This window comes from Indicator indicator, chromosome 23 (assembly GCF_027791375.1).
Source record: "Indicator indicator isolate 239-I01 chromosome 23, UM_Iind_1.1, whole genome shotgun sequence".
In the NCBI taxonomy this organism is placed as follows: domain Eukaryota; kingdom Metazoa; phylum Chordata; class Aves; order Piciformes; family Indicatoridae; genus Indicator; species Indicator indicator.
This window is the reverse complement of record NC_072032.1, coordinates 12,314,914-12,436,809: the sequence shown is the minus strand read 5'-3', so window position 1 is coordinate 12,436,809 and position 121,896 is coordinate 12,314,914. Positions and strand designations below refer to the sequence as shown.

At 46.5% G+C, this 121,896-nt stretch overlaps 1 protein-coding gene across 1 annotated transcript; it reads left to right on the top strand.

The window, feature by feature from the left end:
• Nucleotides 1-206: 206 nt before the first annotated feature.
• On the top strand, nucleotides 207-65,748 carry DNAAF9 (dynein axonemal assembly factor 9). The gene is made up of 37 exons (XM_054391433.1): nucleotides 207-220; nucleotides 6,403-6,482; nucleotides 11,644-11,763; nucleotides 13,241-13,365; nucleotides 17,771-17,867; nucleotides 19,100-19,206; nucleotides 21,134-21,211; nucleotides 23,447-23,545; nucleotides 24,641-24,696; nucleotides 25,768-25,903; nucleotides 28,641-28,722; nucleotides 29,765-29,801; nucleotides 32,009-32,096; nucleotides 32,524-32,600; nucleotides 32,977-33,021; nucleotides 33,465-33,510; nucleotides 34,376-34,487; nucleotides 35,455-35,525; nucleotides 36,234-36,284; nucleotides 37,062-37,149; nucleotides 39,789-39,892; nucleotides 42,891-43,037; nucleotides 46,829-46,917; nucleotides 47,154-47,252; nucleotides 47,502-47,619; nucleotides 49,662-49,750; nucleotides 51,410-51,568; nucleotides 52,383-52,508; nucleotides 54,047-54,084; nucleotides 57,821-57,956; nucleotides 58,296-58,382; nucleotides 59,481-59,587; nucleotides 60,280-60,354; nucleotides 60,809-61,011; nucleotides 63,268-63,333; nucleotides 64,169-64,262; nucleotides 65,636-65,748. The coding sequence occupies exons 1-37, from the start codon at nucleotides 207-209 to the stop codon at nucleotides 65,746-65,748; spliced, it is 3,459 nt and encodes a 1,152-aa protein (XP_054247408.1).
• Nucleotides 65,749-121,896: the final 56,148 nt, after the last annotated feature.

Genomic DNA, 121,896 nt, shown 5'->3' with positions numbered 1-121,896 from the left:
TGCTAATGTGAGGATTTGCACAAGCTTGCCAGGGGCGTCTCAGGTTTTCCCCTTGTCACTGCGATCTCTCAAAGCTTTACCACATGTGGGTGTTGGAGACTGCCTGGCCTTTGTGGGGGAGGAGCCTCACATCTGCCAATATGAGGAAAACATCCCCAGCACAGTGAAATCATATCCTGGGTCTGCTGTTAACCACAGCCGCCAGCATGCCTGCCATATGGTGAGCCAGCCTGGGGCAATCCACTGGGAATCGGTCGGGGATCGATGCTAATATCTGTCAGGGGTTAGGTAGGGCTGGGACAGCCAACAGAAAGTGCCAGAGGCTCCCCATGAACCCCTCTGCCTTCCCAGTGGGAGGAAAATGGGAATAAAGGAGAGAGACTGATGGGGTGGGAAAGAAACTAAACAAGCTGGGATGGAAATGAGAACAATCCAATGAAACAGATAAAGAGATACAAACCAATATCCAACCCAACCCCTGATGGCAGTGATGGCACCATTGTCACCAGTGATGCTGGGGGCAGGCACTGGGGAAGTCCCAGACTGGACTCAGCAGCAGACGAGAACCAGGTTCAGGAACTGGATTCAGGAACACACAGATTGGGACTGAAGGCAGAAGGGACAGAGTCCTCCTGGGACACTGGATACTGAAGAAGAGGCATGACCCTGGTGATGCCTCAGCTTTCTGCTAAAGATGACATCCATGGGCTGCAATCCCTTGTTGGTCAGTTGAGGGTCACCTGTCCTGTCCAACCCTCCCTGCAGGTGTCACGTCTGACTTCCTGCACCCCAAGGTGCCACACAAGCTGTGGCAGTGCCCTTGCTGTGCCCAGGAGCAAGTCTCAGCCAGAGCCTTTCTGCAGCCCAGCCCTTGGCAGGAGCTCTCCCCAGCAGCTTCTCAGGGCTAGGAGCAGCCCCTGGCTGTGCAACCCTACCCTGAACTGCAGAAAGTGCCTCAGTGAGCAGAGCCTGAGCTGAGAAGTCAAATCCCTGAGCAGAATTGGTTCTGGTCTAGCTCAGAGTAGCACAATATTGTTGCTGCATTGCTACCACTGGGTTACAGCATCAAGAAAAGGAAGTTTGAGGGCAGAATAAATGCAGCTAGCACCAAGAGATGCAGAAAAAGCAAGACATTGTGGAAAGATAAATAAAATGAAAATTAAAATAGCATGTGGCATCATTTTAAAAACCTGCTGTGCTTTTTCTGACTGAGCAAGGCACAGTTGGTGATGTTTTCTTTGTCTGCTGACAGCCGTGGCTGGCGACTCCGTGTCTGTTACCGAGTTGTGACAGCCCAGACTGTTGGACAGCCAGGAACTCTGCCTAATTAGTAGGAAGACCTGAACAGATGAGCACTAATTCTTAGGACTGAATGATTGTCAATTATCTTCCTCTTTTGTTGGATGGAGTCCAAGATTAGCAATCAAGTACCTCAGTGTATAGTTTCTTAATTGGCCCAAGCATAGTTTATTGCCAGATGCCACTGCAAAATGTGGCTTTGCCTTCTGACCCTCCATCAGCAGTCAGATCAGCTTGCTGATGTTTGAGAGTGCTGTTTCTTTAATTCCTAGGCTAGAATTTGTTTGGATCCATAAGCTGATCTGACTTGACACATGGCTTCAAGATGGTTAGTGCAGATACAGTGGCAATGAGAAGGGTGAGACCTTGCCAGGGCCTTGGGCTCTTACACTGGCATAAGACAATGTAGAAATCACCCAATCATCACATCTTCTGTTCAAAAGGGCATGCTGGAAAAATTCTGACTTCACCTGCTTCTACTGATGGGATGGAGAGCAGCCCTGTGGAAAAGGATTTGGGGGTGAGTGTGGGTGAAGAGCAGGACATGAGCTGGCCCTGAGTGCTCACAGCCCAGAGCCAGCCTGTCCTGGGCTGATCCCCAGCAGCGTGGGCAGCAGAGATAGGGAGGGGATTTTGTTCCTCAGGTCTGCTGAGACCCCACCTGCAGTGCTGGGGCCAGCTCTGGAGTCCTCAGCACAGACAGGGACCTGTTGGAGTGGGACCAGGAGAGGCCACAGCCATGCTGGGAGGGCTGGAAGCCCTCTGCTGTGAGAACAGGCTGGGGGTTGTTCCGCCTGGAGAAGAGAAGGCTCAGGGAGACCTTCTGGTGACCTTTCAGTACTCAAAGGGGCCAGACAGGTGGTAGATGCCCCATCCCTGGTACCATTCCAAGTGAGTTTGTTCAGGACTGGGAGCAACCTGCTCTAGTTGCAGATGTCCCTGCTGACTGCAGGGGGGTTGGACTGGATGACCTTTACAGGTCACTTGTAGCTCAACCTATTTGATTTTATGAACTTCTTATCCCCTTCTGGAACCGCTTTGTTATCTGCATTGGTTTTATTTTTGTTGGCTGTGGTTGGATAAGTGGCTTGCAGCTCATGTCTTGTCCAAACCTTACTGAAATCCAGGAATCTGGAGCTTTCTTAGAAGGGTTTAATGTAATTGTGTTTCCAAATGCACCTAATGGTGATTTTTTTTTTCTTTTTTAGCAGCACCCTGCTGTGCCATGTTGTTGTGGTCATGTGTGTGGGTGCATCTAGATCCACATGTTTCTGGCAAGCATCCTGAGGTCCAGAGGACTGCACTGGTGTGTGGCTGCCATCCTTCATGGCTTCTGTTTGTCACTGGGTTCCTGTGGTACGAGGAAAAGCGGCAAAGGCAGTGCCTTTGCTAGGATGCTGGCTTTGGAAGTGGGAATAGTCATGGATCTCTGTTTCCAGGATGATTCCAGTGCCTACTGTGAGCTGTAAGGGAATGCCAGCTTTTTCTGCTGACTTTACACAGTGCAGCCTGCATTGTTTGAAAGCACCTCCTGAGAATTCTAATGATTCTCTTCACTATTTTTGAATAAAGCCTTCCTTTAGACACACAGCTCTGCTGTTTGTAATGTCAGCCTTTGAATGCAATGATTTATACACTCTTGGAATGACGTTTAAAATGTCTCTCCAGAAGCTTTTTCAGAGATTTCTTTCACAGAAACCACTTTAAATGAACCAAGGGAAAATACTCTGCTGAAAGCTGTTTAATATTGAGATTGAAATAAACAATTTTATGGTTGTACATCTCATTATGAAGGAAGGAATATAAAAATCTAGCTGCTTCTGTCTGTATCAGGACTGTCTCCTGAGGGAAGTGTAGCCCCAATGTTCAGCTTTGCTTTGCAGAAATTTCTTAGCAGCTTAAACTGAGAATTTACATATTTTTAAGGATTGTAGCAGAATTATGATTTCTTTGTAAGATACTGGAAGTAATTCTGGGAGAGTAAAATTCCAAACCTTAAGTGGAAAGTTAATGAGGGAAAGAAATACCTAACCTAGGACAGAGAAGCAAGTACTTTCCTCCCTCAGTTCCTCTTTCCCTTCTCCCCACTCCAGTGCAGTTTGGTTGGAGACCAGAAAATACTTTCTCAGAGCTCAAGAAGACAAAATCCTGGTGTATTTTGCTCTGCTCTTGCTGCACAGCTTGTAATACTGCTTTTTCTGTTAGATGATAAATATATTTGAGCAGATCTCCCTTGTTGAAGCTGTTAGTGTGACACTGGTATTTAACAGCTTAGCAGTAACTTAACCTTGTACCATATAATTTTTTTCTTAGAAGGAGTCTCTGTACTTGTTCTTTGTCAGATTGAGTTCTAATCATTCCTTTCTTTTGAACGTGATCAGTATAGGGGGGAAGCATGAAAGGAAAGCCAAGGTATGTGGTTGTGCTGTGTTTGTAATGCAGAAGGGCTTTTTAGAATACTTTACAATCCAGAAAAACCTGTCTCTGGCAGGAGAAGTACTTAAATTGGCCTTGAGAGAAAAACTTGAACATGAGCAGCAGAGGGTTTTTTGCATCTTGTTTGAGAGAAGATGAATTGAAACCCACCTCTGATGCCTTCAGTTTGAAAATACTCAGAATATTGGTTTCTGATGACAGTTCCTTTTCTCACCCCAGCAGAAGCAGGACGATGCATCCTCTGATGTGGGGAATGTTTTAATAGAAGTCAGTCTGGGAGCTATGTTGTGGCACAGCAGAACTCCTTGGGTGTGCTTTCATGTGGTCCTTTCTGTCTGTCCTTCAGACAGGTTGGGGAAATAGGGGTCTCTCCTAAACAGTCCTTTGCAGATAGGTTGAGAAGCAGTTTTGTTGTCTGTATAGAAAATTGCTTCCATTTTCTTATGTCTTGCCTGCAGCTGGTCCATAAACAACTAGAGGCTTGTTTTTCTACTTACAAATAATACATCAAATGTGTTTGTTCCCACTGTGAGGAGTCTAGAAGTTGGTGAGATGAGAAGTATAAAAATGCAAGTGCTGTATAGCTTGCCATAGAGATCATCTCTCACCTAGGTATTCCAGGGTTCTCTTCAATGGTGGGATGAGAATCTTCTGGAATAAGATACAAAACCTTAAGCTTGGGTAGATTCAGATCTAGGTTGGGTTTTAAAGAGCTAGTCATGGAATCATTTTGGTTGGAAGAGATGTTTAAGATCATCAAGTCCAACTATTAACAGTAAACCATGTCCCTCAGCACCACATCTCCAGGGCTTTTAAACCCCTCCAGGGATGGGAACTCCACCACTGCCCTTAGCAGCCTTTTCCCCTAAAGGCTTGTCAAGCTCTGAAGAAATAATTTTTAACATTGAACCTAAACCTCCATTGGTGCATCTTGAGGCCATTTCCTCTTGTCCAGCTTGCTGTTATTTGGGAGGAGAGCCTGACTCTCACCTGCCTGACTCTCCCCTGGCTCCAGCCTCTACTCAGGGACTTGTAGAGAGTGGGAAGGTGTCTCCTGAGACTCCTAATAATGAGAAGTTGCTAAAATGTGGAGCATAAAGTTAAGTTTTTTTGTCATGGGCTTCATAACATCACCTACATGGGCAACAACATCTGATAGTACCTGATGAAGTGTCTCTTTGCTGTCATCAGTGGCTTTAATTTCTGTTTCTGTACCTAAGACTGCTTCACAATCTCTTTTCATCCATACAGTGGATGGTGATGCAGTACAGTGTATGGCATGAACTGGGAAATATCAGCCAAAAGAGTCATTGAGAGATTCAGAACTCTAAAGAGGCAACCTAAAATTGGGGGAAGGGGGGAAACAGAACTGGAGTGGTTTGCACTGATTTTGTCCTTCCCATGAAGGAATCTTTGTTGTGTTTTGTGTCCTTTGCTGTGGCTGTTCCAATGGCACTGAGATCAGCTGTAATGTAAACCTGCCTTCATTCGGGGAAAGTGGAGCATGATAATTGCAGTGGTACTGAGAAGATCTACTTGCTTTTTACTTAAGAACTCTGAAAGAAAGAATAGACATTTTTTTGTTTGAGCTGATCATAAAATTAGCTCTGTTTAAGCGTTTCTGTAAGAGGCATTTGTTTAGGGACAGCTGATAGTTACATCAACAAGGTTATAAACAAGAGAACACATTCAGTGATGTCAGCAGTGGCATTTCTTGCCTTCTATCTGTATCAAAACCAGCCTAGAAGCACAAATTATGTTGCTTTCTGGTTGGCTGTTGCAGCTGATTTTTTTTTCCTTGTTTAAAGATGCATGTTGGACCACTGTACATAATCAACAGTTCATTTTGATGATGAAAATGTCACCAAAACTTCATATTTTTCATTTCTTTTTAATGGAGATTATCAAGATTATGCTTTAGGCTTAGAATTTTCCCTAACTCTTAATTTTAGAGGAGAGGAAAAAAAAAAACCAGGAGGTTTTAATACAGAAGTCCTGAGAGTGGTAACATGCTTTATGAAAATGATCTTGGTGTTTCCTTGGGTCTGGAGGGGGAAAAGTCCTGCTTTTATGCTTCCAGCAAGGATTATTTATTTAGAGTTGTTCTGAGCTGTGCTTTGCTTTCTGCCTGGAGGCCCACTGCTGTGAGTTCAGCTGTGCTTTTTGATTTGATGTGAGAACTAAGGGATGTGTCCCTTTTTGTGTAGCTACATAGGGTGGAAGGGGCCTGATGGCATTGGAGGTGCCAAAACTCACTTTTTGCAACAGGTGCTGGAGCTCTGCAGTCCTTTCATTTGCTGGCTTTCTACTTGGGCATCACCTGCCCCATGTTGCTTTGCTCCTCACTGTTCTGGTAGAGAAAGGTTTTATTGGCTTGGTGAGAGGAAACTTGGACAAAACCTTTTTGCTGGAGGTAAGAGATGAACAGGGCACTTGCTCAGAAGCTTTAGTTAGAGGTTCCAGTCTTCTCTCAGGCTATGTGGTTCATCTCTTAGTGTACACAAATAACGTGGGGGTGGTTTGATAGGGGATCTAAATGCATTTCAATCAAAAATACCCAAGGTGAAGTGTGCCCTCCTAGTTTGTATAACAACCATCCCCTCAGACTAAGTCAGCTCTTTAGCCTACTGAATTTGAGCACTGACCTGAGTTCTCTTTCTTTTGCAGCTGCAGCCGCCTTCGAAACATTCAGAGAATCCTGACACAGAGCAGCAAATCTCAGCCTGATGGAATCCTTTGCATTCTAGGTTAGTTTTACTTTCCCCCTCCCTCCCCCCACTTTTGTTCTTACTGTACTGGTAAAGATACCATGAGTTTCAGAAAGATGAAGATCATCTCAGTGAGGGCCTATGTCCTCTCAGGTGACAGCCCCTCACTCCAAGGACACTGAGGTGCTAGAGTGTGTCTAAAGGAAGACAGTGAGGCTGGTAGAGGGTCTAGAGCACAGGTCTTGTGAGGAGCAGCTGATGGAACTGGAGAAAAGGAGACCTGGCTTTCTACAGCTCTCTGAAGGGGGGGTTGGAGCCAGGTGGGGTTGGTCTCTTCTCCCAGGTGACAAGTGACAGGAGGAGAAGAAATGGCCTCATACTGCACCAGGGAAAGATTAGGCTGAACATCTGAGAAAATGTCTTTTCTGATGAGTGGTTAAGCCCTGGAACAGGCTGCCCAGGGAAGTGATCCCTGGAAGGGCTCATAAAACGTAGATACAGAGGGCCATGGGATAGTGGTGGACTTGGCAGTGTTAGGTTAATGTTTAGACTTGGTGATCTTGGAGGTCTTTTCCAGTCTTCATGATTCTCTGACTCTGTTGGTCAGTGTTCACTGGATAACCTGACACCCCTGCCCCACATTCTTTAGGGTAAGAGCTGAAGGAGTTTTTAAGTAGGAACTTTTACAGCTAGAAGATCTGGAAGGTCACTGGGTCAACCTCCCAATGAAAGTTAAGTGAAAACACTATGGGGCTTCTGGGAAAGTATTACAGGCACAAGGAATTGCTGGGTGTAATCCTCAGTGTAATGTGGATTTAAGTCCATAGCTCTCAATAAAGAAGGATTTTTGGAAATATGGGAAGTGTGAGGTGTTATCAGAGCTGTGCTTTGCACTGAGCTCTCAGTGCCTACAGTGGGGCTGTTGTTGTTTAATCTGGCCTGCAGAATTGCTTACATAACTTCTGATTAAGCAGCCATGTCTCCCTGTTATAAATGCATTAAATCTGCCTTCAGATACCACCTTCAGAGGACAAAAAAAATAGGTAGCCTCACATTTTAAGTCCTGTTGGCTTGTATGGAAAGCAGATACTTGTAACAGTGTTTTTATACAGTCATTGCAAGTTATATATATACTTGGCTGTCTTTAATGACCTACAATCAGTGCATTTCCATCACCCCAACTTCAATTGTGCACACTGAGCTGTGAGACAAAACCAACATAAACTTGTGCTGCTGTTAAAGCTGCTAAGAGAACAGTCTATACAATTACTTAAATGGTACTCTAGCTTTTTGCCAGTGGTATATCTTGCATCTTGGCTTTGAGCTCACAGTTAGGTTGCTGTGATTTCTGATGATATCTGTAGGGTCTGTCTATAAATCTGGCTGTGGTTGTGGCTGCTCTGATTGTAGATCAAACTGTTTCACAGTTCAGCATTGCCAAGCTAAAGTTTTGTAGACCTTGATGTTTAGTTTTTGTCCTCCCTGAAGAGGACAGGAGTCCTTCATGGGCTGGGCCTGTAAATCTTTGTGTTTATTTTACTTTGATTCTGTTCCTGTATTACTTTTTTGGATCTATTTTTTCCCCCTCCATTAAATCCATCCTACACAGAGCTCTTGCTCTTGGGATGTGGGAGAAACCTCACCAGCACATAGTACATGGCACTGATTGTTCATCCCCTTCTCTTTCCAAATAGTTGAATGATTATTGTGTCACTTCTCGTAGCATTTCCACAGCTGCATGTTGATTTGGGGTAAATGTCTAAAGATGATCAGTCCACTCTCTCCAGCCTCACCTTCCTGGCCCTGGAGCTCACATGGCTGTTCAGTGAGTTGTGGAACAACTGCTCTTTCTTTTGATACTCAAGGGCATGTCAGCAGTGCAGGGCTGGGACAAACAGCAGGACTGTTTTCACCTGTATGCTATATGTCTGTCAGTTCAGCAACTGTGAGATAGCAGATGGGAGACATGGCTGACCTGGATGCTTCTTGCTGTGCAAAAGGGGAGTCTCAGCCTATCCCTGGACTGCTTCTCTTCCCTTTCCTCTCTTTCCTCCCCACATGCCGTTCCTGTCAGTGCTGGTGGCTGTTTGATATCTTGCACCCGCTTCATCTTACTGAGCAGGCAGATTTTTTTTTCCCCCCATATTTGGCCAGGCTTGTTTTCTGCCCGTTTAGCAAACTGAATCAGCTCCCTGAGAGGTTAGCAGAGACTGACTGCAGGAGGAGAGGGAATGGCTCTTAGGGCAGCAGGGAGCTGTTCGACTGAGTCACTGTCCTTGTGGTGAGCTGGGAACGGGCTGGGAGTTAGTTACTAAACTCCCTGCTCAGCTGGGGACAGGCGTGGGGGTTTCCTTATGAATGGCTTTCTCCATTGTTCTGTGGAGGGCTCCTGATAGCTTTCTGGAGGTATCTTATCTTCCTCATTGTTTCATTTCCTGTTTATTTGCCACTAACTGTATCTGTTCATTTAACTCCATATGTTTCTGTAGAATAACAGCAAAGCTTCCTGTCTGTGCTGGATACTGAAAACAAAAAGAAAGCCTCCAAACCAATCATTATACAGAGTTAAATCTTTTATGGCAAGCTAATGGTATGGTAAGAATTTGGGGAATGATATGCAGAGTCTGGCTTGTATCAGCATTGTGTGGCCAGCAGGGCTAGGGCAGTGATTGTCTTCCAGCACTTTGCACAGGTGAGGCCTTACCTCGAATACTGGGGTCAGTTTTGGGGCCCTCACTCCAAGAAGGACATGGAGGTGCTGGTGTGTGTCCAAAGAAGGACAGTGAGGCTGGTGAAGGGTCTAGGGCACCAGTCTTGTGAGGAGTGGCTGAGGGAACTGGAGAAAAGGAGGCTGAGGGGAGACCTTCTGTCTCTCTACAGCTCCCTCAAAGTAGCTAGGAGCCAGGTGGGATCAGTCTCTTCTCCAAAGGAACAAGTGATAGGACAAGAGGAAATGGCCTTCAGTTGCAGCAGAGGAGGTTTAGGTTGGACATGAGGAACAATTTCTTCCCCAAAAGGCTTGTGAAGCCCTGGAGCAGGTGATGTTTGCTTGTGAAATCCAAGCAAAGCTTCTTGCAGCCTGCTGCCCCTGAAAGGGACTTTCAACCCCTGCTTTGTGCCACATTGTTGCTCAGCTGATTGCCTTCAAAAGTTGCCTGTTGGATAAGTAATCAGCAAACCAGATTGTCTTCAGGACGTTGTGTGTGCCAGTTTGCTAAGGCTGTAACTGATCTCAAGGAGACTGATTACTTTTAAATGCAATCCCCAGAACAATGGGACAGTTGCTTCCTGGAAGAAGGGAGTCTCCATGCTTGATTGTAGCTAAAATCCCACCTAGCGACAGGGGCTTTGGCACCAGTGGAGTCCCACTGAATTCTGGCTTACATTGGTACTCCTGCTTTCATGGGGCTGGAAACATTAAAATAGAAAGCCAGAATACCCTTATGCCTCTTTTGTGCAGAAAATGACTGGCACAGCAAAGATGGAAGATTGCAGCAGAGGGGAAAAGGAACTCGCCTCTCATAACAAGGGTTGCCTCTAACGCTCAGAACTGCGACTTGCTTTCAAAAGAGCTCCAAGGCTGTGGATATGAATTGGAGATCAGTGCTAGAAGCTAGACATCAGAGGAATTGAGGATTCAAAGGTTGTGATAGGGCTGAGAAAGTTTGGGGCAAGGTGTGATGCAGTTTCCTCCTTTTCCCACACATGTTGGGGGTTGGAAGTGACCTCTGGAGATTATCCAGTCCAACACTCTTCCTAAAGCAGTGGCACCCACAGCAGGTTGCCCAGGATCAAATCCAGGTGGGTTTGGAATCTCTGCAGAGAAGGACACTCCACATCCCCTCTGGGCAGCCTGCTCCAGGGCTCCAGCACCCTGACAGCAAAGATTTTCCTCATGTTTACGTGGAACTTCCTGTGTTCCAGTTTGTGTCCGTTGCCTCTTGTCCTGTTGCTGGGCACCACTGAAGAGTCTGGCCTCATCCTGTTGACCCCTGCCCTTTAGATACTGAGAAGATCTCTTCTCAGGCTGTTCTATTCCAGGCTAAACAGCCCCAGGTCTCTCAGCCTTTCCTGTAAAAAGGATACTGCAATCTCTTTGGCATTTTGGTAGCCTCTGCTGGACTCTTTCTCGTGAACTGGTTAGCTCTTAAAAGCTGAAGCATAACTTAGAAGAAGGGATGCAGTGAGGACAGCCAAAGGTTTGTTCCAACTTCTGGTACGTTCAGGTGACTCTCGAGTGGTTTGCTTTGCAGTGCAAGTCCTGAAGCCCAGACATCCAGGCTGTGTGACTGCGTTCTGAGTGCACTAATCCCTCCTCTGGACAGTGGTAACAAATCTGCATTTATTTGCAACCAGCCAGCTGAAAAGTTGATGTTGGTGTGTATGGGGAATTTTGTAGCAGTCAAGACTGGTCACCTCTGTCAAGTGTGGCTGTCGGGGATGCTGCTTCACATGTAGGTTTACTTGTGGAGAAAACTTGATTTATCACAGTAGAATGAGGAGTTCTGACTGTGACTGTCTTGAAGAGAAGCTAAAATGTTTCCTAAACCTCTGACCTGTTTCCTTTCTTCTTTTGTTTCTCTTCTGTCTGTTCGTGCTCCACATCTCGCCTTGTTTGAATTTCCTTTTCCCGAGGACCAGATGAAGCTTTCCTTGGGAGCTGTTTTGTACACCATGTGTTCTGTCAGAACATCTTTCTGCTGTTGTTAGGAGTCTTCACTGGTTTTCTGGTGACTCAGGGATTGCACTATAATACTGATAAGATAATGTTTAATCATCTATTCCAAAGCAGGAGAGATTTAGGTCATGGGATTAGTTTGTTAGGAAGCTTCAATCAAGAACATATTAATTAGAATGCATAGGTCATACAGACAGATGTTTAAGTTTGCATTATGAGGTAAAAGGCAACTTCTGTTGATGCAGAGCACTGCAGTTTGCTGCAGACTTCCTTAAATACTTTTTTTTAAAGCAATATCTGTGGATTTAGGTCAAGAGTGGAATGTGAGCATGTGGCAATAAACTTGAAAACCTCCTTTTTCCCTCCTCTATTTTCCCAACAGATTCAACAAGCATGAGTACACACTGATTGTGTGAGGAGATTGAGTTAATACTTCTAAAGTGTTACTAGGGAAGAAAGCCAACTACTGGGGGTTATGGTGGCAGGACACACAGCACTTCTCCTGTGGTTTTGTTTTTGCAGGAATAGACAGTCGGTACAATGAAGGGTGCAGGGAACTGGCAAACTACCTGCTCTTTGGCTTGTATAACCAGAGCAACCACGACTTGGAAAGAACTGGCTTCCCTGAAGAAGTTCTTGATGGTGAGCAGCATTTCTCTCTGTTCAGTCTTTCTGGAGAGAGGGTGGGCAGAAAAAGGGGCACACCTCAAAGAAAACAAGTCAGGAAATCTCTGATGGTGTGTATACATTTAAAAACACTGCTGAAGAGCTCTCTTAGTTTATTTTTAAAACATGCCTCCCTCCATGAGTTCCCCCAAATATTCTAAAGCTGAATGAATACAGCCCATTGGGAGAGATCCTTGAGCAGTCGTGGGTTATGCACATGTATTAGCACAAAGGTCCAAAGTACTTGATGTCTTTTTTACTTTAACTTGCTTTTGTAATATTTGAAAGGTGGCCAGTCACTGTGGTCATGGATTATCATTTCCCTATCTGCATGTGTCAAGGCTGAGGGCTGGGATGGCTACTAGATGAGTGCCAGAGGCTTCCCAAAGGGAAAAGAAGAGGGACTGATGGGTTGGGAAAGAAACTAAACAGCTGGGATGGAAATGAGAACAATCCAATGAAATAAAAGACAAAGAGATACAAACCAATATCCAACCCAACCCCTGATGGCAATGATGTCACCATTGTCACCAGTGATGCTGGGAGCAGGCACTGGGGAAGTCCCAGTCTGGACTCAGCAGCAGATGGGACTCAGATTCAGGAACTGGATTCAGGAACTGGATTCAGGCACACACAGATTGGGACTGAAAGCAGAAGGGACAGAGTCCCCCTGGGTCACTGGCTATTGAAGAAGATGGCATCCATGGGCTGCAATCCCTTGTTGGTCAGTTGAGGGTCACCTGTCCTGTTCACTTCTCCCTTTGGCTTCCTGCACCCCAAGGTGGCACACAAGCTGTGGCAGTGCCCTTGGTGTGCCCAGGAGCAAGTCTCAGGCAGAGCCTTTCTTCAGCCCAGCTCTTGGCAGGAGCTCTCCCCATCAGCTTCTCACTGCTAGGAGCAGCCCCTGGCTGTGCAACCCTACCCTGAACTGCAGAAAGTGCCTCAGTGAGCAGAGCCTGAGCTGAGCAGTCAAATCCCTGAGCAGAGAATGTTCTGATGTAGTTCAGACCTGGACAGCATGGAGCTTTGGACATCTGCCCCAGAGGCTGCAGTGCTGGTTTTAAGTTGGAGCAACTTTCTGATGTAATATCAGGCAAGAGCAATCATAGTTTGCAGACAGAATTCTAAGTGCTCTAAGGACTCATCACTGACCCTTTGGGCTTTTAGAAGGCTGATGCAAGTTCTGTGCAAGACTTCAGAAAAAAACCCACAATTGTTGGGAACAGTAAGAAGAACTCTTGTCCTTGGAACTGTGAATGGGTTCCAACTGCTGGGATTTTTCTTTTTGTGTGTGTGGGGAATGATTGTGTGTGCAAATAGTTAAACATTTTGCTTTTAATGAGGTGCATCATAGGAAAAGTATTTTCCATTCAGTGAAGGGGATTTGTGCCCAGTTAATTCTTCTCTGCACGGAGTTTTGGTGCTGGAATAATATTTGTTCTGCTTGCTGCAGATATAATCATTTTAATAAAACCTGACAGTGTCCACCTGTACTGCAACCCTGTGAATTACAATCACCTTCTGCCATACGTGGCGTTCTGGAGGAACTTGCATTTTCACTGTCTGACTGAAAATGAGGTGAGTGGAAAGGGAATGCAGATGGGAATTGCTAATGAACTTGCTAATGAACTCACAGTTCATACTCAAAGTGGAAACCTTTTTTTCTTTTTTTTTTTTTTTTACATTCCTTCTGAGAGTATTTTATTTTTTATGCTGATCAGAGGAGCTGCATGTGTGCAGCAACCACTGTGCTAATGTGTGCAAGAGGAATATGATTTTAATGTATTTGTAGGAGCACAAAGACAAATTGCTCCTCTCTCCCACTAATTACTATTGTTTTGACATGAGTCAGTGATCTTTTGATGAGGAAAATCATGTGGGCTGTGAGAAATGCAGAATCTGAACCAAGCACCACATGGAGATCACAGGATCACAGAATGTTAGGGATTGGAAGGGACCTTGGAAGATCATTTACCAACCCCCTGCCAGAGCATGGCTGTGGTGGGTGTAACAAGACACCACACGAAGGATTTAGGCAGTGACTCCTACCAGGCTTGTTTCAGTTATGGAGCACAATAGCACCCTTTGCTATGGGGGTGCAGGAGGAGCACCCAAGGGCAGTAATTAATTGTGCTAATTGTGCCTCTCACCCCAAGAACAGGGGCAGCAACTTCATGTGCCCCCAACTTTGCACCAGCAGTAGAGGATACCTCGTCTCTGATGGTCTGAGTAACCCAAACCCTGCCTGACATTTCCAGTGTTCTGAGAATCCCCAGGGGCACTCCCCAACAGCTGCCTGTCTGTCTGTCTGTCCATCCAGCCTGCCCTTGCCCTGCTGGCCCAGGCCTCCTTCCTTCCACCACACTAGGCCTTTCTTAGGCTTCTAAGTGTCTTCATGGGATTCCAGCCCTCTTCAGTTCCTTTTCTATATTGGAATGATCCTGAAATCCGAATGGAGTGGCTTAGGAGCCTGCAATGTCCATGGGTGAAGCTGTTGGAGGATTGTGTGAGGAGGTGAGGGAAAGAAACCTTTTGTTCTCTTGAGTTTCCAGCTTGAAAGTGCTGGGGTGTATGGTAGTTCCACAGTGGGCTTTGTGTGGCTGATAGTTTAGATCACCAACTTATGAAATAATTTAGGCTTGAAGGGACCTCTGGAGGTCATCTTGTCCAACCCAGGGTTAGTGATGATATCAGATCAGGTTACTCAAGTTTTTTGTGGTTGGATGCTGAAAGCATCCAAGGATGATGATTGATGAACTTCTCTCAGCTATCTGCTCTGTAACCCAACTGTCCTAGTAGTGAAAAAGTGTCCTTCTGTTCAATTTGAACCTCTCTTGGCTCAGAACATGCCCTTGATTGTGCATCCTGCCACTGCAGAGCACTATGAAGAGCCTGGCTTCACCATCTCAGCTATGTTTCTGTGGGTGTTGTGGGTGAGGTCCAGCCATTGCCTCCTCTAGGCTGAACGAGGCAGAGTCTCTCCTTGTGGGACAAGTCCTCCAACCCACTGGTCTCTGTGGTGACCCTCTGCTGATGTTGCTCCAGGTTGTCAATGTCTGTCATGTATGTGGGTCCTAAAACTGGATGCAGTGTTTTGGTCCCCTGAGGGGTGCAGAGAGGGGGGATAATTACTTCTTATTAAGATGTGAGGAGCTAAGCTGCAGATTAAAGCATGGCATCACCAAATCTAAAGCCTGGCTTCATCAGATTTTTCTTGCCCACTGAAAGGGTCAGTCTTGAAGCATACTTGATGGTGATAAAACACATTCATTTTGGAATCAAGAATGGAGTAGTTCATAGAATCAAACAGTGCTTTGAATTGGAAGGGACCTTTAGAGGTCGTCTAGTCCAAGCCCTGCAGTCTGCACCTAGAGCAGGTTGCTCAGAGCCTTGTCCAATCTGACACTGAATGTTAATAGGCTGTGGCACATACCACCTCTGGGCTCCCTGGGCCAGTCTCACACCACCTCAGTCTGAACAATGGCTTTCTTCTCTCTAGTCTAAATCTCCTTCTTGTAGTTTAAACCATCACCCCTCATCCTGTCACAGCTGTCCCTGCTCAAAAGTCTGTCCCCAGCCTTCAGAGCTGTCTCCTTAATTCCCAAAAGGCCACAGTTCTAAACAGATTGTTGCTAGCACAACTGCAGCCTCAGCTACTGAATTTTAAGCTGCATCTTACAGGGTTTTGTATGATTGACTGTGGTAAGCAGTAGCCTTAATCACACAGCGTGGGCTTGAAGTAGTGCATAACTGGAAGGGTAAACCATAGGCCTTGCTGTTTGTGGAAGTGAATGGCAAAGTTTGGGTTCTGCTGCTGAAAATGCCAAGTTCACTTCAGTGCTGCTTCATGGGAGCCAGCTGAGCAATGCACTTCCACTCACATTTGTCATTGTATAAGAACTGCCAGTTCCCTAGATTGCTTCTGAAAGGGAAACAAGAAAACATTTCTGTGTCAGGCATTCAGTGCATCCTGGTTACAGGAGGAGTGTCTGCAGTGGCTTTTAAGCATTTCTTTTTCAGCCCCAGCAATAGCTTTTGCTTGCTTTCATAAAATGAAACCAAAAAAGATCAAGAGTTCTAGAAACACAGCAAGCAATGTTATCCCTGGCTTTGTGCAGCTCTGGATCAGTCTGGCAGCACCTAGAGTCTTTCTTTCATCCTTCCTACTTACCTAGCCCACAGGAATTGAAGCAAGAATCCTAGCTATCAGGAGAAAGAACATGGTGGGTGCTGGTCTCTTCTAGTAACAAGTGCTAGGACAAGAGGAAATGGCCTCCAGTTACCCCAAGGGAGGTTTAGGCTGCATGTTGAAAGAAACTTCTTGACTGAAAAGGTTTTCAAACACTGAAATGGGTTCCCCAGGGAGGTGGTTGAATGCCCATCCCTGCAGGTGTTGAAAAGGGGCAGAGATTTGGTGCTGAGGGATGTGGTTTAGCAGCAGCCTTGGTAGAGTTAGAGCATGGTTGGACTCTATGATCTTAAAGGGCTTTCCCAACCAAATGGCTAGATTAGATAAAATGCTGATGTTTGGTGTACACTGTATAAGCTTGATGGGTTTCAGGCCTGGAGAGTTTATGGAGCGGGCTGTAGTTTTACCTCCAGCAGCAGATAATGAGCAAACTTTTAGCACCCTGCTAAAACCCAAGCTCTTCTGCTTAATGGCATTTTAAGTCTTGAGAAACTGGCAGTTGTTTGAGGCTTGGCTTTGAACCACACCTTTGATCTGGCTTCCTGGAACTGAAGAAAGAGCACATCATGGAGGAACCTGGGCTGCATCTGAAATTCAGGCTTGTCTTGAAAGAACTTGTTCTTAAAATAAATTTGTTGGGTGTACCCCTGAAGCTCCCAAGAGCTGTATACAAAAGGTTCATCTTCATGTCATTTACCTTGATATTAAGTTCAGAGCATTGTGCATAAAAATAGAAAGCAGACAAAACCCCACTGCCTTCTTACCTTGCTCCAAAAAGCAGGTGAGTCCTGGAGCACCCAGGAGGGCTAGGTCTGCTGGTTTCAGACTTGCTGCTGAACTCTGCATCTTCAGACAAAAAACAGAGGGAATTTTCTGAAAATGACTTCTGTGTGATTTGTCTCTAGTTTTTGTGCTTTTCTGAGCCAGAAGTATGATATTTATAGAATCATAGAATCGTTTGGTTTGGAAGAGGCCTTTAAGATCATGAAGTCCAACCATTAACCCAACCCTGCTAGGCCACCACTAAACCATGTCCCTCAGCACCACATCTGCCAATCTGCACAACTACACATCTGTCTCCCAGGATGGTGACTCCCTTTCTACTCTGCCCTGGTGAGACCTCACCTAGAATACTGTGTCCAGTGTTGGGCTCCCCAGTTCAAGAGAGACTAGGATCTGCTGGAGAGAATCCAACAGAGAGCTACAAGGATGATTGCAGAACTTGAAAACCTCTGCTGTGGAGAAAGACTGAGAGCCCTAGTCTGGAAAGGAGAAGGCTGAGAGGGAATCTGATCGATGTCTATAAATATCAAGATGAAGCTGCCAGGCTCTTTTTGGTGGTACCCAGTGATAGGACAAGGAACAAGAGGTACAAGCTGTAATGCAGGAGGTGCCACCTCAACATGAGGAGACACTTCTGTACTGTGAGGGTGACAGCCCTGGAGCAGGGTGCCCAAAGAGGTTGTGGAGTCTCCTTCTCTAGAGTCTTTCAAAACCCACCTGGATGTGTTCCTATGTGACTTGCTCTGGGTGACCTTTTGGCACAGGGGTTGGACTTGAAGATCTCTGGAGGTCCCTTCCAAGCCTTAAGTGATTCTGTGCTGGCTGAGTTTCTGAAATACAGAGACTAAAGAGGTTCCTTAGCTTCTGGAAGCTGCAGGTAATATTTTAGTGGATAAGATGGCATTTGCTATGGAATTGAAGCAATGAAATGCATACTCTCCTTACTGCAAAGCTAACTACAGTCAAATTACATATGCCTCATCACCTTTTATTGCCAATGGCTTCTTGCAGTATGAAGATGAGGAAGTTGCAGAGGAGTTCAAGATTTCCAGCTTCGTAGACATGGTGCGAGACTGCAGCCGCATCGGCATTCCCTACAGCTGCCAAGGTAGGCTGGCTTGTTTCATGCCTATCATCTAAGTGCTTGGAGTGTGCAAGTCATGCAGTTCAAGGAAGCACATTTCCTTGCCTTTGGTAAGAAAGAAAGATTAATGTGTCAATGCTTTCCTTTAGCCCTTTTTTTTTTTTTCCTTAAGAGTGGAGTTTCTTTCTGACAAATGTATGCCCTTAGAGCTCACCAGAGGAGTGAGCGCTCACAGTGTGAGGCACAGAAAGAATTTGCATTCAGAGAAGTGTCTGCTGCTGCTGCTACAGAAGTTCTCTGTTCAGATGGGAGCTCCAGATAAATCCTTCTTTATGTAAGGAAAGAATAAACATTTCGTTATGCAAGGTTCCTTTTTTAGCCCTGAAGAAACTGGGTTGCCTGATTTCCTGTTGTGATCTGTAGCCAGCCCTGCAGCCTGCACAGTGTAAGCTTGCATTGTTTGCTGAGCTGCACTTCCCAGGATCCCCAGCAGTCAGTAGTGCAGGAGCAGTGCAGTGCACTCTGCAGCTTCAGTGCATGGAGCTTTTGATCCACAGAACAGTAGGTGAGAGGCAAAGAACAAAAAAATTGCTTTCTGTTTTTTTGAACCATGTTAAGTTCAACCCCAGCTAATCTAGGCTTGCTTTATTTGGTTCCTAATTCTTCATTGCTGCTCTTAAAGGAAATGATGATGTGCTGGGGCTGCCTGCAAAATCATTAGTGAGTCAGGGCATGGGGGCAGGATGGTGGTGCTTTGTTAGGAAATATCTAAAGGAGGTGTATAGCTTGAGGATAATAATCACACTTCAGATGGCTTACAGCTTCAACGATGAGTGCCAAGCTGAATAATTTTCCTCTCCCCTGGCTTAAACTTCTGATTAACATGGGGATGATGTCAACAGTGTTTCACTGATGGCCAAATATTTGAAGAAATTGGAGTAGGCAAAGCTCCCTGTTTGTTATCTTGAATTTTAATGAGCACAGTTTTGCTAATGGTCTTGGAATGCAATTTGCGAGGAGCCATAATATGCTTTACCAGACTGATAGCTGGAGAAATGGACAGCATTTGGGGGGCAGAGAAAGGAGTTTCTAGAAGCTACTGTCTTCACAAAAAAGCATTCTTCAATTTCAGATTTCAAGTGGTACAGAGGCAGGGCAACTAGGAACCTTTATTAGAACCTCAGAACTGCTCCAAGATCTCACAAAGGTAACCCACTGGCATTTGGGAGAGAACCTGTGAACCATTTCTTTTGCAGGTCACCTCCAGATATTTGATATGTTCATTGTTGAGAAGTGGCCAATAGTGCAGGCTTTTGCCCTGGAGGGAATTGGGGGTGATGGCTTCTTCACTATGAAATATGAAGTAAGTAATGCTTCTAATTTTCTTCCATTTTCATTCTGAAGCAGAAACTGAGTCATAGTTGGAAAGTACCTTTTAAGATCCTCTAGTCATGACTTGCTGCTCGAGGGATCTAAGTTGGATGAACTTTTCCAGGATCTTACGAAGTGGACTTTTGGATGTGTCTTGCTGAGAGACTGTAAACTAAGCTGCACAGCACTCTGTCCTGGCTAAACCCTGATTGTTTGGTTATCCCCCCCTCAGCCTCCCTCTTCTGATTTACAACTGTTTTCTTTATCTTCTAGAGACTCCTCTAGCAATAACAGTAGACACTTTAGCTCTGCTAGATGGATCTAGATCTTCAAGAGCATTGCAAGAGAAGCTGGGTAGTGACAAATGCCCTGAGAAGAATTGAGGAAATTAGAAGTGACTGTACCTCTTGGGTCCCTGGGTTTCACACAAGAGATGCCATCTACTTTTCTCACCAGCATTATTCTTGGGTCATCATAGCCTGCTGAATAGGGCAACAGTCAAGTTTTTGGATGATGCTGCTAGTTTTAATAATGATTTGCTGTCCCACTCTGAGCAACTTGTGTCATTTGATTTGCCTGTTTATTAATCACACTAACAGGGTCTTCAGAGTACAGCTTTGTATTTATGTGCTTGTCTGAAACTTCTTTGATTTCATTTTATGTGGCCTCTGCCACAGAAGTGCAGCTGTCCTATTTTTCGTGTCACTCCTCCATTTTTACAGCCAGAATGGCCTTTGTCTGACTTCTGACAAGTGGAAAAACCCCAAGGAATTCATAGTACCATTGTTACAGTCTCATCACATCTAGTACTGTACATGCTGGCTCAACAATCCATGGTGTGAGCTCAAGTGTGCCTTTCTCTCTCCCAGCACTGTACTCTTTGCACTGATATATCTTCCTTTGTGCTTTCTTTTCCCCCTTCCATCACTAGTACTGCGATCGTTTGGTTGTGTGAACCTCTCAAAACCATTAAATACCAAGAGCAAACAGATAAGCATCCTTGTGGAGGTCTAATAATTATCAAGAGCTCTGCTTGAACAACTGTGAGATGAGTTAACCAAAATTTGACTGTGAATTCAGGAGTTGTTTGGGTTTTTAATTCACAGAAATCACAGAATGGTAGGGTTGGAAGGGATGTCTGGAGATCATCCAGTCCAACCCCCTGCCAAAGCAGGGTCACCTGGCCTTGATAATAACTTTTTTCAGTGCTTTAAGGTCAGTTGCTCTGTTACTGCAGAAATCAGAGTTGCTGAAGATGCTGCAGTACAGAAAATTTACTGTACCTGTAGGTGAATAATGGGAATGCTGTCTGGGAAATCATTATTGCCATGTCTTATGCTGTGAGTCACTGGAATACCTCTCTGCAGAGGTTTAGTAAGATTCCAGTCAGTGTTGCATTTTTAATTAAATGGGTGGTGAGGAACTCTGTAAACGCAGAATTTATTCTGGTAGAAGTGTCCCTTAAGAAGATATTTTTTGAATTGTTTTCTCATGCATCTTGCTCCTTTGAAGAAGCTATTGTGAACTGCTAAATTAAACTTGCTTAGCTTAAATTCACATCATGCCTACAGCAAGAATTGGCTGCTGTGTGGGATGATTAACCCTGGAACATGCTTCTTGTCTATCTTTCCCTTTTCCTGGCACCAACTGATAGTGTTTGCTCTTAACTGAATTTGGAAAACTTTGTGAAATGATTTGTTTGTGAGATGCAAGCAAAACTCTGCACCTGCCTTAAACTCTCACTTGAGATGAGTCCTTACCTAGGAAAGTTCCATCTGGTCAATTCTTTTGTAAAGATATTGCTGCCCTGGGAGCTGAGGAGGACAGTGTGCTGCAGGTCTGTGTCAGTGTGCCTAAAACCTGCACCTGTGCTGATCTTCAGGGGGGGTTCACAGAAGTGTGTTTAAAATCTTTTTCAGTTAATGGATGTCAGTGTGGATTTGTGGAAGACATACAGCAAAATGGATCCTGTTTCCCTGGAGGACTTGCTCTTTGAGGTAATACAGGTGACATATTCCAAAGCAACTACTGGGCAGTGTAGTCACAGAGCAAATCTGTTGTGATTTTCTTTGCTTTCAATAGTGCTTATGGACATAATCTCCTAGCTTTGCATCCTGTTGCTTGCAGGGTCACTTCCCTTTCCTCACACCTACCACAACATCCACAAAAAAACTCCATCAAAACAGCTTGCCTTGGATTCCTTGGATTTCTTAATGTGCCTGAAATTCTCCTAAAAGCTTTTCTAAGTGGTGTGGCTATCCTTCAGGTCACAGAGCTATGTGTGAGGTACAGAAAGGTGGGACGTCGGTGTGTGTTCATCCTCCTTGTGCAGCTAGGGGGGGCAAAAAGGTTCCACTGGAACACAGCCTTGCTTCCAGGAAAGAACACTTCCAGGAGTGCTTTGTTGCTGTTTGAGTGGCTAACAGTGACACACAGTGGATGCTTTGTGATGTACAAACCTACAGTGTGAAGAGATGGTTTGGTCAGTGCTGGAGAAGGAAAGCAGTGTGTCAGCTTTTCTGTTATTCTGTTGTTGAGTTTGATCAGTTTCTAGCTTGGCAGCAAAGTAGACTTTTAAGGTGTAGTAAATTCAGCAGTAGATATCCTTGGTTAATAAAATATTGGCAGTTCACATCAGTCTGGTTGTATAATCAACTGCAGCAATGGAATTAAAATGTGATGCAGTTTACAAGGCTGTCAGTCTTCAGCAGTCACTCTCTAATGTTTCACTTCCCCCTCACTTAAAGAGAGGTAACTGGCTTGGACTTTTCTTGTACCTGGTAAATCTACCCTGAAATAAGCTCATGTATCCTATTTTGAAGTTTTGAGCCTGAAAGTTGTTGCTGAATTGAATTCAGGTTTGCAGAAAAAAGCAGTTAAGAAATGGCTTTCCATAGAGCTTTGGTTTAATGGAAATTAGTGATTATAACAATAGTTCATTTCCTCATCAGGAATCGTCTTGTTATATGTTTGTACTTTAATTTTTGTTAACACTGCTTGGATTTGAAAAAATTCTGATTAGAAAAGCTCTGATTTGAACTCAGCTTGAGATTTAAAATAAGTTTCTCCACAAAATTGGTATGTTCCAAAGAGCTGACAGAAGCACTTCTTAGTTCTTAGCTTCTATAAAAAGCTTATTTGAGAGTGGAATATTCTTCAAGGATAGTTCCTCTCTCTAAACCTCCATTTTAAACCTCTGCTATAGGCTATAGTAGTAATTTGGAAGGCTTGTAAAATTTTATCAGCCTTCATTCTCTAAATTTAAATTCATTGCTGCATTAATGAAGTGGTTGAAGTCAGACATATATCATAGCACTGCTAAAGTCATGCTTCTGGTTTGGCCTATTGCATATATCTCAAAAGCTACACTTTCTAAATTCAGGATCTTTCATCTTCCAAGTCAGTGTGTGACAAAAACCTGACAGCAATCCTGAGAGCATTTTGAAATTGCTTAGCCCTGTAAGGTTCTTGCTCTATCAGTGTGACACACTCTTTCCTCTTGACTGATTTCTTGGATTTTTTAAATTATTAGTCTGAATGTTATTATTAAGCTGAATGCAATATTTACCTGTAGTCAGCTTCCCTTTTTATTCTGCTTTAGTGAGCTGTTTCTGTGATTTCCTCTTCCAATTAGTAATTCATTTTTTCAGGGCAGATAAGGAAATGACTGTCTGCAACTTGCATATCAGGAGCTCCCCACCTTCCTCACACTGTTCCTCATTTTCTCTCCATTAGCTTACTTTTAACATCAGATAGAAACTACTGCAGAACTACCCATGAGTTTTAAAATGGAAAATAAAATCCATCCAAGCATTCATTTGGGAAGTCATGTGGGAAATGTGAGGTCTGAGCTGTGAGTGATCCCCAAACCATGTACTTCCTCAGGTTAAGAGCAAATAGTGCAGGTCCTTTTCTCCCTCCAGAAAAACCTCTCTGGTGCTTTTCTCTCTCTGAACACAGCCACAACCCCAAAGAAAACAACCCCCACACACACCCTGAAGAGACCCTGTAAAACCCATCAGGAAGTGCTTATCTTCTAAAAGGTGTTTATTTTCCTGTACTCCTTCTTCAGCTGGGCAGGCTGAGTGCTACACTGCACAGCCAGGGCTGTGCTTATCTAGTAGGAAAATCTAAGTTCTCAAGTGATTTGGCTTCATTGAGCACAATCTGTGACTTCTCTTCTCTGGTGTAATCCTTGCCTTGCTAACTCATGTGAAATGTTTTCCTTCTAGAATTTAAGGATTTTTGAACACCAGTGGACCAACTTCTTTGCTAATTTCGATACTGAAATTCCCTTCATTCTGGAGCTCTCAGAATCTCAGGCGGGGGAGGTAGGCCTCCTTTCATCATCCTTTGCAGTGCTGCTGTCATCCATGCAGAAGTAATAAGTACTCAGCATTGGGGTTTGGCTGTTTGTTTTATTCCTTTTCTCCCTGCTCTGTCTCACCTTTCGTGTCTGAGGAGTGCAACCTATTGTTTCTTCTGAGTCTACCACCCACCTTGCCTAGCCACTGCCCAGTGCAATTCAACTGAGTGTTGACTACTGACCTTCAGCTGATAGAAGTCTGCACAGATCCCTATTGATAAGCAAATTCACCTTCATTTTGGTGGAAGCTTCCAATGTGCAGTTCCTAACAAGCTGAGGTTGCGCATGTCCAATCTCAAACTTGACTGATGCTAACAGACAAAGTGGGTGAAACTAGCACAGTGCTTTGGTAGGTGCTGTTGATTTTCAAGCACACACGAGTCTCAGCAGTGCTTGGGTTTGTTTATGGAGGCTGGAAGTAGTTTTTGAGAAGGACAGTTCAGGTTTGTTCTTGAGGATAATGATAAAATGACCAGCAGGTGCAGGGAGGGGATTCTGCCTACTCTACTCCACTCTGCTGAGACCTGGCCTGCAGTGCTGCGGCCAGTGCTGGAGTCCTCAGCACAGAAGAGACATAGACCTCTTGGAGCAGGGTCAGAGGAAGCCACAGCAATGCTGGGAGGGCTGGAACAACTCTGCTGTGAGGCCAGGCTGAGAGAGTTGGGTTTGTTCAGCCTGGAGAAGAGAAGGCTCCAGGGAGACCTTCTGGTGGCCTTTCAGTGCTTAAAGGGTTGATCAGAAAGCTGGGGACAGATTTTTTTCTCAGATAGGACAAGAGGCTTAGAATAAAAGAGAAGAGATTTAGACCAGACCTAAGGAAGTCATTGTTTACACACTGTCCCAGGTTGCCTAGAGAGGCAGGGGGAACCATTCCAGATCAGATTGTTCAGGGCTCTGAGCAACATGCTTGCAGATGTCCTTGCTTACCTACTGATGGGTTGGACTAGGTGAGCTTTAAAGGTCCCTTGCAACCCAACCATTCCATAGTTCTGTGCTATATCACACCTTTTGTTTATTTGCTTGTTAATCAGCTTGCTTGTTTGTTCTTAATTCTTCACAGCCTTTCAGGAGTTACTTCAGTCACGGGATGATCTCAAGCCATATCACGGATAACAGGTAGTGCTGAGTGTTCCCTGTGCTATCTCTAGTACCTCGATGTGCTATTTCCACATCTCTGCTGCATTAATACTTTTAATTCATTTTGGGGCCATCTCAGTTGATCACATCTCATCTTAGTATACTTTAGTGCAAACATGTAAAGGCACTTCTGGGAAGGACAAGGTGAATTTTCATGGGATCTGATGCTGCAGTTACTACATCTGCTATGGAAATGTGTGTCAAACCATCTGCTTTGGTGCATTCTAGCAATCAATATCTTCATAGTCTCATACCTCAAGAAACTCATGAATGTGTGTTTGAGACTGTTGGTCCTGCCAATATAACACTCTAAGCCAATTACAATATGAAGGTTGAAGAAGTCAGTCTGCTGCTGTGAGTCACAGCATCCTTAAAGCAGAACACTTAGAACCCCAGATCTTAGCCAGTGTAAGATGGACAGTACAGGTCAGCTTAATTTTATTTCAGCAGAGAATTTGAACTGGGAGAGGAAGGTTGTTGGTCATATGTTGCAGACCCAAGTGTTCTGCTGTTTTGTGCTCAATAAAGGTTGCTTAGCTCCTTAAATGTTGCTGCAGATTCTTCTGCAGCTGGAATTGCAGTTCAATGTCCTTTATTGTTTTCGGAATCCTATGTTGATTGTGTTTAAATAACAAGGAAAAACCTTGACTTCTTCAGCAGAGCCTTGGGCCTAAAGCTAGAACTAAACCCACAATAATTATGTTTAATTCCAATGCAGTCATGCCGTGGTTTCTCAAGATGGCACATTTGAAACTAGGCAGCTTTTCAGGGGAATTTGCTTCAAAAAAAGAGGAAAAAAACTAATAGCATTTGGGAAACAGCCTTGAGATTTGTTCTTGTGTATGAAAGAAATGATGTCTTGGTAACTGGAGTGGTGTTTTCCACTGGAAAGTGGGAAGCTTTCTGCAGCTATAGTAAATGTGTTTAATCTTACTCTCTTTTAGTGAGAAATTCAATAGTTGGTCCGTCTGACTTGAAATCTTTGGTCTCATTTGTTGTTCGTAAGTTTTCTTCCACTGTTCTGCCAGTGACAGCCTCATTTCTCCTTAGCCCTAGCCGGCAGCCCTTTGTTCTGTTTGGGAGCCACTCAACTAAGGAGAACTTGAACTCTGGGAACTTCAACTTTCCATCAGAAGGGCATCTTGTTCGAAACACTGGCCTTGGTGGGAGCATTGCTAAGCATATGGTAAGGCTGTTCAGTGATTAGCTAATATTTAGGAGCAGTGTATATTCTTTTTTCCTTTGTATACACTTTGGTGCCCTTAAAATGCTTCCCTCCCATGAGTTAAATATCCAATTCTTCTAAACATATGAAAGCAGATGTTACCCTAACAATCAGTCAAAGGAACACATTCTCTTTTTTCTTTCTCTGTCCAAGTCAAACTGTTTAATTGGGGACTACTGAATGACTTAAATATTTTTTCTCCCTGTTTTTCCTCCCTGTTTTTTGCCTTTTTCCTTATAATGCCAATGCTTTAACCACTCATGGTACCGTAAATATGTAGGGTGGTGGGGACAGAGAAATTTTGTTTGGGAGGATGCTTGTCTTAGCCATAAAATGAAACTCTTCCTTATGTACTTAACTCTGACACACAGATTTTATTTTGTTTAGCCATTTCTTAAAAAGAAATGGAAAAAAATGCCTTTTTTGATCATCACTTTTATGACTAGACACAAGATACTTAACCTGTATCCACATTTCAGTGTGTACTTCAGCTGACAATCTTTCTGGTGCTCCAAGACTGTTGAGATCAAGTTGTAAGATTAACTTGTTTCCATTTTCAAGTAAAAGCTTAGTTGTAAAACATAGGATGAGGTCGATGGCTTGTGGCACTGCCCTGCAGGGGACGTAACTGGGGAAGCGACCCCAGGGAATTGAGATCCTCTGGCTGGCTGGGCTGGGTGCATCAAGAAGGTAACTCACGGCGAAGGAGGAGAGGTAGAGTGGAGATTGCATTGTGTAGTTCTCCCTGCCAGCCACTTTACACAGGCTCTGGGAGTGTCCATCAGTTGTGCGAGTCCAAAGTCTGTACTGCTGAGGAGATGGATGTGGTTGAGTACAGGGCAGCACGGAGTGAACGGATGATTGAGGGAGTTAGTTTATGGTCTTGTCATGACAGCATCTCATGTGTAAGCTGCATTAGGGATGGATGGACGTGGGGATTCTGGACAGAATGAGTCTATGATCTTGTCATTACAGCATCTCATGTGTAAGCTGCATTAGGGATGGATGGATGGACATGGGGATTCTGGACAGAATGAGTCTATGGTCTTGTCATGACAGCATCTCATGTGTAAGCTGCATTAGGGATGGATGGACGTGGGGATTCTGGACAGAATGAGTCTATGGTCTTGGCATGACAGCATCTCATGTGTAAGCTGCATTAGGGATGGATGGATGGACATGGGGATTCTGGACAGAATGAGTCTATGATCTTGTCATGACAGCATCTCATGTGTAAGCTGCATGAGGGATGTATGGATGGACATGGGGATTCTGGACAGAATGAGTCTATGATCTTGTCATGACAGCATCTCGTGTAAGCTGCATTAGGGATGGATGGATGTGGGGATTCTGGACAGAATGAGTCTATGGTCTTGGCATGACAGCATCTCATGTGTAAGCTGCATTAGGGATGGATGGACATGGGGATTCTGGACAGAATGAGTCTATGATCTTGGCATGACAGCATCTCATGTGTAAGCTCCCTTAGGGATGGATGGACATGGGGATTCTGGACAGAATGAGTCTATGGTCTTGGCATGACAGCATCTCATGTGTAAGCTGCATTAGGGATGGATGGACGTGGGGATTCTGGACAGAATGAGTCTATGATCTTGTCATGACAGCATCTCATGTAAGCTGCATTAGGGATGGATGGATGGACATGGGGATTCTGGACAGAATGAGTCTATGATCTTGTCATGACAGCATCTCATGTAAGCTGCATTAGGGATGGATGGATGGACATGGGGATTCTGGACAGAATGAGTCTATGATCTTGTCATGACAGCATCTCGTGTAAGCTGCATTAGGGATGGATGGATGTGGGGATTCTGGACAGAATGAGTCTATGATCTTGTCATGACAACATCTCATGTGTAAGCTGCATTAGGGATGGATGGATGTGGGGATTCTGGACAGAATGAGTCTATGATCTTGTCATGACAACATCTCATGTGTAAGCTCCCTTAGGGATGGATGGATGTGGGGATTCTGGACAGAATGAGTCTATGATCTTGGCATGATAACATTTCATGGGTAAGCTGCATTAGGGATGGACGGATGTGAGGATTCTGGACACTGCATATGCCAAAATCCTGAGAAAGGGTTGTTGGAGTGTACTGGTGAAATCTCATTCTCCATTTGCTTCTCTAACACTGTTTCTGTAAAAACACTTCCAATTTTGGCTTCTCTCCCCCCGTTAACATTCCCATTAAGACCATTTGATATCTTTTACCAAGCGAGTACCATTTTATTCTGATGTACTTGCTCCCTCTGTTGTCTTCAGATTCTGATATCTGTTCTTCAAGTGGTTTATTTGCAGGTACATGTGATACTGTTTCAATAGGGTGTCATGAAAATAGCAAATAAGACCAAGTGCAAGCATAGGTGTGGGAAGCTGGCACACTTTCTTCTTCTTGCAAAGAGCAGTTGACATAGGAGATTGCAGACACATGTTTAACGCTTACAGAAGGCAGAGCTCATCTCCTTCCCAAAGTCTTTCAACCGTTCAGGTCAAGTCCTAAGTGAAATAGACCTTTGGAAACGTAAGTTGCCTCTTTCAACTCCAGTTCAGTCTGTGTTGTATACTCCCTGTAGTGTGTCAGTGGCTAGAAGGGGAACTTAGCCTATTGGTAATTACTGCACCAGTATGTTTTTACCTAAGGGTTTTTTGTGTCTCCTTGCTACTGACAACTAGGTTGTGCAGTGCGTGTCTCCAAAGGGACCTCTGGCTTGTTCAAGGACCTATTTTTTTGGAACCACTCACATTCCTTTCCTGGGTAAGTGTTGTTACAAATACTGAGCAGTAAGTTGACTACTGAAAAATTTGTGGTGATTAGAAGATGGCTTGGGTTGCTTTCTGAGCATTCAGCCACGGAGTGGTAGATACTGTGCATGAAGTCAGAGCAGAATATTGTTCTATTGCATGTCACAGCCATGTGACAGTTTAAAAACCATTTTCTTGCCCATTTGAAATGGCTGTGTGAGTGCAGGGGTGAAGTCTGTAGAGTTACTGTGTATTTTGAAACCATATCCACCTCAGATATCTGAAGATGGTTGAAGGTTTGGAAAATGGAAAGAATTGCAGCATTTATTTGCTATAGGTCAGAGAATCATAGAATGATGGAATAATTTAGGTTGGATCATTAAGATAAGTCCAACTGTTAACCCAGCACTGCGATGTCCACCACTAAACCATGTCCTCAGCACCACATCTCCAGGACTTTTAAATCCCTTCAGGGATAGGGACTCCACCACTGCCCTGGGCAACCTGTTCCCAGAGCTTGACTACTCTTTCAAGGGAGACATTTTCCCTCATGTCCTGCCTAAACCTCCCCTGGCACAACTTGAGGCCATTTCCTCTTGTCCTGTCACTTGTTCCCTGGGAGAAGAGACCAGTCCCCACCTGGCTCCAACCTCCTTTCAGGGAGTTGTAAAGAGCTGGAAGATCTCCTTTTCTCCAGGCTGAGCAGCCCCAATTCCATTAGCTGCTCCTCACTAGACTTGTGCTCTAGACCCTTCTTCACCAGTTGTACTTTTTCCTGGACAGGCAGGAATGCTCACTCTGGGAGCTGGGCTGCATCATTAGAGGGATCTTTGATCTGACCTAGTGCAGCTGTTTTTAGGGAATGAAGGTTTCATCACAGCCATACTGCTCCAAGTGAACCTGTGCTTTGCTCTTTTTTACCTGCCACCAAACTGCGGGTGTAAAAATACTGAGTAAAAGTCATGTAAGATATGCAGCACAAATGTTTTGCCCAGGAAGTTCTGTGACAATGCTTCTGAAGGTGCTTAAACCAAATGTTTTTGTTTTGAATACAGGAAATGACAGCGAGATGCACAAGCAAGCTGAACCAGTGTAAGCTGCCAGCTTTTTCTTACTCCCTGACTCTCTCTCCCTGGTGGCAGTAGGTCAAACCCGCTTGTAGTCAGCAGTGGCTGTTGGCATTTGCAGACCTATGTTGTTATTTAGAATAACATGAACACGAAAGGGTTTCAAAGGCAAATTGCTCCTCGAGGGTTTCAGTGAGTGAAGCAGGAGCAGTTAGTGTGACACCCCTTCTGTGGTGCAGCAAAGCATGCAAGGAAATAGTAAATGTTGCTGTTAATAAAACTTAACACTTGAATCATTGTAAAATGTAGCCTATATAAACTGAGAGGCAAAGTGTCTGTAGCTGCTGGGAGCATGCTCCCCAGATGGAAGTGGAAGTAGTTTTTAGACTGGTTTCATGTGTACAAGATGTGTATTGGTTAGTGAACATGCCAAGAGGGAACTTCCAAAGAGATGTCACTGTGCTAAAGGGTAGATAAGAGTATTTCTGCTAGAAACCTACAAACCTTCTGCACATTTTGGCCTTCACAAAATAAACCTTTGTTTATCCATGTTGATGTCCACTTCTCTGCATGTCGTAGATATCTGTCAAGCTTTAAGAACATGGTAGATAATCTGCTTTGGTCCTGCTTTTAACCTTGATGAATGAGACTTTTTCCTTAGAGATTTTGTCCTCCTTCTTAGTTAGGATCATTTTAAGAGCCTGTTCTTGCTTTTGCAGCTGGAACAGTTTGCAAATCTGAGTGACACGTTAGCAAGATGTTAAAGATGTGTCAGAAGGAGCTGGTAGTGGTGATTGTTCATGCTAAATACTGTAGACTTTTGGTCATTGTAATATGGGTCTCAAAGGTGTAATCTTCCAGTGTTTGAAGAGAGCCTAGAGAACAGCTGGAGAGGCTTACTACAAAGCCATGTAGTGACAGGACAAGGGGTGATAGCTTCAAACTGAAAGAAGCTAGCCTGAGATTAGACATTAGGAAGCAATTCTCTACCATCAGGGTGGTGAAGCACTGTAACAGGTTGCCCAGAGAAGTTGTGGAGGCTCCAGCCCTAGAAGTGCTTGGAGCCAATTTGTCTGGGGCCTTCAACAACTTGGGCTAGTATGTTACTACATGAAATTGCACAGGAGAAACTTCAAGTAGTAGGAAGGTTTGATTTTAATCAAATCATAGGCTTAAAGCAGGGAATTGCAGAATGGCTTCGGTTGGAAGGGACCTTTAAAGCTCCTCCAGTCCAACCCCTCTGCAGCCAGCAGGGACATCTGCACCTAGAGCAGGTTGCTCAGAGCTCCAAACAACCTGACCTGGAATGGTTGCAGGGATGGAGCATCTCCCACCTCTCCATGCAACCTGGGCCAGGGTCTCACCACCCTCAGAATAAAAAAAAATTCTACCTTCTCTCTGGTCTCAATCTCCCTCTTTTAGTTTGAAACTAAAAATGCTGTATCCTTCTCTTTCCTCCCACCTCAGCACTTAGCAGTTGCAGAGCAGTAATGCCAAGAGCTGCAGTGTGAGGAAGCAGGCCTGCTTTGTCCATCTGCTGAACTTTTTCTTCCAAATTAGCCAGAAGACAAAGGCTGATGTTTGCCAGTTGGTGTTTTTCAGTAGTTCGGGAGCTGTAGATATGTCAGGAGCTCTAAGCTGCTTCTGGCTTCACCTAACCTTTGGTTGTTTCTGCACAATTTTTTTCAGTTCCCTGTGAAGAAGGGAATCAGACTAAGCTGTGCTGTTGATGTGCTCAAGAGCTTATGGGGACTGGTTTGATTTGGTCTCTCTTTTGCTTGATGTGCTCCAGAACAAGTCAGGCTCTGAAGCTGGTTCGCCGGTTTCCAGCTTTGCCTTTGTGGGATCGGGGGGCTGCATTCTTATTCTTGTGGGAATGTCAGCAAAAGTCAACAAGAAAACATTTACTTTTATTTCTTGCCTGATGAGAGCAGGGATACATTGGTACCAAGATATTTTTTTTTTTCCCCAGGATCGCATTCTAGAATCATTTTGGTTGGAAGAGACCTTTAAGATCATCAAGTCCCAAACACCCTGTAATTTGAGCAATTTACTTGCTCTAGTTTTGGGGTGTTTTTTTCAGCTGAAAGGTTAAGTGTAAAGTATAAAATTTGAACAAGGACCCCTTCCATAGGAGGGGAGTTAATGAGAGGAAGAAACCTGCTCCTGTTAGAGAGAGGAGGATGAAAGCTCTATCTGTCTAGTAAATGTTGTGTTTGTATTTCTCTTCAGTACGCTGTTGTCGCAAATATATACTGCTGTTGTAGAGGCTGTGCTTGCTGGCATTGAGTGCTATGCTAAAACTTCCACTGAATCCAAGGTAAATGAAGCACTGGTTCTGTACCCTGTCATTGTTGATTGGGATTGCTTGCAATAGAAGATTCCATGCAAACTAAAAGAAAGGAGAAAAAAAAACTAAAATGAAATGAATGTTTCAGTCAACTGCGTAACGTGAGCGAAGTTAATGCTGTGGCCTCCAGCCAGTCTCTCTGAATTCTGTTTAAAAAAGGAGGCATTTCAGACTGTATCTAATCTTACCCAGCTCCAATTGTTTTTTTCCACCTGTCATGAATTTTCCTAACCTTACAGTGAGGAAAATCAGCTATGGGAAAGAACAGCTTTTAGCCTGGTGCATCAGTGTGTTACTGTTTAGTGTGTGATCTCTTTGTTTCTTTATGGGTGCTCCTGTGCTTGCTGGGATTTGCAAAGGTGGGAAAAATGTTTTATTCTTCATTTCCTCTCTTCAGGCAAAGGAGGTGGCAGAAGAGACACTCCTGTCTGTGTTGGATACCCTTTGTTTAACACAGGTGAAAGCTGCATTACGGTAAGTATGCTCTCTTGTGATCGAGGTCCTGTGTCAGCCAGGGCTAGGGGGAGGTGTCCCTGCCCATGGCAGGGGGTTGGAACTGGGTGATCTTTAAGGTCCCTTCCAACCTAAACCATTCTATAAATCTATGCCCCTGCTTACTACAGGGGTGTTGGACTAGGTGGCCTCTGGAGGTCCAATCCACCCCAGTGTGTTCTATGATTCATGGTGCACTCAGATGATTTAAATCCATTGTAATTATCTTTTTTTTTTTTTCCCCTGCTTTTTAAAATCAGGTCAGCAACTATTTTGCTTTAGATCTATAATTGCTTCTCTTTTGCATGTACAAGAAGTATAAACCACATTATTCACCAGTACAATTTCTGTTCTACAGCTCCAAAATGGCTTTTCAAATTCAGGCTGTGAATAACCATGGAAGGTCTGTATCCCTGTTTTAAACTCCTTGTTCTTAATTCATTATTTCAATACAGTAATAAGTTTATTTTTCTTGTCTTGGGACTTCAGAGAAAACATTTGATGATTTCATGAAGATGTACTAAATGCTTTTGTCTATGAGACAGTTTAATGATTTCACATTGTAATTCTGTGGAATCTTGACAACCATCTAAAACAACTGGGCAGACCAATTTTCTTAACTGATAATGAATAAAGCAGCATGAGTCCATTAAGAGCTTCCTTTTAAAACTCTGCTTTGAGCTTAGTTGATATCACAAGCTTGTGTTTTTTTAATACCCTCACTGTATAATTGACTGAAATGGCCTAGGCAAAGAAGAATTTGTTTTAAAATGTAATTGCTTTTTTGGCTGATCATCACTCAACATGATCTAACCTTTAAATGTCTCATTATTCTTCTTGTTCTAGAATTACTCCCTTAGATAATGAAGACAGCCTGAGTTTGATTAAAACAGTAAGTAAGCTGTTGAGGATTCTGATTATACATTTTATTAGAAAATGGAGCTGGAGTGCTTGGTTGTGTGGGGCATGCTGAGCTTTGTATTTATGTGAATACAGATATAAGGGGGGAGATAAGGTTTCAGATGCTGAAACTGAGTTTTACATTGAAATCAGACAGTGTAATCAGGAGGAAAACATTAACAGAGAGTTCTGATCTCAGAGTTTCCACCACAGCATAGACAGTGTTCTAGGAGGTTTAAAAAATGTGCTTCAAATGTTTCAATGTGGCCAGCAGGAACAGGGCAGGGATTGTCCCCCTGTACTCAATACTGGTGAGGGCTCACCTGGAATATATGGTTCAGTTTTGGGCCACTCGATTCAAGAAAGATGTTGAGGTGCTGGAGCATGTCCAGAGGAGGGCAATGAAGATGATGAAGGGTCTGGAGAACAGGGCTGGTAAGGAGCAGCTGAGGGGAACTGGGGTTATTTAGCCTGGAGGAAAGGAGGTTGAGGAGAGACTTCATTGCTCTCTACAGCTCCCTGAAAGGAGGTTGGAGTGAGGTGGGGGTTGGTCTCTTGTCCCAGGTAACAACTGATAGGACAAGAGGAAAGGGCCTGATGTTGTGCCAGGGGAGGTTTAGGTTGGCCATGAGGAAAAATTTCTTCCCTGAAACAAGCTGCCCAAGGCAGTGATGTAGTTGCTGTCCCTGGAGGGGATGTAGATGTGGTGCTGAGGGACCTGGTTTGGTGGTGACCTGATGGTGCTGGGTTAAAGACCGAACTCAGAAATCTTAAGGGTCTCTTCTAACCAAAACAATTCTATGATTCTAAATTTCTGCTTCCTCTTGCATTTCGGTTCAACTCTTTGATTGCTGCAGGCATCTATGATGGTATTTGACATTCCAGACTTGCTCACAGGAAGAGGATGCCTGGGATCTGTTGTCTTTTCAGAGTCATTTCTAACATCCCAGATACAAGTAAAAGAAAAAGGTAACTATTTCAAATCCTCACACCAGGGTTGTCATCCTCTTAGCTTTGGTGTGATGGAAGAGCAAAAGAGCTTCCAGTGACTAGTACCAGTATTACCACTATGGGGTTAAGTTGTTGGGTTAATTGAAAGACCTAAATGTTTTAGCTTTCTAGGAATGAATATCTTTAGTGTCAAGAGTTGCTAATCTCACTTTGGGTTTTATGGCTGCCTTGTGATACAGCAGGGCTGAGGTGTAAAAAAATCAAGTGTAATAGTCTCCTTTTTCAATTTTCTTCAAGTGAAGAAATGTTTTGGGTTTTTATGAAGCAATTAGCATCACGCTGTAAGACTCATTTTGTAGGATATGTTTTAATTTCATTTGTTCTTTGTTTGAAACAGAGGAAACAAAACTGAAAAAGGATGTGCTTTTTAGAAACCTTGGGGTTTGGAGCAGCCTTGCATTTCAAGTACAGGATAAGATGCTCCCTCCCTGGAGGTGTTCAAGGCCAGGCTGGATGGGGCCTTGAGAAACTCAGGCTAGTGAGAGGTGTCCCTGCCCATGGCCAGGGGGTTGGAACTGGATCTTTAAGGTTACTTCCAACCCAACCTAATCTATGATCCTGAGTGATTTCCAAAACCTGAGACAGGTGCATATTTTCCAGACTGTTTCCATGTGGCAGATAGTTTTGGAGGTTGTCTGAACAATATTTAAGAGCCCTTAAATTCAGACAGGCTGTGGGTTTTTAACCATGGCAATTGGAACACTTTTGGGGGGAGGTAAAGCAGAAGCAGCCATACACTGAAGCAAGTTTTCTTTGGTATCATTACAGCTCTGTGGGGAGCTAGTCTGCTGTGAAAGCCTCACTAAACACTACAAAGTCCTTAAAATAATGAGGAAATGTTTCATGTTGTAGAAGTAACACATTGACCAGTCTGAAGTATGTGGATGGCATTGTAGTGTTTTGCTTTCTGTTTACTTCCCTGCAGATGGCAGCATCAGTTCAGAGACCAGCCACATCATCCTGACTGCAGCTATCCCAAGATATGCTTCTTGGCTGGTTAGTACACAAAGACTTACTTGTTTGTACAGATTCACAAATGAAAGTTGTTAGGAAAGGATGGGTGTATGAGGACAAAGTGTGGAACTGGAGCATAGAAACAGAATATTCATCTATTAATACTACTCTGATTTCTGGATTTGGGCTTAAAGTGGTTAACTAATAAGTGAGACCAGGCTCATTCATAACACAAAGTTCTCAATTAGTTCATTCTCACCACTTCAGGTTTTAAGCTGTGTGAAGGCTTGAGGCTTTTGCAGTGGCACTTTTGAAAAGTCTGATGATTGTGGGGCACTTCAGATCGCTTTAAATGCCTGACCCTACAGAAAGAAAATCTGCTTCCAGGCATCTGATGGTCCTTGGTGTTCCAGGTGTGATTCTAATAGATCTTAAGAAGCTGGACAGCATGATGGCCTTTGACAATCTGTCCTGCTTAAACACCTTAACAGCAGTAAAAAAGAAGACTGAAATACACTGCTTTTTTGGCTCCTACAAAATGTCAGGAGGTGTATCCCCTTGAATATATTTCAGGGAACTATTTCAGTCCCATGGTGACACAAAGCTGTCTTCTGAGGTGCTCTGCTCTCAGGGCCCTATCTGTGGTACCCAACGTTCCTGTTTGCATTGAGTCTTCCTTAATGTTCCTTCTTTACTGTTAGACTTGCTTTCTCTAGTAACAATACAAATGGGAACTGTTTCTGGCTACAGGTTGAAGATAGTGATGTGAAACTGTCTGAGAAAGCACAACATGCATTGAAGGTAAAATTAAACCTTTTTGATAATCTATAGAAGTGATACTTTCAAGAAGCCATATTCAAGACAGTTGCAAAAGAGGCTCTTACTGTGTTAGTTCCTCCCCTCCTATGAAGGACTTGCCTGTTTTAGCCTGTCTCTTTCAAACTTGGACCTACAAAAAGCATACATTGTGTGTAAAAGTTTAAGCTTTTCTTTATTCCAAAGAATGAAAAAAGCCAGGAAGCAAAAAGAGCTCTAAAAAAGCTACGATTTCATGGAAGTCTCCCTAAGTCCTACCCATGGAGTGTTTCAAAAAGCCCCTAAAACTCAATGCCACTCCACATGCAACTTGCTTTTAACTTATTTAGCATGCTAAATGTCTAAAGGAGAACACTTTAAACACTGTGAAAAAGGAAAGAATTTGGGCTCTGGGAACATCTTAAACCACATGAGTTTCACATTTGTGGCTCAATTTGTGGTCACCAGAAATTTTCGTTGTAAATAGATTTATTTTCCTGTAATATACTTTTAGATCAGTAGATTGACAATCTATAAACAAAAAGCCTTGTGGCTGTGACAATAAATTGTAACTTAATAGCTGCTGGGAAAACCAACACGGGGGTGGAGTGCCTTTAAAAGCTGGACCTTGACATGCTGTGTTTCACTAGTTGTTCGTGCAGTTTAAAACTCTTTTAAGAGTCCTGACAGATGCTGTTGAGGCAAAAGCATGAGAAAGTGCTCTTGATTTGAGTGCAGTCCTTGATCCAGTCTGTGACACTGCTGTTTGCTTTTCCTCTTTAGGAAGACAAATCTTTTCTGGGCACTTTGCTCACTGGAGGTGATGGAGCATATATTTGTTCCAGCAATCCCCAGGCCATGCCTGCAGAAGGTGAGATGTGGTTTGGAATCATAGAATGCATTGGGTTGGGAGGAACTGTCAGAGCTCATCTATTAAGCAGGGAGATTCCCAGCTAGATCAGATTGCTCACAGGCTCATCAAGCCTAACCTTGCATGTTTTCAGGGATGGGGCCTCCACTTCCCTGGACAACCTATTCCAATGTTCCACTACCCTCATATTAAAGAACTTCTTGCTAATATCCAGGACAAGAGGAAATGTCCTCAAGTTGCACTGGGGCAACTTTAGATCAGACATTAAGAAACATGTCCTCCCCAAAAGTTTAATCAAAACCTGGGTCTGGCTGCCCAGGGCAGTGGTGGAGTCCCCATCCCTGGAGGGATTTAAAAGCCATGTAGATGTTGTGCTGAGGGACGTGCCTTGGTGGTGAGCTGGCAGTGATGCATTAATGATTGGATTTGATGATCTTAGAGGTCTTTTTCCAGCCTCACCAACTGTAGTTACACAATGCAGTGTTGAGAGTCAATTATGATGTGCAAGGAAATGGAACAGCAAACTTCCCGTGGTGGAACTGGCTTTTGCTCTGCTTGGACTGGTTTTAAACAAGGGAGGTTAACACAGACTATCATCTTCAGATGTTTTGCAACACAGTCCTCTGGGCACATGTTCACCTAGGAAACAACCAGAGAATGGGGAAATGAGGAGATTTGGGTTGCTTTGGTGAGGCTTTTTGGCTTTGTGAAAGCTGGTTGTGTGTGTGCTTAGTGGAGCAAGTTACTTCTTCCCTTTTTTTGGGAGATTTTTGACATGAAGTGTTGTGCTAACTCCTGGGCTGGAGAGTTCTAAGTAGGTGACATAAGGACTATTATGTAACCCTTCCACAAATGAGATACTGTCCTAGGTGCCAAGTGAAAATGAACTGGATCTCCTTCCCTTTCATGTATGCTGCAAGGCAGCTTGCTGTGCTCTAACCTGAGCTTTGCTGAGACTGCTGCTATGTAGTCTAACAAGATGAAGTGGGAAAGGTGCTGTCAGCCAGGCACTCATCTTCTCTCCCTGTCACTCATGTCTTGCTGTAGCATGGTGTGTACATTTGTGACAGAAATGCACCCAAAGAGTTCAGGCTGTGAAACCTTTTCCTTTGCATGCTAATAGAGCTGCTGCGTTACCTGAGTCAACAGCCTTGCCAGTTAAACTCTTTTGTGACTAATCACTTGTGGAAAATATACAAAGAGGATGTCAAGTAGTTCTTGGTAGAATTCACTGACTCCCATGTTGTAAGAAACCCTTTCAGTTTGGATTAATTAACACTCATTTTGGCTTGCTTTCCCGTTACAAAAGAGTCAGCCTCTCTGGTTCCCTGGCTTTTGCCATCGACACGTTCTGTGAAGTGTGATAGTCTGGGAGATGTGACAGAAATGTGCCTCTGTTTGATAGAAGGAGCTAGGTGCACAGTCATATTTAGCTCTGTTATAGTTACTTTGCTGTTTGGCTCTGCTTTTTTCATAGAATCCTAGAATGGCTCAGGTTGGAAGGGACCTCAGAGATCATCTACTCCAACCCCCTGCCATGGGCAAGGACGCATTTCAACCAGACTTGGTTGCCCAGGGCTTCATCCAACCTGGCTGTTTTTTCACATATAACTCTTAAGTAGTGCCTTTCCCCACCCCCTTATTATATTTTTTCGGTTTTTTTTTTTTTCTTTAAAGAAAATATTTAACCTTTCCCTTTTGCTGACTCAAATGCTTCCCTGTATGGGATGTGATCCTGCTTTTCATGCATGGTCCAGCACTGGTAGCAGAAGTCCAGCTGGCAGCCCCTGCTTAGTCATTTGGTCATGGCTTTTTCCTGACTGTTGAAAATCAGCTTTTTGCTGATGTCAGTCTGTAGCACTTTGATGGAATTTGGGGTTTATGCATCACGCCATCCAGCCTTCCTGTTTCTCATTTTCCAGCTGCTTTCCCAACTCATGCAGCTTTGTTCAGAACCAAAGTGTCTGTCAGATGGCAGGAGGAGCAGAGATAAAACAAATGGCATGTGTCTCTTGGCTGTCACTAGCTTGTTAGCTGCCAGGGAGATTGCTGCCCAGTAACAGTTGTCTCTGTACACACAAGAAAATAAATATCTGCAGGTAAAAAGGGTTCTTGATTTTAAACATTGTCATGGTCACAAAGTGAAAGCAAGAGTGGCATCTTGGTTTAGGTTTTCATTGTTCTTGGTACGTTGCCACACTGCTGGAAATCTGAACAGCTCGGTTCAGTCTTTGTATTTGCAGGTGTTTGGATGCAAGTTTTTCTGAAGTTCTTGTTCTGTCAGTTCTACATTTCTGGAATTTTATAGTTCAACACGATGGACATTTTTTTGGCTTAAAAAAAGAAAAAAAAAAAAAAAGCAAGCCACAGATATTTAGGCAAAGTGGACTCCAGGGGATAAGATTGAATCCAGTGCAATCACAGTCATGATTCCTGCCCTTTGCTTGTGAGAGATGGTAAAGTCTGAGTGGTTGTGCTCTGAACTTTGTCTAGATACTCCCTCAGATCTTTACTGCATGTTAAATAAAACAAAGCTCTGCAGGAACACAGATTTCACCCTCAGAAAGAGGAGGGATTCCCCACATGATACTGCAGTGTCGATGTGTACCTAATACACTTCTTTTTCATTCAAATTGTAGGCAAATTGTACTTCTTCTCAGAGGGCATTCTCTTTTGTGATCCCCACCGTGGCAGCATTTCCATGTCAAAGAACCACATGAGCTCCATTTCTCTCTATGATGGGGTGAGTATTTCCTTGGCTCCTACTGTCAGGAGCTTCAAAGCCATTTATAAAGATGCTTCTCTAGGGTAGCAGAACAAAGTTCTGATTGCAGGTGCAGTTTTACAAGGGTGTTTGTAAAACTGTAGTAACTGATGCAAATCTCTACACTTCTGGTAGAGGCTGGTGTAACCAATTACTGATTGGCCAAACTGCCAAGAGGAGAGAGCTAAACTGTCAGGAGAGAATGTTGATTTGGGCTGAGTTATCAGTGTGCTCTTAACAGTGTGGAAAATTGCTTTATGGTGAAAGAGAACGTGCAGAACATGGAACTCATAAAGCATCTAGCAGTCCTAAGTGATGAGTGTAGAGAAGTCATATGGTGCATTGGAGGGTGAAATGCTGCCTTCTAGGCAAAACAGGTTTAACTTGGAGGCAAATGTTGGTGGCAGTGCACTGCTTATCTCTGGAGAGGTCACGAGCACTGACTGTCTACTGTCAGAGAGCGTTGTGGAACTGGCAGGGTGAGGGGAATGACTTGTTCATGTTTCCCAAGATGAGGAGTGGGAAGGAAGGGGCAGAATCCCAGAATCCCAGCATGGTGGGGTTTGGAAGGGATCTCTGGGGGTCATCTAGTCCAACCCTCTCTTAAAGCAGGGTCACCCACAGCAGCTTGCCCAGGATCACAATGTTCAGGTGGGGTTGGAATCTCTCCAGAGGAGACTCCACAACCTCTCTGGGCAGCCTGCTCCAGGGTTCCAGCAGCCATAGAAGAAAGAAGCTTTTCCTTGTAGAAATTTGGATGGAACCTCTTGGGTTCCAGTTTGTGCCTGTTGTCCCTTGTCCTGTCACTGGCCCCATCCTCTTGCCCCCTGCCCTTTAGATACTGAGCAGCACTGCTGAGATGTTGGATGTAATTATACATATTTGAGTGATTGCAGTCTCCACCTAACATTTACCATTTTGGACTTTTACCATTCCTTGTGTCACTCCAGCTGGCCAACTTGCCACACTAATAGTCTGGTCTTCTGGCTTGGGGATTGAGACTTAGCTTAAAGATGGAAACTCAGCTTGTTTTTTCCCCTCTTCAAGGCAGCCACGCTAGGTTAACCATCACACATCCAGAATGGAATAGAGATTGTTTTGGTTGGTTATTGTTTTCTTAAGCACTGAAAAAAAAAAACAAATTAACAAAATCTCTGTTTCCTTGGGTTTCTATTTTCATCAGGTACAGTATTTTATGTTTGCTCAGTGCCCTCCATTGTGTTGCTATGATTTCATCATCTAATGGAGGAAACCAGTAAAATACAATAAAAGTGTGTGATTGAACTGAGCTGAAAACACAGCAGTGAAGAGAATCCTACCTTAGCAGCCTTTTCTTGTACATCATATGGATTGCCCCTTGGTAGCTTAAGAAGCTATTTTAACACTGACCTTCCTTCTATTGTCTGATTCAAGACACTCACTTTCATAAAACCAGCTATTTATGGGAGTTGGCTGAAAATCTTTAACTGATGCCAGATTTTTGTGTAAAGCTAAACCTTGACAGAGAGCATTTTATTGTTCAACTGACTTGGCATAATACCAGGGTGGAGAGCTTAGAGCTTTAAGAAGTAACAGGAGAAGCAGGGTAATTGCTAGTATGCCTTTTCTGAAAGTCATTGCAATAGCAATATTGATGGGAAAGAAAGGATGATTGAGTGCTAGGACTGGAGTTAAAGATACAAAGATTGAAGTGATGCTAAGTGCAGTTTCTTAGCTCTATGACCATGCCTGCTAGATGCCTCTCTTCTCAACTTGAAGATAGCTGCACTTCTGACTCCCAACACGTGCTGCGTCCTTCTCTGTTCTGAGAAGCTGTGCACCTAGCTGCCCACCTGAGCTCCTTGAAGTCCTTGAGGCATGAAGTTCTTTACAAAACTGGACCATGAAAGCTCTAAAGCAGAAACCCTCTCAAACTTAGAGTCAAACATTGATCTCCCATCTCATCAGGCAGCACTGTTCTAGCCTAGTAACAGCCATCCTGGGAGTAAAAGAAAAAGCAGCACTGTAGCCACCAAACTTCCAGGTTGATTTTTTTTTTTTCTTCTGTAGCTGTTGTGTGTCTTGATAAACTGTATCAAAGCATCTTTACTGTACAGAACTTAGGATGCTGTGTGCTTCGCTCTATGATATTACAGAATCACAGAATGTTAGGGGTTGGAAAGGACCTTGAAAGATCATCCAGTCCAACCCCCCTACCAGAGCAGGATCACCTAGAACAGGTCACACAGGAATACATCCAGGTGGGGTTTGAGTATGTGCAGAGAGGGAGACTCCACAGCCCTTCCTGGGCAGCCTGTTCCAGTGTTTTGGCACCCTCACAGTGAAAAAATGTTTCCTCATGTTTCCATGGAACTTCCTGTGCCTCAACTTCCACCATCGCCCCTTGTGCTGTCATTGGGCATCACCAAGCAGAGCCTGGCTCTAGCCTCCTGGCACTCGCCCTTCACATCTTTATCAACATGAATGAGGTCACTTCTCCAAGCTACAGAGCCCCAGCTCCCTCAGTCTCTCCTCATAAGGAAGATATTCCACTCCCCTAATCATTTTTTGTGGCTCTGTTCCCTGTCCTTGAACTGAGGTATCTGTGTCAAAGGAGATGTGTGGCTATAGATGAAGGTGGCTTTGTTGTGAAGCACCAGCAGAGGAAAGTGGTGAAGGTCTGGTTTCTGGTGGAGAGAAAAGAGTAGATATTGAAATGCAAGCTTTTCTTTTGCAAGACAAGATGAAGTTCAGGTGCTTAGAACAATCTCAGATACTTGTTTTAAAGCCTGTGGTGTCTCTAAAGAGCTGCAAAGTAGAATCTGAGCTGTACTTCAGAAGGCTTCGTCTCCATAGCTGAGTTCTGCAAGCTAAGGAATGTTCAGATCTTTGTGTGTGCCTGGCCATGACTTTCAGTAGTTCTGTTCTCTGCCATTCAATCTATGAAGCCTTTTTTTTTTCACTTAATTAAAATTTGCCCTGTTTCTTCCTTTTCTAGGATTCAACCAGTGTTGTTGCTGCTCTCTTCATAGACTTCAAAAGTTCCTTGCTTGCTCACCTCCCAATTGAGTTCCATACCCGAGACAACTTTTTGATGATTGCACTTTTCCCCAAAACAAAGATTTATAAAGCTTTTTATTCACAGGTAAAGTGCAAACAAAAGGGATTGGTTGGGGTGGGGAGGGTGTGAGCTGTGGCATCTGCCTTGTGGACTTGAGACTGTTGTGGAGTGGACTGCCCTGCCTGGCCATGTGGACCTTCCCAGGAGCATCGTTGCTCCTGATCTTAGGAGCTTGCATGTGTGAGAGTCTTTTAACTCTGTCTGCATTTCTAGTGACTGTAGAAGTTTCATGCTCACCATGTGCTTTCATTTTGTCTTCTGAAGCCAGTGGGTGCTTTGCAAGCTGGTTTTCTAGTAGTTGCAATTGAAAAGCAGCACTGGTGTCTAACTGGCTGCAGCAGCTGTGTGTGGTGGCAGAGCTTCCATTGTGTCCTTTTGTGGTTAGACACATTTGGCTGGGGATCCTTGGGGAAGTTCTGTTAACATCTTTACATCTCCCACATGGCAGTGTATTATTCTCTTAGATTGGCTTCATATATTGTAATGCAGAGGCTTTTAATAAACAACACTTTAGAACAATGGCACTTTTGAGGAAAGGAGCCTGGAGATTTTGGGACTTCTCAAGGCTTTAGGATGTGACTGTGAGGCTGGGCTGGAAAAGACCACCTAGCCCAGTGAATAATCCTCACTGGTAGTATTCATGTTACCACTAAACATCTCCTCCTTTTATCTTAAATATTTAGTTTCCTCCTGCTGATCCACTATGTGAGTGGTTTGGAATATTTAGTATGGGTTTAAATTTTCAGCCTGTTTTATTAGGTTTACTTTTGTGTCTCTTAAGCCCTACCAGCTCAACCATCCTTGAAGTATACAGAAATTTCAGATCTATCCCTTCCGGCTCATTTGGCCTAATAAAGTAAAACCAGATCCTTTTGAATCTGTGCTTATAAAAAGGTCTCTTTTCCTCTGATGCTTGTAATACTTGTCTTTTGATCTCTCTTTTGACTGGAGAGAGCCCAAGGGTCTGTAGTGTCCAAGATGAGGGGATTTGTTTCTTGTACAGAGGCCATGAATTCCCTCCTGAAAATGTTCAGAGGTGCCCTACCCTTGGTTTGTTTTGATTCAATAGATCCTGCTCTAACTGAGAAACTCCTTCAGCTACTTTCTCTTTTACTATCCAGATTTATATTGGATGTTAGGAAAAATCTCTTCACAGAAAGTATTGTCAAGCTCTGGGCCCAGGGCAGTGGTGAAGTCGCTATTCTTGAAGGTATTTAAAAGTCATGCAGATGTGGTGCTGAGGGACATGGTTTAGTGTGGACTTGGCAGTGCTGGGTTAACGTTGGACTTGATCTTAAAGGTCTTTTCCAGCCTAAACAATTGTGGGATTCTGCTGGATTCTAGTAGTGTTTAAATGCTTGTTCTGGCTGTCATCCTTACTTTTTTCCTTTTTTATTTCTCTTTCCTCTGTCACTACAGTTAGATCTGTGTTTTCTGTGGAGCATCTCAGTGTTGTGTAAACTGTCTTCCAACTTAGTTACCTGAAACAGTTGTCAATTCCCTTCAGCCAGAGCCAGACTCATTGCAAAGGATGTCACAGGGCTTTCCCAAAGCAGCTCTGCTGTTGGCTGTCCCCAGCTTTCTGCTGCTTTTTTTTTCCCCTTGTTGCTATTTATTCCAGTCCTGCTTTGAGCTAGCTTTTTGCCAAGCAGTTTTACACAGAGTTTCAGTTTCTGCAGTTGAAAAATTTCTCATCTGGCACCATACCAGTGGCTCTCCTCAAGTTCAAGTAGATGAAATGTGTCTTTTGTCTTGGTGACGTTATCTCATCCATGAAAACTGCTCCTAAGATTGCGTGTGCCTGATTGTGAGTGCCATGGAAGCACAGGATTGTGTTTTGTTAGCATTTACTGCAGGTATTGGTTGACTTCCTCCAAAAATCTTTTCTGCAAGTCTGCATTCTATCAAAGTCACACAAAGTCATCATTCTGCAAACCTGTAGATACAAAGATTCTCTACAATGTAGGTTTGGATTTTACCTTTCTCCAATTACATGGTGTGAGACCTTGCTTCAGGGATCTATGCTTTAGTTATTCCCAGCCTTCTTGAAAAGGGAACACCATTGCCCATTCCTCCAGAACTGAGTGTGCTAAATTCCTTCTAACTCAGGCAGTTGCAAGATTTTGAGCACACAGAACTGGAGTCTGGGTTGCAGATTCTGCCTAGGCAGGATGCGGTGTTTCACATCCTCACTTTAATTGATAGGGGAGGAAAATTAGCTTTAAAGTATATGCATTACTCTGGTTCTCTCCACCTTCTCTAATGCCATAGCAGTTCTTTTAAATGTTCATTAAGCAACAGGAAAACACTAATCTATTTCCACTGAGCTCAGTCTCAGCCTGACCTGTGTTTTCATTTCATCCCTAGCACCCTGACTTGTGAAGAGTACAATTTTCTACTGACAATTTTCTTCTTTGCATCCCTTCACCAGTGGTTTCCATCCCTTGTAGGCTTTTTCCCTAGCCTCTAACACATGGATTTGAGTGGTTATTTGTCTGATTGCCTGGATCCTCCTACACAAGCAATGATGTCTTTGTTAATATCAAAAGTTTACTTTATTTTGATGGCTTCTTATCTCAGTACCATTGTGTTTGGGATGCCAGTTTGTTAATGGAAAGCAGTCTTTCCTCCCCCAGTTTTGTCTTGCAGCAGATTATTGTGAGCAATGACAATGGCTGTTGCCTTTGCTTGTTAAAAGAAGGGAAATACCGAGCTCTGAAAGGGCTGTGTGATTCATCTGACTGATTTCTAGGTTCAGAGTGCCATTCAGATGAATGTGGCTTGGCTCGAGCAATAGGATGCCAGCCAAAAGGCTGTTGCCTAGAGAAACGAAGGGTTCCCTTTTTCTTTTGTGATGGAACAGTTTCTCTTCAATTTCTAGCAATGATTGCTGCAGTCTTACCTCATGAAAATTGCAATGCTCCTTAAAGGGGACTGCTATGAATTCCCTCCCTGCTGTATAGCACTTGGATTATAGAGATGAAGTATTTTTATTCAGTGAAGCACTCTATGATTAAAAGATAGCTGTGACTGATACTCTTACTTTAGTGGGTAAATTTTTTTTTCAAGGATTTTTGGAGGGAAAACAGGAACATTTCAGAAAGGTTGCTTCTTAAAGCAGTTCTAGCTCAGCCAAAGAGAAGCTTACAAAATCTGAGCTGTGAGGGCTTCTTCCATATTTTCGATCAAGGAACCACAGAATGCTGGAGGTTAGAAGGGAGGTCATCTCTTCCATACCCCTGCTTGGGGTCCAGGATGACAATGTTCAGGTGGGTTGGGAATCTCTCCAGAGAAGGAGACTCCACAACCTCTCTGGGCAGCCTGCTGCAGGACTCCAGCACCCTCACAGCAAAGAAGTTTTTCCTCATGAAAGTTCAGATGGAACCTCCTGAGTTCCAGTCTGTGCCCATTGCCCCTTGTCCTGTCACTGGGCACCACTGACAAGAGTCTGATCCCATCCTCCTGCCCCTCACCCTTTAGCTATTGATCAGAACTGATCAGATCCCCCCCTGGGGCTGCTCTTCTCCAGGCTAGACAGCCCCAAGTCTCTCAGCCTTTCCTTCTCACAGAGATGTTCCAGGCCCCTCAGCATCTTCATAGCCTCTGCTAGACTCTCTCCAGTAGTTCCATGTCTCTCTTGAACTGTGGAGCCCATCACTGAACACACAACTGTTGCAGCCATACCAGTATTGTGAGCTATTTAACTCCTAGTTGACATGCACATATTCCTTTAGGTGAGCAAAACAAATTCCTAAACCTATTGAAATGAGTTTTTCACAATGATGACACTTCTGCACGTGTCTGGTTTGTTGCAGGTTTATTCTTCATGGCAAAACCAGATCAACTCAGGAGTGTCTTTAAGGGATGTCAAGGAAGAATTCCTGTCTGTGGAACAAAAGAGACTGTAAGTTGATGCCACTGACTGCAGAGCAGTTGCACATTCACTGTGTGCACTGTCTGCACTCAGGATGATGCTGTCACTCCCTAAGGGTCTTGGTACTGACTCAAAAAGGAATCATTGGATTTGTAGTGCAACACTCCATTTTTTGGTTCTAGGTAATATGTAGTCATCTTATTTAAAGCAGATTAATTTCTGGGCTTCTCCTTTAACTAACCAGAGAATGAATTTCCTTGTTTCAGGCATTCCAGTGTTCAGAAGATATTTACTGCCTCGTCTTTTCCTTCTGGGGAAAGATACAGGGAGCTGAAAATATCTGCTGCCCTTCCAGAATTAGAGAGGTGAGAAATTTTGTCTTTCAAGGGGTCAGTTTTGTCAGAAATAATACAAAAATATTTTGGGGTATGTACTAAAATTTGCTTCTTTAATAACTGTCTTCATACTGGGTATTTTTATTCTGAACTGAGTTATTTACTTTCTAGGAAACCTCTGTTTGGCCTCTTAATCTTATTTTAGTCCTTTCCCAACTATTTATCTTAACGAAATCTTTTCCTCTTGATTGTAAGAAAATAATTAACTTTTTTTTCAAGGTTTGTGCAGCATTTTACAGTCAGCAGCGTCAGTCACGAGCCAATAATGAGAGCACATCTTCCTATTTTGCTGCAACAGTCAGACATCATTTCTGAGAGCAAGGCAGAAAGTGAGAAGGTAAGAAAGCAACCCAGCAATACTTCCTATTCCTGCTGTAGAATATTGAACAAATATTCTGTCTGTCATGAGTCGTGTTGCAGATAATGTACTGAAGTATGTTTGTCTGTGCTCTCTGCATCCTCCTCCAGTGCCACCACTTCACACTCAACTTACTGCAAGTCTGTTTCTTACAATAAGTTGTTCTGCCCTGTTTTTCTGATTACATTACTTACATTTTCTATTTTTGTTTCCTTCCTTTAAACAGTCCTTTGGAAGTGCTAATGGCCCTCCAGCCTGCTAGAATAAAGGCAGAAAATGAAGTATAGATCTTCAAGCGAACAGTTTTCTCTGATGTCCAGAGAGACTTAGCCCTGAAGCAGGAGCTTGTTTTTATGAATTGCTGAATAATTTAACTGAATTGTTCTCTGGAACATAAAAGTCCTTTAAATAGCATGGAGGTAGCACATGATATTTAACATTTACTGATATTATCTGTAGAACACTCAGTTCTCTATAGGGCTAATAACAATTGTCAGACTTAAGGAGTGCTTTAAATAGCGTTTGCAGAGAAAATATTTCCCTGTAACTTTCCAGCATTTGAAATCTGCTGTAAGAAAGAAGGGCAAAGCAGAAGGAATTGAGTAGTTCTCTTTGGATATTGCAGTATGGTAGCAGACTTATTTCCTGGGATCTGGCTCAGAGACCGTACCAACATTTAATTACATTAAGTATAAATTAATATTCCTTTATGAATGGTTTTAAATCTGATTTTACTGTTGGTGTAACTGTTACTGTGTATATTAAAAAAAAACAACAACAAACAAATAAAAGAAAAATCCCAGAGTCCCAGCATGGTGAGGGTTGGAAGAGACCTCTGGGGATCATTCAGTCCAACTCCCTGCTAAAGCAGGTTGCCTCAGGCTGCTCTTCTCCAGGCTCAACAGCCCCAGGGATCTCAGCCTTAACTCCTCACAGAGATGCTCCAGGCCTCTCAGCATCTTTGTAGCCTTCCCTGGACTCTCTCCAGTAGTTCCCTGTCTCGAACTGGGGAGCTCAGAACTGGACTGAGTACTCCAGATGTGGCCTCAGTAGGGCAGAGGAGGAGGAGAACCTCCCTTGACCTGCTGCCCACACTGGACCCAGTACTGAACCCTGGGGAACACAAATAGGATAGAAATAGTCTGCAGATGGCTGTCTTCAAATACCACATAGTTAGGAACTTGAAGAGGCAATTTGTGAGTAGCAGGCTGATGAGCTGTGAAGACTGGTTACCAGGGTGACAGAACTGGTCAGGTTCAGTACAGAGAATTGTCTTAGTCATGTTTCCTCCTGAGCTCATTTGCTTCCTTCTGTAGCAGCCTCCAGTACACAGTGTAGAAATGTCTAGATACCCCTGGGAGAGGTGCTCTGACTGCTTTGCAGGGTTTCTTTGCTGTCATCCCTGTCCAAATCCACAAGAAGGACACACAAGGAAGACAGAAGTGCTTCGTGATAGCATGTTAGAGCTGTCACGTAAGTGCAGCTTCTGACCAATCCCACTCAAAATGCAGCTTGGCTGGAAGAAATTTTGTGTATTGCATGCTTGGTTCAGTATCAGAAACTCAAAGCTTCTCTTTGTATTTGACAAGACTGCCCTACACCAACACTTTGGGAACCACTTTGCTCAAATACTGTTCTTTGTATTTGAATGAGCCCTTTCCAACACAGGAAATGTAACCTCTGGGGTGTCTCTTGCAGTGTTTAGTCTGACAGTTGCATTAATACTTACAATGCAGACTAGATTTCAATGTAAATGGTTTTCTAGTGCTGTTTGCTGTATTTATTCATTATCCTTTACAGCATTTCAGGTATGAAAGCCAAGAGAAAACATGTTGTTACAAAATGATGCTGATCTGAATAACTGCATAAGCACAACAGTTCCACACTATCTTGCTGTTACTGGGGCCAGTGGCTCTTAAATTTGGATTTTATCAGGACAGCAGCCTTCTGTCTGTGCAACTGTTGTAGCTCATTTCTAGTCCTCAGGCTGGCCCCCTGCTTATCTGCTCCCTGTGTTTCAGGTGGTTGTCACCATCATAACTGGGCTGCCAGGATGCCGCTGCAGCGACCTCTGCGCTTTTCTCGTCACTTTTAACAAGGAGCACGGAAGGTTTGTACAGCTCAGCTCTAAGAGCCAAACCCTGTGGTCGTACTAATCACCAAAGAATAGTGAGGAGTGAAGCAGCAGGAAGGAAATGAAGCTCTCAGTGTTTCACTTAATTTACTTTTATATCCCAGTTTCTAATCTGTGAGCAGGTGTGTTGTAAGAAGGGATTCAGTCAATATTATGAGGCACCTTAACTAGCTCTGTGTGGCACCCTGCAGGCTTTATCACTTCAGGTACCTCAGCTAACTCTCATGCCAAGTAGATTTGCCCTTAGATTTTAGATGTTGAGATGTTTCAGAGGGGATTTCTTTGTTGCTGTTCCATACTAAGAATACCACAGGTAGCACTCTATGATATGTGCCTGGGACAGCTCCTGATGCTACAAACAGCTAAGAATAACCTTAGAAGGGCCACATGCTTTAAGTACGTATGGACATCATCACAACTGGAAGGAAGGTTGGAAGAGACCTTCAAGATCATCTAGTCCATTCTTTGACCCAGCACTGCAAGGTCACCACTAAACCATGTCACTGAGTACCAGGTCCACATACTATTTAAATACCTCCAGGGATTTTCATTAATTAGAGAAGAGCAGATTTAGATGGGATGTTAGGAACAAGTTCTCTACCAGGAGGGTGGTGGAACACTGCAACAGGACTGACAAGGCTCTGAGCAACCCCTGATCTAGTGGAGAATGTCCCTGCTGATGGCAGGGGGGTTGGACTGGATGACCTTTGGAGGTCCCTTCCAGCCCAAACTGTTCTATGATTCTATGGTGACTCTACCACTGCCCTGGGCAGACTATTGCAGTGTTTGATAAATGAGTGAAGAGCTTCAAATTTGTGATTTGTGGTAGAGAGTCTAAAATGCATTTACCTTGGAGAGAAGATTTCACTAGCAGTCCTTGCTACGGCATTGTTTGGAATCTGACCTGCTTTCTGTTCTACAATAGCAGCAGATCTATTCAGGACATCTATTGTATGGCAGTAAGATAAAGCTGCTGTAGGAATTTGCCATTCTGGGTGTTGATCCAGCTTCTGGAAAATGAACAAAAGAAGTTCCTAGCCTTTTAAATCTTACAGCCAAGCACTCTGCATTTCATCTTAGTATGCAGAGAATGTTCTAGACTTTTTTGTGTGTTGCTTTGAACTCAATGCCATGACATTAGCAATATTACCAGGGTTCTGGTGTGGATGCAGAGCAGGTTCATGGTTCTAGTTCTAGGGTAAACATGTAAGGTGACTTTTCAGTGTTCTGTCATAACCCATTTCACATTTTCCTGCTAATGCCATTGCTACTTTGAATTTTTGCAGTGAAATATTTTCATGCCCAGAGTCTTTCGAAGAGGATTCATTCAATTTTTGTTTCCTGCATGACTACCAAAGATCAGAGTCACGTACACAATGTGGCACTTTGAAGGAGCTGTTGAACACTGTTTTATCAACAAAACCCCCACACAACCTCTTGGCAGCAATGCACAGAACATGCTTGTGCTGGAAATAATGGGAAGCCAAGTCAGCTCCTCTTTGCCATGTGGTGTGAGTGCCCTGGAATCTTAGGGCTTGTCAGATGCAGCTCTGGGCTCTGGGTTAAGAAGGTGGAAGAAAACAGAATTACAATGTCACAGAACATTAACTTCTTCCCTTGTTCCCTGTCCTGTAGGTGGATAGTTTACAGGCAAACCATGGACAGTCCTGAATGTTTCAGTGCAACTCACTTCCAGCGCTACCTCTCCAGTGTCCTGGAGGCTCAGCAAAGCCACAGCCTCCGTCCGTCCGCATATGCTAAGAAGAAAAAGCGTCTCTTGGTGGTCTTGCAAGGGTAAATGTTTGAAACCAGTTCAACTGTGGCAGGGAGTAAGGGATTTTCTGTTCCCTTCCTATTTACAGGACACTTTTAAACTTTCTCCTCTAACTTCTGTGCTGAAGTGAATTGTTTTAGCTGTGCACTACACTCAGCTTCTCTGCAACACATTCGTTTTATGGCTTGTTGCTCCACTGACACTCTGATGTCCAATCAAGTGGAAGGACAAACTGGTTCATCTTCCCTGCTTAGGAGATGGATTTTAAAGTTCTGGCTTCTCAGAGGCAGCTTTCTCACCTTTTCCAGCTGCATCTTAGATTGTTGCTAAGTTACATTTCATTTACTGGTGTGGCTGCATGTGGTTTGGCTTTGGTTTTGTGTTTGTAGGAACCTCAGGCTCACACAAACTGCTGTCATGCAGAAGCTGTTGGATGATGAATGTGGATGTGTTAATTGTAGCAGCTCACTGAAATTGGAATGCTGAGAATTGAGAAGTTGCTTTTTAATGGCTTTTCTTTTCACTTGAATTGTACTTAGAGCTTAATATACTTCTAGTAGGCACAACAAGCTTGGATTTCATTAGGGTTTTTGTGCTTCCTGAAGGCTGGAATTTGGGGTTTGTACTGTTTTTCTCTCTAGTTGTCCATTTATTTCTGATGTTAGTTGCAGTCAGCTGAATTTGTCTGGATTTGCCAAGTTTTGAACTGTTTCATGCTTATTTCAGTAGGCTTCTGGCAGTCTCCCCCACCTTGCAAGTGACTGATTTCTTACTCTGTGCTGGAATGTGTCATTCTGTTTCTCCTAAATCATATTTCTTTTTGTTTTCTTACAGATACACTGATGTGATTGATGTTGTACAGGCTCTGCAGACTCATCCTGACCCAGATGTGAGGTCTTCTTTCATCATTGGAGCAGTTAATACTTGTGTAGAGCCACTGAGCTGCTATATGGAACACAGGTATACTTTATGTTCAGTAGTTTGAACAGAGATATGTAAGTTTGAGATCTCTTTTTTAGTAATTAGAGAGATGTGATATCATAGCCTGTGCTGTGGGGACATGCTGAGAGAGCTGGGGCTGTTCAGCTTGGAGAATAGAAGGCTACAAGGAGACCTTAGAGCAGCCTTCCAGTACCTGAAGGGGGCTACAGGAGAGCTGAGGAGGGACTTTTGACAAGGGCTTGTAGTGACAGGACGAGAGGGAATGGATTGAAGCTGGAAGAGGGAAGTCTAAGAGTACAGATTAGGAAAAAGTTATTGCCAGTGAGGATGGGGAGACACTGGAACAGGTTGCCCACAGAGGCTGTGGATGCCTCTCCCTGGAGGTGTTCAGGGCCAGGCTGGACGATGCCTTGAGCAACCTGGATTAGTGGGAGGTGTCTCTGCCCATGGCAGGGAGTTGGGACTGGATGATCTTTAAGGTCCCTTCCAACCCAAACCATTCTATGAATCTATGATGGTTGATGCCATTCAGCTGTCTTAAATCTCATCAGAGTGTTAAGTAATCCATCTTGGGTGAACTTGGGAGTGATGTATGTCTAAAGCCATGATGCTTGGTTTCTACTAGGTCTGAAATGATTCATAATATTAATCAGTGCTTAGCTTGGGGAACAATAACCAAAGGTTGTCCTGAGTGTACTGCTGCAGTACAGACACTGTGGTGAAGGCCTTGGTAAAATCTGGACAGTCAGCTGCTCTTGCAATCATTTTCCTACAATCTTTTTGTGAGTGGAACTGAAAACGGAGACATCTCCCTTTGGGTTCTTGATTGCGTCACTGCTTTGGGATATTAAAGGAAGACTTTCCAGATTTATAATATGGAATTTATGGGAAGCAGTCCCAAATGCAGTTGAAGAGAGCGACAAAGCACGGAAGCAAAAGCTTTGCAAGTACTAAAATCTGCCATCCTGGGTTACTGCAGAGGCAGGGTGGGGAGGAAACGGCAGCAAAGCCAAGTTGCTGACATTTGAAAATAGTGCTGTGTGGTTGTTGTTCACACTGCAGGTCTGTGCCCCACACACCAGCCAACGTGGAGCTGCCTTTATAGACATGGCTGTAAAACCAGAATGCTTGAAGCCTTGAAGCTGACTTGATGAAAATCAGTTAAAACAGTTTCAGTTTTCAGTCCAGAAAGCATTGTGGTCAGACAATCTTTTCATGAAGGGTCCCCACCATGTTTGGAAGGCACAATTCTGTGGGGCAGGCCTCAAATCGCTGTTGTTTAACTAGAAATTAAAGTAATATTGAAGCCTTTCTGACTTCCTAGAATACAGACTAGATTGTGTGGTGGGAATTAGCTCTTGAATTCTTGAAAGAATTCAAACCATCTACAAAATGAATTTTGAGGGAAGCACTCTTGTAAGACACAACCTGTAGGCATGTTCCAGTTATGTTGATTGAAGAAAGGGTGCTGAGACTTTATCTGTGAGTGTCCAAATGAATGTAAATGCTTTACTTAATGATCTCCATTCCTGATGTACAAACTTCTGCTTTTTCAGGCTGCTTTTTCCCAAGTTCTTGGACCAGTGTTCACAAGGTAGGTGTCACTTCTGCCTCTGAGCTGAGCCATATGGCCAGACAAGTGCACTGTGAGTGTAGGTGGTCAGAGGATCATGGTAAACCCTTTGAGCTAAGAACCAGCTGTGCACAGCAGACAGTCTCTGCCCACATTGTTTAAACACCATGAGTGCCTGGAGAAGATGTGAGAATATGGAGCGTGATGCACTCTGGTTGTCCTCAACTGGAGGATGGTTTCCTAAGACCATGAGTTAAATAGCTTGCCTTCAGCTGTTGTAACTTGTGCTGTGCTGTTAATCTAGGAGCAAAACAGGCAAAACGTCTCTTTTGGGCAAGCACAGGGAAATGGAGCTCTCCTTAATTCTGCTTTAGAAAGGAAAAACGAGCTGCTCATATTGTTCCTCACATCCTTCTCTTAATGCAGTGTGGAAGATCATTGCAGGGTTCATTTGACATTGCAGCAGACAAAAAAGTTCCCTTGCAGAACTGTTTCTTACCTGTATATTGAGTTTGATACCCTGACTCTGAACTGCATTGTTCTTTTTGCCAGGCTTGGAGCTTAGAGCAGCTGTTGGTGTAAGTGGGGTGCCATCCTTCCTGGCCTGCCATCAAATTGGCTCTTTAACTTCCAAGAGCAGGAGCAAATCTGGCTGTAGCACCTCTGCAGTTGTTTGTAACAGTGGCATAGCTGATGGCCAATATTAAGAGCAGTAGATGTGGAGTGTGTTTATGTGAGGACAGATCTCTGCAGTCAGCTAACATGAGGTTGTGAACAAGGGGGAAGTATCTGTGTTCTTATATAAGGATCAGTTTGTTCTTTTTGGAAGAAAAATGGTGGTGCTCTAAACTGGGAAAAGAGAAGCTTGCAGTGTGGGTAGCAGAAAAGACAAGTGTGGGTATAGGCAGGGAGGAGTAAATTAGACTTTGGAAGGTTACCTTCACTGCAAAAGTATCCTACAAATTTGGGGAGTGAGTAGGGTTAGCCTCTTCCTGCTGCTTGCCACTTCTGTTGTGTGGCTTTCTCTGTAGTGATTGGCATCTCCTGTCTTGTATATAAGGAGACAGTTTTGTGGGGGTGCAGGAGTCCTGGAGCAGGCTGCCCAGACAGGTTGTGGAATCTCCTTCTCTGGAGAGATTCCAAACCCACCTGGACATTTGTGATCCTGGACAAGCTGCTGTGGGTGGTGCTGCTTTAGCAGGGGGCTGGACTGGATGATCCCCAGAGGTTCCTTCCAACCCTTACAATGCTGGGATTCTGTGTTCTGAAGTTGCTCTGCTGATGAAGACATCACCATTGTTAAATGTGCCCATTGTACATGTGGGAGAGAAGAGGATCCATTATTTCTGTGGAGCATGTGGATTTTTAATCGATCCCTCCTGTTCCTCTCCTGCTTCTATTGAACATGCTATTCCCCAGGCTGCAAAGATTGTCATTTTTTTTCTTTAGATGAGTGCATAAATGAGGAATTAAACAAAACTGGGTGGTCTTCAAAATGCAGTACAAACAGGGATGGAAGTGACAATTCAAACAGAAAAGCTCAGAATTCTTCGTTACTAAAGCTTTGCAGGCACCTTTCACTTCTCAGGAAGCTATTTTTCTTCTGGGATCACGCTACCTTTTGGTCAGTTTAGTGTCACAGACTTTTCACAGACCCACACAGAACTATTTGGGTTGGAAAAGACCTGTAAGATCAAGTCCAACCTTCAGCCTGACATCACCATGGCCACTACACCATGTCGCAAAGGGCCATGTCCACACATTTCTTGAACAGCTCCAGGGACAGTGACTCCACCACCCCCCTGGGCAACCTGTTCCAATACCTGCTAATCCAAGGCCAAGATTTCTGCACAGGTGTGGGCAGAGCTGAAGCTTGCAGGTTCCCCGGGCTCTGAGCAGGTTCCTGTTACTGCCAAGGCTGCGTGGGAGTTTACAAGCAAGACTGACAGCCAGTGCCCGAAAGCTGTTCCCCTGAGACAAGCACAAATGAAGTGGAGATTGATGGAGGAACAGGCTGGGTGATGAGCATGAGGCAGGGTGCAGGGGGTTCTTATTTGCTGGCTATTTTTATTCCTTGAATCTTTCCCTTGGCTTTAAGCTTTGCCAGCTTAGTCCTTGACGATTACCTGTTCTCTGCCCGGCACAGTGCTTCGAACTGTGATGTAGCATTTCTGTTCTACAGCTTTTTTATTGTTCTCTGCCAGCCTCCCAGGAAGTACAACCATGTTTGTAATTAAACTTGACTTTTAAATTAAGATCAAGTTGGGGATATTAAGAAAAATCCCCACTGTACATAATACACTTCACAAGGTGCTGCTTGTTGATTAGCTTATTCATACTTCTCATCTGAACTGCACGCTCTGCATAACAATTTCAAGCTCACATGTGATCTGATCTTCTCAGCATGCTTGCTGTTCTTCCCCCCTCCCCTGCCCTGTCTCTCTCAAGAGCAGTGGTGTGCTGAAGAAAACTTAGATGTTCTGCAACTGCAGTGGAAGCTTCTTTGAAGATTAAAAAATAGAGAAACGTTAATGACAGAAACTTACTTGAGCTGTTATTAAAGTCCTAGCTGGCCCCTGATGCAAGAACAGTAACTGGGAGTGTGTGGTGTAATGGCAGTAGCCCAGAAATATTTGGCATAGAAATTTCTCTCTAAAGAAGGCTCTACAAGGCTTGGTGGACTCCAGTGACTGATGAGGAGTAACTGCAGGCAGCAGATCGTGATGTGAGCTTTGTTACCTGTTCTGCTTTAAACAGTGTTGAGCTGAGGGCAGGAGAAATGCATCCTGCTTGAGTTGTTGATGGATATTCAAGAGTTATTCTGTCTTACATTCAGCTTGTAGGTACAGGATAGTGTCTGAACTTGAGCAAAGAAATAGCATTCTTCCTGTCCCAGACAATGCTGGCCTCCTAGGGAGTCCCAAAGGCCTGGCACAGCAATCTCCTTGAGGAACTGGGCTGAAATTCTTTCTGATGTAACACCTTCTTGATGGAAGTGGCCAACAGAGACCTTGTAACAGTGGAATGAGTCAGATAAATGTGAAATGTCATCTCACATTTGCTGGTTAATGAGATCCCTTCCAGTGCCCACAGCTTGATGGCTGCAATCGCTGGTGTGCTCTTCTTGCTGGCCCTCAGAGGCATCTGCAGTAGCAGCAGTTGGTTCTCATCTGACAGAAAACTTGACTTACACCTGGCAAGACACACCAGACACCCTCAGGTTGTGCTGCCCTGTAGTGAGAGCTGGGCAGAGTGGAGAGATGAGTGGAGGGGGAACTAATGAGGTTCAATAACTGCTAGAGTAGGGTCCTGCACCTGGGGTGAAACAACCCCCTGCACCAGTATGGGTGAGGGGTGACCTGCTGAAAAGCAGCTCTGCAGAGAAGGACCTGGGAGTGCTGGAGTTCACCATGAGCCAGCAAGAGCTAAAGGATGGAGGTCAAACAGGATGGGGCCAGATTCTTGTCAGTGGTGCCCAATGACAGGACAAGGGGCAGTGGGCACAAACTGGAACCCAGGAGATTCCATTTGAACATGAGGAAAAACTTCTCTATTGTGAGGGTGCTGGAGCCCTGGAGCAGGCTGCCCAGAGAGGTTGTGGAGTCTCCTTCTCTGGAGACTTTCAAATCCCACCTGGATGTGTTTCTGTTCAGCCTGCTCTAGGTGATCCTGCTTTGGCAGGGGGTGTTTGACTGGATGATCTCTGGAGGTCCCTTCCAAGTCCTAACATTCTGTGATTCTGTGATTCCTGCCCCAGGTCTGGTGAGCAACGTGGTGTTCACAAGCCATGCCACGGAGCAGAGACATCCACTGCTGATGCAACTGCAGAGCCTCATCCGAGCAGCAAACCCTTCTGTCTCCTTCATCTTGGCAGAGAATGGAGTTGTGACCAGGTAGCACCCATCACTGCCCAGCCTTTGCAGGACACCTGCACTTAAACTTTTATCTTCTTGTGTTGCTCTGGTAACTTACACAACAGAGATGCAGGCTTTTATTGGCTTCTCCTGCAGAAGGCATCTTCCCTTTGCATTTCTGGTCATGTAAATACAGGGATTAGGAAATGAGTGCTTTTGTTAGCAGAGTGTGATTTATGGAGCTGTTACTGTCACAGGAAGGGAAAAATACTCTACTTTTACTATGCCACATTCTGTTGTATGTAAGTGGCAGACAGACAGTGGGCCCTTTGATTGCACTTGTAAAACTGAAGATCTTCCTCTTGATCTCTTTTACAGGAATGAGGATATCGAATTAATTCTTTCAGAAAGCAGCTTTTCAAGCCCTCAGATGATGAGAGCTCGCTATTTACTGTACCCTGGCTGGCAAGTATCTAGGCTATTTCATCTAATTACTGTGAAGATTAAAAAGTCCTGCTAACTTAATTTATATTTTCTTCACTACTACTCCTTGGGAGCAGGCAGAAGCTTTGTAAATCATTTCTAGGAGGCAACCCATGAGTGTTGTTAGCAGAGACAGGATTGGTGTCCTCTCACAGGGAGAAGGATCCTTTCTGGACACCATGTAAATCATGGCAGGATTACTGCTGCTTTTCAGAAGAATAGAAGAGAACCCTCTGGGAATAAGCTGGGAAGGATTGGACTGAGTGAGGTCAATAATGACTGGAGTAATATTCTGACAGCTCTTCAGCCTTACTGGAATGAACTTGCTATGTCAGCCTAGCTATTAGCAGAACAATTACTCATGGAATCTTCCAGCCTTATTGACAGTCTTGGTAGAGGCAGAGAGCACAGCAGTGCATGACACCATGTTTTGCACTTCAGACTGAGTGATCATAGAATGGTTTGGGTTGGAAGGGGCCTCCAAAGGTCATCTAGTCCAATCCCCCTGCATGACACACATCTTCTTGTTGTTATCTGTGCTGCACCTATTTAGCAGAAGATGCAAACCTGTTAGCTGTTAGAACTCCTGGCTGCCTGTTCTCCTCTCAGGTTTGTAGTGCTGGAAGCACCATTTATTTACCATGCCCTGCCAGTCCTGTATGGGTGTATCACTTTTTATTCTTAATTCTTCCTCTATATTGAGTGCAAGTAAGGCTCCTAAAGTCAACTGGCACAGAGCTTGGCATGTCAGAGCTGCTCCTGGATTGCAGGACACAAGGGAGAGAGAGGAAGCAGGAAACAAAAGTATTTAAAACCTTTGGGCAACTGCTAATCTGATGAGAGCATGTGAGAAAAAGAAATGGCAGCAAGAGGAGCATCAAAAGGAGTCCTGAGTGCTGTGGAGAACCTAACACTGTTAGCATCACAAGTTCATGGATGTCTTAGTATTGTTCTTCCTGTGAGCAAGACCTCATTGTGGTGACACAACAGATGTTCTAAGAAGTTTGCTAGATGCACGGCACGAGCAGTTGTGGTTTCTGTGTGTTGAAGGTGTCTGTCTGTGGCTTTTTTTGTCTTAAGGTATGAAGGCAAATACGGAGCTGGCTCTGTCTTCCCTCCCATGGTTCAGATCTGTGTCTGGTTTAACCGTCCGCTAGAAAAAGCACGATTTGTGACCAAGTGTAAAGGTACAAACGGCCTTTGACTGACTTGATGGAAATCCAAGCTTGAAGTACTGAGGAGCAGAGGGGAAGGCAGGCACTGGCATAGCACAGTTATTTAATTACTGCTGGAGTAAACTTCTAATTGCAAATCCAGCTTTCCTTCTGTAAAGTACATTCAATTATCTTCTTCAGTGTCTGACCCATGATTTTGTTCAGATGGAAATCTAATTTGTTTTTTTTTTTTTGGTTTCTAGAAACTGAAACTCTTAGCTTCATATGTTTGCTTTTTATGTTTAATTTTATTCAGCAGTGTTGAAATGCAGTTTATAAGTGACCATGAGCTTCTATTTTTTTAATGCCAAGTAAGCCTTTGTCGTTACTAGAAAATAAGCTCAGCTCTGCGTCAAGCTGCTAGAGTAGATCTATAATCATGCCTTTCCTTCTTTCCCTAGCAAAACAGTGTTAAGGAGCACCATTAGACTTTCCACACACACTGTAAGCCTTCCTTATGCCAAACACATGTTATTTCCCACCTACCCCATAGCAGAGAAATGAGAACATCTAGAAATGTTCTGTAGTGGGGCTCCCGGGGACACTGCAGCAGTTTCCCCTAAGCACTAGGATGTGGATTAGAGACCTGTAGTGTAGGTTTGACCAGCTACACTAAGGAGAAGAAAACTAAGTGAGAGAATCTGTTTGTCTTCTGTTTCACACAGCAATTAAGTCACTGCTCAAGCCGAGTCCTTTTTCTGGAAACATCTATCACATCATGGGCAAAGTGAAGTTTTCAGGTAAGGGCACGTTGCTACTTCTGAATCAGAGTCCTTTTGGTTGGGAGAGACCTTTGAGATCATCCAGTCCAACTGCTAGCCCAGCACTGCCAAATCCCCCACTTAACCATGTCCCTCAGCATTGCATCTCCAGGACTTTTCAGTCTCTCTAGAGATGGTGACTCCACCACTGCCCTGGGCAGCCTGTGCCAGGGCTTGACAGCCCTTGTGGGAAGAAATTTTTCCTAATGTCCTAATGACCTCCCCAGGACTCTTGTCCTATCACTTGGGTTTTGGGAGAAGAGACCAACCTACCTTGCTCCAACCTCCTTCAGTAGTTATGTGTTTGTCTTGTGATTGCCCTGCATATGTGAAAACTTCTTAACTTCCTTTATTCTGTCTCCACCCATGTGTGGATGCTAAATTAGTTCAGCAATTATCGAGACATTTCATTCTTCTGTCTCCTCCTTGTTAGATTCTGATAAAGTGATTGAAGTCTGTCACAACACATCATCTAATTCCCTAAGCCTTGTGCCTGTTCAGGAGGGGCCAACTCCCCCTGATTCAAGAAGTGATAACAGAGATTGCAGCAACCAGCAGGAGTGTTTCCTTGTGTTCATTGGCTGCTCTCTTAAAGAAGAGGATATCAAAGACTGGCTCAGAGAAACTGCAAAACAGGTTTGTGGGCATGTTTACTTCTGCTTGGTGGGATCCACTTGGCTTTTCTTAATAGCAAAAGGAGGAACTGGAGTGTCTCAAACCTTTCTTTCAGTGTTTGATCTCCTCTCTCTTCTGCCCAGGTATTAGCATTTCAGGGTGTCAGTGTGTTTCAGACAGGGGCTAGGAGTGTGCAAACGTGTATGGTAATTTGTGTATTGTTTTAATACCTGCTGCAGCTTATTCATGGGCTGACTTGCTCTTGAGTGCTTGAGTGAGTGGACCATGTCCAGAACAAACACAACATTATTTAGCTGGGACGTGGTCGCCAAAAGCTCAAGTGTGGTGTGAAATAAATCTTCTTGAAGTACCTGAACGTCAGAAAGCTGCAAACGTGTTTTGCTTGGCTAAATTAAACCTCCTTGGAAACAATCCACTGGAGTGGGGCAGATAGCTTTGTCACTTTGTCTTGCTTCATTTGTCAAGTGTGTGGCTATGAAAGACTTGCTGTGTTTCTGCATGGCTAGTGTACCTGTGCCATAACAGCTGGAGAAGGGGGCAGGCATTGTGCATGCTGGGAGAAGCCTCGAGCCACATTGTGCAGTTGCAGTGTCTTGCTAACTTAACACAGGGACTGGCATGAGCAGGCCAGGACTGCTGCAAATCATGTGATTTGCAGGTATTGCTTTTGCCAGCCTGCACATCAAGCTCCTAAGAAGTGAGTCTTGAGGCTTGATTCAGAAATATGCCTGGATGGAAACTGTTCGAGGTTGTATATTTTAGCACTCTAATTGGAACCTGAGCCTATAGTTCCAGCTGTGCCCTTTTGTGATGCCCATTTTAGAATCACAGAATTGTTCTGGTTGGAAAGCCCAAGTCCAACCATGAACCCAGCACTGCCAGGTCACAACTAAGCCATGTCCCTCAGCTCCACATCTACACAGCTTTGAAACCCCTCCAGGGATGGGGACTCCTCCACTGCCCTGGGCAGCCTGGTCCAGGGCTTGATAATCCTTTCACGGTAGAAATTCTTCCTCATGTCCAACCTAAACAACCCCTGGTACAACTTGAAGCCATTTCCTCTTGTTCTATCACTTGTTTGTTCCTTGTGAGAAGAAGCTGACCTCCACCTCCAAACTTCTCCAAACTTCTCTCAGGGAGTAGTGGAGAGCAAGAAGATGTTACTTGATCCTCTTTTTCTCAAAGGTGGACAACTCCAGTTCCCTCAGCCAGTCCTCATAAGACTCTTGTCACCACGTTTTGGAACACTTGTTAGTTAGAAATCCTCGTGGTTACTTCTTTATAACTTTGGATTTGCATAGTATCTCTAAGAAGTTGTGTAGGAAGGGAAAAAGGTTCTCTGCAGACTGTTGTTGGAGCTGTTCCTAAGGATCCTCAGATTCTCACCTCTGTTCTAGCAGGTTGTGTTCCTGCAGGGAAGTGTTCATTTTCTGTGATGGTATCTCATGCTCTGTAGATGTCACATAGGTGATGCATGGAGACAAAAGGTTTGCCATGTAAGAAAGCACTCAGTGAAACACTGTTTGAGTTTCATGAACACTTAGAACTGAAATGCCACCAAGTTTGAAGTGTTCCCTCTTTGAGCAGTTCAGGACTGAAGTGTTTGCACAGACTCAGTAGCAGTGGCTAATTCAGGGTGTCAGGTATTTCTGAGAGGTCCTGCCTGCTGCAGGAGAGAAATTAATTACCAAATTTTTTTCTAGACTAAAAACTGTTCCTGTGCCAGGGTTGTTTTATTTTTGTTTTGGTTTGGGGATTTTTTGTTTGGTTGGTTTGTGGTTTTTGGTTTTTTTTTTTTTTTTTCAAAACAGCTGGATTTAAATGGTGTGTTTTGAAATACTCTTAGAATTTGTCATTTCTGCTGGTTCTTATATGTAAGATCACTTCATTTTTATTTCTGTTTCCAGAACATAGTTTGAGTGCCTTAGTGTAATTGAATGATTCTGTCTAGAAATGAATGGGGTTTTAATCCATGCTTGTAAAAGGAGCACTTCTATGCTGGGCATAAACATACTAATGTGATCTTAGATTTCATTGCTGTTACCCATATTTTCAGGAAACAATGGCTCTGCTTTGTGGTTTCAGTTCATTTTTGGGGGATGGTGGTGTTTGGGTTTGTTTGTGCCTTTGTTGTTTGTTAGCACGGGGGGTTTGTTTGTGCTTTTTGTTGTTTGTTTGGGTTTTTTCAAATAACTAAACCATAGTATCACTTTATCACTCAGTAGATCTATAACTGGGGTCTAATTCTTCATGCAGAAACCTCAGAGGAAAGCCCTGAAGACCAGAGGAATGCTAACCCTTCAGGAAATAAAAAACATTCATGTAAGTAGGAGCAATTAATAACAAGCCCTTCTTTTTCCAGCTTTTCTTAACTATCCATTTGCCTGCCATACCAAGTGTGCTGAGCACTAGATGATTATGGCACTTAACCATCTCTTGATATACTTGAATCACAGCTGAGGCTTTCCGGAAGGATTTTTGAGATCTAAACCTTGGTGTTATCTCAGAATTAGCTCTGAGGAGCTGTTGGACAAGCATAACACCTTTGGTTACTGTAAGTGCTCCTTCCTCATCGTTTCTCCCTGTGCTGTGCAGGCTGTTAGTTGCAAATTAAAAGCCCAAATGCCTGATCCTGCCCATACCAAGTACCTTTGGGCTGTAAGGGCCGTCTCTGGCATTGGGTTGCTGAGAGTCTGGCATGGCTATGATCAGTTGTGCTGTACCTAGCTCCCCTAGTCCATATGGATGTCATTTCTTACACTGTTTTTTTTCAGAGAGTTCCTGTGTAGCCAGGAGCCTTACCTTCGTCTCTGGGTGTTCATTTCCAGAAGAAAATTTTCTTTTATCTATTTTCACAAAATGTTTTCACTAATTTTTTATGCTAAGGATGGTGAGACACTGGCCCAGGTTACCTAGAGAAGTGGTAGATACCCAATCCCTGGAACCATGCCAGGGCAGGTTGTTGCTGTGAGCATCCTGCTCCAGTTGCAGATGTCCCTGCTGCCTGCAGGGGGGTTGGACTGGATGACCTTTAAAGGTCCCTTCCAACCCAAGCCATTCTATGATTCTATTTCAGTTTGTTAGGGCTGTCTCTTAAGCAATTTTGAGTTGTAGATGGTGAGTGTGTGGTTTGTGGTTGTGTTTCTTTTGCATGCAGGTGAAACGCCACTTGGATCCCCTTCCAGCTGGTTATTTCTACAATGGGACTCAGTTTGTCAATTTTTTTGGTGACAAAATGGATTACCATCCATGTATCCTTTCAGATGTGGAGGGGTTCACTGAAGGTAGGCCACAGGCCATGCAACTCACTTCAGCAGGTGATACAGTGAAGGGCCAAGTGTGGTTTGCAGGTGGCAGTATGAAGTGAAAAGTTTAGTTCCTTAAACCTGGGCATGGCTGCTTGCCATTTAAAGCTGGCTGTTAAAACACTTTTTCAGAGATAGGATCTACAAAGAATAGAACCAGCAAAACAACCCCAAAACTCTACATGAGCTCACATGGAGAATAATTTATGGCCCACAGCTTGTCCAAGAAATCTGTTTCAAACCAAATAGTGCTGTAATATTGCTTGGTGCCTGGTCAGGGCTGATAAAACTTGCAAATGAATATAATTTTGTGTGAGTGCACACACTCAAGTGAAAACAATCAGGGTTGGTTTAGCTTTTACCACAATGTCCTTCTTTTTTTCTGCCACATATTTTGCAGCAAAGCTGATGTTTAAATGGTTACTCCCATGGTGTGAGAAAAGCCTTACTGGATCTCCAGCTTTAGAGAACATGAACTGCAGCTGAAGTAGGGGCCTCTGGGTTTGTTTCCAGAAATTGGCTGTCTCCAGAAGCAGTGGACACTCACCGAAGTGCTCTGTCCATGCAGGTACCCTTAGATGATGTCCCAGTCTAAGGGGAGGGTTCAGGACTGCAAGGCTAAAGGCTCAAGGCTGCTTGAGGAAAGCAGCTCACAGTGGCTCTCCAGTGGGGCTCCATTTATACCCTAGCCCAGTGTGCACTATGGGCATTTAATTAACTGTGGCAAGTCCACAACAAAACTAGGGTAAGGGCCTGGACCCTGAGGTGCCCTCTGATGGCCACAGGGTGCTGAGCTGATCTTTAGCAGGTCTCTGGCAGGCCCTGGTGTCTGTCAGGGGTTTGTGTCTCTGCCAGGTGTTTGTCAGGCTTCTCTGTCAGTGGTTGCACCTTCTACAGCTGTGCTGGCTGAAAAGAGCTGAGAGCAAACTTGGCCTCCAGTAATCAATGGACATTTACTCCCCCAGCAGCCTGATGCTTGCCAGTAAAAGATTCAAGCACTGCTTAACCACTTCTAGATGACTTCACCTTGGGGCAGACTAATTTTAGACTTGACCAAAACAGCTGCAAACATCTGCAAACCTGCTGTAGTTTTGCTGTTCTTATATTCTGCCTCTGGGCTGGGAAATGTTCACTGTGCAACTCCTTTGTTCCCCAGTACTACAGAGCAGTTGTGGTTAGGTCTGACTGCAGATGTCCTGGAAGGTCATAGATGGAATTTCTGCTTCTCATACATGTCCTGCTTCATCCTTCACACCTAGTTGTTGTTTTCTAATGACTGCTATTTGCACAAATATTTTTCCTTAGTTTGCTGAAATCAGTAATGGACCAATTCATGAATGATTACTTGGAGGAAGCCAACAGGGAGATAGAGAAGTACAACAGAGAGCTGGAAGAACAGGAGTATCATGATCTCTTTGAGCAGAAGACATAAGCATGTGTATTCTCTGTATTTCTGAACCACCTGTTGTCAGTAACCAAAAATGCTGTTGTCCTTGCTGGTTAACTAGAGAACTAAGTGAACTGTCAGTTTTCAGCACTCCTTCTCAAACTAAGAGATCATTCCTGTAAGGTTGGCATTTTAACATGGTAACTGTTTAGCTGTTTGTTCTGTCAGGTTTGCTTCCACTTCACCTTAATTCCAGACTGTAAAAAGCATCACCTGGAATCTCTGGCTAGTAGTGGAAACTTATTTAAAAGAAGAAGAAGAAGAAAAGAAGCAAAATTGTACTTCTTAGCAGGTCAGAATGTAATATGGAATTGGTCTGTCCGCAGATGATCAAACACTTTCATCTCTGGGTGTCCCTTGAAACTTATTGCACAGAAGCCTTGATGAGCAGTGGGGTCCTTACTTCAGAGTGTGGGATTAGGGGGTGTTCCCAAAGCGAGAAATGGGGGAACACTTCAACAGCTCAGCATCTGAGTGCCCAAATCCCACAGCTGTGAGAGTGTTCCCAAAGCGAGAGATGGGGGAACCGTTATGTAATTCAGAAGAGTGCAGAGCCCCACTGCTGGTAGGGTATTCCCAAAGGGAGGAATGGGGGGGGGGAATAGAAGAATTCAGAAGAGTACCTGATCCTACAGCTGTGAGGGTGTTCCCAAAGCGAGAGATGGGGGAACAATAAAAGAACTCACAAGAGTACCTGATCCCACTGCTGTGAGAGTGTTCCCAAAGCAAGGAATTGGGGAGCAGTTAGCTCAGAAGAGTACCTGATCCCACTGCTGTGAGAGTGTTCCCAAAGCAAGGAATTGGGGAGCAGTTAGCTCAGAAGAGTACCTGATCCCACTGCTGTGAGAGTGTTCCCAAAGCAAGGAATGGGGGAACCATAAAAGAACTCTGAGTACTTTATCCAACTGCTTTTAGAATATTCCCAAAGTGAGAACATGGGGGAACAACTCAAAACCAAGAAAGGCTACCTAATCCCACAGCTGTTGTGGTGTTCCCAAAATAAAAAATGGGAACAGTGAACTCAGAAGAGTACCTGATCCCACTGCTGTGAGAGCGTTCCCAAAGCGAGAAATGGGGGAACGCTTCAGGGGCTCGGAGGAGTACCTAATCCCACAGCACCCACAGTTAGGGTGCTCCCAAAGCGAGGAATTGGGGAGCAGTGAAATAACTCAGAAGAGTACCTAACCCCACAGCTGTTAGGATGTTCCCAAAGCAAGAAGCAGGGGAGCAATTAATGACTCAGAATATGGAATCCCACTGCTGGCAGGGTGTTCCCAAAGCGAGAGATGGGGGAACACCTGGGCATCTGCACTGTGCCAGGGGACAGCACTTCTCACAGCCTTTGCACAGTTTGAGTCTGCAGTTCCAATTCTGACTTTCCTAAAGAAAAGGTGTTTAGAACATTTCAGGGTGAGGTGAGGTAAGTGGAGATACCTCACTGTCATCCCAGTGTTGTTACTGGTGTCCTAGAAAATCTATGGCACGAGTGGCAGCAATCTGCAATTTAATGTTGCTTAGAAGATCCTCTCTGGAGGATTCTTACTTCTGTAATAAGAGCTAAGTAAAGCAAGAGAAGAGGGAGATTCTTTAGCTAAAGAATTCATTTTTGTGAAAATTGCTTCTTTCCAAAGGTAAAAAAAAAAAAAAATAAATAAACAAACATATCAAAAGATAGTCTGAAGACAGGAGAGAACTTGTTTGGCAGGCTGCCAGAAGAACTTACTCACCATAACACTTCACCAAGCTGCTACACCAGGTTTGAAGTACTTGCAGCTTTCATAGTTACTAAAACCTGTGTAGCTACTAAATGACACTGTAATATGACTTCTGGCAACTTGTCTTTTAACTTAATTTAGTGCAATTTTAAGTGAGACTTCATAGCCCACTGACTGAAGGATTAGAAATCAGCCTAGCAGTTATTTAAAGGTAATTATTGAAGCTTATTTGAAGGAGCGTATGATTGTGGCATGCTGTGGGGGCAGGATTTTAGTCAAGTGAAAACAGTCCAGGAGGAATTTTTTACTTCCACACTCCTTTGCCTTAGGAACAGCTCAGTCTTCAGTACAGCTGCACCTTTTCTTTTTGGTCAGTTGTGTGCAATGCAGTAAGAAATGGAATGAGTAATTTCTTAACAGCACACTAAAAATCCTTACGCCGAGTCCACACAGCCTCTTTTCTGTGGCAGCAGAAGGAGCTTTACCTCCTGCCCTCACACCTAAGGCTGGATACCATTTTGTCTGTTGCTTCTGAAATAACTTTTTTTTTTTTTTTTTTTTTTAACCTTTGGAATGTGAAATGGCTGAAATTTCAAGAAGCCTGCCAAAAACTGAAACACCTTTTAGCTAAATTCTCAGTACACATCGCTACTAGCTGGCTGGGTGCCTGCGCTGGGGCGGTGCCACGGCTAGGGGGCGCAGATCCAGGTGCTGCAGGGTGGGATGTAGGTGTTGATAAGGTTTCGTTCTTAGCTTTCCTCCTAGATTGAAAAATCTGTCTGAATCTAAGAGTTGTTTTTTGTTCTTGCACACCACGAGACTTTATAAACTACTTGTATCCTGTTGAAGCTCAGTAAAAGCCAGCTGTTAGTTCGTGTTTCTAGGCTTTTGGGGGTAAGCAGGTATAGAGCATCATAAGGCTCGTGAGTTTATCTATGCATGGCTATACTTTAGTCTTAATATCTCGTAGTGCCTGGTAGAGTAAAAGTAGCTAGCAGTGGATTTGAGGGGCTAGCAGGTGTTTACAAACTGAGTACAATTGGTTGCATGAAAACTCTTGGCCGCACCAGGATTAGTAGAGTACAAAATCCTGGTCGTAACACTGCAATAAAAAGGGGCATTAGAAACAAAGAAAGCAACAAAAAAAATCTTGACAAATTCTAGTTCTTTGCCAATGGACTTAGTGTAAACCCAGCGTGCTCCTTTTCCAGTACAAGTTATCTAATCTGCAAAGCCATATTTCTAGAGTAGTGGCAGGAGGATGTGAGGGAGCAGGGAGCAGCAGCGGTCGGGACAGCGGCGCCTCCGCCCGCCAGTCGGACTCGGGGTAGGTTGAAGTGCAATCGACTGACCGACAGATGAAGATGCTGCAGCTTGCCTGGCTCTGCTGAACTCTTTTGAAGAACTCCCAGTTTGGGCAGCAGTGCTGGTAGGGTTACATCCCCTGTGGCCAGTTGTAACGCCAGGGGAGATGGCCTGTGAAGGAGAAAGGAAATGAACATTTCCAGCCAGGGAGCTGCTGCCCAAATCGAGCTTCAAAACGGAAGCAGGAGAGCTCAGAACAAAGGCCTAGTGTGCTTCTGTACTGTACTGCATGCTGTGTGTTCTGAAGCCCTTTCACCATACTGGTACTGTTTCAATTCCTATATTTTGGTATTGAATTCAATTGATTACCTCAATTGTTAATGGGTTTGGTAGTTTGTTTTGAACTGTGACTTTAAAACAGGAGAAATGAAACAGGACAAAACAAAAACCAACCCAAACATTCTGAACTAGTGAAACTGTGACAGTGGTATCCTTTGAACATAGTAGTGCCTTGCAGATGACACCATTTATTTGCCAAGCATCAAATAAATGGCTGTCAGGGGTCGCATTGCTTGCACCCTCTTGATTTTTTTTTTTAATAGAGAAAAAAAAAAACGGTTTTGGTGAAAGGACTTAAAATTAACCTAGTGAAGAATATTAGCACAAAACGTTCAACTCTTGAAAAGAAAACTCTTTGAGGACTAAAATGGGTCAATGCCTGCTGCTGCTGAGCAGTTGCTGATTCTTTTAGAGCTACTTCTAACAATCAGCAGCACTTTTTTTAGGAGAAGAGCATAACTTCTGTAATCTGCTCAGAGATGTTTGTACTGTATCAAACCCACCCGCAGGGGAATTCGGTTTCCTCGCTCTTGAGGATTGAGATGCTTCTAAAGATCTAGTTTTGGAACATTTTTTGTTTCTTTGTTTTTTCAGCTACTGTAAAACTTAAAGAGGGGAGGGGAAAAAAAAGGCACCATTTCTGAACCATAAATGTTTGGATACAGAAAAAAAATACAAATTTAAAAAAAAAAAAAGTGCCATTACAGTGTTGCTCTGTCTGTGCAAATCGGTGACAGTCACTTTGTGTCCAGGCATTTAAGTGCTGAGAGTCCTCAAGGGGTTTACACGCTTTGCTGACCTCCATGTTAGCAGCTTTGTGGTGGTGGCTTTTTTTTTTTTTTTTTTTTTTTTTTTAACTTCCTGACCTGGAATGAGTGTGATCAGAAGTTACTGAAGTTATAGGGAGAGGAACAAAAAATGTGATAAGCTTAGGAGGGGAAACCTTTGCGACTTGAACCGCGCTGCGGCCGCTGTGCCATTGGGGTTGGTTCGGTTTTACTCCTGGCAGTGAGCACAAGCAGGAAGCAGGGAGGCTTTTAAGTTGCATGGCAGAGTTCCCTAATAAGTTCTTTTTACTCTTCTTGTTATTTTTTAATTGAAACTTTATTGAATTTGCACAGATTTAAGCTCTGGAATACTTTTTTTGGTATTCTTAAAAGGGAAAAAAACCACAACAATTGTGACTAGTAGAGTGAGTTGTAAACTGTGAGTGGGTAGGAGTGCATCACTGGTCTCCTTTCTAGGTTGTCTAAAGGTGTACCTCAGACAGCTGGGGAGCAGTCACCTGGTGTTACCCGACAGGCAGATGCTGATGTAACACTTCTCACTTTACACCGTGCCAAAATTCACTTTTTGTACTAGTTCTCAATGCTTTAATATTTGCAACTTTAAGTGAAGAAGTTGTCGTTACAAACACACTACTGTAACTTCAGTTCAGCTGAGTTGTGTGCTTGAAGCTTTTTGCCTGTCCTATTTATTACACGACTTGACTCAGTCAATATCAAAGTTACCTGTCCCTTTATTTTTGTATTGTTTTACATGTTTATACCTGCAGTTTGTGTGACTTTTACACCTGTAACTCAGATGTGATGGAAAGAACCAATAAACAATATCCATCAGCTCTCTGTCTTGGACTCCTTTAACAAACTCCCTGTTTCCTAACCTGGAATTTGTAAGCTTTGAGCAGTTTTCTTTGCAAATTGGTTTTAAAATTGGCAGAAAGGTGACTTGTTTGTGTGTGACAGTTGGACTCAATGGTCTTGCACCAGTACGGACTAGGGATTGACCTGCTGGAGGAGAGTTCACATCTATATCAATAGGAATGATGGCACCCCTCAGGCTTCTCTGCTCCAAACTAAAGAGCCCCAGCTCCCTCAGCCTGTCCTCACACTGCCTTCAGCAGCTTTGTGGCTCTGTGCTGGACTCTTTCAAGAAGTTCCCTGAAGTCCTTCTCAAACTGGACCCGGGTGGGTCCTCATCTGAAGTTCTGAATCCAGTTCTGGACTCCCCAGTTCAAGGAAATACTGGAGAGACATCAAAGAAGGCTATGATGATGCTGAGGAGCTTGGAGCATCTCTGTGAGGAGGAAGGGCTGAGAGCCATGAAGCTGTTTAGCCTGGAGAAGAGCAGCCCCAGAGGAGATCTTAATGTTTACAATGTTTTCTTCTTAATGTTTACAATCTTCTTAATGTTTGTGAAGGGTGGGTATCAAGAAGAAGGGGCCAGGCTTTTTTGGGTGGTGTCCTGTGGTAGAACAAGGGACAATGGACGTAAACTGCAACCCAGGAAATTCCACCTCAACATGAGGAAAAACTTCTCTGTGAGGGTGCTGGAGCCCTGGAGCAGGCTGCCCAGGGAGGTTGTGGAGTCTCCTTGTCAGGAGGCATTCAAAACCCACCTGGATGTGTTCCTGTGTATCCTCCTCTGGCACGGGGGTTGCAATCAGTGATCCCCAGAGATCCCTTCCAACCTTTTTTGAGTCTATGATCTCAGAGGTCTTTTGCCACCCAAACAGTTCCATGACTCTAAACTGTAAAGATATAAGGATTTAAGGAGATGGGTTTTTTTAAGGTGCTATTTAAACTTTAGACCTTCTTGTTTGGGCTTCTGACTGGGTAACATTTGAAATGGGTTGTAGGCTGGGGGATATTCATCTGCTGCCTGCTGTCTGTCTTTCAGCACCAGCACGCAGGCGTAAGCTGATGGTTGCAGATACACAAATGCAGGAGCTACATCCTGCTCCTTGCATCCATATGAATGAGGGTGCAGCTTCTGCTGCTCTCAAACCATGCTGCCATGGAGAGGGCAATCCCACCTTACCCTCCTTTCTCTGCTTCAGTCGCTGAGTGGGAGCCTGTGCTGAGCCAGATCCATTTGCTGATTAAAGATCTGCATGTGATCTGTCTCGGTCTGGCAGCTTCTGTGCTGCTCCTTCTGCTCCACTGCCTTTTAGGAACTCTTTATGTAAAAGCAGCAGGTGGAGGGAGGTTCTCTTTCTCCTCTACTTTCTCCTGCTGAGGCCACGTCTGGAGTTCTGGGCTCCCCAGTTCAAGAGAGACAAGGAACTACTGGAGAGAGGCCAGTGGAGGCTACAGAGGTGCTGAGGGGCCTGGAGCATCTCTGAGGAGCAAAGGCTGAGAGCCCTGGGGTAGAGAGCCTGGAGAAGAGCAGCCCCAGAGGGGATCTGAGCAATGCTCAGCAAGGGCAAGAGGCTGGGGCCAGACTCTTGTAGGTGGTGCCCAGGGACAGGACAAGGGGCAATGGGCACAAATGGGAACCCAGGAGGTTCAAGGAGAAATTCCTCCAGGCAAAGAAAACAGGGATCTCATCCACCTGGACTTGGGTATGTTGTCAAGGTGGGAAGCTGTTAATCTGGAGATGAAGGGGGTTGGTGGAGGTGTCACAAGGTCTGTCAGGAATTGGCTTAAGGGCCATGGTTTCGTGGTGACCGGGCAGTGCTGGGTTAAGGGTTGGACTGGCTCTTAGAGATGGTTTCCAGCCAACCCCATTGATTTCTTGCTCTCCATTAGCTCTTTGGTTTGGGTGAGCCTGGTAGTATCTGCAGGGCTTTCCAGTTCTGTTTAGCTTTCCCTGAACTCTCCTGCCTTCCAGTGTGAATTGATCTGGAATTTCCTTGCCTACGTGTCCGCAGACAAACGCTGCCTTCGTGAATTGCTCCCTTAATTAAAGCAACCAACTCCCAACAGGAATTGCATGGAAATGGAGCACTTGCTCACTGAATAGCCCTGGGCTCAGCTCCCATTGTGCACTTCCAGCAAGGTGCTCCTGTGATCGCTCCTATTGAATTTGCTTAAAATAAACCTTCAGCGTAGTTTGATGTCTTGGTAGGAAAGAAAACACCCAATGGGCAAGGCTTGGGGGATTTCAATAGCTTGATTGCTCCAGGACAGACAAAATAAAGGAAAGAAAAAAAAATCCCCAGAAGAAAAGCATGGCAAGGTAGCTGCAGTGCCCCATTGATGGCTAGGAAGTCATTAGGCACACAGTGCATTGTATAGATCACTGCAGAACCACCCGACAGGAGCAGCACAGGAAACTGAGAATGGTGAAAGCTGGGCCATGCCTCAACCCCACCAAAACTCCTCCATTTTTCTGTCTTATCAAAGTTAGTTCAATATTTGCTTTATATACATCCTGTTCCTGACTTGGACTCCTCTCTATAGCCTACCTTCCTGCCCTCTAACAGTTGATTTTGTGCAGTACCAGGGTTGGCCCCAAGCTTTAACTCTTTATCTTGTCAGCCCAGGAGCTCCTTTTGTCCATGGTGGCTCTCTGAAGATCCAGAGGAGGAATGACTGAGGAACTGGCACAGTGAGGAGGCTACAGGGGCTGTAAGGTAGGGATGGGTTTCAGCCTCTTCTGGAGAGAGGTGCAGAATATCAGAGGTGGTTTGTCTTTATCAAGCCAGAAGCTGGGTAGCTTTGTCCAGGTTGTCTCTGAGGTCAAGGGCTTGCAAACATGCAGGGCACGCTCAGTGTCATCCCTGGAGGTGTTCAGGGCCAGGCTGGATGAGGCCTTGAGCAACCTGCTCTATTTAAAGGTGTCCCTGCCCATAGCAGGGGGCTTAGAACTAGCTGTTCTCTAATGGCCTTTCCAATCCAACCCATTGTATGAATCTTGTCCAATCCCCCTGCTGTAAGCAGGATCAGGTTGCTCAGGGTCTCATCGTTTGGCCTTGAATGTCTCCAAGCACAGCACCTCCATCGCTGCAGAGGTCCTGCTGCAGGAGCTTGAGCTCTACAAGCACAGGAAGGAATGGAAGTCCTAGCCCCATGTGCCCACCCTCTACATCAGTCTCCTCTTTCCCAAAAGCCAGGGCAGGATGTGGAGACTCCATGCCCCCTCCCAGCCATGGTGCTGGGCTGAGATTCAATGCCCTCCTGATGCCCTGAGGCTGTCTGCAGGCATCACCCTGCTGCAGGGAAATGGGGAGGAAGTGCCTGGCTGCAGGTCAGAGGGGATGTCACCAGCAGATGGGGAAGGTCCCACAGGCAGGTTTGGTGCTGAAGACTGTTGAAAGATGTGTTTCCTGTGCAACAATAGAGAACTTTGCTTTATTTGCCTGTGGAACCTCTGGAGATAAGGGCTGAAGTTCATCCTGTACCAGCAGACACATCCCTTCTCCCTTTGTTGGCACAAAGAACAGCACAAGACAGGACTGCAAGCTGTGGTGCCTCTTGCCTGCCTCATGCTGTCAGAGGTGACCTGCCCTGCTCAGTGTATTCATCCTGAGCAGACCACCTGGATGACATGCACCTGCCTCACACCCATCCTCATGTGCACTGGGGACTGCAAGCCAGGGTAGAAGATGCCTTGGAGAGAACAGAGGACTTCTGTTTGGAAGTTTAAGAAGAAAGGGCAGGAATTACTGTGCCATTCCTGGACTCTGCTGGTCCTGAGGCCAGCAGAAAGAGGAGGCAGCAGCCATCCTGCTCACAGGAAGCATCCTCACATCCCCTCATTGCTCTCAGCTGCTGCTCCAGCCTGGGGCAAGGTTGCAAGGGTGGCTGGCCCCAGTTTTCTGCTCTTTAGTGACACACCCCCTGTGGTGGGCACAGCTCAGTTCTCTTTCCTCTGCAGAAATGGCTCAGCCATGTGAGACTTGAGCACTTCCTTCAGACCCAGTTCAGGCTGGCTAGGAGCTGAGAAGGTGTTAATAGAGAGTGCTCAGCTGTTTCCTGGCTTCTGTGCTGGCTGTTTGGTGGCAGCTATTTTGGGGGTCTGAGCTGTGTTGTTTCCATTTTGAGACACCTGAAGTATTCCATTCAGGCTGTGTCTGGGGAGGGCCTGGGGGAAAGAACGGATTAAGGACATTTATAGTAAAGAGATACTGAAATAAAACCTGAACCTATGCATCACACAGGAGCTGGGACTGTGACAGGAACATCATCTGAAAATGGCCCCCAAACCTGGTTGTCCCATCTCATGATGGGACACAGGGGACCAACTTCTCCCAGGAAAGGAGTACTTCTGGAGAAGAAAACCTAACAAATATAATTTTCACAAGAGATCCTTTCTGCTGTGCTCCTCAAGCACAGGTGGACAAAACGTCGTGGACAGAAGCTGGATGTTCCCTCGTGTCATCTCTCAGCACTTGGGAAGGGGAAAGCAGACACATGCTTGGGTGTCCTTGGGATGTAAGGGCAGGAAAGGGTCCAGCAGAGTCAGAGAGCCTAATGAGGAGATTTGGTAAAGAATCACAGAATGCTTTGGGTTGGAAGGGACCTTAAAGATTATCCAGCTCCAGCCTCTCGCTATGGGCAGGATACCTTCCACTATATCAAGTAAGTCAAAGCCTGGCCTGGAACACTTCCAGGAGGCTGTGTTCTCCAGGGACAGCATGTGAAGGCTGCCAACTCCTGGAGCATCTCAGCCCAGGGTGCCTGCTTATTTCTTGACTGAGAGGTCTGCTGGGGCCCTCACCTTCCTCGCACTCAGGGTTTGGTGCCACAGAGCCCTGTTTCATCTGAGGAGCTGCTGTCAGTGTCCCACCAAAAGGAGGAGGGGGAATATTGTTTCCTCTGGGAACAAAACTCACAGGAGCAAACCCCAAGTAACCTTGGTTACCATGCTCTTAGTGGTGGTAAACAGCAGGCTTGCTAGCAGGAGCCTTTGACAATGTTTGTAGTGAGGACACGGCGTGCCCACAGGTGGCAAAGAGCAAAGCCAGGGCAAGGAGGACTTGGGTAAAGCGAGCAAGATGTTGTCAGGGTGGTGCCATGGCTTCCTCACTGCTCCAGTGCTCCTGGGGAGTCTCTCCTGGCTGGCTCCTGTACAGTGGGAAGTTGTTCCTCCTCTCTTTTGTCCCTGCCCAGCTTGTGTTCCATGAGGATTTGTTTTTGCAGCTCCTAGAGATGAAGCATCGCTGGCTGCAGTCATGAGAACACGAACAAGGTGTCCATGGTTGGGTAGCTTTGTAAAATGGGTTTGTAGCTGAAATTCTTCATAATGTGGGATTTGGGAGATGTTTGCCCAGTGCTCAGCCTACCCAGGAGCTAATCTCTTGATTCTGTTGTTATAGAAATGTCCTTTGCAGCTTTCCTACTAGCCTTTGGCTCTGGAAGACCTCTCTCCAGCCATGTGTAGAACGCCTGCTCATCATTTGCTTTCTTTTCCTGTGCAAAGAGAGACTTCCACAGCCAGCATCACTTGTGCTGTGTCCTCACACTCCTCTTTCTAGATTCATCCTTCCTGTGTTACCAGTGTTACACTGCCAGTCTGGAGAAGAGGAATGGTACCTCCAGCAGAAGGCTGTTTATCTCCAGTCCTTCTGGTACCCCAGCCTGTGGACCCTGCAGCCAAGCCTTCTCTGGAAAATATTTTTAACCCTTGCCCCTTCCCACTCATCTTCCCCAGCCAGATCCCTGGGGACTTGCTGAGCAAGCTAGTTCTCAGTTGCAGCTCTCTTCTGGCTGCAGGAACTAGCTTAGCTCTGCTCCAAGGCAGACACTTCTCACATGCAGCCTTCTTTTTTTCTTACACCTTTGCAGTGAAATTCCATTTCTCAGGCCAGAGAGGAGAAGTTTGAAATCTACTTGACTTTTTTTTTTTTTTAACTTCAAGTAGATTTTTATTTTTCTTCTTTCCATATTTTGAAGTTATTTGGGCAGTGTAAGGATTGACTTTCCTGGCACGTTCTCTGGCCTGATTTTTATGCTGTTCTCATACTCATTGTGGGATTTATTTGATCATGTGCAAGCTTTTGGTCTGGTCTTTCCAAGGTCAAAAATCCCATCCCAGTGCAGATATCCCCACAGCTGGATCCTACCCTCAATTCCTGTGCCCAGGCTGGGTGGTGATGTGCATGTTCAGCCATGACCTGCTCCAAGGGTGGAAGAAGCATCATTGATTTGCCATGCTGCCCTGCAGCACTGCAGTCTTGACAGGACATTCTTGGGTAGAAACCCCTTAGACAGGTGTGGCCAGGGCTGTGCTCTGAGCACAATTCACCCCAGCTGCAGTGTGCAGAGGGGAAGACTTGAACTCCTGTCCTGCTGTCTCACTGTTCATTTGCTGCAGTCTGACAGCTAACTACACATGGTTTCATGGAACACCAGGTTAGAAGGGACCTTCAAGGATCATCTGGTCCAACCTTTCCTGTCAAAAGCATGGTTTGGACATCTCCATTTGTTTCTGCAAACTCCAACACCCTTTCTCCCCATCCAGCAAACCCAGTGAAGTCCAAACAGGTTGGAAAGGAAGGTCAGCTCAGGTTTTAATAGCACTGAAGGGAAGAGGCCAAAGAAAACACAATCTGCATGGACATCTCAGTCACAGAATCATAGAATCATGTAGGTTGGAAAAGACCTTTAAGATCATCAAGTCCAGCCAGTGATACAGACTCAGGGGGATAAATGCAGCTTAAGCAAGTATTAACAACAAGATCAACACGGGCACAGCACAAGGAAATGTGTGGAGCCAAGGAGCCTGGAGACCACATCTGGTGGGTCCACAGAGGAAGATAAAAGCTCAACCCAGCTGATGGCTGTTGTCATACCCTGGCATGCAAGTTACCTGCTTTGACTTTGGTTGTAAGGGAGGCTCTCAACCAAGCAGGCTGATAGAGTTGGGTACAGCCTGCTGTTCAGTTTTTGGCTGCCCACAGCTTGATGCAAGCCTGGAGGCCTTCTCATGACTTTTTGAACTGGGCTTGCTCAGACCTAGGTGTGTTTTCTAGCTCAGGGTGTCTGTTGTAATCTGTCTTTACCTAATTTAATCTTGCTGGGCAGAGGAGACAAAGGGAGGAGAGAGGTTTGGGTTCTGTTCTTCTGCTTCACTTTGTTGTTGCATGAGTGACACTTGCCCCAGGGCTGTTGTTCTTGGAGAGCTGGTGCTGGTGTTTGTTGCAAAGGCTCCTGGAGCTGGAGGCACAGGCTTTGAGGTATGCAAATCTAAATCTGAATGACATTTGAAATAGGCTGCATGTTATCCCCAAGTGTGCACAGAGAGGAAATGTGAGGAGATTGACTTCAGATCCTTGAAGTAAAAATTCCCCCCGTGGGAGTATCATTAAAGTTCTCAGCACCTCCAGGTAATTACATTCTGGCATAAGTTGTTTGGACCTCAGTTCAAGGTAACTCTAATCCGGACCTCATTTTGATGGAAGAAGAGTAATTAATCACTGAGCTGGAAATTGGATTTTCCCTGGGGACATCTGATCACGTCCTGCCTGCTCAAAGCTGGGCAAGGATGGGACAGTTTCTGCTAACATGCATCTAGACACAGAGAGGTTGGGTGGCTCAAGAAGGCTAGAGGGGCACAGCTGAGAAATGTGAACAGCAAAACTGAGTTCTTCACTAGGAGGGTGGTGAGACTCTGGAATGGGTTGCCCAGAGAGGTTGTGGCTGCCTGGGGGTGTTCAAGGCCAGGTTGGATGAGGCCTTGAGCAGCTGAGTCTAGTTGAGAGGTGTCCCTGCCTGTGGTGGGGAAGTTGGAGGAGATGATCTCTGAGGTCCCTTCCAACCTGAGCCACTCTGTGATGATGATAATGACTTGAAAGGAAAAGGACATGGAGAGGAAGATGGCAGTGGGAGCTGAGAGTCATTTCACTTCTCAGCTGCTTTTGTTCACCAAACCAAAAAGCTTCCATGAAGCACACACCGAAAGAGGCTTTGAGAGCCTGGTGGCTCTGCAGATACCATTTCACTGCTGGGGCTGTCTGCAGATAATGCACAGGCTGGGAAGCACCACGGAGGTCTAGAGAGCAACATCCCCATTGCTCAGGGAGTGCAGCATGGTCAGAAGACCTCTGGCCATGGCAGGTACATGCAAAGTACTCAGCTGGTGGGAGGAGTTCAGAAGACAGCACTGACCACCATTCTGTCATGCCATGTGTTCCCCCTCCATTTTCTGGGCAGTGTCCAAAAACAACCAACAGCTCTTGTTCTTCATGAGAAGAGTCTGGCCAGCAGGGTAAGAGATGTTCTTCTCCCCTTTACTCTGTCCTAGGGAGACCACATCCAAAGTACTGTGTTCAGTTTTGGGCATCCCAGCTCAAGAGGGCCAAGGAACTACTGGAGAGAGTCCAATGGAGGCTATGAGGATGATGAAGGGACTGGAACATCTGTGGTGAGGAAAGATTGAGAGCCCTGGGGCTGTTTATTTGGAAAAAGAAGAGACTGAGAAGAGTCCTGTGATAGGATGAGGGGCAATGGATACAAACTGAGATCCAGGAAGTTCCCTCTCACCATGAGGGTGAGCAAGGGTGCTGGAGCCCTGGAGCAGGCTTCCTGTAGAGGTCGTGGAGTCTCCTTCTGTAGAGGCTTTCAAGGCCCATCTGGATGTGTTCCTGGGTGATGCTGCTTTGGCAGGATCGATGATGTCCAGAGGTCCCTCCCAACCTCTACCATTCTGTGGTCCTATGATTCATTATTGCAGCCAGAACCCTCATCTCAAGCACCAGTCCAGTGCAGCTGTGCAGAAGTATTTCCACTGTGTATCTTCTGCCTCAAGGTCTTCCACCTGAGCATGAAAACCAAGCTGCCTTTCAGTAAGTGCTGTTTGTGGAGCCTTGCAGCAGTGGCAGTGTTTGAGAGGGGAGCTGCCCATGCTTTTGCTCAGCAATTAAATGCTTTGGCTCCAGAGCTGCTTCAGCTCCAGAGCTGCTTCCTTGCCTGCTCCCTCTCTCTGTTTCAAGCTCTCAGTCCATTTAAGTATTTATCTACATGTCATCTTGGATAACAACAACCTGGAAGAGATTTTCAAGACCTAGATGATAAAGTACAGCATCTCTTTACTTCCCTTCCCCTTTCCTCTGCCCAAGCACAGCATGCTTCTCCAGGATTTTACTTTACTACCTATTTACATATTTTAAATCTTGCTACCATCTGAAGCTGTTGGCTCCAGTTTGGGCTTTTGGGGTTTGTTCTTTTGTAGTTGTTGTTGTTGCTGTCCTCTCAAGAGAAAGAAACCGTGTGGGTTTCCAAGTTCTTGAATAAATGTCAAATAAAACATTCCAAACAATTATTCAAGCTGGTAATAAGCAGTGAGACATCCTTCCTGTAGAGAAGCTGAACAATGGTTTCCTCTGACAGAAGCAAAATATTAGGAGCCTTCCATATGCTGGTGCTGATTTAGAGGGCAGGAACATCTCTGAGTGGGATAGGAGGCCCCAGCCAGTATCTGGATATCCTGCTGGAAGAAAGGCTCTGTGGGTAACACCCAGACTCTCCCCAACGTGCCATCAAGACCTGGGAGTTTTCTCTCTGTCTCCTCGACATCCTCCAGTTTTGAGAGCATTTGCTTCCTGCCCTTGCCTTTTGAATTCTACCCAGCACCTCCAGCACTTCAGTGCCTTACCCCGAGCGCCCCGGGGAGGTAGGTGAGACACCCTCCACATCAAAGGCTAAGATGACCTCTGAGGAGGAGCAGTGCTGGTTGAACTTGGCTGCTAGTTTGACCTGTGTCCCCACAGCCCCTGTCAGCACATCCCCTTCCCAGACCGCATTCAGGCTCTGCTTCAGCTCTGTCTTCTCTTGCCCAAGGACAACAACTTGGCAGGCTTTGGGCACCCTGACCCTGACCCGGACCCGGCTCTGCTCTGGGAGCAGCCCCGTGCATGGCTCTAGCAAGACGCAGCCTCTCCCCCACAGGCTGTGCACCCTGGGGAAGGGAGGCCAGCTGGGATCTGAGGAGCAGCGTACAACACAGTCACAGACGTGGACAAAGGCTTCCTGCTCCTTGCTTCGCCCAAACAGCTCCACTTTGTAGGTGCCTGGCTCGGGGAGCACAACGCAGACACTGACCTTGGTCCTCAGGTGAGTGACCAGGACGTACCTCTGCAGTGGGTACTTGGCACTTGCTGACTTGGTCCTTACTCAAGCTGGCAGTCAGCTGGATGTCGGTGGGGGCGTGGAAGGTGATGCTGCACTTGCCCAGCTTGGTGGTGGTGATGATGGGGCCAGCGTGGCTGGGGTCGGAGAGGCTGCGGCTGCGGGAGCTGATCCCCCTGCCGCAGTGCATGCTCAGCCCCGAGGGGAAGAGCAGGTTCTGCTCCATGGGCCTCAGGCAGTGCAGGAGGAAGCTGGCTGCGTTCCTGAACCTGCTGCCTCCGAAGTCTTTCACCAACACGGAGAGCTGATAGTAACCTTGGAAAGGGCAGAGGAGGTGGCAGCTCAGCTTCTCCTCCTCAGCTTGAGCAGCCAGGCATTTCTTGCTCAGAGCATCATCTAAATCTTTATTGACCAGCTCATAGGTGCCAAGCAAGGGTCGGGGTGTCTGGAGAATCAGGAGCAAAATTCCCTGTGGAACAACAAGCAGCTTCCCCGTGTGGCTGCTCTCCTTGATGCCAAAATCTCTCACCTTTTGGTGAAGGCCCCAGAAATGAAAGGGGTTTTCAGGCAGTTTCTCTCTGTTGTGTGGCTCCAGGCACTGGATCTCATAGGAGCACACCCAGTTGTAAGGGTCCTGGAAGTCAGCATGGCGTGCGAAGATCATGAGGTTGGGGGAGTCACTGTGAGGTCATGCTCTCAGACACTGTCATCATCCTGTGAGCACCACTCATGTCCTCTTCATTCGTGGGGCCCTGGAGTCTGGAGAGCTGGTAGGTGAACTCTGTTGGGTGGATGCTCCCCAGCATCACCAACACCTCCCCGTGGACTGCAGAAGAAGGAACAAAGCACCTTTCACAGCCCCTGCAGCAGCAGCACACTCATTTCTGTGGTGTGGAGCCAAATCATCTGCATGGGAGACAGAGATCTGATTCCCTTCCTTTTGCCTCTGCCTCCTGAAGGACCTTAGCAAGACCCTCATTTTCATTCCCTTGCTGAAAACAGAAATGATGATGCCACTAGATGTGAAGGTGAAGGAGTCAGGTACAAATAGTTATGCTTTGGACCATGAGACACCCAAAACTAAGCAGGAGGCATTAAAGCCAATCTGAACTCACCTTCACACCCCAAAATGAAGCACCCCCAGGGGAAGTCACCATAGAGAAGAGTCACAGTGGCTTTGGTTTCACCCCCAGCCTCCATAAGCCACATCTTGCTGTTTGTAAGCCCAACCCACAGCAAGAGAGAGCACTTAGTGCAGCAAGCCCTGCCCAGGGGTTTCCATCTGCTCCTGGGCAGACAGAGCAATGTTTCACAAGCCCTGAAGTCTTGACCTTGAAGAAGCCAGGACTGTCTAACTAGCAGCCAGCAGGCTGCTTTCAGCACTTGGTGAGCTACATCATCATCCCATGAAGCCGCAAGTACTGAGGCAGCCTGGATGGAAAACCCTGGGTTAAAGTATTTGATACCTTTGTTTGTTTGGTTGTTTTTTTTTTTTCTTTTTTGATACTCTTTTTTTTTTTTTTTCCCAAGGTAGAGATGAAAACATGAGAAAAATGGCCACAGAGAGCAAGACTTTGAGTCCTTCAGCCCTTGAAGGATCCCAGAGTGCTTCACAGAGCCTGGCACTGGCACAGAGACACAACCAGATGCGTGCTCAAGTTCATCACCCTCGAGGGCTGTGGAAATCAAGTCTGCTCTTCATCACCCAGGCTCTTCATCACCCAAGGATGGCTTGTCCCACGCTCTGCATCGTCCCATCCTCACCATGACTTTGCTGGAGCAGAGGCACCACAGGGGCCCAGGGCTGGTACCAGCACCCATGCTGTGCACAGAGCTCATTTGTTTAGGGTGCTAACACAGCATGGCAAAAGGCCCCAGACTCATTCTGAAAAACACTGTCCTGGGCTAATGATTAGATTATGAAATGTATTTCATTATGAAATGTGTTTCATAATCTAATGAATAATGGGGGGCTGGGGAGTGGGGGGATGGCTGGTTTTGTTTTTTTTTTTTTTTTCTCCCCTGTTTGGATCTGGATTTTTCTCATTGTTTGCCCCACGTTTTTTTGCTGGTAGGTTGAGGCCAAGACGTGAGAAGAATGGGCAGGCTGGATTTTATTTGTGCCTTGCCTGTTAAAGCTGTGACTTGGCTCACACAGTAAGTGCAAACAATCCTCTCCTGGTGAGTGTTCAGGGGGGACATTGCTGATGACAGCCCTTTATTAGCTGCAGGTTTGCTTGTGATTAAACTCTCTCGGTGCTAGTTCCCAAAGCTGCTGGCCTGGCTGCCTGCATCCTATTAGGATCTTTAGGAAGAAAGAGAGGAACAGAACATTGCATGTGGTGGAGCCAGTGATGGTAAGATAGGGAAGCCAGCAGAGAGTTTGGCTTTGGGAAGGAGACCCAAGGAGATAATTAATGGCCATGTTTAAAACAAACATTTGTTTGTTTTTATTGAGTTAATTCAAGCCATGCACTGAAGATTCCTGGTTTCCAAGAAGGCCAGGTGAAGCTGGGGATGTGTTCCCATGTCAGCAGGCTCAGTGCTGTGGGAGGTCAATGTATGTTGCAGTAATTGTTTTGGGAGGTGTGTAGGGGGGTGGAAAACCCCAACCTTAAAGCACAGGCATGTTTCCAATTGCCCAAAGCCTGGGTTTAAAGGCTTTGCTTCCCCTCTCCCATACCAGCTATTGTATCTACAGCATGCCAGCAGTGGCTGGCTTTCTGGAAAAGAGTTCATCCTATGGAGTCTTCATTCCACAGGACTGAGAGCCCTCCAGCACTGCACCTACCACTGCTGATGGCCCAAGCCATGCTAGCAAGCAAAGAGGTTGAGTTGTCAGAGGATGGCTGCCAGGCATTTCCTGAAAATCAGGTATCTCACCTCCAGCTCCCATCAGATAGTGATTTGTGGGAGGAATCTTGGCTGAAAGATTCCAAGCATTTTGAGCAGATAGGAGTTCCTCTAATGTAATACAGCAGTTCTAAAACTGGGACAAGAATGTTTCAGGTCCTGTTTTATCCAGGTCCTGTTTATATCCATTACCCTCTGACAGGACAAGGGGCAAAGGAGAGAAACTGCAGCACAGGAGGTTCCACCTCAGTGTGAGCAGGAACCTCTTCACTGAGAGGGTCCCAGAGCACTGGAACAGGCTGCCCAGAGAGGTTGTGGAGTCTCCTTCTCTGGAGACTTTCCAGCCCCATCTGGATGTGTTTCTGTGTGACCTGTGCTGGATTCTATGGTCCTGCTCTGGCAGGGGGGTTGGACTTGATGATCTTCAGAGGTCCCTTCCAACCCCTAACACCCTCTGATCCTGTGATCTGGGACTCTACTTCCCCAGCTTATGGACACGATGAGGATTGTGTCTCAGGTATGCTACTGTTGGTGAATTTAGATGAGAGAAGCCAGGCACAAAAGGGCTTAAGTGATGTGGCTCAATTGACTCTAATGTATGAATCCTAATTCCCAGTTTATTAATCACAGCATCACACAATGGCCCTGATTGCAGAAATTGCTTCAATATGTGCCTCTCCTCTACTGGATGTTAAACCTGTGCATAAAAATAGAGAGATGGGACATTTCCTGCAGGAGAAATGTGTTCTTCACCCCAAACTTGCCTCTTAAAAGCCATTTCTTTTATATTACTAGGATTTGGCTCTCACTTTGCATTTACCTGTTTTGAGGAGGGAAGTGTTTGGAGAAAGGAGGGAGAGCTGAAGTCTGAAAAACTCTGATGTTTTAAAAACCCTCTGCTCAAAGTCTTCCCACAAGACAGGGGGCTGCAGAAGCTGCCACTGGGGGTCCTCTGGCCAGTGGCTCTCAATGAAGTGCTCAGGGTCAGTAAGGAAGTAAAAATCATCATACCTGTAAGGTAAGAGGAGGACACACTGTGGAAGGAACAAGGATCATTAGGGTTGGAAAAGTTCTCTAAGGTCTGCAGGTCCAGCTGTCAACCCAACACTACCATGATCATAAACCATGTGAAGGGTTGGACTCGATGATCTTAAAGGTGCTGTCCAACCAAAATGAAGTTCCAGACATTACCCTTGCTCAGGGGTTTGCTGAGTGGGTCAACCTCTGGATGCATTCTCAGCCTTGAATGACCATGAGGTCATCCTGTGAAGCCCTTGAAGTCTCTGAGGACCCACAAGGAGCTGGTACCTCAGCCTGTTGCTCTAGGTGATATTTCATTCTCTTTTTTTCCTCCCCCTCTTTTCCCCGTGCTTTTCACCCACACTCTCCAGTGTTTTAAACTGTTCTCAGCAAGATATTAGAAACTCCACAATTATTTCATTATGCATTATTAGAGGGAGGGGGGGGGAGGGGGAAGATTTAAAATGCAATCCCATAATAGAGCTAATGGAAATTATTAAATTGTACAAATAACTTCCATGAGAGTCGTTACTTGCTTAGCATGGGCTGAGAAATCTCAAATAATTACAGACACGAGAGCAAAGCTGCTGTGAAAATGAGGGTTTGGTACCTCCTAAGTGACACTCACTGCACATTCAAGGCAACTTGGAGGGGGAAGTTATGGCCTGGAAAGTTACTGCCCTAGCTCAGGGAGTAAGGGACTCCATGTAGATGTTTACATGTGGGTGGTCTATGTTTGCATGAGGTCCCTGAGAGCCCACCATAGTTAAGGATGAGTAGAATAAGTGGTCTGGAGCTTCTTTGAGTAGCCTTTGGGGGTGTGCCCGAAAAGAGGAGCTCAAGGTCTGGTGAACCCAGGCTTTGAGGAGCTGTTGGGAAGGTTGGGGGATGAGCATTCTAGGCTCTATCCAAAAGTGGGTTGAGTCTTGTCTGTGTTGGGGACCACGTCTCCAGTGATGGCAGGGGAAGAGATGTCTCACCTGGGCACAAACAACCTGTTCTCTGCATCCACAGTCCCTGCACCCCAGCAAGCACCCAGGAGGCACCACTGTCCTTCCAGCTCCACTGCATTCCCCATGTGGCTGCTCCTCTGCTGCTCACACCACTGGCCTCCACGGGAGCCTGGGCTCCGACCAAACCCTGGGACCTGCATGCAGCTCTCACCTGCCTCCCTGGCCAGGGAGAGGCAGTAGGGAAGGCAACTGCAGGCCAGACACTGCTTGGTCTTTGCTTTCCTAAAGAGCAACCCAACCTGCCTGGTAAGCACAACCTCCTTCTTTGGCAAGCCAGGGCTGCACAAGTTGTTGCCCAAGTTCAGCTTTTATCCAGCCTCCTCTTTTCCTCACAGCTACTCCCAACCCTCATCTCTCATATCTCCAGTTTAGGCTAACCTCTCAAAGCCTTATCTCTTTCTCCATCCAAGAAGAAGAGGAGGGAGGCAGCTGCTGTGCCTGGGGGTGTGGGTAAATGATGCTGGCTGTGTGGCAAGCCCCATGCCAGGTGTATGTCCCCACCTCAGATCTTCAAGGGGGCAGGAGAAGAGAACCCAAGGTGAGTTTTACCTGCACATTTCCTGGCACAAATGGGCATAACCAGAACACACAGCTCTTCCCGTGTACAGGACCTGCTCTGGTGTGTGGATCTTCTGAGGCAGCCTTAAGAAGCCATCCACATCATATTCTAGGAAAGGAAGAATGCCATCTGAGTTCAGGCTTGTTATTTCCCAAACGATTCCATTCCTGCTCCTGCCCAGCCCTATTTCTCTTCCTACCCACCCCAGAAGCCATGACAGCTCTTCTCTCCATCATCAGGCAGGAGTCTGACAAGTCCCCATCTGGGCAAAGCCTTGCCACAGCCTGGGGGCAGCTGGGTTCCCAGCACATGTGAACAGCTGCTGTGCCATTCAGGCGAGGTATGGGGACAGTCACATTGTGTCACACACATGGCTGTGGCAGGGTGAAGGAGCACGAAGGGACTGCATTGTGCTGAGGTCCCTGTGTCCCCAGATGACTGCTGCCAGCCCCAGCCGATTTCCATCATCAGGGAAGCAGCCTCTGATGTGTGGAAGCTGAGTGCAGCAGGGGCAGGGGGGCTTTGCTGGGGTCCCTGACACCTGAGAACCAGCTGAGCTGCTGTCATTTCCAGGAGGGAGGGTCCCAGAGTGGGAAGCAGATCCCCCTCCAGGCACTTCCCTGAATCCAAGAGGATGACATTTCAGCTCATGACTGCAACAGGAACAGTGAGAAGTCTGCTGTGCAGGGTATGAAGAGCCAACATGCAGGAGGGGGCAGATGAAGGAAGGGCTTCTCCTGTCCCTGCAGAGCAGACAGACTTACCCACGTTGTGGCACAGCCAGACCCATATTGCCCTCACTGCTTCCAGTGTGCTCTGGGATTTGGCAGTGAGCAGGGGGACGATGGCCTGGACAGGCAGCCTGCTGTGCCTGGACCTCAGCTGCAGGGGAGAGGACAGGTGAGTGAGAGGGAAGCTGGGTGCCAGCCCTGCATGGGTAGGTCACTGTTCTGTATTGTGGGCTTGCTGGTGAGAAGCTGTACACCATGAAAAACCCAGAGTTTCATCCCCCCCCCACCTAGAAGTCAGAATGCAGAAGTGTTTGTGGCAGAGCAGTGCTTTCCCCATTCCCCTAGGCTTTATAGAAGCCTGAGGGCTGAAGCTGGAGGAAGTGAAGGAGGCAATTCCCATTGCTTTGGAGCAGCTGATTGAGACACTCAGTGTCACTGCCCTGCTGCCCTCTCTGTTCAGTCCAGAGTGTCCTCTGGCTTGTCCTACAGCTGGATCTCTCCAGTGGTGCTGCTCTTGCAACACTAAAGTAGGGACAGCAGTGGTGTTTCCAGCCCTGCACTGATGAACCTCTCAGTGTATTCAGGCAGAAGAGATCCAGCCTTGTGGCTCAGGTGCTCTTGAGGCTGTAAAACCTCCCTCAAACCCATGCACCAAAATGGGTGGGAAGAAGATTTTTGCCACAAGAATGTCACCAGCGTTCCTGACCCCCCAGAAAAGGCCTTTCTGCTCCTTTCCTTCTATTCATGCATTCCCATTTCTGGGCTCTTCCCTCCTTTGTGATAGCAGAAGCATTTTTAGCAGCAAGCTTTTCTTTGCCTGGGTTAAAATTAGCCCAGCTTGTTTCTCTGACGTCCTGCCCCTGCTATTTCATTCCTCAATGACTTTCCTGCCCCAGCCATCTGTAAGACAGTTTCACATAGCTGAAAATGCCTTTCCTTTTCCTTGTGGGAAATGTTGCTTTTGAAATGACCAAATAATTCCTCTGGAATGGGGGGTTTCTCAATGCTGGTGCAGCCAGAAGAGCACCTGTTCCAAAAGGATGGTCCTCCTGCAGGTCCCTTCCAGCTCTGGCAGGAGGCTCTTGTGAGTGTGCAGCTTCTAGGCTGTGACAGGACAAGGGCTGAGAGTTCAAAACTAAAAGGGAGATTGAGACCAGAGAGAAGGAAGAAATTATTTACCCTGAGGATGGTGAGACACTGTCCCAGGCTGCTCAGAGAGGTGATAGATGCCCCATCCCTGCAACCATTCCAGGTCAGGTTCTCTGGAGCTCTGAGCAACCTGCTCTAGCTGCTGATGTCCCTGCTGACTGCAGGGGGGTTGGACTAAATGACTTTTGAAGGTCTCTTCCAACCCAAAGCAGTCTGTGACTCTATGAAATCTGCTGCATGGGGAGCAGCAAACACTGCAGATTGCAGCTTCATAGAGTCATAGAATGGTTTGGGTTGGAAGGGACCTCCAAAGGTCATCCAGTCCAACCCCCCGCAGTCAGCAGGGACATCCTCCCCTAGATCAGGTTGCTCAAAGCTTTGTTGAGCCTGACCTTGAATATCTCTCAATCACCTCTCTGAGCAACCTGTTGTAGCATTCCAGCACCTTCATGGTGCAGAATTTATTCCTCACATCCAATCTCAATCTGCTCTGCTCTAGTTTGAAGCCATTGTCCCTCGTCCTGTCACTGCAGGCCTTTGCAAACAGTCTCTTTCCACACACTGGTGATGGGCTGGAAACTGACATCAGTGGGTCCTGGGTGGGCAGCAGATCTTCAGAGGCAGCACAGTGGTCTTTAGCTGTGACTGGGACAAATCCACAGCATGGAGCCTCTGGTTTTGGTCTGAGGCACCACCTTGTCAGTGCTGTCAGCAGAGCATGTGGTGAAAAGCTGCAAGTAAGAATGTGTGTCTGCTGGTGGCAGAAAAGTAAGAACTAGGCTAAAGTTCCACCTTCAGACTGTAACAGGCACCTCCTGTGCTCCCACTGAAGGACATCAGGACCTACCTCCTGGCTGACATGCAGGACGTGGGTGTCTACATGGCTGAAAACCACTGGGTCAGAGGAGAGATCTCTCCTGGTCTTTCTCTGGGGATTTCCAGCCTGCTTCTCATCTTCCAAGCTGCTAAGCCCTTCCTTGGGATGGAGAACTGGAGAGCAGCTTCCTGCAGTGATGGACAACTTCTGTAGTGGCTTTTGGAAGGTAGTTGTTTTGCTGCCCTCTTGAACGTTGTTGGCCCAAAAGGTGAAGACTGCCTTGGAGGACTCCTTGGGCTCATCTCTCGGATTTTGTGTGGCTGAGACTCTCTTCAGCACCCCATCCTTGTTCCTGCCTTTGTTGCTGACTTGGTGAGGGAGTTTCTCTGAGGTCTTGCAGCTGATCTCTTCAGAAGCATGTTCCTGGGGAAAGTTACCAATGCAGACATCTAACATCTCAGCTTCCCTCCAGCCAGGGAAGAGGTTTCCTGCCTGGGATGGCATCGTGTTTGCTCCATGGCTCCTGCCACAGGCTTGTCTAGATGTGCTTTGGGTGGTTTCTTCTGGGTGATGGTTGCCACTCCTGGAGTGCCAGGAGGGAATCACCTCATTTGCTCTGAGGGTCTGGGATCTGGATGACTTGCCTGTGTCATAGCTGGTCTTCATCCAGGTCAAGGGCTGAAGAAACCATGGAGGGCTGTGGGTGGAAAGAGAGATGGTATTTTCAAGAGAGGAATGTGCTCTATACCAATGACATCAGAGCCTTTATTACTCTTGGGGTAATTACAGCAAATCATCCTGGAGAGACACACAACAGGGTGCAGTGGGTGATGGCAGAGCAAGGAAAACCTTTGGAGAAGGGAGAGGTTTCTACTCACCTGCTGGTGACCCAGCTGGGGCTCCTCTCTGTTTGCACAAGGCAGGCAGCTCTCAGCAGCCCCTGTACCTTTTATAGACAAGCCAGACCAGGACCCTCTGAGGGGTTTTCTGCACCTTGCTGATGCCAGGAGGGCTAAAAATACTCTAAAGTGTCAGTGAAGGTGCCACCATTGCTGCTGCTGCCAACCAAAGCCTCTGCAGGCCTGGCATGTCTGCAGAGCAGGGGGCTGGGGAGTGTTTACAGGAGGGATGGGGAGAGATAAGAGGCTTTCCCTTATCAGCAAGCAGTGGCTGGCTCTGCCTGACTGGCTCATGTCCATTCCCCCTGCCCAGGGAGGGCAGCTGCCTGCAGGAGGTCCTGCAGCCAGGGCAGTGCTTCAGAGTTCCTCCTGCCTTGGGTTTTTTGCTAGGCACCTTTCACTGTCTTCTTATTCCAGCATCCTGGCTTTGCCCTGAGGGTCTTCTGCCTAAGACCAGAGCTACCCAGAGAGATGCTTGGTTGTCCTCCCTCCTTCTCTGCTCATTAGCCCTGCTGGGAAAGGTCTGACTGTCTTCTGAGATGCTCATCACAGAATCACTGAATGCTAGGGGTTGAAATGGACCTCTGAAGACCATTGAGTTCCCCTGACAGAGCAGGATCCCCTGAAGCAGATCACACAGGAACACATCCAGCTGGGCCTGAAAAGTCTCCAGAGTCTTCACCACCTCTCTGGGCAGCCTGCTCCAGAGCTCTGCCACCCTCAGAGAAGTTCCTTCTCCTGTCTAGATGGAGCCTCCTACGTTCAGGTTTGTGCCCATTGCCTCTCATCCTCTCAGTGGGGAGCAATTCACACCTCTGCAATCATCTGCACCCTCCCTGCACTTGCTGTAGCCCTGCTGCTCCTGCAGAGCTCCCTGTGACCCTGGGCTGCAGCTGCACCATTGGAAGGGGAACTTTTTCTTCTGGCTTTGTAGATCACAAGCTGCATTGCAGCCCTTTTGGACTTGATGATCTTGCAGGCCTTTTCCAAGCTAAACAATTCTCTGATTGTCTTTGGCTTGGCAGCCTGGGAAGTCCCCAGTGCACATCAGGAATAAGAACACAGTGTCACAGAGCTGAGCAGAAATTTGAAGCAGGGGTGTTGGAATATTGTTCTTTGTCCTTATCTAACTCTGTTCCACTAAGTGGCATCACATCCCTTGTTTCTGTTCACTCTTCTTAACTCTCCAAATATTACAAACTTTCTTCATCAAACAGGAAATAATAAGGAAGGAAAAATATTTACCAGCTGAATGGAAATGTGTTTTTGGAAGAACTTCCTCCCTCCACCCCCCCCCCCCCCCCCCCCTTTTTTTTTTTTTTTTTTCTGAAGTTGGGGAAGGAAGAAAGAAAGATTATTTTGGAAAAGAATTAAAACATCCTCTACTCTGCCCTAGGGAGGCCACATCTGGAGTACTGTGTCCAGTTCTGGATTTTAAAGTTCAAGAGAGACAAGAAACTACTGGAGAGTGTCCAATAGAGGCTATGAAGCTGATGAAGGGCCTGGAGCAGCTCTGTGAGGAGGAGAGGCTGAGAGCCCTGGGGCTGTTGAGCCTGGAGAAGAGCAGTCTGAGGGGATCTGATCAGTGCTCAGCAAGAGCTGAAGGGTGGGGGGCAAGAGGATGTGGCCAGACTGTTTTCTGTGGTGCCCAGTGACAGGACAAGGGACAACAGTCAAGAACTGGAGCCCAGGAGAAACTTCTTTGTTGTGAGGGTGCTGAAGCCCTGGAGCAGGCTGCCCAGAGAGGTTGTGGAGTCTCCTTCTCTGGAGAGATTCCAAACCCACCTGAACATTGTGATCCTGGGCAAGCTGCTGTGGGTGCCCTCCTTTAGCAGAGGGTTGGATTGGATCATCCCCAGAGGTCCCTTCCAACCTCTAACATGCTGGAATTGTGTCTATGATTCCATTTAAACTGCTCTCAGACCTTGGCCCCCCAGGCTCACTCCCTTTATCAGGGATTTGGAAACCAGGTTCCTAATGCTGCAGGTTCTCCCCAGCTTCCCTCTTGGAGCAGGGCTGTCTCTGCTTTGGATGCAGTGCCCAGCACATGTGGCTGCTGGAGTGCACACCACACCAGCTCATTCCCAGCAACAAGACCTCTCTCTTTTGCAGAAAATGGTTTCAAACTGAAATGTTCACAGTGAGTGAGTTTGGCAGCAGAAAGCTGGCACAGGAAGGTCCTTGGTCTTTGGGGAGAGAGCACAAGATGCCCTCACTTAAAGAGGTTTCCAGTTACGTGTGGCCATTAATGGGTCTGGTTTGCAATTAGTGACCTTGCACTGGTCTCTACCCAGTCCAGACACCTACTGATACACTGCAAAAGGCTCTGTAAGGCACTGCACCCCCTGGATGTTTGACACTAAGGGTGATGAGACCCTGACCCAGGGTGCCCAGAGAGTTGGAAGTTGCCCCATCCCTGGATCCATGCCAGGTCAGGTTGCTTGGGGCCCTGAGCTACCTGCTCCAGCTGCAGATGTCCCTGTTGACTGCAGGGGGTTGGACTGGATGAGCTTCAAAGGTCCCTTCCAACCCCAACCAGTCTATCATCCTATAGGTTTGATCCTATTGCCCAGGTATGGCAGGAGGGGGCACTTCCCACAGGTGAAGGGCCACTCCCCAGGGGCAGTTGTAGCTGGAGGTGAGGGTTTGCCAACTAGCCCAAGACAGACATAATTGTCCTGTCCCCAGGTTGGTTGCATTGCATGGTGGAGAGCAGATGAGAGGTAGGATGCAGCCCTCAGGCCACTGCCACCCCTGAGCCATCACATTGCTAATATTGCAGAGCAGGGAGAAGCATCAGCAGAGAAGGATCTGTCTCTGCACTGGGGCTGGTCTCATCTACTGTGCTTCACCTCCTCAGAGCCTTGAGCAGGTTGGGAACTGCAGGGCTGGAGTCAAATGTGGTGCCTCTGAGAGGGACCAGCCATGGGCTCCTCACCAAGGCACAGGGATCGTGGCCACAGTTCTGTAACCCCATGAGGAGCGTGGCTGAGAAAGCAATTTTCATTGTCATGGTTTCTTTTACTGGTGAAGCCTTCCAGGCTCAGGGAGTCTTTTGGCTCCAAAGCCATAACCTGGCTTTTGGATTAACTTTTTTTTTTTTTTCTTTTTTTTTTTTTTTTGTATAAAACACTCAGCAGGACTCCAGAATTTAAAAGACAAGGGAGAATTGCTCACTCTTCAACTGCTGGCAGTCAGCTGCTTTTCCAGTTTATTTCCCTGGAAAGAGGGGATGAATCCATGGAAATCAAGCAACAGCAGTGCTTTGAAATCTCCAGAAATCTCCATCTTCACCTAAGGTAGGTCTGGGTTGGCTTTTGGAGCCAGCAGCCTTCCTAGCCTTGGGGAGTCCTGGAAGAAGGCTCTGGGAGGCAGTGCAGCTTCTCAATACTTGAAGGAATGTGGGAACAGACTTTTTAGCAAGGTCTGTTGTGACAGGACATGGGGTGATGGGCTGGAAGTAAAAGAGGGAGGTTGAGACTGGGGAGAAGGGAGAAATCTTTTCAAATGAGGGTGGTGAGACCCTGTCCCAGGTTGCCCAGAGATTTGGAAACAGGAGATTTAAAAAACATGAGCAAAAGAGAAAATCAGGTGAAGCTTCAGCAGGTTTTCTGATTTGGAGGTCTCTATAACATTGTATTTAAAGGTTTTTCTAGGCTGTTTCTGCAGATAAGAAACCAGGAGACCAGAAGGTGGTAATGGAAAACTGAGATTCCTGCTCTCTCCTCTGCAGCCTTATGATAAATCACAGAAAGTTGATGTCTTCTAATCAAACAAGGAGCATGGCTCAAAAATCATGGAATCATAGGATTGTTTTGGCTGGAAAAAACCTCCAAGGTCATTGAGTCCAGCTATCAACCTGACACCACCATGGCCACTAAACCATGTCCCCATGTGCCATGGCCATGTCTTTCTTGAACATCTCCAGCGATGGTGATTCCACCACCTCCCTGGGCAGCCTGACCCCTCTTGCAGCAAAGAAATTTTTCCTAATCTCCAACCTACCCCTCCCCTGGTACAATTTCAGGCCATTTCCTCTCATCCTATCCCCTGATACTAGGGAGAAGAGCCCAACCTCACTGCAGCCTCCTCTCAGGGAGCTGTAGAGAGCAATGAGGTCTCCCCTCAGCCTCCTCTTCTCCAGACTAAACAACCCCGGTTTCCTCAGCTGCTCCTCCCCAGCCCTGTTCTCCAGCCCTTCAGCAGCTTCATTGCCCTTCTCTGGATCTGCCCCAGCACCTCCATGTCCTTCTTGGGGTGAGGCCCAAAACTGACCCCAACATTGGAGGTGCAGCCTCCAACATCCATGTGTCTCACCTCGATGCTCACTTGCAGAGACTTGAGCACAACCTCCTGCTGCCTCTGTGCTCTTGGCAGCTCAGCACATGGGGCCCAGTCTCTGGAGGGACCTTTCCCTTCTGCTGCAGCAGAGGGAACAGATTTACAGCCCTGTGAAAGGAGGTCTCAGTGGGACTGAGCTGTTGGGTAGAGCTCACCCATCTGCCATGGGGAGCTGGAGCTGCTGTGCTGCTAAGGTACTTTTTAAGGAAAAACATGGAAAACAATGCATCAGACACATCTGTCACCAAGCTGCCTCATCTTCTGCATCACTGTCTTTGAGGACCTTTTTCAAGAGCTTTCTCTTGATGAGTAGTTATTTTCCTGCAGGCTGAGGAAGAACACAGAGCTTTTGACAGTTCCCTTCTGTCATAGCTTCCTTGCCTTTGTTTTGTTCTTTCTTTCAGGTGAATACTTGAACCAGAAATGAGTCAATTCCTTTGGGGGTTTGGGTTGTGTTTTTTTTTTTTTTTTATCAGAAGCACAAAGTGTATCCCACAGAGACTGGGCACATTCTGCTCTCTGAAGTCACAGTGCTGGCATCTCAGCACCACGATGTGCTTGGTGAGCTCCTAACAGCACTGCAAAGAGCTATCCCCTCTTGAAGCCTGACTCCTGGCACCAAGCTGACACTAAAGCCTTTGAAGCTTGGGCAAGTATTTAATTGACATCACTAAGCTGGCCTCATATCTTGTGCTGAAGCTGTCAGACAAAGTGGTGGAACAATGTAAGTGACCTTTTGGTTTAGAGGAGGCTGGAGTGGTGGGAAAGCACAGCCCAGGATTAGAGCATTCACACTCCCTGCTGCATTTCCATGCTTTGCTCCCCTAAAGCATGGCTCACCAAACAAGAGGACACAAGGGCCTGTAGGATTTCCTGACTGCTGGTAACACACACAGCAGCCAGGCTGTTTTGAGCTGTGTTTGGTTGCCTGGTGATGTGCAAGGTCCTCATGGCCCAGCTGATGCATAGGGACACAGTCTCAAGCTGCACCAGGGGAGGTTTAGGCTGGAGGTGAGGAGAAAGTTCTTCACAGAGAGAGTGGTTGGCCATTGGAATGTGCTGCCCAGGGAGGTGGTGGAGTCACCATCCCTGGAGGTGTTCAAGAGGGGATTGGACGTGGCACTTGGTGCCATGGTTTAGTGGCCATGAGGTGTAGGGTGACAGGTTGGACTTTGGTGATCCTTGAGGTCTTTTCCAACCTTATTGATTCTGTGGTTCTGTGACATGCTAAGGTTGCATGCAGCTGGAATGTCTTTCATCTCCACTTGCAGTTCCCAGTCAGGAACTGGTGCACCAGGGAAGACTTTCTGGTTATGCAGTACCCCAAGAGAGATGAGATGTTCTGGGTGACACTCCCAGAACTGGGGAAATTTCCAAATGTGTGTCTTGGGGCAAAGGTAGGGAAAATTACCAACCAAACCTCTGTGTCTTTGAGTTATGTTTGCCAGAGAAGGCAGAGAATCCATGGGGTCCACATGGATCCCACAGCAGGTTCCTAGATACGGTGTTGAGCTGGGGCCAGTCTGCAAAACCAAACTACTCCTACCACCAGCAGCAAATCTGCCAGCAGAAGAGGCCACAGGATGCCACCAGGTGTGCAATGATAAATACACCTCCCAGCTGGCACCAGCACTGCTCACCTTGTTGTGCCTTCTGGTTTTGCCCTGGTGGCTGCTGTCTGAGTCAGAGCAGACAGGGCAGGCTGTCACAGGAGATGCACTCCCAGGAATGTGCTGCTCTTGTCTCTTTTCACACCTTCCTGCTTTGCAAGCATGAAGTGTGTGGGAAGAACAAATGATCTGTCCTTGCAAAAAGGGAGGGAAGAAGAAAATCAATATTTTAATGCAAGATTGTGCTCTCAAACCCCAAAGCCTGGATTTTAGGCCTTGCTTTGGCTTAAAGGTGACTTTACAAGAAAAATGGACAGTCCCTAGCACAACCACCAGGCAGGAGAAAGTTCCAAGGCAAGTATCCAGCCCTTCTCCAAGAATTAAGAGGAGGGAATAGCTCCTCAGGAGCTTGGCCATCGACATGGCAGGCACTGTCTGTGCTTGGACTGTAATGCTGACTTAGTTTCCTTCATGGCTTTGGTGGTGCCCAAAAAGACAGAGAAGGGACCTTGGATGCCATCTATTGGAGAGGTGTAAGAAGGGAGAAGTTTAGGAAGAGAGGAAATGGCCTCAGGTTGCACCAGGGGAGCTTTAGGTTGGACATTAGAAGAAACTTCTTAACTGCAAGGGTTCTCAAACCACTGCAACACACCTCTCAGCCCTTCCTCCTCACACAGATGCTCCAGCACCTCTGTAGCCTCCTCTGGACTCTTTCCAGTAGTTCCCTGTCTCTCTTGAAGTGGGGAGCCCAGAAGGACAGGAAGGACTGTGTGTGTGCTTGTGATCAGTCTGACTCCAGCTGGGCTCAAGCAGAGCACCAACACACAGCATTGTTGCCATTGGACTAATTCCTGTTGGTGGTGTAACAAGCAGCTCTTGTTCTTTGGGGTTCTCCGCAGACCCACTGAAGCTCACTGTAAGTCTGTAGGGTCCCTGGAGTACACACAGATGAGCAGCAGTGCCTAGGAAATACAATTACCACCAGGCAAAAAAAAAAAAAAAAAAAAAAAAAAAAATCACTAATTCCTTTTTGCTGAAAAGCCCAATTCTCTGGAAAACAGTGAGTCAGAATCACCAGCACTTAAGAAAAGAGGAATGAGGGGGGAAAAAAAGAGTTCCCAAATCCACTTTCTCAGATGCTTTGAAGCATGTTGAGCTTGTGGAGGAGAGATCAGCCTCCCCTTTTCCTTTCAATTTGCTGTGAGTGTTACATTAAACAAACCTGCTGCTTCAAGCAGGATTGAGTGCAGCAGCTTCTTTATCCATCCCATTCTCCAGGGCAGACAATTCCTTTCCAGCAGCAAGACACACCTCAGACAGGCAGATAAGATGCTCCGTTAGAGCAGGAGCTGCTTTCAGTATTGTGGGAAACTGATCACAGGCTAAAATGAAAGCAGAAAAATATGGAGCTGGACTGGTAGGCAGGCAGGAGAAATCCTGGATGAAGCTGGCCCCCAGCTGTTTTCCCAGACAGACCATTATCTGCAATTTCCTACCTCTCTTTTTCATCATCATCATCATCATTATTATTATTATTATTATTAGTTTTCTTCCAAAATGATTGATTTCCAAAAGAAAGTTTGAATATTTCAGTCTTGCCCAAACTTCATTTTCCTGAGTAGCAGCAATCCTGGTAAACCTGCAGCCAGCCCCCCGGGAAACTCCCAGGAGCAGGATAGGACCATTCATTGTCTGCCCGTTTTACAGACAAATCCAAAAGCCAGGAGTGACTTAATCCAAGTCTTCACCCATGTTTAATCCCTGGCTTGTAGGAGCTGCTGCTCCTGCTCAGGGGCAGGAGCTTTGTAACTATTCAGAGGACAATCTCTGCTTAGGCAAAATCCCAGTTAAATTCCATACAATCACAGGATCGTTTTGGTTGAAAGAGAGCTCATCCAGTCCAACCATCAACCCAGCACTGCCAGGCCACCACTGAACCATGGCCCTCAGCACCACATCTACACAGCTTCTAAACCCCTCCAGGGATGGGGACTCCACCACTGGGCAGCCTGGGCCAGGGCTTGACAACCCTCAGGGGGAAGAAATTGTTCTTCATGTCCAACCTAAACCTTCCCTGGTGGAACTTGAAGCCATTTCCTCTTGTCTATCACTTGTTCCTTGGGAGAAGAGGCTGACCCTCACCTGGCTCCAACCTCCTTTCAGAGAGCTGTAGAGAGCCAGAAGGTCTCCCCTCAGCCTCCTCTTCTCCAGGATGAACAACCCCAGAGCCTGCAGCTGCTCCTCACAACACTTGTGCTCTAGACCCTTCACCAGCTTTGTTGCCCTTCTCTGGACATCCTCCAGCACCTCAGTGTCCTTCTTTGCCCTTGTTTGAACATGTCCAGCACCTCAATGTCCTTCTTTGCCCTTGTTTGAACATGTCCAGCACCTCAGTGTCCTTCTTTGCCCTTGTTTGAACATGTCCAGCACCTCAGTGTCCTTCTCTGCCCTTGTTTGAACATGTCCAGCACCTCAGTGTCCTTCTTTGCCCTTGTTTGAACATGTCCAGCACCTCAGTGTCCTTCTTTGCCCTTGTTTGAACATGTCCAGCACCTCAGTGTCCTTCTTTGCCCTTGTTTGAACATGTCCAGCACCTCAATGTCCTTCTTTGCCCTTGTTTGAACATGTCCAGCACCTCAGTGTCCTTCTCTGCCCTTGTTTGAACATGTCCAGCACCTCAGTGTCCTTCTCTGCCCTTGTTTGAACATGTCCAGCACCTCAGTGTCCTTCTCTGCCCTTGTTTGAACATGTCCAGCACCTCAATGTCCTTCTTTGCCCTTGTTTGAACATGTCCAGCACCTCAGTGTCCTTCTTTGCCTTTGTTTGAACATGTCCAGCACCTCAGTGTCCTTCTCTGCCCTTGTTTGAACATGTCCAGCACCTCAGTGTCCTTCTCTGCCCTTGTTTGAACATGTCCAGCACCTCAGTGTCCTTCTTTGCCTTTGTTTGAACATGTCCAGCACCTCAGTGTCCTTCTCTGCCCTTGTTTGAACATGTCCAGCACCTCAATGTCCTTCTTTGCCCTTGTTTGAACATGTCCAGCACCTCAGTGTCCTTCTCTGCCTTTGTTTGAACATGTCCAGCACCTCAATGTCCTTCTCTGCCCTTGTTTGAACATGTCCAGCACCTCAGTGTCCTTCTCTGCCCTTGTTTGAACATGTCCAGCACCTCAATGTCCTTCTCTGCCCTTGTTTGAACATGTCCAGCACCTCAGTGTCCTTCTCTGCCCTTGTTTGAACATGTCCAGCACCTCAGTGTCCTTCTCTGCCCTTGTTTGAACATGTCCAGCACCTCAGTGTCCTTCTCTGCCCTTGTTTGAACATGTCCAGCACCTCAGTGTCCTTCTCTGCCCTTGTTTGAACATGTCCAGCACCTCAGTGTCCTTCTCTGCCCTTGTTTGAACATGTCCAGCACCTCAGTGTCCTTCTTTGCCCGTGTTTGAACATGTCCAGCACCTCAGTGTCCTTCTCTGCCCTTGTTTGAACTTGTCCAGCACCTCAGTGTCCTTCTTTGCCCTTGTTTGAACATGTCCAGCACCTCAGTGTCCTTCTTTGCCTTTGTTTGAACATGTCCAGCACCTCAGTGTCCTTCTTTGCCCTTGTTTGAACATGTCCAGCACCTCAGTGTCCTTCTTTGCCCTTGTTTGAACATGTCCAGCACCTCAATGTCCTTCTCTGCCCTTGTTTGAACATGTCCAGCACCTCAGTGTCCTTCTCTGCCCTTGTTTGAACATGTCCAGCACCTCAATGTCCTTCTCTGCCCTTGTTTGAACATGTCCAGCACCTCAGTGTCCTTCTCTGCCCTTGTTTGAACATGTCCAGCACCTCAGTGTCCTTCTCTGCCCTTGTTTGAACATGTCCAGCACCTCAGTGTCCTTCTCTGCCCTTGTTTGAACATGTCCAGCACCTCAGTGTCCTTCTCTGCCCTTGTTTGAACATGTCCAGCACCTCAGTGTCCTTCTCTGCCTTTGTTTGAACATGTCCAGCACCTCAGTGTCCTTCTTTTCCCTTGTTTGAACATGTCCAGCACCTCAATGTCCTTCTCTGCCCTTGTTTGAACATGTCCAGCACCTCAGTGTCCTTCTTTGCCCTTGTTTGAACATGTCCAGCACCTCAGTGTCCTTCTTTGCCTTTGTTTGAACATGTCCAGCACCTCAGTGTCCTTCTTTGCCCTTGTTTGAACATGTCCAGCACCTCAGTGTCCTTCTTTGCCCTTGTTTGAACATGTCCAGCACCTCAATGTCCTTCTCTGCCCTTGTTTGAACATGTCCAGCACCTCAGTGTCCTTCTCTGCCCTTGTTTGAACATGTCCAGCACCTCAGTGTCCTTCTCTGCCCTTGTTTGAACATGTCCAGCACCTCAGTGTCCTTCTTTGCCTTTGTTTGAACATGTCCAGCACCTCAATGTCCTTCTCTGCCCTTGTTTGAACATGTCCAGCACCTCAGTGTCCTTCTCTGCCCTTGTTTGAACATGTCCAGCACCTCAGTGTCCTTCTTTGCCCTTGTTTGAACATGTCCAGCACCTCAGTGTCCTTCTCTGCCCTTGTTTGAACATGTCCAGCACCTCAGTGTCCTTCTCTGCCCTTGTTTGAACATGTCCAGCACCTCAGTGTCCTTCTCTGCCCTTGTTTGAACATGTCCAGCACCTCAATGTCCTTCTCTGCCCTTGTTTGAACATGTCCAGCACCTCAGTGTCCTTCTTTGCCTTTGTTTGAACATGTCCAGCACCTCAGTGTCCTTCTCTGCCCTTGTTTGAACATGTCCAGCACCTCAATGTCCTTCTTTGCCCTTGTTTGAACATGTCCAGCACCTCAGTGTCTTTCTCTGCCCTTGTTTGAACATGTCCAGCACCTCAATGTCCTTCTCTGCCCTTGTTTGAACATGTCCAGCACCTCAGTGTCCTTCTTTGCCTTTGTTTGAACATGTCCAGCACCTCAGTGTCCTTCTCTGCCCTTCTTTGAACATGTCCAGCACTTCAGTGTCCTTCTTTGCCCTTGTTTGAACATGTCCAGCACCTCAGTGTCCTTCTTTGCCCTTGTTTGAACATGTCCAGCACTTCAGTGTCCTTCTTTGCCCTTGTTTGAACATGTCCAGCACCTCAGTGTCCTTCTCTGCCCTTGTTTGAACATGTCCAGCACCTCAGTGTCCTTCTTTTCCCTTGTTTGAACATGTCCAGCACCTCAGTGTCCTTCTCTGCCCTTGTTTGAACATGTCCAGCACCTCAGTGTCCTTCTTTGCCCTTGTTTGAACATGTCCAGCACCTCAGTGTCCTTCTTTGCCCTTGTTTGAACATGTCCAGCACCTCAGTGTCCTCCTCTGCCCTTGTTTGAACATGTCCAGCACCTCAGTGTCCTTCTCTGCCCTTGTTTGAACATGTCCAGCACCTCAATGTCCTTCTTTGCCCTTGTTTGAACATGTCCAGCACCTCAATGTCCTTCTCTGCCCTTGTTTGAACATGTCCAGCACCTCAGTGTCCTTCTTTGCCCTTGTTTGAACATGTCCAGCACCTCAGTGTCCTTCTCTGCCCTTGTTTGAACATGTCCAGCACCTCAGTGTCCTTCTTTCCCTTGTTTGAACATGTCCAGCACCTCAGTGTCCTTCTCTGCCCTTGTTTGAACATGTCCAGCACCTCAGTGTCCTTCTTTGCCCTTGTTTGAACATGTCCAGCACCTCAGTGTCCTTCTTTGCCCTTGTTTGAACATGTCCAGCACTTCAGTGTCCTTCTCTGCCCTTGTTTGAACATGTCCAGCACCTCAGTGTCCTTCTCTGCCCTTGTTTGAACATGTCCAGCACCTCAATGTCCTTCTCTGCCCTTGTTTGAACATGTCCAGCACCTCAGTGTCCTTCTCTGCCCTTGTTTGAACATGTCCAGCACCTCAATGTCCTTCTTTCCCTTGTTTGAACATGTCCAGCACCTCAATGTCCTTCTTTGCCCTTGTTTGAACATGTCCAGCACCTCAATGTCCTTCTTTGCCCTTGTTTGAACATGTCCAGCACCTCAATGTCCTCCTCTGCCCTTGTTTGAACATGTCCAGCACCTCAATGTCCTTCTCTGCCCTTGTTTGAACATGTCCAGCACCTCAATGTCCTTCTCTGCCCTTGTTTGAACATGTCCAGCACCTCAGTGTCCTTCTCTGCCCTTGTTTGAACATGTCCAGCACCTCAGTGTCCTTCTCTGCCCTTGTTTGAACATGTCCAGCACCTCAATGTCCTTCTCTGCCCTTGTTTGAACATGTCCAGCACCTCAGTGTCCTTCTCTGCCCTTGTTTGAACATGTCCAGCACCTCAATGTCCTTCTTTTCCCTTGTTTGAACATGTCCAGCACCTCAATGTCCTTCTCTGCCCTTGTTTGAACATGTCCAGCACCTCAGTGTCCTTCTTTGCCCTTGTTTGAACATGTCCAGCACTCAGTGTCCTTCTTTGCTCTTGTTTGAACATGTCCAGCACCTCAGTGTCCTTCTCTGCCCTTGTTTGAACATGTCCAGCACCTCAATGTCCTTCTCTGCCCTTGTTTGAACATGTCCAGCACCTCAGTGTCCTTCTTTGCCCTTGTTTGAACATGTCCAGCACCTCAGTGTCCTTCTCTGCCCTTGTTTGAACATGTCCAGCACCTCAGTGTCCTTCTTTGCCCTTGTTTGAACATGTCCAGCACCTCAGTGTCCTTCTCTGCCCTTGTTTGAACATGTCCAGCACCTCAGTGTCCTTCTCTGCCCTTGTTTGAACATGTCCAGCACCTCAGTGTCCTTCTTTGCCTTTGTTTGAACATGTCCAGCACCTCAGTGTCCTTCTCTGCCCTTGTTTGAACATGTCCAGCACCTCAATGTCCTTCTCTGCCCTTGTTTGAACTTGTCCAGCACCTCAATGTCCTTCTCTGCCCTTGTTTGAACATGTCCAGCACCTCAATGTCCTTCTTTGCCCTTGTTTGAACATGTCCAGCACCTCAATGTCCTTCTCTGCCCTTGTTTGAACATGTCCAGCACCTCAGTGTCCTTCTCTGCCCTTGTTTGAACATGTCCAGCACTTCAGTGTCCTTCTCTGCCCTTGTTTGAACATGTCCAGCACCTCAGTGTCCTTCTCTGCCCTTGTTTGAACATGTCCAGCACCTCAATGTCCTTCTCTGCCCTTGTTTGAACATGTCCAGCACCTCAGTGTCCTTCTCTGCCCTTGTTTGAACATGTCCAGCACCTCAGTGTCCTTCTCTGCCCTTGTTTGAACATGTCCAGCACCTCAATGTCCTTCTCTGCCCTTGTTTGAACATGTCCAGCACCTCAGTGTCCTTCTCTGCCCTTGTTTGAACATGTCCAGCACCTCAGTGTCCTTTTTTGCCCTTGTTTGAACATGTCCAGCACTTCAGTGTCCTTCTTTGCCCTTGTTTGAACATGTCCAGCACCTCAGTGTCCTTTTTTGCCTTTGTTTGAACATGTCCAGCACTTCAGTGTCCTTCTTTGCCCTTGTTTGAACATGTCCAGCACCTCAGTGTCCTTCTTTGCCTTTGTTTGAACATGTCCAGCACCTCAGTGTCCTTCTCTGCCCTTGTTTGAACATGTCCAGCACCTCAGTGTCCTTCTCTGCCCTTGTTTGAACATGTCCAGCACCTCAGTGTCCTTCTTTGCCCTTGTTTGAACATGTCCAGCACCTCAGTGTCCTTCTCTGCCCTTGTTTGAACATGTCCAGCACCTCAGTGTCCTTCTCTGCCCTTGTTTGAACATGTCCAGCACCTCAGTGTCCTTCTCTGCCTTTGTTTGAACATGTCCAGCACTTCAGTGTCCTTCTCTGCCCTTGTTTGAACATGTCCAGCACTTCAGTGTCCTTCTCTGCCCTTGTTTGAACATGTCCAGCACCTCAATGTCCTTCTCTGCCCTTGTTTGAACATGTCCAGCACCTCAATGTCCTTCTCTGCCCTTGTTTGAACATGTCCAGCACCTCAGTGTCCTTTTTTGCCTTTGTTTGAACATGTCCAGCACTTCAGTGTCCTTCTTTGCCCTTGTTTGAACATGTCCAGCACTTCAGTGTCCTTCTCTGCCCTTGTTTGAACATGTCCAGCACCTCAGTGTCCTTCTTTGCCTTTGTTTGAACATGTCCAGCACCTCAGTGTCCTTCTTTGCCCTTGTTTGAACATGTCCAGCACCTCAGTGTCCTTCTTTGCCCTTGTTTGAACATGTCCAGCACCTCAATGTCCTTCTCTGCCCTTGTTTGAACATGTCCAGCACCTCAGTGTCCTTCTCTGCCCTTCTTTGAACATGTCCAGCACTTCAGTGTCCTTCTTTGCCCTTGTTTGAACATGTCCAGCACCTCAATGTCCTTCTCTGCCCTTGTTTGAACATGTCCAGCACCTCAGTGTCCTTCTTTGCCCTTGTTTGAACATGTCCAGCACTTCAGTGTCCTTCTCTGCCCTTGTTTGAACATGTCCAGCACTTCAGTGTCCTTCTCTGCCCTTGTTTGAACATGTCCAGCACCTCAGTGTCCTTCTTTGCCTTTGTTTGAACATGTCCAGCACCTCAATGTCCTTCTCTGCCCTTGTTTGAACATGTCCAGCACTTCAGTGTCCTTCTCTGCCCTTCTTTGAACATGTCCAGCACCTCAGTGTCCTTCTTTGCCTTTGTTTGAACATGTCCAGCACCTCAATGTCCTTCTCTGCCCTTGTTTGAACATGTCCAGCACCTCAATGTCCTTCTTTGCCCTTGTTTGAACATGTCCAGCACCTCAGTGTCCTTCTTTGCCTTTGTTTGAACATGTCCAGCACCTCAGTGTCCTTCTTTTCCCTTGTTTGAACATGTCCAGCACCTCAGTGTCCTTCTCTGCCCTTGTTTGAACATGTCCAGCACCTCAGTGTCCTTCTTTTCCCTTGTTTGAACATGTCCAGCACTTCAGTGTCCTTCTTTTCCCTTGTTTGAACATGTCCAGCACCTCAGTGTCCTTCTCTGCCCTTGTTTGAACATGTCCAGCACCTCAGTGTCCTTCTTTTCCCTTGTTTGAACATGTCCAGCACCTCAATGTCCTTCTCTGCCCTTGTTTGAACATGTCCAGCACCTCAGTGTCCTTCTCTGCCTTTGTTTGAACATGTCCAGCACCTCAATGTCCTTCTCTGCCCTTGTTTGAACATGTCCAGCACTTCAGTGTCCTTCTTTGCCCTTGTTTGAACATGTCCAGCACCTCAGTGTCCTTCTTTGCCCTTGTTTGAACATGTCCAGCACCTCAATGTCCTTCTCTGCCCTTGTTTGAACATGTCCAGCACCTCAGTGTCCTTCTCTGCCCTTGTTTGAACATGTCCAGCACCTCAATGTCCTTCTCTGCCCTTGTTTGAACATGTCCAGCACCTCAGTGTCCTTCTCTGCCCTTGTTTGAACATGTCCAGCACCTCAGTGTCCTTCTCTGCCCTTGTTTGAACATGTCCAGCACCTCAATGTCCTTCTCTGCCCTTGTTTGAACATGTCCAGCACCTCAGTGTCCTTCTTTGCCCTTGTTTGAACATGTCCAGCACCTCAGTGTCCTTCTCTGCCCTTGTTTGAACATGTCCAGCACCTCAATGTCCTTCTCTGCCCTTGTTTGAACATGTCCAGCACCTCAGTGTCCTTCTCTGCCCTTGTTTGAACATGTCCAGCACCTCAATGTCCTTCTCTGCCCTTGTTTGAACATGTCCAGCACTTCAGTGTCCTTTCTGGAGTGAGGGATCCAAAACTGAGCACAGTTGATGACTTATGTGTACACACAGGGAATCAAATGAGCAGTGTCTGTCCAAAGCAGCATTGCTCCTTGGGGGCAAGCAAAGGAAAGGACACTCTGAAGGTGTTGCTGACCTGGGCATGCCAATGGATCCCCAAGCCTTGCATGCAGTCCCTGAGGTGCCAAGCAGCACCTCAGCCTTGCAGAGACATGGTTGTAGCACATGCCCAAGCCAGGACAATGGTGTAGGTCCTGTGCTGAAACAGCAGTGTGAATGTTTGCTGAGATGGACCTGACCTGCTCTGAGCTTGAACCTTGGTGCCCAGCAACTGCCCCAGCCACCAGGTGTGGCCATGGGTTGAGCTCAGAAGAGTGAAGATGGTTTTTTTGGCACCTATCAGAAACACTTTCACAGCCTGACAACCTTTCTCCTCAGCACCACACTTCCCACTGTTGGTGGTTTGGGGTTTTTTTGTTTGTTTGGGATTTTGTTGTTTTTTTTTTTAAATTATTTTTATTTTTCACAAGTGGAATTTTTCTGACAAAGATGATTTGAGGGCTTCCTAATCCATACCAACCTGTGAGAGCTTCCACCTGCTTCTGCAGGGGATGTGGGCAGCAGGGGTCAGGGGGGGCTGGCACCACAGATTGGGTGAAAAAAGAGGTAGGAGGAAGCAGCACAGACAGGTTTTACTTGGCTGGAAGCTATGGGAGAAGCTGGGAAGCCAGCTGGAGAGCTCTCCACTGTAGGAGGTGAGGAGTTTTCCTACTTTCCTTCAGCAGGGGCTCTTCACAGCTCCTCCAGGTCTGACAGACACAGACAGGTTTGCTGGAGGATGTTTAGCTCTCAGGTGCTGATGCCTGGGGGGTAGCTGCTCTCACTGGAGGGCTCTGTGTCCCTCTCTGCTAAATCAGCAAAGGTCACAAGTCATCATGCAACCACCACAGTCATCTCCATCTCAGCTCAGTGTTGTCCCAGTGGGACAGGCCAGGGACCTGGGGACAGAGGGGTGCCCCCCACACCAAACCAGAGGGCAGTTGTGCATTGGTGCATTGCTGCTGGGAGTGAGAGCAACTCTCTGGGTATTGTTTGAGCAACAAATAGAGGAAGTCTCTGTAATCTCTCTTCCCTGCCACTCCTAAGGAGCTATCTCATTGCCTTTCCTGTGGAGTCCTCTGCTCTGGGTCTGCCTGTGGGAACTGTTGCTGGATGATTTAAGCTCTGACCAGTTCTTCTCAAGGGTTTTTACAGGGTTCTCCTTACAGGCATTTGTCTTTCATGGCAGGAGGAATAAAACTGGGTGATCTCCAGCTGCTATCAGCTTTGTGAGTTGAGATGGTCTGGCAGCTTGTCTCCTGGCAGCTTGGCTCTGGCAGCTTGTCTTCTGTCTTCTTCTCTCCTTTAGCTCAGCTTATGCACTGCTACCACTTCTCAAGTCTGTCTTCTTGATGACCCTTCCCCACTTGTTATCTGCTGATAGATGTCCCCCCAGAATGCATCTCCTCTGTAGTGGATCATACCTGATGGAAAAAACCCTGCCTGCACCCTGCACCTCAGAGTCTGGTTTGTTGCCAGTGCAGTGCTGTCAAGGGTCAGGGCTGGACTGGTCACTAGGGAAGTGCCAGAGGCTGTCTATGAACCCTTTTGCTTCCCAAAGGGAAGAGAAAGGGAATAAGGGAGAGAGACTGATGGGGTAGGAAAGAAACTAAACCAGCTGGGATGGAAATGAGAATGATCAAATGAAATAGAGACAAATACAAATAAAACCAATATTGAACCCTTTAAGTACTGGAATGCCACCAGAAGGTCTCCCTGGAGCATTCTGTGCTCCAGGATGAACAACTTCAACACTCTCACCCTGACCTTCCAGCCCTCATCCTGGGCTTCCAGCCTTCCCAGCATTGCTGTGGCCTCCTCTGGCCCTTCTCCAACAGGTCCTTGTCTGTACTGAGGACTCCAGATCTGGCCCCAGCACTGCAGGTGGGGTCTGAGCAGAGGGGCAGCATCCCCTCCCTGCCTCTGCTGCCCATTCTGCTGGGGATCAGCCCAGGACAGGCTGGGGCTGGGCTGTGAGTGCTCAATGCCAGCTCATGTCCACCTTTTCAGCCTCCAGCACCCCCAAGTCCTTCTCTCTGGGCTGCTCTCAATGCCTACAAACCCTGAGCTGTGCTTACAGCCTGTCCTGCATCCCCACAGCATTTCAGGGCTCTGCAGCCACACATTGCCTTTCTCTTTCTTGTGCAACTCTGGCCATGCACTAAGACCCCAGATGAACTTCCCCACAAGGCACCATACCCCTAGAAAGAAAGCAGTGAGTCTGTCTGTGTCTAAAGCAAGCAAAACTTTCACTGGGGACTGAACCAGTCTTTAGGGTCAGAACCCCCTGGCTAAAGGTTGGATGACAGTTAGGAAGGAATTGTTTACCTGCTAAATTTCTCAGAGCACTGGATTTTTCTTTAACTGGCATTTTCTTCATGCTGACATGGTCCTGAGGGCCCCCAGGACAGAGGAACTTTGCTAAATCTCTGCTCTCTTGTATTAGAAAATCTTCCAGACACAAGCTGAGCTGTATTTTGTCACCCCAGGTGGAAAGGATGCAGACACCACTGAGAATTTTTATTTCCCATTTCCTTGGATGCTTTCCTTCTGGGACTGGCTTTGTGATGTTGCATTCTGGATGCCCACTCCCAGGCAGAATGGCCTCACCAGGCTCATTTGTGTGCTGTGAGATAAGGCAATGACTTTGGCTGGTTTTCAGTTAATTAACAGACCACTGATGAATTTGTGCCACTATCAGCAGGGGGTTAGTGCTCTGCTGGGCACCTGCTGTCAACAGGAGGTGGAGGATGGAGAGTTTCCACAACATCCATGGCACAGAACAAGTGGCCCCCACGGTCCTTATCCCACCGCAAAGGGCAAGAACAGTTGCTGCTCCCAGATAGAACCAGAAAATCTGCTGTGTTGTGGAAAGCATCAGGCTGCTCCCCTGCACTACAGGACAGATCCTCCATGGCAGGTACAAAGTGCCCCTCTCCCCTCAGATCCAGCTTTGTACAATAAGACTGTGGAAGGAGGTTTTTGTTGCATTGCAGAAGCCAGTCCCAGGCACCAGAGAGAGCAGCAAAAGGCAGTTCCTGCTGATGGCAAGGAAGAGATGAGCAGCTGTTACAAGGAGAGGATGTGCAAGGACAGGTGTGGAGCAGAGCAGCTTGGCAGTGGTTTCTCCCCAGTCCACATTACTGGGGTATCAGCAGCATGGCTGATGGCCCCAGGCTTCCAGACAGAGTGAGTGGACAGCCTACAGCATCTGCTGAGGGGCAGCCACTCCAGTTGCTTGCACTTTCCTTGGCAAGTCTTTGCTTGCATCTCGTGTTCTGGAAGGCAGCTGGGTTCCAGCCTCCCCTTACCAGCCAGTGGAGGAGACAAGGGAGTCCATGGCCAGGTGCTGCTCTTTAGCAACACAAACAGCACAGCCAGATTCCACTTAGCAGGGTTTGCTCACTCCCCAAACATGCAGAGCTTGGCTAGGAGCAACACCAGCTCGGTCCTGACAGCTCCTCCTGGAAGAGTCAGAAGCAGGGTGAAGGGTGGCTGAGCTCCTGTCAGGTACCCTGCCACAGCAGCAAGCTGCACTCTGCTGCCAAGGGCAGGAGTGGCCTCTGGCCTTCCAGGATCTTAAGGGGAGCTCCAAGAAAGCTGGGGAGGGACTTTTCAGGGTGTCAGGTAATGATAGGCCTGGGGGGAATGGAACAAAACTAGAAATGGGTAGATTCAGATTGGATGTTAGGAAGAAATTCTTCCCCATGAGGGTGGTGAGAGACTGGCAGAGGTTGCCCAGGGAGGTGGTGGAAGCCTCATCCCTGGAGGTGTTTAAGGCCAGGCTGGATGTAGCTCTGAGCAACCTGCTGTAGAGTGAGGTGTTCCTGCCCTTGGCAGGGGAGTTGGAACTGGATGATCCTTGAGGTCCCTTCCTACCCTGACAATTCTGTGATTCTTTGCATGATCAGGACACATTCCTGACCAACTTGCCCTAGGTGATCCTGAGCAACCTGATCTAGGTGATTCTGAGCAACCTGATCTAGGAGATCCTGCTTTGGCAGGGGGTTAGACTTGACCTCTGGAGGTCTCTTCCAACACCTGCCATTCCATGATCAGCTCCTTTCTCACTTTCACTCATGGTCCTGTAGATGCCTGACGACCCTCACTTCAGTTTATCATAGAATCATAGAATTGTTTTGGTTCCAAGAGACCTTTAAGATCATCAAGTCCAAAAATTAACCCAAGATAACCAGGTCACCACTAAACCATGTCCTCAGCACCACATCTACATAGCTTTTAAACACCTCCAGGGATGGGCTTGACAACCCTTTCAGGGAAGAAATTTTCCCCAATGTCCAACCTAAGCCTCCCCTGGTGCAACTTGAGGCCATTTCCTCTTAGCCTGTCTCTTGTTACTTGGGAGAAGAGACCAACCCCCACCTCCATACAACCTCCTCTAAGCACTGGAGTCCCCATTCCTGGACGTGTTTAAAACCCTTGTAGATGTGGTGCTGAGGGACATGGTTTGGTGGTGACCTGGCAGTGGAGGGTTAATGGTTGGACTTGATGATCTCAAAGGTCTTTTCCAATTTAAACAATTCTGTGGTTCTACAATTCTATGAAAGAGTGGAAGAGAAGATATTTTTAAGAAGCAAGAGAGAGCACTGAACCACACCAAGTCTTCTTGGTTCTTCTTGCATAGGTGGGAAATCTGAGGTCTCTTGGCCACAGTCAGATCCAGCTCCCCAAGAAGCTGCTCTTTGACCTGCCCAGTGCACTGCTCCTCCTTGCTGGGAAGTGATTTGGGCTCAGAGGAGAAAGGAGCACCTGGGAGGAAACTCTGCTTTTTGTTTCCCAGTCTGGCCCCAGGTTCAGGTCACTGCTGGAGCAGTGAGGGATGGTTGAGCTGTCAGGCTTTGTGCTGGGAGGGCATGAGCCACAGGGAGCTCCTGACACCCTTTGCTTGTCTGTCACCTAACCCCAGTGGCAGTTGTGCCATACCATATCCCCCTTCAGCAGAATCCTTCTGCTCTCCAAACCATGTCATACTCCTGTGGACTCCCAAGCCCAGTGCTGCAATCCTTCCCATTCTCTCTGGCCAGCAAACATCCAGTTCAAATGTGCAGTTACCATGGTTTCTTCCTCACCAACCTAGGTAGTTTAGATGTGAAATTTGGGGTTGTAGGGAAAAAATAACCCCCAAAGTATTTTCTTGTTGGGAAATGTACTCCTTAGACTGATGGTCTTTAAATGTGCTGTGCACAGCCCACTTTGTGTTTGGGGACTTGGGGGCTGGTGTTTTGGAGGGTTTTATGTGAGTACTCAAATCCATGGAAAGGAAAGAGCTAGGGAATGGTTTGCCATAACAAATACATTGTTTCCAGAGTAAATTTAAGCAAGCAGAGAGGCTGAGTGGAGCTGGGGAGTGTTTGCTGGAGTGTATGAACGTGCTGTTGGAAACAGCTTGTTGTTGGTTAAAGCCGGGTTTAATTGTCAGCTCTTAAAACCCCCAAATGTCCCATAAAGGAGAAAAGCTTTGCAACAAACCCCATCTCTTAGGGCAGAGCTGAAAATGAATGTAGAGCCTAGAGACAAGCAGGAGTCTGTCTGGCCTGGGTTCCAAAGCCCTGACTTTCGTGGTGCAGCATGTCTCACTGTCCTGCTTTTCAGGATCCTTACACAGCAGCAGAACAATGGATCCAGATCCCTGGCTCCGTGCAGTACCTTAGGGATCAGGCAATGTAATCCAACTGCTTTCTGCACTCAACCCCACAGAGGAAACCTGAGGCCACTGCAGGCAGGTGGCAGTGGCTGCAGGGATGGAGAGCAGAATGTCAGTGACAGGGCAACTCAGAATGGTTTGCATTGCAGTGGACCTTTAAAGGGCATCTAGTCCAAGAGCCCTGCAGCCACCAGGGACATCTGCAACTAGAGCAAACAACCTGACAGGGAGTGTTTCCAGGAATGAGGACTCTACCACTGCTCTGGACATCCTGGGCCAGGCTCTCTCCACCCTCAGTGTGAAACTTTCTTTCCTCTCTCCAGTCTGAACCTCCCTCTTTTGGCTTAAACCATCACCCCTTGTCCTACCACAAACAGCCCTGTTCAAAAGCCTGTCCCCATCTTCTTACCATTCCCTTTAAGCACTGAATGGCCACCAGAAGGTCTCCCTGGAGCCTTCCCTTCTCCAGGCTGATCAACCCCAACTCTCTCAGCCTGGCCTCACATCAGAGGGCTTCCAGCCCTTGGGTCATTTTTGTGGTCTCCTGTGGGTTAGCTCCAATAGGTCCATGTCTTTCAAGTCAAGCTCAGCTGAATCCCATGACATGTTGAGAGGATACAAAACTTAGCCTGGGCTGTGATAGAAACAACATAATTCACAGCTCTCTGAGCCAGCAGTTCATAGCTTCTCCCTTTGCAGACCACATCAGAAATGGTGTGGCCAGCAGGAATAGGAATGTGATGGTCCCCTCTTCCTCAGCACTAGGGAGGCTGCAGCTTGAACACTGGCTTCACTTTTGGGCCCCTCCTTCCAAGAAGGACATTGAGGTGCTGGAGTGTGTCCAGGGAATGTACAGTGAAGCTGGTGAAGGGTCTGGAGACAAGTCTGGTGAGGAGCATCTGAGGGAACTGGGGTTGTTCAGCATGGAGAAAAGGAGGCTAAGAGAAGACCTTCTGGCTCTCTACAACTCCCTCACAGGAGGTTGGAGCCGGGTGAGAGTTGGTCTCTTCTCCCCAGGAACAAGTGACAGGAGCCTTCTCTGGAGAAGAGAAGGCTCCAAGGAGACCTTATTGTGGCCTCCCAGTATGTTAAGGGGGGCTACAAGAAAGCTGGGGAGGGACTTGTTAGGATGTCAGGTAGTGATAGGACGAGGGGCAAAACTAGAAGTGGGTAGATTCAGATTGGATGTTAGGAAGAAGTTTTACACCCTGAGGGTGGTGAGACACTGGCAGAGGTTGCCCAGGGAGGTGGTGGAAGCCTCATCCCTGGAGGTTTTTAAGGTCAGGCTGGTTGTGGCTGTGAGCAACCTGCTGTAGTGTGAGGTGTCCCTGCCCATGGCAGGGGGGTTGGAACTGGCTGAGCCTTGAGGTCCCTTCCAACCCTGACAATTCTATGATTCTATGATTTTATGACAGGAAGAAACAGCCTCAAGTTGCACCCAGGGGAGGTTTAGTTTGGACATGAGGAACAATTTCATCCCCCCTGAGGGTTGTCAAGCCCTGGCCCAGGCTGCCCAGGGCAGTGGTGGAGTCCCCATCCCCGGAGGAGTTTCAAAGCCATGCAGATGTGGTGCTGAGGGGCATTGCTTAGTGGTGACCTGGCAGTGCTGAATTCATGGTTGAATTTTGATGACTTTAAGGATTTCTTGCCACCAGAATATTCTATGGTTCTAGCAGCCCTCCCATTCCACCAGGCTCTCTGGTAAGCATGGCCTGTGCAGTGTCAGCCCATGAGATCATCTGCTTCCCTAAGCTTAGGATGGAACAGCATTTCACCACTGATGGAAACCTCAAAGCAGAGCAAAGCCACTGCAGCCATAATTGTGTCTTTATTGTGCAGGGCCAAGCCATGGCAGCCTGGCACCCTGCCCTCCATTCTGCAGAGACATCTACATCAATCTTGCACCACACATGTGGGCAAGGGCTGGTAGTGCCCTTGGAATTCAGCAAGGGGCATCTCCATTCATATCCTTCCCTTGGCAGTGCTCTGAGTGCATGTAGATCCCATAAAGAAGGACTTTGTTGCCTTTCTCCCAAGCAAGTCCCTCCTGGCCACTACATGGAGTGATGTAAGAAGGGCTTTGTGTTGCTTGTCAGCAGGAGTGCTCCAGCTGAGACTGAAAAAGGCACAAAGGAGGTGGATGCAGAGTGGAGATGAGGCAGCAGGGGAGGAGCAATGCAAAGGTGGTTGCTATTCAGGCTTGTGAGGGAGCATGGGGCTGGGTTGTGACTTGTGAAAAAGAAATTCTGGAAGCAGAGCAGTTTAGTGAGGAAGCTGGAAGAGCTGGAGGGTGCAGACAGACTTGCTGAGAAGAAAGCCATCCTGCTGGCAGGGTTAGGGCCAAATGGGTGGAATGATGGCAACAGAGTGCATCAGGTTGTAAGGGAGCCTCAAAGGTCATCTGGTCCAACCCCCTGCAGCAAGCAGGGACATCTGCAGCTAGATCAGGCTGCTCAGGGCCCCATCAGCAGAGGGGTGGATATGGCATGGGAGCCAGGGTTGGCTGAGCAGATCATTGGCTCTTGAGGACCTTAGAGGAGCCAAGAGCTCAGGTGTGTGGTGGAGGAGATTACACCAATAATGTGCCCTGGTGGGACCAAGAGAGACTGATGGAGAGGAATGGAGAGGGAATGAGTGAAGGTCTGGTTTGAAAGGATGAAAGAGCAGAAGAAGGGTTGCTTGTTAAATGAGGAGGAATGAGTGAGAAGAGCTGAGTCAAGATCCAAGGAGGATGAGATGAGGGGTGAGAAGAGAAGGTTTTGAGAGAGGCTGTGGCAGCAAAATGAAAGCTGCTACAGTGAAGAGAAGAGAGGCAGGTGAAGAGACTTGAGGCACAGGCCCCCAGGTGAGAGAGGCTGGTGAGAAATGAACGTGGAGACTGGAGGAGAAGTGAGGATAAACAGGCAGGGCCATTGCAGGAGGCTGAAGTAAGTAAGAGTGGGAAAAGAAGGGAACTGGGAAAGCATCTGTGTTTGCCTTGGCCACCATGGGATGTGGTACAGCAGAGCAATTCCCTCCCCATCCCAAGCCCTGCCTGTCTGGGTGTGACAGGGAGGCTCTGGCTAGGTAAAAGGCTTTACACAACCCAAATGCATTTTGTCACATTAAGGGCAGAGCATTTCCAAGTGTCTTGGCTCTTCCACACTGAGGGAGAAGATAAATTAGCATCCTGAGTTGCCATGGTAAATAATACAGCAGCACCCCTGCTTAATGCCACTCTGCAAATACTTAAATATTGAATGACTGCAATTTTGCTTTGGAGTCTGGAAAATAGATTCTGAGACCAACTGAACAGTAGCTGATGACAGTAATTTTGCAGTGGTCTCTTAAGCATCCCCTAACCCAGCCAAGCAAGCAGAAGCCAGAAAAGTAAGAAACCTTATAGTTTTGGGTGGGTTTTCTTTAAGTATCTTAACCAGAAACTGGATGGTAGCTGTGCTATCAATGCCCTCAGTGGGATGTGGGTTTGCTTGTAATTAATGGCAGCAATGCCTTTGGTATCCATCTTCCTTATTTATTGGGTATTGACAGGGGGTTTAGAGCAGCACATGGCAGAGAAGTCCCAGACCTCAGCCCAGTGATTTAAACAGCTCTTAGGAGCAATGCTGCTTCAGAGGAAGTGTGGAATGTGGTGAAGAGCTTTGGGAAAAACAGCTCCTCCAGGACCCTCTTCCCTGGCCTGATGATTTCTCCCTGATTTCTCCTGCATTCCCTTCTCTCAGCAGCCTAAGCAGAAGGGATGTGGTGTCTGGGGGGCAGGAGCTGTCCTCTCTGTCACAGGGCACTTCACACCTCCTTGCCTGGTGTGCAATCAGTCCCTCTGTGCCCAGGCTTCTGCCCAGGAGAGCTGCTTCCTGCCTTCGAACAGTGGAGCAGGACAGTTCCAGCAGACCTGGACAGGAGGTCAGGGAACCTGGGCTCTGTCCTCTGCTCTGTGACTGATGTCTTGTTTCTCCTTGGTCAGGTGATACCTTGTGCTGTCTTTTGGGGGGTTCAACATCCCACATACAAATATCTCACTGGGCTTGCTCCTTCCCAGCATGGTACCTGGGGTAATAACAGACTGAGGTGGCATTGCAGCTGCCCCATAGTGGTTCTGCCAAGCTTCTCAAGACAGCAGCTTTTATCAGAGCTAAATACACTTTAAAGATAAAAGGCTCTAGAGTGTCCTAATAAAAGTTCAGCTGAACTGGTGACACAGCTGTGTCACCAATCCCCAATGATGGCAAAAGGCAGGCAACTCCTGGCACTTTTATGCACCTGCCAAATCAGAGGCATCACTCTGCTGTGCTCTGCTGAGACCCCCCTGCAGTGCTGGAGCCAGCTCTGGAGTGCTCAGCACAGACAGGGACCTGTTGGAGAGGGGCCAGGGGAGGGCACAGCAATGCTGAGAGGGCTGGAAGCCCTCTGCTGTGAGGCCAGGCTGAGAGAGTTGGGGTTGTTCAGCCTGGAGAAGAGAAAACTCCAGGGAGACCTTCTGATGGACATTCAGTGCTTAAAGGGGGCCTACAGGAAAGCTAGGGACAGAGTTTTTAGTAGGGCCTGTTATGACAGCACAAGGGGTGATGGTTTTAAACTAAAAGGGGGGATTTAGACTAGAGAGAAGGAAGATATTTTGCAAAGGGGAAGGGAAAAAGCAAAAGGGGAAGGGAAAAAGCAAAAGAAAGGGGGGAAAAGGGAAAAAGTAAAGGAAAGGGGGAAAAAGCAAAAGAAAGGGGGAAAAAGGGGGAAAAAGTAAAGGAAAGGGGGAAAAAGCAAAGGAAAGGGGGAAAAAGGGAAAGGGAAAAAGCAAAGGAAAGGGGGAAAAAGCAAAGGAAAGGGGGGAAAAAGGGAAAGGGAAAAAGCAAAGGAAAGGGGGAAAAGGGAAAAGGAAAAAGCAAAGGAAAGGGGGAAAAAGGGAAAGGGAAAAAGCAAAGGAAAGGGGGGAAAAGGGAAAGGGAAAAAGCAAAGGAAAGGGGGAAAAAGGGAAAGGGAAAAAGCAAAGGAAAGGGGGGGAAAAGGGAAAGGGAAAAAGCAAAGGAAAGGGGGGAAAAGGGAAAGGGAAAAGGCAAAGGAAAGGGGGGAAAAGGGAAAGGGAAAAGGCAAAGGAAAGGGGGGAAAAGGGAAAGGGAAAAGGCAAAGGAAAGGGGGGAAAAGGGAAAGGGAAAAGGCAAAGGAAAGGGGGGAAAAGGGAAAGGGAAAAGGCAAAGGAAAGGGGGGAAAAGGGAAAGGGGAAAAGCAAAGGAAAGGGGGGAAAAGGGAAAGGGAAAAGCAAAGGAAAGGAGGGAAAAGGGAAAGGGAAAAAGCAAAGGAAAGGAGGGAAAAGGGAAAGGGAAAAAGCAAAGGAAAGGGGGGAAAAGGGAAAGGGAAAAAGCAAAGGAAAGGGGGGAAAAGGGAAAGGGAAAAAGCAAAGGAAAGGGGGGAAAAGGGAAAGGGAAAAAGCAAAGGAAAGGGGGGAAAAGGGAAAGGGAAAAAGAAAAGGAAGGGGGGGCGGGGAAAGGGAAAGGGAAAAAGGAAAAAGGAAAAGAAAATCAAATTAAAAAAAAAAAAAGGAGCTGAGAAAGGGCCCCTCCTAAAACCAGCTGTACCCTCTCCTGCATCTTGGTGTTGATGAAAGATGACAGATGCTTTGCCTTGACCAGACACCAGTGGTAGGTGTCAGAGCAGCATGCAGACACCACTTTGTCCAGGAGCTTTCTCGTTCGTTCGCAGAGCTGGCAGTGGCGGTGTGCTGCAGCCTCTGGCAGGCTTGTCCTGTCATGTCTTCATTGCTCCCTCTGGGTTTGGTGGCTGAGGAAGGTGGAAATCAGGATTGCTGGATATTCTTCCACCCAGCTCCAAACTGCCCTGCTCCTTTCCTGCAGCAATCTCTTCCTTTAAAAAAGCAGCACTGCTAATGAGGGACAAGGACCCTCTTAAGGACTTCAGAGCTGGCTGGAGACAAATCAGGGATACAGAACTCAGTGCTGGCTGGACCACCTGCAGGCAGAAGAGGACCTCATCTCTAAAACTTGGGTGAAGCCTTGGACAGCAATAGGAGAATGAATTCCTGTTTTCCAGAGCCTTTAGCTGACTTTCTGTGTAACACAACCTGGTGCCATGCAGGGTCCAGCACTCCCAAGAGAAGCTGCCCCTGTTTGGCATGTCAGCAGACTGGTCTTCTAATGAGTCAAAGCATCAGTCTCCAGAGATGGCTGGGATTGGCTCTCCACATTTTCTGTGATTGTAGGTGACCACAATCTTTCACCAGCACCAGAGCTGGGCAGTGGCACCTTTCCCTCTGAGGAGTTACTCCAAGAAAGACATAAAAGCAAAGTTGAGCACTTGGGACAGGAAGGGTAAAGCAGAGGGAGGGAAGAGAACCATCACAGAATAGGATCTTTAGGAGCATCAAGTCCAACCACCAACCCAACACCAGCATGGCTGCTAAATCAAAGTTTCACATCTCTTCCCAAAGGCACAACATCCCCCATCTGCATCTTCCTGGGATGGAGGCTGATGCAAGCTCAACACAGGTCCCAAGTTTGCTGATTTCCACCACTTTCCTCCCCAAGCTGTGACTCCTCATCCTTTGCAGACCACACCACTTGGGAGGCCTGTGGCTTTGCTTTTCTTGTTCTTGTCTCTCTCAGCCTCTCTCAGCACTGACAATGTATTTCATCACTTGGCTTCATGAGGCACCTCATGCCCCACAAAGAGGGGATTCTCTTCTTTAAAGAAGAGATTCTCTTCTTTAAAGAGGACTTACAAGAAAGCTGGGGATAGTGTTTTGAGCAGAGCCTGGTTTAACAGGACAAGGGCTGATGGCTTGAAACTAGAAGAGGGAGATTCAGACTGGAGAGAAGGAAGAAATATTTTATGCTGAGGGTGGTGAGATCCTGGCCTAGGTTGCCCAGAGAGGTGGTAGATGCCCCATCGCTGGAACCCTTCCAGGGCAGCTTGGATGGAGCTCTGAGCAGCTTGACCTAGTTGCTGAGTGCAGAGGAGTTGGACTAGATGAGCTTTAAGGGTCCCTTCCAACCCAAACCATTCCATGACTCCTCTTCCCTCCGAGCAGCAGAGACCGCTCTGGCTTGCGGGTTGCACACAAAACATCTCTGAGAAGATTTCTCAAGTTGGCAAGACATTCTTTCCTTCTGTTGCAGCCCTCCTCCCACTTCTCCCCACTGCTTCAAAGCCATCCCTGCATGACCAGACACAGGAACAAGGGGAGGTGATAGCAGCCCAGCCATGCCCAGTTGCAGGGGACGTTTGCCGAGGGGCTGGGGCTGAAGGCAGGTTTTCATGATGTGGAAAGTGTGTATCCAAGCTGTCCTGCAGGGTGGCGTGGTGCCTGTATTTACAGTGCTGGCAGCTTTCAATAGCAATCTAGTCTTAATGAAATCAAGCTGGAATGTGGTGCCTGAAGCCTTGATTTGAGGCAGATTTCTAAAGGGAAGATTTACGCAAATTTGCTTGATTGGAAATTAATTACTGCAACAGTCGAGCTCAGCTCAAATCATCTTGCAGAGACAGCCACAGGAGTCAGATAATTCATGCTGGAGAGGAGACACCAATTTACATTCCTTATGTTTCCATTTGGGAGGTTTCCTAATTCTGGAGCAAGCAGGAGGCATCGTGAGGAAAGCAAAGGGTGAGGGAGGCTGAAGCAGACTGAGTCGTGCCCCAAAACCCTTCTGAGAGAAGCTTTGTGCCTGAGTCATGGCAAACCTGGTTTCACAAGAGAGAAAGATTCCAGACCAGCTTGGAGTGCCAGATCTGCTGGATGCTCCTGTGAAGTTCAAAGAATGCTTGGGGACCCAGGTGGGAGAGGGAAAACATGAGCTGGTCTTGGTGTGTTAGGGACTCTGATTTGCAAGTGTGGGGTTTTTATTATTCTTATTTTGCTGTGGGGAGTCTTTATCAGGTTTAGTACTGAAGTAGAGGGGTCCTCTGGGCATCAGGAGTCTCTCTTGGGCTCTGCTCCTGCTTGCATTTATGGAATCACAGAGTAGTTAGGTTGGAAAAAGACCTTTAAGATCCTCCAGTCCAGCCATTAGCCATGAACTGCCAGGTCACCACTAAACCATGTCCCACAGCTTCCAACCCCCTCCAGGAGTAGGGACTGCACCACTGCCCTGGGCAGCCTGGCCAGGGCTTGACAACCCTTTTGAGAAAGAAGTTTTTCCCAATATCCAATCTAAACCTTGCCCCTGGCGCAACTTGAGGCTGTTTCCTCCTGTCCCATTGCTTATTCCCTGGGAGAAGAATCTGCCCCTGACCTGACTCCAGCCTCTTTTCAGGGAGTTGTAGAGAGCCAGAAGGTCTCCCCTCAGCCACCTTTTCTCCAGGCTGAACAGTTCCCTCAGCTGCTTCTCACCAGACCTGTTCTCTAGACCCTTCACCAGCTTCTTTGCCCTTCTCTGGACCTGCTCCAGCTCTTCAATGTCCTTCACACAGTATTCAAGATGTGACCTCACTGGTGCCAAATACAGGGGGCAATCCCTGCCCTGGTCCTGCTGGCCAGGATACCATTGGCCTTCTTGGCCACCTGGGCACATCCTGGCTCATGTTCAGCCAGCTGCTGGCCAGCACCCCCAGGTCCTTTTCTGCTGGGCAGCTTTCCAACCACTCTTCCCCAAGCCTGGAGAGTTGAATTTCATAGTTCCTCTCCCATTTCCTGAGCTGTTAGCCAAATTCTGGGGAATGGGAGATGAAGCAAGGCAGTTCATAGGCTCAAGGAGGACATGCAATGTTTAAAGTCACTCTGCAGTGCAGCATCACGCTTAGCCACCAAAGCTGATTATTTCCTATTCAAGTGCACTCCAGCCCTTCAACTAAAATAAGAAACTAGCAGTCTGGTATGCTCACAGTGATGTGAGCCCTGCAGCCCCTCCCAACAGGGCACACCAAGCTGGGGTTTCCTGCAAAATCTGCCCCTTTTTTGGTTTGGTTTTGTTTTTTTCTGCAAGGTCTGAATTTGGGCATTGTCATGTGTGAACTCCAGGCAAGAGGGAGCTGGCAGGGAGCAAAGGGTGGGGAGAAAAGGATCAGGTTGGGAAACGCAGTGATGCTTTGGCGAGGTGCCAGCCCTTAGCCCGTCTCTCCCAGTTGGGAGTGATTAAGCAGTCCCAGTCCTCCTCCCCTCGCCGTGCCCCGCTGGGATATCCGGGCTGGCAGAGCCTGTGCTCCGGGTTCCTCTTCTTCTCTCGGCTGAGTGCAGCTCCGGCGACAAAGAGGCAGGCTCCGGCCGGGTTACTGCTGCTGCTTTCAGCAGTTTCTCTACCTCCTCAGCCTCTCTGCCTCCTGGCATGCTCCAAGTCTGTTTTCCCTGCCTTTGTCACCATCGTATGCTTCAGGAAACGGAGGGGAGTTAGGAAGGATGCTCTGAGGCTCTGGAGTGCTGAGGGCTGAGTTTCTCTGTGAAGCTGCTTTGGTTTTCCAGCCCTTTCCAGTTTGCTGTGTGACATCTCTCCTACCCCGCCAAATGCACTTCAGGAATTTCTCTCTTCCTTTCCTTGGACAAAGGAGATCTTTGCCTTAGTCATTCCTTCTGCTTCCAGAACTCATAAATGAAAAGACTTTTAAGTGAGCTGTTGCATCCTTGAACCCTTGGGAAGGTGTTGAAGTTCCCCCTGTTTGCCCACAGCTGTCAAGAGCTTCATGAATGTTGTGGCTGCAGACCACAGGCTGGGAGCTGCTGAAACACCTCCCTGAGGAATTTCTCTGAGGCTGAGCTGGGTTTGATCCCAGACACCCATCTTGCTAGCAGGGCTGGCATCCTAATGAGGTCCAGTCTAGCCTAGTGCAATCTTATTAATGCATGAAAAAGAAAGTGTTTGCAGATAAGGATATCAAAATGGTCACTTGTCCTGGACTAAAATGTCACCTTGCTAGTGGACAGCACTGATAATACAGGAAGGTTGTAGTGACACTATCCTAGCCTCTAACAACTTGTTTAGGGTCTTCCTGGACCATAGGGCTGCTTATGTTTAATATCCTACAAACATTTTTCTTCCCTGAACTTCTCCCATCACGTTTTGAATGCTTGTAAGGCACAAGCAGTGTTCAGCTCTGCCATAGGTTTCCTGAGTGATGCTTTTGCATCTGTGGTGGGTTGAAATTACACCCTCCCAAAAAAAAAAAAACTTAAAATTGGCAGACCAGCTCAGCTGAAAGCAGATTAAGCTGTATTTACAAGCACAACTACAGTCTAGAAATCTGGAATGCAGTGAGTATATACAAAATGTACAATATTTACATACAGATACAATTTATAAACAACACAAGAACCCCCCTGAACAAAACCGGGGGGTTACCAATAGCTTCCCCCTCCTTGCTCCCTTCCCTCCCCCCCTGTAGGTGAGACAAGAGAAGAAAGGAGAAAAGCACAGAGCGATGCTGAGCTCCAATCCACCCTGGTGCTGAGCAGCCAAGAGCATCCAGACTTTTCTGGCAGATCATGTGGGACTGAATCAGGGCTAGATCTCCTCCAGTTTCATAGAACTGACAAGTGGAGGGCAAGCAGCAGGAGCACACCATGGAGCCCATGGTGCATTTCCTAGGGAGATGTGGTTAAGAACAACTAATAGTGGCATTAGCCATGATG

What these genes read in the sequence shown, in the direction of transcription:
- DNAAF9 (XM_054391433.1), top strand. An exon ending in AGCTGCTATATGGAACACAG is followed by an intron (nt 52,509 to 54,046) that starts GTATACTTTATG and finishes CTGCTTTTTCAG; the next exon opens with GCTGCTTTTTCCCAAGTTCT. An exon ending in CTTGGACCAGTGTTCACAAG is followed by an intron (nt 54,085 to 57,820) that starts GTAGGTGTCACT and finishes TTCCTGCCCCAG; the next exon opens with GTCTGGTGAGCAACGTGGTG.